Here is a 103,177-nt window from a genome sequence, read left to right as displayed (position 1 = left end):
AATGGATGTAGGGGCCTTCTGGTGGGCGTGATTTTTCGGGGGGGGGGGGGGGGGGGGCAGCATTTTATTGAATTAAAGTGGGCCGGTCAGGATGAAGTCCAGGGCCGAATTGTTGTCCCAGTCCAGCCCTGCCTGTCACTAAATAAAACAGTTAGCTTACAGTCCTGTTTACACCTGCCTTTTGCTTGGTGCTTCGATGAGGCATAGGTGGGGCTTCAAGAGAGCTTTAAAGCGGAGGTTCACCCATAGAGAACACATTTTCCCCTTAGATTGATGCTCGTTTTGTCTAGGGGAATCGGCTAGTTGTTTTAAAATATGAGCCGTACTTACCGTTTACGAGATGCATCTTCTCCGTCGCTTCCGGGTATGGGCTGCGGGACTGGGCGTTCCTATGTTGATTGACAGTCTTCCGAGAGGCTTCCGACGGTCGCATCCATTGCGTCACGATTTTCCAAAAGAAGCCGAACGTCGGTGCGCAGGCGCAGTATAGAGCCGCACCGACGTTCGGCTTCTTTCGACTACTAGTGACGCGATGGATGCGACCGTCGGAAGCCTCTCGGAAGACTGTCAATCAAGAAGGAACGCCCAGTCCCGAAGACCCATACCCGGAAGCGACGGAGAAGATGCATCTCGAAAACGGTAAGTACGGCTCATATTTTAAAACAACTAGCTGATTCCCCTAGACAAAACGAGCATCCATCTAAGAGGAAAAGAGAAAAAAAAAAAGATCATTGGGTGAACTCCCACTTTAACAAATCGTGTCCGAAGTCATGTTTTGAAGCAAGTGTAAACTAGCCCTTAATCTAGGGTGACCAGACATCCCAGGTTTCCGGGGACAGCGGAGGGAATATTTCTTCAGTTTCAGGTGCATGCCCATTCAGCTCTGCTTGCATGTTCTTCTGCCTTGGCTCAAGTCCCAGGCCAGCCACCTGCCTGCTTATCTCCTTGCCTTCCCTGGTGATCTTCCTCCGCTCCCCACCCAGTAGTTCGGATTTCATTTTAAAAATCTGGTCACCTTACCTTAATCACATGGAGTCCATACCACTTCCGCACCACAACATTTTATTTAGCTCTCCATGTTGCAACAGCCAATCTCGAGTCATTACATCATCAGATCACACGCTGGTCAGATAACACTTCTGGCCATACTCTATTCATGTGCTAGGCACTACTTCTCTCTTTTTCAGTAAATCCTTCAACACAGTGTATCCTGCCAACTACGGCAAGTTGTTAGGGTCAGAAGCACGGGGGGAATCAGCATGCTACACCCGTTTAATACATTTACATATTGCACATATTGTGTGCAGTGGGCCACAACCTGGAGTCCCTGCCGCTAGATGGGTAGACCATAGAGCCACCAATCCACCCCTCCGACAGAACCTCCGTCACTGGTTCACCACCATCTTCTCTCCCAAACTGACTGCTTCTCCTTCTTTTCTTGTCTCCCTATTAGTCACGCACGCCGCGTCACTCAGGTGCCGATGTGCGTGCCTGGCGGCCGCGATGTCCAACAGGCACCCGTGATCGGCAGTCACAGAGACAGGGACATGGATCCAGGGGAGGGCTGGCAGGGGGGGCAGGGTGGAAATCTCCCCCTGGGCTGGTGACACTATGCACAGCCACCTGCCGCCACTACCAAATGCTGTTTTTACAGAGCAGGAATATGCCTGCTGGAGCTCTGTTAACACAGGTCGCGGCCGCTGCTCACCTCCCACTGTGCACTTGTGTCTGTGTCAGCTCCAAGGTAGATGGCTGCAGAGCTGAGCTATGTCTCATCTCACACATAGCTCAGCCTCAGCGCACACCAGCACTAACATCCCCTTCTCTCTCTGCACAGACACGAGGAGAGATAGAGCTCATCTGCTCCTCCCCCTTCTGAGTCTGCCCTGCCCACACTCCCCGGGCATGTGTGGGCACTGCACAGGAAGTTTGAACCCAAAAAAGCATCAGACAGCCTGCCTGCGCCTCAGCCTCCATCCTCGTAAGCTCACCCTCTCTAGTCTCTCCTGCCTCCCAGTATATAAAAAGGGGTGCTCTGTGGACTTTGTTAAATGGGAGGGGGGCAGGCTTTGGTGAGCAGAGACCCTCTTTACACAATAGTCCACAGCATGCACCCTTAAATCAAGTTTCCCAGAACACCCCTTACATCAGATCTGATGTATATGGGGTCTGTGCGGACTCTGATGTATATGGGGTCTGTGCAGACTCTGATGTAAGGAGAGCCTCTGTGCGGACTCTGATGTAAGGGGGGCCTCTGTGCGGACTCTGATGTAAGGGGGGCCTCTGTGCGAACTCTTGTGATCATGAAAAATCTTAGACTGTTTTCCTCAATCCATCACTTTTCCACACTCTATGGGCCACTTGACTGGACTTGCCACCCAGGCCTAAGGCTGCTAGCCCTCCCCTGCATGGATCTCTGTGTGTAAACACAGAGATCCACATCCTGTCAGGGAGAGGAGACCGATGCTGTGTCCCTTGTACATAGGGATAACCATTGGTCACCACCCCCAGTCAGTCCCCTCCCCCCACAGTAAGAATCACCTAGCAGGGCACACATTAACCCCTTCCTCGCCCCCTAGTGTTAACCCCTTCCCTGCTAGTCACATTTATACAGTATCAGTGCACATTTACAGCAATGTTCGCTGTATAAATGTGAAAGGTCCCAAAAATGTGTCAAAAGTGTCCGCTGTAATATCGCAGTCCTGACAAAAATCACAGATCGCCACCATTACTAGTAAAAAAATAAATAAAATGTCATAATTCTATCCCCTATTTTGTAAGCGCTATAACGTTTGCGCAAACCAATCACTATACGCTTATTGCGATTTTTATTTTTACCAAAAATATGTAGAAGAATACGTATTGGCCTAAACTGAGAATTTTTTTATTTATTATAGCAAAAAGTAAAAAATTTAGTTTTTTTTTTCAAAATTGTTGCTCCATTTTTGTTTATATCGCAAAAAATAAAAACCGCAGAGATGATCACCAAAAGAAAGCTCTATTTGTGGGGGAAAAAAGGACGTTTGTTTGGGAGCCACGTTGCACGACCACGCAATTGTCATTCAAAGCGTGACAGTGCTGAAAGCTGAAATTTTGCCTGGGCAGGAAGGGGGTATTTGTGCCCAGGAGGAAGTGGTTAACCAGCAGTTCTGTTTACTGAATAAAGTTGTAGCTCATGTATACAACTCCTCTTCAACGGTTTCCCATTAATTACATGGCAATGCAGCAATTCTCCCAGCAATGGCATTACTCAAGACCAGGCCTATTTCTGACACTTGTTTAAAAAAAATCTGTATTTTTTGCTAGAAAATTACATTCAACCCCCAAACATTATATATGTAGCGGGTGTTTGCTACATGTTACTACATCCACACGTTTCACCCTGCTGCCAGACATCCATTAGACACACTACTCCTTTAGTCAATGAAAAGTCTTTTACTTGTTTTTGTTATTTTATTAGGGGATTGAACTTGGTTGGGGAAGGGATATGGGACGCCCATAGAAACAAATGAATAGTTGAAATGTTATAGCAATAGATGAGTTACACTTCTTCAGATAGGATATAGAAATGAGTGCGTCACACTTGAGATACGACAAGATGGCTGACACTAAACTCAACAGACTTTTACCTCAGAACTTCTATTGCACACAGCTTAAATCGGAGTTCTACCCAAAAGTGGAACTTCCGCTTTAAAGGGGTGTTCCAGCCAATATTTATGTTTATTAAAAGTTAGCAGCTACAAAAAGTGTAGCTGCTGGCTTTTAATAAACAGACACTTACCTGCTCCAGCGACGTGCCGGCTGGGGCTCCGCTCCTCTCCCCGGCCGGCGTCTTCATTGTCACTGTGGGCACCCGGCCGTGACAGCTTTCGGCTGCACGGCCAGGCAACCACTGCGCGAGCGGCACTGCGCTGTTTGATTGGACAGGCGATCGCCTACGTGACAGGTCCTAGGCGATCGCCTACAGGGAGGGGCTGCCAAAAGGCGATTAAGCTTAATCGCCTTACCAGCCCCTCGTCGGAAGGGGGACAGGAAGTGCCACTCCTCCAGAAGCCCCCACTCCCCCCCCAAAAAAAATTACATGCCAAATGTGGCATGTAAGGGGGTGAGGAGTGGGATAAGCGGAAGTTCCATTTTTGGGTGGAACTCCGCTTTAAAGTGGTGGTTCACCCTGCAGAACATTTTAGCATACAATTCGGCATTGTAGCACGAGCTACAGTATGCCTGTCTTAATTTTTTTATCCCCGTACTCACTGTGTAATCGTACATAGTAGATTCTGACTGCCCGCGGGGAATGGGCGTTCCTTTCAAGAGGGAGGGTGATTGACGGCCGGCTCTGGCGCGTCACGCTCCCCGAAGACAGCCGGAGTAGGTCTCGGCTCTTCACGGCGCCTGCGCACAGACTATGCGCAGGCGCCGTGAAGAGCCAAGCCTATTTCGGCTTTTTCCGGAGAAGCGTGACGCGCTAGAGCCGGCCGTCAATCACCTTCCGTCTGGATTGGAACGCCCATTCCCCGTGGGCAGTCGGAATCTTCTATGTAGTACACTGTAGTTCACTGTGAGTACGGGGATAAAAAAATTAAGACAGGCATACTGTAGCTCGCGCTACAATGCCGAATTTTAGGCTAGAAGAAATTTTTTTTTATTTTTTAGGGTGAACCCCCGCTTTAAGCACTCCTCGCCCCCTTACATGCCACATTTGGCATGTAATTTTTTTTTTGGGGGGGGGGGGGGTAGTGGGGGCTTCGGTAGGAGTTGGAATTCCTGTCCCATTTCCTACTTTCACCCAGGGACCGCCTAGGCGACTTTTCCTCTCGCCTTAGGAGGCCCCTCCCTTTAGGTGAACTCCTGTGACACGTGACAGGAGATCGCCTGTCCACTCCTAGAGTGCAGCTCCACCCGCGCATGCGCAGTGAGTGTCTGGCCGTGAATCCAAAAGCTGTCACGGCCGGGTGCCCACACTATGGATGGAGGTGCCGGCTGGAGAGGGGGGTGGAGAGAGGAGCGTAGCTCTGGGCGGCCGTGTCGCCGGACCGTGTGGGTAAGTGTCTGTTTATTAAAAGTCAGCAACTATACCTTTTGTAGCTGCTGACTTTTAATAAACAGTAAAAGGCTGGAACGCCGCTTTAACAGACTTTTACCTCAGAACATCTCCTCCTGTCACAGTCTTATGCTGGCCATACACTAGACCAGGGGGTCTCCAAACTGTGGCCCTTTGCTAGCTTTTATGTGGCCCTTGGGGCACAATTCCTCCCACTGACACCAACAATGGGGCACTATATCTTCCACCAATACCAATGATGGGATACTATTCCTCCTACTAATAGGGGGGATACTCCTCCTATTGACCATCAACCCTGAGGTCACAATTATTGTCACTGATGCCGGGCCCATGACATTTTCTGACCCTGCTGGCCACAATCCGGCCCTCCTGAAGTCTGAAGGACAATAATGTGGCCCTTTGTTTGAAACGTTTGGGGACCCCTGCACCAGACGAACAATCGGCCGAAAATCAGTCAGTTAGACAGTTAATGGACACAAAATCGATAATCGTTGGGATGTTTTTCAGCCGAAAAAATGAAGGACAAGTTTGGAAATTTTCTGCCAAGCGAACAATAAATTGAAAGGTTAATGTGTTGTCCGTCCGAACTGTCTGCACCAGGTATATTTAACCACTGCACGCCGTAGATTAACGGCGGCAGGGGGCCCCCAGATGCCGGCCCCCCCACCCTAGGTGAATGAGTATGGGGTACATCGTACCCATTCACCTGGCGGAAAAAAATATGTAAAAAAAAAAAAAAAACACTACACAGGGTTAATAAAGTAATTTATTAGTCAGCTCCGGTGCCCCCCCCTCTTCTTTAGCTCTTTTACAAGGGGGGGAGCCGGCCTTCTTCTTCAATGTCTTCTGCGGGGGGGGGGGGGGTTTCTTCTTCAGCGGCCCCCTCCCGGGCTTCTGTCGCCTTCTTCGATGTTGACACATTGCTTCCTCCTGCTGTAATGCCATGTGCGCGGCTCGCACCGATTTTTATAGGCCTCTTATGACGTCACAGTCCCATCATGCTCCATGCACCCGGAGCATGATGGGACTGTGACGTCATAAGAGGCTTATAAAAATCGGTGCGTGCCGCGAACACGGCATTACAGCGGGAGGACGTGTCAGAGGGGGCCACTGGTTGGGCACCCCTGGTCTAGCACTTTAACCTTCAGTTCACCCAGCAAGCTGACTGTGGGTATATGTAGAAAGCCTACCCCATGTCACTCCAACACTCAGCCCTACCCCTTTTCCAGAACATTCTCCACTGGAAACAGGGGAGGCGCCCAAGCGCTGAAATACATATCAGTCACCCACAGCTACATTAAACTACTCCCCTACCCCCAGATCAAAAACAAACAGGGCTAGCTCGCAGCATAGGCCTGCTTAAATTTACTTGCACTGGCAGCTAACACAAAAACCGTACACTTAGCACCTACCTAAAAAAGGTAGGAGGGTGCGCTATATATATATATATATTTTTTTTTTAACAGAGCCCCTAGAGCAGGGATATGCAATTAACGGACCTCTAACTGTTGCAAAACTACAAGTCCCATAATGCCTCTGGGTGTCATGCTTGTGACTGTCAGAGTCTTGCTATGCCTCATGGGACTTGTAGTTCTGCAACAGCTGGAGGTCCGCTAATTGCATATCTCTGCCCTAGAGAAAAACATGGTGCTTTATGTCACACTGTATTTTTGCAGCAATCTTTCAAACACAATTTTTGAAAAAAAAATACACTTTAATAAATAAAAATTAAACAGTTAAGTTAGCCCAATTTTTTTGTATAAAGTAAAAGATGATTTTACGCCCAGTGAATAGATACCCAACATGTCACACTTTTTGTGAAATGGCGACAAATACGGTACTTAAAAATCTCCATAGGCGACGCTTTAAAAAATGTTTTATCGGTTAGTTGACCAGTGTAGTCCAGAGGTACCCAACCTACCTCTTACTGTTATACGCCAACACTCCCAGTTCTTACCCTCCTAAAATAATGAGACCACACCTTAATTTTGGAGTAAAATGGCCACAACAGCCTATTTTATTAACACACTATAAGAAAATACTCCAATATAAAAATATAACAAAATATAACATCTGTAAACAACTTGTTAAACCCCCAGTCTGTTAGTCTTTGACGGCGCCCCGAACTCCAACACATATACCCCCAATACACTGTGGGCCCTTTATAGCAGGATAGGCCTCCAACCCGTCCTGCAGTGCAACCATACCCGTATTCTATCAACCTTTCAGCTGGAATACACCCGAGGGGCACATACTACTGATGAGCCTTCCCCCCACCCCTTTCCATCACATTTGTTTACTACCGCCGTCAAAGACCAACAATAAAACCCCCCAATCCACAGCTGTTATGATGACCGTCTTCCAATGCTCCTGAAAGAAAGAAAACACACAAACAACACATAGGGAAAGAGGGGGGGTGGGAAAACTGGCTCCTTTCTCTTCCCCAGCTTACTGTTCCTAGTCCCGCCTCTCAAATAATGCGACTCCCCCTCGGACTTTCTTCTCAGTCACCCCCCCCCCCTCAGTATTTCCTGTTAACCCTATTGCCGTGTACACACGATCAGTTTTCTCGTTGGGAAAACTGCCATGTTTTTTTCTTGGAGAAAACCGGCCGTGTGTAGGCTCTCCAGCAGTTTTGCCGACGAGAAAACCACAGGAGAATCACAACGAGAAAATTTAGAACAGGGATCCTCAAACTACGGCCCTCCAGCTGTTGTGGAACTACACATCCCATGAGGCATTGTAACACACTGACATTCACAGACATGATGGGAATTGTAGTTCCTGAACAACTGGAGGGCCGTAGTTTGAAGACCCATGATTTAGAACATGCTCTAAATTTTTCTCGTCGCGAATCAATCGCAGTGTTTTTTTCCCTCTGCAGTTTGCCCCATAGAGAAACACTGCTAGGGAGCCTACACACAGCTGGTTTTCTCGACCAAGAGAAAAACCTGTCGGGAAAACCAGCCGTGTGTACACAGGGAAAAAGGGACCAAGCCGATCCTTGATTTTCCCGGCGGCGTTTCCACCGCCGAGAAACTCGATCGTGTGTACGCGGCATATGTGTTGTATCCCCTAAACACACCGTCATGCCCAGCCCTGCACTACTCTTTAGTCTTTTCCTTTCCAGGCCTTACTGTTTAGAGTTACTGAGGAAGTCTTCTGCTAGAACTATTGCTCTTACTCTAATGATCGCAACGATACCTCCCATGTGTGATTTAAACACTATTTACATTTGCGGGCGTGACTTAATATATTTATCGGCGTATAACACACACCCCAATTTTAAGAGGGAAGTTTAAAGCGGAGCTCCACCCTAAAGTGGAACTCACGCTGATCAGAACCCTCCCCCCCCCCTCCGGTGTTACATTTGACACCTTTCAAATGTGACACACAGATTCGGGTTTTCTGCGGGCAGAACGTAACCCCCCCCCGTTGTGCTCTGAGAACACTCGGCTCCCAGAGCACAGCGGGAGCCAATCAGCGGCGCAACTCGCGCATGTGCCGTAGGGAACCGGGTAGTGAAGCCGGAGCGCTTCACTTCCTGGTTCCCTCACTGAGGATGGCGGGGGGGGGAGCAGCAGAGTGACGAGCGATCGCTCGTCCTCTGCTGCGGACGGCGCTGGACTCCAGGACAGGTAAGTGTCCTAATATTAAAAGTCAGCAGCTGTAGTATTTGTAGCTGCTGGCTTTTAATATTTTTTTTTTAGCGTCACATCCGCTTTAAGGAAAAAAATAATTCACAGTCCCCTTTACCGTACACAGCTCCCTCTCTGCACTCCCAGGAGACCCCCAGTCTCCTGAGACAGCGCTGCCAGCATTCTCAACAGTTAGGCTGCATTCACACTACAACGCGGCGTATTTTACCGCGACAAATTGCGTCGTTTTTTGTCACGACAAAACGCTGTAAAATACGCCACGGTAACATACACAGGAGGGGTGATCAACATTGTCGGCTATGGCCGAACGTCGAAAGCCGCCTGAAAAAAAAGGTCCGGGACTTGTTTTGAGCTTCAGGCGTTTCGGCGTGGAGATGTGAACCATCTCCATAGCCGACAATGTAAAATCACCCCTCCAAGCGTATCAGGGGCTGCTGCGGCGTCGCGCTTCAGGCGTATATACGCCTAGGTGTGAATGGAGCCTTAAGGAAAAAAAAAAAAAACACTGCAGCTCCTTCCACACTGCTCCTCCTGTGTCACTCCTATTGTAAAATGAAGCTTCCATGTACCTCAATAGTTCAGTTTTTCCCACGGACCTGGTCACATGACTGCTCTCCTCTGATGTTACACAGATGGTCATGTGATCGCTCTCCTCCTCCAATCTAAAGCTACACTCAGAGAAGGAGAGCAGCCAGAAAAAAAACAAAAAAAAAAAAACAGAGCTGTTGAGCTATTTACAAGCTTCGTTTTTCAATGACACCGACACAGGAGGAGCGGTGTGGAAGGGGCTGGCAAGTAATTTTTTTTTCTTTACTATGCAGGGAACGCTGTCCCACGGCCAAGAGAGGCGGGACGGCCGGCCTGACACCCCCCAATGGGTGGCTCCTGGGGCAGAGCCCGATCCCCACCCTGTTGGCAAAACGTGATATCGGCGTATAACACGCAGACACTGTTTACCCTCCGTTTTAAGGGGGAAAAGGTGCGCGTTATACGCCGATAAATACGGTACGCATTAATCTTCTTTGGCGTGCAAGCACGGAGTGATGGTACGCTTTAAAATTTATTTCACTGTCCCTTTAAAAAAAAAACTATTCTGATCACTTTTATTGCTGTCACAAGGCAGGCGACAGCTCATTGTAATAACAGCTAAGCATCTGCGTAGCCGCATCGGTTGTTATTACTAGAAAGCTGACCGTTGGCTCTAAAAAAACGGTACTGCGGTGATGCGTGACGAGTTTAGCATCTGTAGGATTCTGGGCTTTGCTGTGGCGTCTCCTACCTTTACCTCATATCAGTTCCCAATGAAAAGTACAGTGGTTCTGCTTCAGGGTCCCACGAATGGATGACTATGTCTCTGCGTGTGTATAGTCCCTCAACAAGCCAAAGGGCAGACACCACAGAAAGTCAACCCTTAAAGGGGTTGTAAAGGTACATTTCCCCCCCTAAATGGCTTCCTTTACCTTAGTGCAGTCCTCCTTCACTTACCTCATCCTTCCACCCTGGTTCACACGGATGCTACTTTGAAATCGTGCAACTTTACTTGAAGTAGCGCGATTTCGAAGTAGCAAGGTCAGCGCGATTTTAGGTGCTACTTGATAGACATTTGTGTGGCTTCATACACAGATGTCTATAGAAATCACGCCTGAAAAATCGGCAAAAGTAGTGCAGGAACTATTTTTGCAAATCAGTGCGGCGCCGCAAAATCGGTGTCGTACCGATTGGAACAGTGCCATTGCCGCCAATAGGCTGCGACTTGATCTCTCAAATCGCTCCAATGTGAACCTAGGCTCCATTTTGCTTTTAAATGTCCTTATTTCTTCAGAGAAATCCTCACTTCCTGTTCTGTCTGCAACTCCACACAGTAATGCAAGGCTTTCTCCCTGGTGTGGAGTGTCATGCTCATCCCCTCCCTTGGACAACAGGAGAGTCAGGACACCCACTAACACACAGCTCCTTTCTCTATCTGCAACGTAGAGAGCGTCCTGACTCTCCTGTAGTCCAAGGGAGGGGGCGAGCATGACACTCCACACCAGGGAGAAAGCCTTGCATTACTGTGTGGAGTTACAGACAGAAGAACAGGAAGTGAGGATTTCCTCAGAATAAATAAGGATATTTAAAAGCAAAATGGAAGGATGAGGTAAGTGAAGGAGGACTGCACTAAGGTAAAGGAAGCTATTTAGGGAAAAAAATAAATGTATGTGTGTATGCTCCCTCGCCGGGAATTCGGGCAGGAAAAATAGAGAACCTGTTCTCTATTTTCCCACTGGGATACCCAGCGTTTTCCCCCCCCCCGCCAGATTTACTACACTCGCCAATGGAAAACACAGCGAGGCAGTGCCGAGGGAGCATTAGCCCTGTACACACGGCAGGGATTCCCGGCCAAAGCATTCCCCGCAGTTTTCCCGGCCGTGTGTACAGGGCTTTACATGACTAGGGTAGCCAAGAGCCAACCACCCAACTTACCACATCACCTATCATAAAATCCTCACACCTGAGGTTGGGGTAAAATGGCCGAAAATGACCTTTTATTAACAAGAACAGTTTTATTTAGATAACCAGCATAATATTTTACTGACCAAAAACCAGATACAGTGGAACCATGGATTACGAGCATAATCCGTTCCAGGAGAATGCACGTAATCCAAAGTACTCGCATATCAAAGCGAGTTTTCCCACTGAAGACAATGGAAGCGAAAAGAATTCGTTCCGCATTGACTTCAATGGCATGCAATACCACATGTGGCCAGAGACAGGGGGGGGGCGCCGGAGAGCCTCAGAAACGGCCCGAGGACACCTCGGCAAACCTCGAAAAAGACTTAGTTCCAGAGATTTGCTGAGGTCAGCCGAACTGTCCTCGGGCCTTTTCGTGCATTTCCGAACAGCGACGTTCAGCTTAGGCCAGGGCTCGACAAATCCCGGTCGCCATGGCGACTAGAAATGGTGTCCGGGCGACTTGGCTTGGAAGGAGGCAAAAAAATTATATATATTTATATATATATATATTTTTGTGAGCTGGCGCCATCTGGTGGTGGCCGTTGGTATTACAAGTTAAGCATTACAAGTTAAACAGCAATTCTAATGTCATTTTTCACTGCCATCTTCTTCCCTCTAATTAGAACCCCCAAACATTATATATATTTTTTATCCTAACACCCTAGAGAATAAAATGGCGATCGTTGCAATACTTTGTCACGCCGTATTTGCGCAGCGGTCTTACAAGCGCACTTTTTTGGGAAAAAAATTACACTTTTTTTTAAAATAAAATAAGACAACAGTAAAGTTCTCCACATTTTTTAATATTCTGAAAGATAATGTTACGCCGAGTATATCCTTACCCAACATATCACGTTTCAAAATTGCTGTCACGGCGTGACAGAAAGTATTGCAACGATCGCCATTTTATTCTCTAGGGCAGGGATCCTCAAACTACGGCCCTGCAGCTGTTGTAGAACTACACATCCCATGAGGCATTGCAATACACTGACATTCACAGACATGACTAGGCATGATGGGAATTGTAATTCCTGAACAACTGGAGGGCCATAGTTTGAAGACCCATGCTCTAGTGCAGGGATATGCAATTAGCGGACCTCCAGCTGTTGCAGAACTACAAGTCCCATGAGGCATAGCAAGACTGACAGCCACAAGCATGACACCCAAAGGCAGAGGCATGATGGGAATTGTAGTTTTGCAACATCTGGAGGTCCGCTAATTGCATATCCCTGCTCTAGGGTGTTAGGATAAAAAATATATATATGTTTGGGGGTTCTAATTAGAGGGAAGATGGCAGTGAAAATAGTGAAAAATTACATTAGAATTGCTATTTAACTTGTAATGCTTAACTTGTAATACCAACGGCCACCACCAGATGGCGCCAGCTCAAAGAAGGAAGAGCTGGGGACTTCACAAGGCCGCAGCCTCAATTACCGCGATCAAGCGGCGGGGGAGGTGGGGGCCTAGTCCGCCGCGATCCTGGGGAAAGGGTGCTCCGCGGACTCGCCTAAAACATCCTGCCCGCAGCGATCCTGGGAAAAGGCCGCGAGCGGCAGATGCCGCTCGCGGCCTTTTCCCAGGATCATAAAGGGGCAGAATGTTTTCGGCAAGGCTGCGGCCTAATCCGCGGAGCAACGGTCCTATGGAACAAATTTTTTTTGCCCTCCTTCCAAGCCAAGACGCTATTTCTAGTCGCCATGGCGACCGGGATTTGTCGAGCCCTGTTTTAAGATCCCTGACGGTACCAATATACCCATAACCATTTATTGTGTCAGAGGCACCAGCTAGCCGAGTTGCCACCCCAGCCGCGACCTATTGGCTCAGGGCCTAAACCCAGCTGACCTCATCCACCCAGGGTTCTTAACGCTACCTGGTCAATACGCGGTGAACCGTTCCCACTCGAGAAAACCATACCTGATGTGGTTCCCCCACCATCTACCCATAGAAAACATCGCCGTCAAAGACCCCAAAAAAAAACACCACAGCACTGCAGGTGTAAAGCCTTACACCTGAACGGCCCGCCACACACGAAGAGCCCTCTGCACCCCCATCTTCCAACCCCAGAAATCACGTCACTGCCCACTAACAGTCCACTAAATGGAACACCCTATCAGTAGACAACGATCGAGAAAATACCTAAGGTGCACACTGTTCAGATGAACCGGAAGCAGGCGAAATGCCGCCTCCACATCCGTCTTGGCCAACAACGAACCGTGGCTATTCCTACGCACCCAGGACACGGCCGCGTCAAACGATGTATAGGTGACCGCACAGGCCTGCGGGTCAATACCATCTTTGACCGAGACCCTTTTAGGGGAGATCAGGGTTTTTTTCCTGCCGGAACGCAGTTAAAGGCTTGTCTTTTATTTTCTAAATAGGTTCCTTTAAGCTCGTGCATTGTTGGTTCACTTACCTTTTCCTTCCATTTCCCTTCTAAATGTTTTTTTTCTTTGTCTGAATTTCTCACTTCCTGTTTCTCCTCAGTAAGGTGTTCAGTAAGCTGTTCTAAATGACTTTCGACCACTCAGATGGGGGCAAGCTTACTGAGGAGGGAGAGGAAGTGAGAAATTCAAACAAAGAAAAAAAAAAAAAAAACATTTAGAAGGGAAATGGAAGGAAAAGGTAAAACCAACAATGCACGAGCTTAAAGAAACCTATTTAGAAAATAAAAGACAAACCTGAAGATTTGTGCAGAGAGGAGAACTGGGAAAGTGGGGGAGATTTGGGCAGAGAGGAGATGAACTGGGAAAGTGGGGGAGATTTGTGCAGAGAGGAGGAGGAGAACTGGGAAAGTGGGGGAGATTTGTGCAGAGGAGGAGGAGGAGGAGAACTGGGAAAGTGGGGGAGATTTGTGCAGAGAGGAGGAGGAGAACTGGGAAAGATTTGTGCAGAGGAGGAGAACTGGGAAAGTGGGGGAGATTTGTGCAGAGAGGAGGAGGAGAACTGGGAAAGTGGGGGAGATTTGTGCAGAGAGGAGGAGGAGAACTGGGAAAGTGGGGGAGATTTGTGCAGAGAGGACAACTGGGAAAGTGGGGGAGATTTGTACAGAGAGGACAACTGGGAAAGTGGGGGGGATTTGTACAGAGAGGACAACTGGGAAAGTGGGGGGGATTTGTACAGAGAGGACAACTGGGAATAGGGGGGAGATTTGTACAGAGAGGACAACTGGGAATAGGGGGGAGATTTGAGCAGAGAGGAGAACTGGGAAAGGGAGATTTAAGCAGAGAGGAGAACTGGGAAAGGGAGATTTAAGCAGAGAGGAGAACTGGGAAAGGGGGGGGAGATTTGAGCAGAGAGGAGAAGTGGGAAAGGGGGGGGGGAGATTTGAGCAGAGAGGAGAACTGGGAAAGGGGGGGGAGATTTGAGCAGAGAGGAGAACTGGGAAAGGGGGGGGAGATTTGAGCAGAGAGGAGAACTGGGAAAGTGGGGGAGGAGATTTGGGCAGAGAGGAGAACTGGGAAAGGGGGGAAGATTTGGGCAGAGAGGAGAACTGGGAAAGGGGGGAAGATTTGGGCAGAGAGGAGAACTGGGAAAGGGGGGAAGAATTTGTGCAGAGGAGAACTGGGAAAGTGGGGGAGATTTGTGCAGAGAGGAAGTGGGAAAGGGGGGAGATTTGTGCAGAGAGGAAGTGGGAAAGGGGGGAGATTTCTACTTATTACCATTAATTGGTGCCGCTGTACTTCTCTACCCTAAGGAAGGCGTGGTTGGGGGGCAGGAGAGTTTCTGCAACATGCACAGAATACAAAACCCTCCCCCCCCAGGAGTCAGGCAGACTCCCGATCTGTGTATCTACAGAGGAAAGGAGCCACCCTCACTTTTCTCTGACTTGAAGCAGCGTGAAAAAGAATGGCTGCCGCCACACCCGGAACACCGGTGTTTATAACGACAGGTCACACCGTATCGGCAGGAACCGGCGTTAAACTGCCAGCATAGCCCTTTCTTCTTAGAGGACGAAGTACCTGCGGTGGAACTGCCGCCAGCCCCCGATGGGAAAAACTGGTTACCCACTCTGGCCGGGGTCATCAGTTTCATCCAGAGACAGATATCCTTCTGGTCCCAGCGAATAGCAGGCCGGACGGCCTTGCGCTGCCGGAACTGCTCGTCGTAGCGGAGCCACGCCACGCCGCCAAAAACCCTATTCGCCTCCGCAATGGTATCCAAATAGCAAAAGAGGGCCGAACAATTCTCCGGTTCTCTCTCGCCGATCACGCTTGCCAAGATCGCATAGGCTTGCAGCCAGTTGGAAAACGTGCGCGGGATGAGGGGATACCGAGACGTTTCCTCGGGTTCTGCGAGGTCCAGGTTGAATTTTTCAAGAGGGAGGAGGGAAAAAATTTCCACATACTCCCCCTTCCAAATCTTCTCCTTTACCTCAGGCTTGAGGTGAGCGCCCAGGGGCTCCGCAGTCCAAACGTCTACCAATATCACCTTGTCCCCACCCTTGGACTCCTCCGCCCCCGCGGCGGCACTGCCCGTCACCTGCTGCGACCCTGAACTCACCTGCACCGGGGTAGGTGGGCGGAATCCAGGCGCCCCCGTCAGGTCCCGCGACGTATCCATTGCCTCCCCCCCCTCCAGTTTCTGCAGCAGCTCCTTCAACCCAGTCAGAAGATCCCGGGCAAGCACATCCGCCCCCTGCTCCGCGGCCCCGTCTCGCGCCTCCTGACCCTTGACCCCCGCCCCGGTCAGTAAAGAAGAAGGGGAAAGAGCAGAGGAATACCCACCAGGCTGCTCGGGCTCAGCCGCAGCCTCCCCCGCTGCGCTGGCATCCACCTCAGACGGGTCCTCCGGCACCACGGGTCCCGCCGACCGTCCTCTGCTGACGTCATCCTCACCAGGACTCCCAGGCCCCGACTGCGACCCGGAGGTGTTCGCCGCCATCTCCCGACCACCCGATGAAGAGCCCCCGGCCGCACCAGGGACAAGGCCGGAGCCCGTAGGTCTCGCTATCCCACGCCGAGCCGACGTGCCGACCGGAGCATCGCCAGACACGCCAGCTTCCCGCTCCGAAATACTGTCCATGGGGGATGGGACCGGGGCCACGTGCCGGTGCGTATCCATCCCCCGCGGGCTCCGCCTGAGCTGGGGATTCCTCCCAGGCTCGCCACCCGCCAAAGCCAGCGTGCGCTTGGCAGGGGGGCCTGAAGGGTCCGAAGGCGGGCTCCCATGGCGGCGTTGAGCCCGGGGGGTCCTTTCGGGACTGGAGCGCTCCAGAGGTCTGGATCCCTGAGCGCGTGGTGTCGCAGGCCCCGGTGGCGGGGGACTCTGCGGGACCCCCTGCAGGCAAGCCACGACAGTGTTCTGTAGCCATGCCAAGCCGTGCACGTGGGCTTCAGCCCTGAGCTGGGCAATCAAACAATCCAGCTCGCTCATCGTTCAATATGGAGGGAAAGATGTTTCGTCTGCTGCTTCTAATCCTCCACTGCTGAGCGCCCGCCCACACCCTACAGCTATTATCTATAGGCTCCGCCCAGATTCCGCCCCACCATACTACAGCTATTATCTCTAGGCTCCGCCCAGATTTCTTTCCTCCACGGCCATTGGGGGGGAATCTCCTAGCTCCTCCCAGATTCCTTTACTCCCCCGGCCATTGGGGTAATCTCCTAGCTCCTCCCAGATTCCTTTCCTCCCCGGCCATAGGGGGAATCTCCTAGCTCCTCCCAGATTCCTTTCCTCCCCGGCCATTGGGGGAATCTCCTGGTTTAAACAACAACTTCCTGTGTTAACCCCTCGTTGATTGGATAGTCTTACCACCTTGTCGTGTCCCTTTCTGCTGAATGAGTTCCACTTCCTGCTCAGCTACCGTCCTTTCTTTACCACACAGCACATTAAATAAAACGTTGTTTTACAAAAACCAGAGGCGCTGTATTTTACAATCCATTATACAGAAGGGACAGAATATCCACAATGCATTACATCATCACTAGGGACAATACAGACAGGAATATAAAGTTTACATGAAAGTATTAGTACTAGGGTGACCACATTTCATTCAGGGACCCCCCCCCCCCCCTTCATGAAAAAATATAAATTCTGATACCTTTTTTGTGACCCCACAGATTTCACTGGTTTATCCTGGGACCTGTAGTTCTTCACTGGTTGGGGGGGGGGGGGGGGTGTCACATATCCAGCTCTGAGGGGTTCATGGTGGGACCTGTAATCCTTCACTTTTGGGGGTCACATCCCCCCAAAAGTGAAGGACTACAAGTCCCAGCATGAACTCCTAATATCTAAAGATGTGACCCCCCCCCCCCCCCCCATTTTAAGGACTACAACACCCAGCACGAACCCCTGAGATCTAAGGGTGTGATCCCATAGATTTCACAGGTTTATGCTGGGACCTGTAGTTCTTCACTATTTGGGGGGCGGGGTCTCACATCTTCAGCTCTGGGGGGGGGGGGGGCATGCTGGGACCTGTAGTCCTTAACTTCGGGGAGGTCACACACAGGCCCGGATTTCCCACAAGGCCACTGAGGCCAGGCCTTGAGGCGGCAGGGCGCCAAGGGCAGCAGTGGCATGGAGTCCCCCCGACGCCTGGAACATACAGTTAAGGGCGGTAAGTTATGGGGGAATCCGCTGGCTCGTTAACAAGTGATTGCGGCGATGTCGCCAAAATCACACACCCCCAAAGTTAAGGACTGCCAATCCCAGCATGAACCCCTGATATTTAAAGATGTGCCCCCCCCCCACCCCCATTTGAATCTCCCAGCATGAACCCGTGAGATCTAAGGGTGTGATCCTATAAATTTCACAGATCTATGCTGGGACCTGTAGTTCTTCACTATTTGGGGGGGGGGGTGTCACATCTTAAGCTCTGAGGGGTTCATGCTAAGACCTGTGCCAGTTACATTCCGGGACACTGTATTGTCCCAGTGTGAAGGTGCCCGGGACAGACCTGCAGAATGCGGTACTGTCCCGGGCAATCCGGGACATGTGGTCACCCTAATTAGTACCTGTCTACATACATACATGCTAACTCCGCACAGGGATGGTGGGAACCTCTCATAATGGGCACAGCAGGTGTACAAACCCAGGAACTCAGCACAGGGATGGTGAGAACCCCTCATAATGGGCACAGCAGGTGTACAGACCCAGGAACTCAGCACAGGGATGGTGAGAACCCCCCATAATGGGCACAGCAGGTGTACAGACCTGGGAACTCAGCACAGGGATGGTGGGAACCCCTCATAATGGGCACAGTAGGTGTACAGACCCGGGAACTCAGCACAGGGATGGTGGGAACCCCTCATAATGGGCACAGCAGGTATACAGACCCGGGAACTCAGAGCAGGGATGGTGGGAACCCCTCTTAATGGGCACAGCAGGTGTACAGACCTGGGAACTCAGCACAGGGATGGTGGGAACCCCTCATAATGGGCACAGCAAGTGTACAGACCTGGGAACTCAGCACAGGGATGGTGGGAACCCCTCTTAATGGGCACAGCAGGTGGACATGCCCGGGGACTCAGCACAAGAATGGTGGGAACCCCTCATAATGGGCACAGCAGGAGTACAGACCCAGGAACTCAGCACAGGAATGGTGAGAACCCCTCATAATGGGCACAGGAGGTGTACAGACTCGGGAACTCAGCACAGGGAGGATGGGAACCCCCCATAATGGGCACAGCAGGTGTCCAAACCTGGGAACTCAGTGCAGGGATGGTGGGAACCCCTCTTAATGGGCACAGCAGGTGTACAGACCTAGGGACTCAGCACAAGAATGGTGGGAACCCCTCATAATGGGCACAGTAGGTGTTCAGACCCGGGAACTCAGCACAGGGATGGTGGGGACCCCTCATAATGGGCACAGCAGGTTTACAGACCAATTACCTCAGAACAGGGATGGTGGGAACCCCTTAGAATGGGCACAGCAAGTGTAAAGACCTGGGAACCCAGCACAGGGATGGTGGGAACCCCTTATAATGGACACAGCAGGTGTACAGACCTGGAAACTCAGCACAGGGATGGTGAGAACCCCTCATAATGGGCACAGCAGGTGTACAGACCCAGCAACTCAGAACAGGGATGGTGGGAACCCCTCATAATGGGCACATCAGGTGTACAGACCTGGAAACTCAGCACAGGGATGGTGAGAACCCCTCATAATGGGCACAGCAGGAGTACAGACCCAGGAACTCAGCATAGGAATGGTGAGAACCCCCCATAATGGGCACAGCAGGTGTCCAAACCTGGGAACTCAGTGCAGGGATGGTGGGAACCCCTCTTAATGGGCACAGCAGGTGTACAGACCTAGGGACTCAGCACAAGAATGGTGGGAACCCCTCATAATGGGCACAGCAGGTTTACAGACCAATTACCTCAGAACAGGGATGGTGGGAACCCCTTAGAATGGGCACAGCAAGTGTAAAGACCTGGGAACCCAGCACAGGGATGGTGGGAACCCCTTATAATGGACACAGCAGGTGTACAGACCTGGGAACTCAGCACAGGGATGGTGGGAACCCCTCATAATGGGCACAGCAGGTGTACAGACCTGGAAACTCAGCACAGGGATGGTGAGAACCCCTCATAATGGGCACAGCAGGAGTACAGACCCAGGAACTCAGCATAGGAATGGTGAGAACCCCCCATAATGGGCACAGCAGGTGTCCAGACCTGGAAACTCAGCACAGGGATGGTGGGAACCCCTCATAATATGAACAGCAGGTGTAAGAGATCTGAACTATTAATAAATGGAAGGGGGAGGAGATTGCTCCAATCACAAGGAAGTGACATTGTGTGGGATGTGAGCGTGGCTCACTTCCCGTATTAATGGGCACATCCTCGAAGACACTGGGCCAGATTCAGCAATAGATACGACGGCGGATCTCCTGATCCGCCGTCGTATCTGTGAGACCCGACGGTCGGATCTGTGAGATCCGACGGTCGGAGCTATGCGACTGATTCATAAGTATCAGTTCCGCATAGATCTCCCTTAGTTCCGACTGGTGTAAGTGACTTACACCAGTCGAATCTTAGGCTGTAAACTCCCGCCGGCCGCTAGGTGTCGTCGCTTTTTTTTACCCGTCGCATATGCAAATGAGGAAAACCGCCGATTCACGTTCGTACGCCCGCCCGTCGCTTGTTTTCTACGTCGTTTGCGTTCGGGTTTTTCCGGCGGATAGCTACTCCTGCTATATGAGGGGTAGCTAATGTTAAGTATGGCCGACGTTCCCGCGCCGAGTTTTAAATTTTTTACGTCGTTTGCGTAACGCGATCAGGAATCCCGATGGCCGCAATCGACGTACCCGCCGCAAACAATGACGTCCTAGCGACGTCATTTGGAGCATGCGCACTGGACTTTTTCGCGGCGGCGCATGCGCAGTTAAATCGGCGCGGGAACGCGCCTGATTTAAATTGTACACTCCCCTTAGCCGCGGAATTTGCATTCCGCCGGGGGGAGTTACGATCCAACGGTGCAGTTTGCGAGGTAAGTGCTTGCTGAATCATGCACTAGCCTCGCTAAATTGCACCGGCGGAACGTAAAAAACTTAGATCCAGCGGATCTAAAGATCCGCTGATCTACCTGAATCTGCCCCACTGACTTCATGACATTTCAGTGTTGCTTTTATAAAGAACGTTTTCAAACACTCTGACTTTGTATTTTGTAAAGCATCCCTGAAATATAATGAAGTCCGAGTCTTCGAGGATTTGTCTCTCGATTTAGGCACTTAGCCACACCCACATTAAAGCACGGTGTCATCGTCTTGTGACTGGGAAGCACATGACATGACCTAACATGTTATTAAATACCACATGACACATGACACAGGTGTTCTGCTGATCACCTATTATCAGCACACATACCTCCCCGACAACCCCAAGGTTCAGACTTCACACGGTGCCGATCCATACATAGGAGCAATCACGTTTTTTTTATTTCATGAAGCACCTATAGAACATCAACTGACATACAAATGTTACCTTTTTAAACTTTTTCCGCTGTGTCAGCATAAAAAAATCTAAGCAAAAAAATAAATAAAAAAGTAACAATTTCAAAGTTGTCCATACATATTAACCACTTCAGCCACGGACCATTTGGCTGGCCAAAGACAAGGCCACTTTTTGCGATTCGGCACTGCGTCGCTTTAACTGACAATTGCGCGGTCGTGAGACGTTTCCAAACATTTCAGTACAAAGGTCACTTTTGCAAAAAGTCGTGGACCAAAAATAAAAATCAATAAACCCACGAGGTCAAAAAAGTGTTGGATAAAAAAATAATAAATGGAAAATTAAAAGAATCCCAATCAGTGCATACCAAGCTGCTGCTACCCTTACACACAGTGTATACGTGTTATAATGTTTACCCCAATATAGCTGAGTCTCTCCTTACATTAGGGTCTCCATCATAGTCCCCCCTTACATCCTGGTCCCTATCAGAGCCCCTTTATGTCAGGCACCCCGTCAGAGTCCCCCCTTACATCAGAGTCCCTCTCAAATACCCCACCCCCCAGCCTTACATCAGGGTTCTAAACAGAGCTTCCCCTTACATCAGGGTCCCCATTAGAGCTTTACCTTACATCAGGGCACCCATCAGAGCTTCCCCTTATATCAGGACCCCATCAGAGCTTCCCCTTACACGAGGGCACTCATCAGAGCTTTCCCTTACACAAGGGCACTCATCAGAGCTTCCCCTTACACAAGGGCACCCATCAGAGCTTCCCCTTACATCAGGGTCCCCATCAGAGCTTCCCCTTACTTCAGGGTCCCCATCAGAGCTTCCCCTTACATCTGGGTCCCAATCAAAGCTTCCCCTTACAATAGGGCCCCATCAGAGCTTCCCCTTACATCAGAGCACCCATCAGAGCTTCCCCTTACATCAGGGTCCCCATCAGAGCTTCCCCTTACATCAGGGAACCCATCAGAGCTTCCCCTTACATCAGGGTCCCCTTTAGAGCTTCCCCTTACATCAGGGTCCCCATCAGAGATTCACCTTACAAGGGGGCACTCATCAGAGCTTCCCCTAAAGGAGGGCACCCATCAGAGCTTCACCTTACATCAGGGTCCCCATCAGAGCTTCCCCTTACATCAGGGTCCCCATCAGAGCTTCCCCTTACATCAGGGTCCCCATCAGAGATTCCCTTTACACCAGGGTCCCCATCATATCTTCCTCTTACATCAGGGTCCCCATCAGAGCTTCCTCTTACATCAAAGCACCCATCAGAGCTTCCCCTTACATCAGGGTCCACATCAGAGCTTCCCCTTACACCAGGGTCCCCATCAGAGCTTCCCCTTACATCAGGGTCCCCATCAGAGCTTCCCCTTACACCAGGGTTCCCATCAGAGCTTCCCCTTACATCAGGGTCCCCATCAGAGCTTCCCCTTACACCAGGGTTCCCATCAGAGCTTCCTCTTAAATCAGGGTCCCCGTCAGAGCTTCCCCTTACATCAGGGTCCCCCATCAGAGCTTCCCCTTACATCAGGGTCCCCCATCAGAGCTTCCCCTTACATCAGGGTCCCCCATCAGAGCTTCCCCTTACATCAGGATCCCCATCAGAGCTTCACCTTACTTCAGGGCATCCATCAGAGCTTCCCCTTACACCAGGGTCCCCATCAGAGCTTCCTCTTATATCAGGGTCCCCATCAGAGCTTCCCCTTACATCAGGGTCCCGATCAGAGCGTCACCTTACATCAGGGCACCCATCAGAGCTTCCCCTTACATCAGGGCACCCATCAGAGCTTTACCTTACATCAGGGTCCGATCAGAGCTTCACCTTACATCAGGGCACCCATCAGAGCTTCCCCTTACATCAGGGCACCCATCAGAGCTTCCCCTTACACAAGGGCACCCATCAGAGCTTCCCCTTACATCAGGGTCCCCTTTAGAGCTTCCCCTTACATCAGGGAACCCATCAGAGATTCCCCTTACATCAGGGTCTCGTTTAGAGCTTCCCCTTACATCGGGGTCCCCATCAGAGCTTCCCCTTACATCAGGGTCCCCCATCAGAGCTTCCCCTTACATCAGGGTCCCCATCAGAGCTTCCCCTTACATCAGGGTCCCCCATCAGAGCTTCCCTTCACATCAGGGTCCCCTTCAGAGCTTCACCTTACATCAGGGTCCCCCATCAGAGCTTCCCTTTACATCGGGGTCCCCATCAGAGCTTCCCCTTACATCAGGGTCCCCCATCAGAGCTTCCCCTTACATCGGGGTCCCCATCAGAGCTTCCCCTTACATCAGGGTCCCCCATCAGAGCTTCCCCTTACATCAGGGTCCCCATCAGAGCTTCCCCTTACATCAGGGTCCCCCATCAGAGCTTCCCTTCACATCAGGGTCCCCTTCAGAGCTTCACCTTACATCAGGGTCCCCCATCAGAGCTTCCCTTCACATCAGGGTCCCCATCAGAGCTTCCCTTTACATCAGGGTCCCCTTCAGAGCTTCCCATCACATCAGGGCACCCATCAGGCCTTGTACACACGATCAGTCCAAACTGATGAAAACGGATTGAAGTTCAGTTTCATCGGTCCAAACCGACCGTGTGTGAGCCCCATCAGTCCGTTGTCCTTCGGTCCAAAAATGTAGAACTTGCTTTAAAATTGAACTGATGGACTGATAACCGATCGGTCAAAACCGATGGTTAGTACGCAAAAGCATCGGTTCAAAACCCACGCATGCTCAGAATCAAGTCGACGCATGCTTGGAAGCATTGAACTTCGTTTTTTTCAGCACGTCGTTGTGTTTTACGTCACCGCGTTGGACTCAATCGGTTTTTGAACCGATGGTGTGTAGGCACATCAGACCATCAAACCATCAGTCCGTTTTCATCAGTTTGGACTGATCGTGTGTACAAGGCCTCAGAGCTTCCCCTTACATCAGGGTCCCCATCAGAGCTTTTCCTTACATCAGGGCACCCATCAGAGCTTTTCCTTACATCAGGGCACCCATCAGAGCTTCCCCTTATATCAGGACCCCATCAGAGATTCCCCTTACATCAGGGTCCCCTTCAGAGCTTCCCCTTACATCAGGGCCCCATCAGAGCCCTCTTACATCAGAGCACCCATCAGAGCTTCCCCTTACATCAGGGTCCCCATCAGAGCTTCCCCTTACATCAGGGAACCCATCAGAGCTTCCCCTTACATCGGGGTCCCCATCAGAGCTTCACCTTACAAGAGGGCACTCATCAGAGCTTCCCCTTACATGAGGGCACCCATCGGAGCTTCATCTTACTTCAGGGTCCGCATCAGAGCTTCCCCTTACATCAGGGTCCCCATCAGAGCTTCCCCTTACATCAGGGTCCCCATCAGAGCTTCCCCTTACATCAGGGTCCCCATCAGAGCTTCCCCTTACACCAGGGTCCCCATCAGAGCTTCACCTTACAAGAGGGCACTCATCAGAGCTTCCCCTTACATGAGGGCACCCATCAGAGCTTCACCTTACTTCAGGGTCCCCATCAGAGCTTCCCCTTACACCAGGGTCCCCATCAGAGCTTCACCTTACAAGAGGGCACTCATCAGAGCTTCCCCTTACATGAGGGCACCCATCAGAGCTTCACCTTACTTCAGGGTCCCCATCAGAGCTTCCTCTTACACCAGGGTCCCCATCAGAGCTTCACCTTACACGAGGGCACCCATCAGAGTTTCCCCTTACATCAGGGTCCCCATCAGAGCTTCCGCTTACATCAGGGTCCCCATCAGAGCTTCCCCTTACATCTGGGTCCCCATCAGAGCTTCCCCCTACATCCGAGTCCCCATCAGAGCTTCCCCTTACATCAGGGTCCCCATCAGAGCTTCCCCTTACATCAGGGTCCCAATCAGAGCTTCCCCTTACATCAAGGTCCCCATCAGAGATTCCCCTTACACCAGGGTCCCCATCAGAGCTTCCCTTTACATCAGAGCACCCATCAGAGCTTCCCCTTACATCAGGGTCCCCATCAGAGCTTCCCCTTACATCAGGGTCCCCATCAGAGCTTCCCCTTACATTAAGGTCCCCATCAGAGCTTCCCCTTACACCAGGGTCCCCATCAGAGCTTCCTCTTACATCAGAGCACCCATCAGAGATTCCCCTTGCATCAGGGTCCCCATCAGAGCTTCCCCTTACACCAGGGTCCCCATCAGAGCTTCCTCTTACATCAGGGTCCCCATCAGAGCTTCCCCTTACATCAGGGTCCCCATCAGAGCTTCCCCTTACATCAGGGTCCCAATCAGAGCTTCCCCTTACATCAAGGTCCCCATCAGAGATTCCCCTTACACCAGGGTCCCCATCAGAGCTTCCTCTTACATCAGAGCACCCATCAGAGCTTCCCCTTACATCAGGGTCCCCATCAGAGCTTCCCCTTACATCAGGGTCCCCATCAGAGCTTCCCCTTACATTAAGGTCCCCATCAGAGCTTCCCCTTACACCAGGGTCCCCATCAGAGCTTCCTCTTACATCAGGGTCCCCATCAGAGCTTCCCCTTACATTAAGGTCCCCATCAGAGCTTCCCCTTACACCAGGGTCCCCATCAGAGCTTCCCCTTACATCAGGGTCCCCATCAGAGCTTCCCCTTACACCAGGGTTTCCATCAGAGCTTCCTCTTACATCAGGGTCCCGATCAGAGCTTCCTCTTACATCAGGGTCCCCATCAGAGATTCACCTTACACCAGGGTCCCCATCAGAGCTTCCCCTTACATCAGGGTCCCCATCAGAGCTTCCCCTTACATCAGGGTCCCCATCAGAGCTTCCCCTTACACCAGGGTCCCCATCAGAGCTTCCTCTTACGTCAGGGTTCCCATCAGAGCTTCCCCTTACATCAGGGTTCCCATCAGAGCTTCCCCTTGCATCAGGGTTCCCATCAGAGCTTCCTCTTACATCAGGGTTCCCATCAGAGCTTCCCCTTACATCAGGGTCCCCATCAGAGCTTCCCCTTACATCAGGGTCCCCATCAGAGCTTCCCCTTACATCAGGGTCCCCAAGCAACAAACAATATACACATATGTGGTATCGCTGCGATCGCCAGAAGTAAGAGAATCTATTTTGCATTGTTCTTTGGTCATGGCAATAACAAGAAATATGCAGCTACTATTCCTTTGAGAACAAAAAAAGTTGCAAAACTGGTTTCAGGTGTTAAAGTAGAACTAAAGGCAAAACGTTTTTTTTTTTTTTTTTATTTTTTCATTTTGGATGAAGCAAGTGTTATAACCCTGACAGTTTTTTTTTCTTTGCCACCTGTGTCCCCATTGGGTGGATATCTTTTCACTTCCTGTCCAAAAGCCAACACAGGAAGTGAGAGGAAATCCCTCCAAAGTGAGGGAATCACCTTGTGTCCCTACAGGAAGATTTCATGTGCTGGTGACAACAGAGGCATTGCGCGGGGGGTGCGGTCCACACCGGGTGACACCCGCTAGAGGGGTGACACCATCCCTTTTTTTTTTTTTTTTTTTAGCTGACATGCCCAGCCTGCCCTGTGCAATCCCAGCCTGCCCTGTACCACCCCAGCCTGCTCTGTGCCACCCCAGCCTGCCCTGTACCACCCCAGCCTGCCCTTTATCACCCAGCCTGCCCTGTACCACCCCAGCCTGCCCTCTACCACCCCAAACAGCCCTATATCACCCCAGCCTGCCCTGTACCCCCCTAACAAGCCCTGTACCACCCCAGCCTGCCCTGTACCACCCAGCCTGCCCTGTGCCACCACAGCCTGCCCTGTACCACCCCAGCCTGCCCTCTACCACCCCAAACAGCCCTATACCGCCCCAGCCTGCCCTGTGCCACCACAGCCTGCCCTGTACCACCCCAGCCTGCCCTGTACCACCCCAAACTTTCCCATGCCACCCCAACTTGCCCAATGCCACCCTAACTTGCCCTGTACCACCCCAACCTTTCCCATGCCATCCCAACTTGCCCTATGCCACCCTAACTTGCACTATACCACCCCAACCTGCCCTGTACCACCCTAACTTGCCCTATACCACCCCAAACTACCCTATATCACCCCAACATGCCCTATACCACCTTAACCTGTCCTATACCACCCCACTACACCAACCTGCCACTATACCACTCTATACTACCCTAACCTGCCACTATACTGCCCTATACTATCATTTACAGGGGCTGGTTTGGGGTGCGCCCCGTGCCCGTGCGCTGCATGCTTGGTGCTGGGCAGCCTAGACAGAGGGGGGGTGACAACATGTTTTATCGCACCGGGTGACACCAACCCTAGTGACGCCACTGGGTGACAACCCAAAATTTGAAATTTGTGGCGGTAAACAGGACAAACAGGGAGGGTTAATCTCCCTAGCGGGGACACAGACAGCAATAAAAACCTGACAGGTGTTCTAATCCCTCTCCATTCTATTCAGAACTAGAAACAAATGCCTTTAGTTATAATTTCATTTGTCTTTTTATATGAAAGTGTAATGTGTATCAGTGGTTGTTATCAGTGAGGAGCCGTGCACGACATCGCTATGAGGAAATGATGTCAGGGCTTTGTGTATCACCTATGAGGAGGGAGTCATGTGACTGCGGGGAAGGCTTATAACATGTGATGTGTGCCGCTTATTATTCCAGCTGAATAGAGAGGTGGAAGCAGAAGCATTGCCTGGAGGAGCCTGAGAAAGAGACGCAACAATGGGGATCGGATCCTGCACTTCCAAGGCCTGCCTTATCTTCATCAGCCTCATCTTCCTGGTGAGTCCTCTTTATTAAATATTCCATTTATTAAATTCTAATTTATAAAGATTTATTACAAGGATATAGATTCAGCTAATTCACTGTGATTTGTAAATCTCATTGGCTGAAAATAACCGTCACTTTTTTTTTTTAATGGATCTTTATCCTTGTGTGTTAGCGTTGTGAATTGAGCCTTTTGTGCTGCTCAGTAATGGACACAAAGCCCGACCATTCATAAGAAAAGCCATTTATTATAATGCTGCCTATTGATAAATCGCAGGACCTCACCCATCTGTGAGGTTTCTAGGACCTTTTCTAAGGTTCAATTTTATTGTACGATTTCCCTTTTTAGATTTTGCCTTAACTTATGTAGTGTAAGGACCTGCCTGATTGGCTACTATAGATTTGTCTTCAGATTTACCAAAACCATATAGTGCAAGGACCTGCCTGATTGGCTACAATAGAAAAGTCTTTAGTTTTGACCTCCCTATATTATATGGGGTTTTTAATAAATCTAAAGGGAAAATTGTTCATGTATGGCCATTAGGGTGACCACATTTCCAAACTGCTATTCAGGGACACCCCCCCCCCCCCACCCCCTTCCAAAAAAAAAAAAAAAAAAAAAGGAAGGGGGTGCCTATTTTTTCTTTTTTTGGTGACCCCATAGATTTCACTGGTTCATCTTGGGACACCTGTAGTTCTTCACTGGTTGGGGGGGGGGGGGGCAAATCTTCAGCTCTGAGGGGGTTCATGGTGGGACCTGTAGTCCTTCACTTTTGGGGGTCACATAATATCTAAAGGTGTGACCCCCCCCCCCAAATTTGAAGGACTAAAACACCCAGCATGAACCCCCTGAGATCTAAGGGTGTGATTTCATAGGACCTGTAGTTCTTCACTAATTGGGGGGGCAGGGAGGTCTCACATCTTCAGCTCTGGGTGGGGGAGGGTCATGTTGGGATCTATAAGGAAAAAAGTCATATAAGTCATGTTGGGACCTGTAGTCCTTAACTTTGGGGAGGTCACCCCCCCCTAAAGTAATGGACTATCTGTCCCAGTATGAACCCCTGAGATATAAGGGTGTGACCCCCCCAAATTTGAAACTTCCAGCATGAACCTGTGAGATCTAGAGTGTGATCCCATAGATTTCACAGATCTCATCTTCACTATTTGGGGGGCAGGGGGGGTCAAATCTTAAGCTCTGATGGGTTCATGCTGGGATCTGTGTCAGTTTCATTCGGGGACGCTGTATTGTCCCAGTGTGAAGGTGCCCGGGACAGACCTGCAGAATGTGGGACTGTCCCGGGCAATCCAGGACACGTGGTCACCCTACCACATGTCCCGGATTCTGCAGGTCTGTCCCGGGCACCTTCACTCTGGGACAATACAGTGTCCCCGACATGAACCCGACACAAGTCCCAGCATGAACCCCCTCAGAACTTAAGATGTGACACCACCCCAACTAGTGAAGAACTACAGGTCCCAGCATGAACCTGTGAAATCTATGGGGTCACACCCTTAGATCTCAGGGGTTCATGCTGGGTGTTGTAGTCCTTCAAATTGGGGGGGGGGGGGCACATCTTTAGATATTAGTTCATGCTTGGACTTTTAGTCCTTCACTTTTGGGGGGGGTGTGACCCCCCAAAAGTGAAGGACTACAGGTCCCACCATGAACCCCTCAGAGCTGAAGATGTGGACCCCCAACCAGTGAAGAACTACAGGTCCCAGGATGAACCAGTGAAAAATAAGAAAGGGGGGGGGGGGGGGGTGTCCCTGAATGGCAGTTTGGAAATGTGGTCACCCTAATGGCCATCCTAAAGGCCCCCCCATACACACTATTAGATTTTCTGCAGATTTACCAAGCCATGTAGTGCAAGGGCCTGCCTGATTGCATACAAATTAAAACTCTTAAGCTGGCCATACACCATACAATTTTCTTCAATTTCCTTTTAGATTTACCTTCAACTACATAGTGCAAGGGCCTGCCTGATTGCATACAAACAAACTCTTAAGCTGGCCATAAACCATACAATTTTCTTAATCTTCATTAGATTTACCTTCAACTATGTAGTACAAGGTCCTGCCTGATTGCATCTAAATTGAAAGTGTTTGGTGTGACCTCATAGGACCTTTTTGTGCCAATATTCACAAAAACTAAATGGTTTTTCAGCTCTTTAGCGCCACCCTCTGGGCAACTTCTGCTAAGGAGGCGCATACAGATGATTGTTGTCAGAATATCCGATCGTGTGTACGGGTCTTTAAGCTGACCATAAACCATACAATTTTCCACACATGCTAACCATAAGACAACAATAGCAGAAGTTTCCCAAAGGGTGGTGCTAAAGGGCAGAAAAACATGTAGTTTTGTGTTTGTTGGCTGAGAAAGTTTTGCCATCTGTATGCAGAACAAGTTCACAGCCAACGCCCTTCACACAAAATTCCACGGAATTCCAGCTTTCGAGAGCCACTCATGACGGTTCATCCGATGGGACAAGCTTAAACTAAAAAAATTGTACGAGATGACATCCCTTCCAAACTTATATTCTGTCATACGAGAGTTTTTGGTAACCCATTTCATTTCCACTTGCGACCAGCAAGGGGGGAAACAAGTTGGCCAATCTATCTGCTTTTTGGATCGGGTGTACGGCCCTTTAGGGCTTGTTCACATTGGGGGGAGATGTATTAAAACAGGTGCAGCTGTGCCTAGTAACCAATCAGCTTCTAGCTTCAGCTTGTTCAATTAAGCTTTGGCAATAAAACCTGGAAGCTGATTGGTTACTATGCACAGCTGCACTGGTTTTAGTAAATCTCCCCCAATTATGTCTGCGTTTTTACTGCACGCTACCACGCATAGAAAATGATTGTGTAACCAGGGGCTTAAAATGGTTGTAAACCTTTATTTTTTTATTTTTTACCTTAGTGCATCTTATGCATTAAGGAAAAAACACCTTGCGGTCATGAGCCCCCCCGTTTTACTTGCCTGAGCCCCAAATCTCCGTGGGCACAATCCCGCGTTGCTTCCCCCTGGTCTTGTCGGCTCTTCATTATATAGATTGATAGCAGCGCAGCCATTGGCTCCTGCTGCTGTCAATCAAATCTAATGACGCGTGTGGCAGGGCAGGGTCATGCACTCGGCGGTTATAGACACTGATTGTATGGCACGGGAGTGCACCCACAAGCTAACCCCCTCAGGAGAGAGCTTCCCAGAGGGGGCAAGCTCTTGCAGGGAGGAGCTGCAGGAGCCACCGTGGGACCCCAGAAGACGAGGATTGGGGCCACTCTGTGTAAAACGAACTGCATAGTGGAGGCAAGTATGACGTGTGTTTTAGTATTAAAAAAAAAAAAACCTTTACAACCCCATTGAGGTCTCTATACATGGCTTGAATGTTGGCTGATTGCTGCTAAATTTAGCCATTGGGGCTCCTGCAAGCACTACAAAAATTGACTGAGCCAGATGGAAAATGGTCAAAGGATGACTGTCTTATCTGATGTGTATTCAGACCGCCATGGGTGCTGCGGATGCCAGAATACAATAGCCGACAGTGGAGATTCCTTTATCCACCCAGTTAGCTTGCATGGGGGTTCCATGGCTTTTTTCTTGCTCAAGCTATGAGAATTTTGACTCCTGGCATCAAATCACTTTCATTATATACTTTCTGATGACCTGGAACAAGCATGCGGCAAGTGAAGTCAAAATTCCTCATATGTAAGGAATAAAAAATCTACTTACTTGTTTCAGGTCAGTGACTCAACCATTGAAGCGTGATGGTCGGCATAACTGCCAGGTGACTAAGCTCAATGGCAGCCTACTTATCTCCTGCACTGTGGATCTCTTTTAATCTGCCCGTGTATGAGGGTTTATTTTCAGCAGATGTCATGCCAGACCTGCCCAGCTCATAATCGTCGTACGTCTGGGTTATCAGCCTGGCCGATCTCCATATCTATGTCCATGTAGCCCTATCTCTGTGACATTAGTTGTCCTTCAATGGTATTTCAGTTTCTGTACCTTTCACCTAATTGACATGCCCAACCAGTACCAAGGAACCTCCCTGGTAAAATAAATTATTTTGGTTGTAGGCACTGACCTTTTGGGACCTTTAGGAGAAAGATTTGCTCTTTCTCCTCTGTATTATGCCCTAAGGGTGGTTGGCAAAGCAGAAAATCTCCCTATGGCCACCATAGGAGAGGGCTAGCACTGGGTAAGTAGGTGAAAGCTCAGTGTTCAAGGCAATCCATACCCTCCAATATGACCCAATCAGAAAGCTGGAGAGCAGTTTCGGGAGGGCTCTGTACCCTATGGAAGGGGTTTTCTTGGAGGGTCTGGTAACCCAACAATGAAGGAAGACCCCCTGTGAGGTTTATGGTAGTTGTATAAAACTAGGCGTGAAGATCTCATGGCTGAAAGAGACCCAAGGAAGTAATATTAGGCTGGGTTCACACTACGGTTTTCCCGTCCGTCAGCCGCATACGATTTCAGTATTGAAAACGTACGGGCCCGGACGGGAAAACGTATAGATAGACAATGCATTGCAAATCATATGCACTCAGATGCATCCGGGTGCGTACGATTTGCTGGCAAAACGTTTTTTAAACGTACGCAAAACCGTGTTCAACCACAGTTTTGCGGCCGTTTTTAAAACCGTATGGCAAACGCATACGTTTTCCTTTAACATTAATGTCAATGGAAAACGCACATATGTGCGGTTCCATACGTTCCCGTCCGTTTCAGCCGCATACGGTTTTTCATATAAATCGTATGCGGCTGACGGACGGGAAAACCGTAGTGTGAACCCAGCCTAACTTAGAAAGCTCAAGCTTTGTACAATTAAACACTGGTGTATGAGACTAGCTCGATATATAGTGTATTCCAATATATAATACCTGGTGATCTATGTAACTGGGAGTCCCATGTGCTGCAGTTGAATGATAGTCTATTACAGGGATATGCAATTGGCGGACTTCCAGCTGTTTCAAAACTACAAGTCCCATCATGCCTCTGGGTGTCATGCTTGTGGCTGTCAGTTTTGCTATGCATCATGGGAATTGTAGTTCTGCAATAGCTGGAGGTCCGCTAATTGCATATCCCCGGTCTATTAGATTGTAGATCATGTTGCATGAGCTGTAGAGTCTTGTAAATCCCCCCCCCCCCCTTTGCACCATCAAAAAGACGCAATGAAAACATAGGTGGGCAAAAAAATATTTTCCTGCTATCCCAACTTACCCCACTGATACACTGGCCTACTACCCCATCTTACCCCACTGCTATACCAGCCTCTGGCCCAACCTGCCGTGCCGCTACCGTGGCCTACTGGCCTCAACCTGTTGTGCCGCTACCGTGGCCTACTGGCCTCAACCTGTTGTGCCGCTACCGTGGCCTACTGGCCTCAACCTGTTGTGCCGCTACCGTGGCCTACTGGCCTCAACCTGTTGTGCCGCTACCGTGGCCTACTGGCCTCAACCTGTTGTGCCGCTACCGTGCCCTACTGGCCCCAACCTGCCGTGGCCTACTGGCCCCAACCTGCCGTGCAGTTACCATGGCCTACTGGCCCCAACCTGTCGTGCCGCTACCGTGGCCTACTGGCTCCAATCTGCCGTGGCCTACTGGCTCCAATCTGCCGTGGCCTACTGGCTCCAATCTGCCGTGGCCTACTGGCTCCAATCTGCCGTGGCCTACTGGCTCCAATCTGCCGTGGCCTACTGGCTCCAACCTGCCGTGCTGCTACAGTGGCCTACTGGCCCCAACCTGTATATATAAAATGTTTAAAGTGATTGGAGGGAAGCTTCAGAATGGCATTTTTTTTTATTACAAATTATGTGAGCAGACTGCAGTTTTTCTTTAACTTCTCACAGCCAAGGTTGAAACTCCTCTTCTGATTTTTATTTTCATACAAGGAAATAGTGAAATTTCCCCCATTCTTGTTCTGAACTGGTCTGACCACATGCAAAGTAATTTTTTTTTTTTTTTGCCAGATTCTTCAGTTTAGTCAAATTCAGACCTGTTCTGTCAGGAAATGGTTACTTGTAACATTCACAGATGTTTAAGTAAAAACTTATGAAACTAAAATATTTTGTAAAAAAAAAAAAAACCTTCCCAAAGTTCAGCAGAGAGTAAAAGCAGCCTGTGGTGGGGGGTGTGGGATGGATATATATAGAGGTGTGTGGTTTTTTTTTTTTTCTGCTGATTATCTATTTTTTTTTTTTTTTATGCAAATGAAATCTTGTTTTACAATGCAGCCATATAGAACAGGGTGTAGCATTGTGCGAGTTGCTCACCTGACTCGTTCAGCTGCGTGTGGATCTTTACCTTGTCGGCTCCCAAACCCAATTTTCCATGTCCTGCTCGAAAAAGTAATCGGTTTAACCACTTGTGGACCGCCCAACGTAAATGTGCTGCTCGGTGCCAGATCGCATACCTAGTACGTGATCTGACACTTCCGGGTCTGAGGCATGGATTGGGTACAGTGTCGCATGACCACGCAATGGTCAAAGAAACGCAGTGTCGTATCTCACAAAATGGCCTGGCAATGAAGGGGGGTAAATCTTCCAGAGGTCAAGTGGTTTAACACATGATCGAAAACTTGATGAACCCTTTCCTGTACTTGTGGAGTGTATGATTCAGAGCCCAATAGACATGTGACATTGGCTTCCTGAGCCGCTAGTCTGAAATTGGTGATTCAGGTTTATTGTGAAACTTTTTACTGATAACCACTAGACTGTAAAATCCTTCCCATGAAATAACAGCACTGTGTGTTTTATTGTGTAGGAAAGTGATGACAAAGTGCGCAAGACGCCTCATACATCGCAGTGTCACACGCTGGACTTTGCCTCTCACTTCCCTACTAGCATGTGATCGGGTGCAGCTTCAAATGGTGTATAGAGGGCAAGAAAATTATTTCTTGTGTTTATGTAGCACCTGTTGAAGATATATTTTCGCACCAAAAAGATAAATTAATAAATGTGGAACATATAAATTAAAAGTAGAAATTTTAATTGAAATAGAGCTGCTCCTCTGAAAAAAAAAAGGTGATACCTCATTGATTTTAGTGAATGGTGAATGATAGGGGGCGCTAGTTTTAAGTATCGTGTGTGTGTGTTCTATATCTGATCACTCAATGAATAAGCAATTACAAAACTCGTGTGATATAAATAAAAATGCATAAACCAATAACAATATCCACAAAGATTAATTGAGTGAATATAGAGAAGAAAAAAGATTCTCATAAGAGACTCTAATAAAGAGTGATGTGCTTCCCAAAACCATATATCAGAGCCGGTGCTATGTTAAATTTAGGGGAAGGATTCAGGGAAATAGTTGGCTCTGAGTTCATCTGATCGTTTCAATTTGGGTCTCTGCTCTAGCTTGGCTGTGCTGTGGGCTATCCTTTTGTTCGGGGACTCCTGACACCCCCGGATGGCAGGTGGCAGCATTATGGTCAAGTGCTTTGAGTGCCACTCCTTAGCGGCCAGAAGGATTTATTGCCCCGCTGTGCATGCTGGAGAGGGGTATAAAGGGTGCAGACGCCATTACCACAAGGTTCTTCCTCGTGTGGCGCCCACCATTGGGGTAGCCATTCCACGACACCCCCTCATATGGCCCTCCTGGCCGGGGTGTGCATGGGCAGCAGTGTTCCTGGACCACGTTGGCCCGGAGCAATTGATCACTGTGTGGGCCCCGTGGTCGACTGGGTCCCCAATCTAGAGGGGGTCCCGAGCTGTCCGTCCAATTGGAGGAAGATGACCAATGAGGAGCCTGTCCGAAGGATACCAAGCACGAGGCTGGTGTTCCAGGAAGGACCTGCCCATTCATCAGGGGACAACCTGGGATCTGATAGGCTGGATGTTGGTCGCCTGCCAGCTGCAGATTTTGCAAAACTACCTGAAGGAGATCCGGGTGCTGAATCTACTAAGAAAGGATTCCGGACCATAATTGTCCAATCTTATAGGAGGGTCTGTGGCAGAGACTTAAAGCGGGGGTTCACCCTAAAAACCAATTTCTAACATTACATCCAGCATACTAACAACATTTACAGTATGCAGGTTTTTTTTTTTGCCGCACATACCGTTATATTGCGATTTTTTTATTTTTTTTTCTGGGTTCTGATTCCCGTGGGACTGGGCGTTCCTATCCCTGGGTTAGATGATTGACGTCTGGTGAAACGGTTCCCATGTCTCAAGGTGTGTCACCAGATTTCCGTAAATGGCCGAGCTGCGAGTCGGCGCTATACGGCGCCTGCGCCCACCGTGTAGTGCTGACTGTGCAGGCACCATATAGCGCCGACTCGCAGCTCGGCTATTTACGGAAATCTGGTGACGTGCCTTGTGCGACATGAACTGTTTCAACAGACGTCAATCATCTAACCCAGGGATAGGAACGCCCAGTCCCGCGTGAATCAGAACCCGGAAGTTGGGGAGAAAAGCGCAATATAACGGTATGTACGGCAAAAAAAAAGACCTGCCTACTGTAAATGTCGTTAGTATACTGGATGTAATGTAAGATTTTTTTTTTTTTTTTTTTTAGGGTGAACCCCCGCTTTAATCCTAAGTTCGAGTGACTCTGGCTGCCAGACTGGTGAGAGGCCTGTCCAGGTGCACTATACCCTCTCTGGCTGGGGTGGCAAAGTAAAGTATTGTTGGAAACGGGACTGTTTCCCGTGTTCAGTTATACCTAGATGTACTGTCTCCTATTTTGCTATGCTTTCACCTGTCTACTGTTTTTAATCGTTTTTACCCGGCTGGGTAATAAAAGCGCAGAAAAGACATTCCATTACTACAACTTTCATCAAGTACCCTAGACGGCAGAGATAGAGGTAACGTGCCACCCAAAACAAACCAGCAGCTCCTTCGGGGGTAGTGCTACATTTATATAGCCAATAAACACAAAGGATGATGGGTAGGACTGGTAGACGTTGCTTAAAGAGGAAGTAAACCGTGCTCTTTTTTTTTTTTTTTTATAACCCTGCACAGTAAAGGCATAATGTGCTAGTATGCAATGCATACTAGCACATTTTGAAATGCTTACCTTGGAATGAAGCACTGTACCACCACGCTGTGACCTCTGACGCTTCCATCTTCACTAGGGGTGCAATGGATCAAATAACTCACGATTCGCATCATTCCTCAGATCTTTTTTTGGATCAGCAAAAACAAAACGGTCCCCACTGTAATGTCCACATCTCCCCCCCTGTATATATGATTGCAGGTAGATCCACGAGCAGTTGAGGCGGGTGATTACGTTGGCGCACTGCTCTAGGGGAGCGCACGTAGGCCGCCGGGTGTACCAAGATGGCCACCGTTCTGGAGCTAGGCCGAAGCCTTTCCTATGGAGCTCCATCTGCGGATCGCGCTGTGTGCCGATCACGGATCAATGACAATCTGTTGCACCACTAATCTTCACATGGTCTTACTTCCGGGTTCACGTTTTCCAGCCGTCTGGCTGCACCGTTATGACGTCGATCCCGTGCATGTTCGTCGGAGACTGCGGTACGGAGTTCTGAAGGGACGGGACAGGTATAACGTCCCTTCAGAGTGCATGCGCCAGTGACCTCCCTGGCTGCATGAAGTGCGACTATCTATTTAACCATGGAGGTTTAGGAGATATTTATAGTGCCTACAGGTAAGCCTTTATTACAGGTGTAGCAAGGTCCCAGGCCTCCTTCAGTCTAATGATGACCTCCAGGGCCAGAATTGACATCTTTCTGTATCTGGTGGGTTGTGCCTCCTTCCTCTTCGGGACTGAGGTCCCTTGCACCTAAGCGTGAGGAGGGAAAAAACGATTACCAAGGTTTGTTTACATCATGTGATCAGCTGTCATTGGCTGACAGCTGATCACATGGTAAGGGGCCAGGATCATTCGGCTATAGTGCAGACGGGGAAGTGGTTAAGAGCCGGTCACTCTCCTGTCATGTGAATTTGGATGCAGTGAAAAACGCATGAAATTCGCACATGTGAACCCAGCCTAAGCCTTAGTTCACACTGGTGTGAGAGAGAGAGAGGGCAACTTGACGGCCAGATTGAGGTTTATAGGTAGTCCTTGTCATATCCTTATCATAAGTGTGTAATTTATCTCGCAGCATCAGGTGATAGGGGGAAAAGGAACTGAAACCCCCTGGGAGGAAGCAATGATGTATGCATTTCCAGTTAATGCAGTGTTGTAAAAGTGTGGATTTTTTTTTTTTTACTTTCCTGCTCTGTTACAGCCTCCTTCTGTGCTCCTGGCCCCTCCCTCCTGTTCAGTGACCCCCACAACAAGCAGCTTGCTATGGGGGCACCCAAGCAGAGTCAGTTTCCTGTGTCCATTCAGACACAGGAGCCCAACCTGGCCCCTCTCCCCTGATTGGCTAGCTGACTTTGATGGCAGTGGCAGCCAATGGTGCCGCTGCTGTGTCTCTGCCAATCGGGAAGGAGGATGGTGGGACACTCCTGGACAGAGGGACCTCAGGTAAGTATTCGGGGGGGGGGGGGGGGCTTTGGCTGGGTGCTGAGGAGGGCTCCTGCACACAAGGTTTTCTATCTTAATGCATAAAAGGGTTGTGTGTGTGTGTGTGGTTGTGTGTGTGGTTGTGTGTGTGGTTGTGTGTGTGGTTGTGTGTGTGGTTGTGTGTGTGGTTGTGTGTGTGTGTGTGTGTTCCACCTTAATGCATCCTATCTTACGATCACTGCATGCAACCCCCCCCTTTTATCTGAGCCCTGGAAAGTCCCACGGGCTCTTACTTTGCTCGGCCTTCTCGGCTCTTCATTGGATAGATTGATGGCATCCATTGGCTCGCACTGCTGTCAATCAACTCCAATGACGCGGGGCCAAGTCCTGTAGTCGGCGGCTATGGGCACCCTGCAAGGTAAACTCCTTGGGAGAGCACTTCCCAGACGAGGTTATCAGAAGTGGGGAGGGTACGAAAACGGCTACCGAGAGGCCACTCTGTGCAAAACGAGCTGCATAGTGGAGGCAAGTTTGACATGTTTGTTTAAATAAAAAATGTTTTGTTTTTTTGTTTTGTTTTTTAAAGCTTTAGCTTGCATATTAGCAAGACCACCTCCTAGTAGCCAATAACCTCATGGATTAAAGTGAAAAATTCATTCCGGCAGCTGCCTCTCTTCATGCAGGGCTGGTCCTGCCCCCTGTCCAGAATTGTCCCGCCTCCTGCCATCCGCTCCACTTTGCTAATGGCGGAGGCTGGGGACAAAAGCACCAGCTAAATTGCGCTATTGTGGCGCTCCAGATAGATCAGTAGCTTGGGCTGGACACAATCTGCCATTTAGCGATGCCCTCTAGCCTTATAAGAATTTAACCCTTGTGGTACAAAGGTGGGTTTTCACTTCAAGGCTGGTCGTTTTTTAGGGAGTGGGGTAAAGTGTACCTGGACGGGCCTCTCACACCGACATGGCAGCCAGAGTATCACTTAGAACTTCTGAGAAGGAACAAGTCTCTGCCACGGACTTGGCTCTAATGGAATTTTATTTAGGAGTGGAACCTCTGCCACAGGCCCTTTACTCAGGAATGAAGATAATAGAGCGAATCCTCTCAGTAAATACAATTTTGCCTGAATCTCCCTCAGGTAGATTTCCTAGTTTGGGGTCACCGACTGACAAGTTGCAGCATACAACTTCTCAGTGTCCGGCAACCCAGATCCCAGATGGATCGTCTAAGCCCTGTTGGATCACCTGCCTCTGGGCTCACCTCAGACCGACTCCCCACCGAACAGCCTAACTCGCTTGGGATCTTCATGAAGTGTGGGGACCCAGTAAGTCACTGGGGCCCCTTTGCAGCTTTAGTTGCTCCGGGCCATGAGAGCCCAGAGTCAGGAACTCCGCGTAGCACGTGCCCCCCGGCCTGGTAGGCCATCTCGCTGGGGCCCGTGATGTGCGCACACCCTAAAGGTGGGTGCCGCACCTGGAACGAGCGAAGACCCCCCCAAAATGGCGTCCACCCAAGAAATACCCTACCCCAGCATGCCCCGCAAGGGAAACGCTCCTCTGGCTGCTGGAGAAAGGCGCCTCTGCCTGGACCCCTCTGGCGCCACCTTCTATCCAAAGATGGAAATGTATCTTTGGAACACAGAATGAAACCACAGAACGGCCCACCGTAGCAGAAACCCAATTTAACAAATCCTGAATGAGGGCAAAATAACTCTCATTCCCCCCTCTAAATTTAAACATGGCACCTGTACTGGAAGTGCACAGGCTCTATATCACAAGCGAGATGGCAATATGTACTAGGCGCGCCTAACCTCAAACCTAGATGGTGACAAAATGGGGAAGTAAGGGGAAATCACACCAGGAATTTGGAGCTTTTATGCTGGCACTGAAACAAATTGCCTTCAATTCTTCTATTGGACTGAGATTAGATGGCCTTCTACTGAAGTCTCTATCACTGACAGAGGAGGAAGAGCTGTTGTCAGAAGGATCATAAATGTTTCACTTCCTCAAAGAAAACTACAATTTTTTTTTTTATATACTGGCTGAACTGTGTGTGTCAGGTTAACCCTTTCCTGACTATCTTCAATACATATGTAGCGCCTTGCTCCCATTGATTGGGCGCTATGTGTTAATTATAGTAGTCTGAGCAGTAGTTTGGCTCAGGATTATGCTAAATTGATCTGTTTCAGTTCAGCTGGGTTGCATGATTTTCCCCTTGACTGTGGGTGTCGCTTCCACCGCAGGTCAAGGTTGGAAAGGCGACAGGCAGGATGCATTGGCTAGCTTTTTCCCATAAGCAGCCCAGGGGGAGTGGTGTACCCGCTGTGCATTCTGGGAGAGGGTACTCAAACGGATGCTTTTTTGGCAGGGTCTTTCGATCCTGACCTGATGGCCCTCCCGGTCTCAGGTGATGTGTGAGCTGTTTTTGGTCTTGGGGCCAGCTGGCCCAAGGCCTCATAACAGAGTAGGCCCAGAGGTTGCTGGGGCCTACTAGTCCAGGGATGGTCCTTCACTACCTCGCCTACGCAAAGAGAGCTGAACCACTGGGATTCAATTGAAGGACTCATTCTGTCAGTTTTACCTCGCTGTGCTGCCGGGTTGGCTGAAAGATTCTTGGCACCGTGAGTCGTGTACTCTATTGAAATTTCTACAAAGTGCATGAGTAGTTGCAAGATCTTGTGGCAGAAGATTGTGGGACGGCCCGACTTAACGCATTGAGTCTGTGGCAGAGACTTTAACGAGCTTTGCACCAGCTGCTAGGCCAGTGAGAGTGGGCCTAGCTGGTGGTTGCTGAAATCCAGCGTGGAACTAAGTTAGGCTGGGTTCACACTACGATTTTCCCGTCCGTCAGCCGCATACGATTTCAGTATTGAAAACGTATAGATAGACAATGCATTGCAAATCGTATGCATCCGGGTGCGTACGATTTGCTGGCAAAACGTTTTTTAAACGTACGCAAAACCGTGTTCAACCACGGTTTTGCGGCCGTTTTTAAAACAGTATGGCAAACGCATACGTTTTTCTTTAACATTAACGTCAATGGAAAACGCACATATGTGCGGTTCCATACGTTCCCGTCCGTTTCAGCCGCATACGGTTTTTCATATAAATCGTATGCGGCTGACGGACGGGAAAATCGTAGTGTGAACCCAGCCTTAATCCTCTGGATCTAAGTTTGAGCCTGTGATCCGCAAAGGTACCCTAGTCTTTCCCCATCCCTCTACCCCACTGTTGGAGAACTTTGTTCAATAAAAACCTTGAAAGAGACTTCGTGTTTGGTGCAGACATTTCTTATGGTCCACTCTTCAAGGAGAACCCCTGAGACGAACGTACGGAACAGTAAGGCAACGGCAGGCCCAAATCTAAACCAGCAGCTCCTTCGGGGGTAGTGATACACATATTGGAGATTAGGCAGGATGTAGATTAGTGGTGGTCGACTTTCTTGATGGAGAGCCTCAAGCGTGTCCCTGAACATAACGCTCCATTCACACCTAGGCGTTTTCACGCCCGACGCTATTGCAGCCTGCAATACGCTGGAGGGGCAATTTAACATTGTCGGCTATGGAGATGGTTCACATCTCCACGCCGAAACGCCGTACGCCTGAAGCTCAAAACAAGACCCGGACCTTTTTTCAGACGGCTTTAGGCATAGCCGACAATGTTGATCACCCCTCCGGCGTATGTTGTGGCTTAAAGCGGATGTGCCATGGGGAAAAAAATATTAAAAGCCAGCAGCTACAAATACTGCAGCTGCTGACTTTTAATATGAGGACACTTACCTGTCCTGGAGTCCAGCGCCGATCGCAGCAGAGGAGTGATCGCTCGTCTCTGCTGCTCCCCCCCGCCATCCACGCTGAGGGAACCAGGAAGTGAAGCGCTGCGGCTTCACTGCCCGGTTCCCTACGGCGCATGCGCGAGTCGCGCTGCGCCCGCTGATTGGCTCCCGCTATGTGCTGGGAGCCTAGTGTTCCCAGCACACAATGGGGGGCGACGGGATGTGACGGAATGCCCGTCTTTTGCCCGTGAATGCCAGGCCGGAAGTGGGTGCAAATACCTGTCTTTAGACAGGTATCTGCACCCCCCCTCCCCCCTGAAAAGTGTCAAATGTGACACCGGAGGGGGGAGGGTTCCGATCAGCGGGACTCCACTTTAGGGTGGAGAACCGCTTTAAACGCCGCGTTTTGTCACAGCAAATCGCAGGACAAAACGCTGCAAATTGTCGCGGCAAATTGTGGTAACATACGCCGCGTTCAGGTGTGAATGCAGCCTAAAATGGAGTGTAAAGCCTTATGCACACGATCGGATTTCCATTGGACAAATCCGTGGAATTTTGTGTGAAGGGCATTGGCTGCGAACTTGGTATGCATACAGACGGCAGAACTTTTTCAGCCAACATACACAACTACGTAGTTTTCAGCTTCTTACCGCCACCCTTTAGGCAACTTCTAATGTGTGGAGAATGCGTGTTTGTACTTTAAATTTTATTCCGATGGACTTGTGTGCACACGATCGGGTAATCCGATGGCACACATTTGTTGGGAAAATTTGAGAGCATGCTATAAAACGTTTGTCAGAAATTCCGACAACAATTGTTCGATGGAGCGTACAAACTGTCAGATTATCCAACAAAAGCCCTGCCATCGCACAATTGTCGGAAAATCTGATCGTGTGTACCAGCCTTTAAACAGCAGATGCACAACAGGCTAAAGTCAATAGGCTGGGGACGGCCAGAAGTCACTGTTGTAACAGGGCATAAGGGAAACCCAGATTAGAACCTGCAGGGGCCCTAAGGGTCACAGAAACATGCCATATGTGGTCCTTGGGCTGACGGTTGGGCACTAGTGATATAGATGCTTCTGGCAGCCTTTTGAGTGTATAAAGATATGCAATACAGAAACCTTTCCCCATCTTTTGACACGCCTGATCACTTTGTAGTGCTGTCTTCCTTACCCACCCCTCTTCTAATGTGAAGTTTGGGACACTGCTAAAAATAAAAAAAATTGTTGGGAATTTTGTCCTTCACCAAACATACCCCCCCCCCCCCATATTTGGGACAACCATCCTTTTCCCAGAAAATTCTAGCTTTCACCCTAAAGCAGGGGTGTCCAAACTTTTTTTTTCAACGAGTGCCAGATTTGATGAAGTGAATATGCGTGAGGGCTGACTATTTTTGTCTGACTTTATTTGAACCTTTAACATTCGGTTTAAGTGTGTTCCTCCAAGTACTAATACACTGCCCAACAAGGTGTGTGTGTGTGTGTGTGTGTGTGTGTGTGTGTGTGTGTGTGTGTGTGTGTGTGTGTCGCACACCTTCACTTTGAGATGGAAGTTTCAGGGGAAAAAATAAAATTTTAAATGAACTGTGGAGCAAAATAAGGGTCAGTGCCCATGAGTGCAGCCCAATCGATGCCCATCTGCAGCCTTGGAGGGGACCGGGATGAGTGCCAACATACATACAGCAGAATCTCCTGTTTACTCGGCGGCCTCTTTAATATGAAGCCTCCTATGATGGACAGAACAGTTGTCCAATGGCAGCCCAGGAGACGGGACTTCCTGTTGGAAATGCCGCGGAAGTAAACAGGAGATTCTCCTCCTGTATGTAATCTGAAGGCGCTTGTCCTGTCCCCTCCAAGGATGTATATCTCCAAATCGCCAGGGGGGCCGTACTAAACTGGAATGCGGGCTGGACTTTGGACATGCCTGCCCTAAAGGGTTTTGCCAATTCCTTCAGGTGCAGCCAAACCTGATTTTGGTCTCCAATGTTCGTAACCGAAAATATAGTATAGGCACCCTCCACTAAAGGGCTGATCTCAGATACCCATCTTGTGCTACTGACTTATTTTTTTTTTTTTTTTTTTATGCCTCTTAAAAATGCTTCTTAAATTTTGTAAGGTCTGGTGGGAAAGGGATGTGGGCCCCATTTCAGGCGATGATTGGGAAGACCTGCAGCAGGTCTCTTTCCCCTTCACAAAGAACTTGAGCTATTCATTCTGCATATGGTGTATAGGCATGGGCGTCCGCTACATAGGGCAAGGGGGGGCAATTGACCCCCCTGTAAAATCGAGAAGCTGCTGAAGAGTCTCGTGGGCATATGTCAGACACAGCGAGCAGAGTGAAGCCGCCTCCCCCTCCAGTGTTTATGTGTATACAGGGGGAGGGAACCTGCTGTGACCCGGCCGCGCTGATGGCTGATCTAAAGGTACTGAATGGGGAGGTCCGTCTGTGCTGAATGGGGGGGTTCATCTGTGCTGAATGGAGGGGTCTGTGCGGAATGGGGGGCTGTGCTGAAGGGGGGGGGGGAGAGTCTGTACATTCTCTAGGCTATAGTTGTATGGGCATGGAGTGAAGCTGAATTATCTCAAGAGCTATTTCACACTGCCAACTGGCCGCGTTATCTGTAAAGCGCCGCTAAAAAGTGCCGCTTTAGCTGCGCTATTCGGCCGCTAGAGGGGCGCTTTTAACCCCTGCTAGCGTTTGAAGAAAGGGTTAAATGTGTCACCACTACGGAAGCGCCCTGCCCAGAGAACTTCAGTGGACGCCCATGTGTATAGGAGCTCTGCGCTTTTTGCATGGTATTGGTGTGAGGGGTGACCCATGTTAAGTGTTTGAGTTTACATCTACTTGTATTTTTATTTTTTCAGGTGGCAGCAGCTGCACTGGCATATGTCGGTATTAATGCCATCATCACCTACAAGCAATATGAGAATTTCTTGGGGAACATGTATGTGATGCTTCCATCCGTGATCATTCTATGTGTGGCCGTGTTCATGTTCATCATTGGATGCCTCGGCTTCTGTTCCACCATTCAGGAATCCAGCTGCGGACTGGGATGTGTAAGTACTTGGCTGTCTCTTGCCAGCAAAATAGTTTGCATTTTACTCCCCTCTATAGGTGTTTTAAAGAACCTAACGTGATTACTTGGGAAATTTAAAGCAGTAGTCTGTCTATCACATACCTGCACATTATGAAAGACTTGTCTTAAAACTAAGCCCTTTAGCGGCATGTTGTCCCTGCTGCAGAGGCTTCCATCTCCGTACGGTCTTCCTTCTAGGTTTAGCGGCTCTGGGTGTCTGGTGGAGCCGTGATGATGTCACTCCTATGTATGCATTACCTTTTTCTAGTTAGTCATGTGGACTCTACAACAGGTGTGGGCAACCGTAAAGCGGTTGTAAACCCGCATATACTTTTTTTTTTTTTTTTTTTACACCTGCAAGGCAAAAGCCATAATGAGCTAGTATGCACCGCATATTGGCTCATTATGAAATACTTGCCTCGGAACGAGGTAGGAAACTTACCTGATCCACGCCGAGCGTGTCTTCCGGGTATCGCCGCTCCAGCGCTATGATTGGCTGGAACAGCGATGATGTCACTCCCGCACATGCGCGCGGTAGATTTTATTCCAGCATGGTTCGGCAGGGCCGGCCCTTCAGCCGAGGATCCCCCCTGCGCCGCTGCAATCAGCGGCGCATTGCGAGGGGAATAACTCCTAAACCGTACAGGTTTAGGAGATATTCTTTATACCTACAGGTAAGCCTTATTATAGGCTTGCCTGTAGGCAAAAGTCAAAAAAGTGGGTTTACAACCACTTTAAGGAGGTGATCTACCTAAACAACATGGGAGAAGTCAAAGATCACTGAGAAGTGTCATCTCCTCACGCTGGATTTAAACTTTCCATTGCTACTGTGTCACAATTGTGCATGATATTAGTCTATGGCCAAGCACAGCAAACCCGCAGGAAAGCTTCAGGTAAACCGCAGCACATCAAATCCACCCTATACTATTCTGCCCAGTGTATCGATCCACACTGACTTTAAGATCTCCTCTCTGCTGCTGCTGGCACCACTCTGTAGCCGGCATAAGAGGTGGAATCGGTGTTGCCAACCTACCAGATTGAAACTTGCTGGCACAGCCAAGTTTTTACTGGCATTTCAAAAAGTTACAAAATTACAGGTGTAAGTGCAAATTTCAGTCCAGTTTAAAACTGATAATGAATATCTGCTAGCACGGTACAAACAGGGTTAATGGTAAATGTAACTCCCCAGCCTCTAACATTGCATAAGGGGGGATATATATAATATAACAATACTATAATAAAATACTATAATACAATAATACAATAATAATAAAATAATACAATAATAATAAAATAATACAATAATAATAAAATAATATAATAATATTATTTTATTGTATTATATTATATTAACAAAAGTGAAAATGCACTTTAAAATCAGGATAATATTTAGTGTCTAATGTCTGACTTTTTTTCTTTCTACAGTTCATCACTCTGATATCCATCATATTGGCCGCTGGAGTGGCGTCTCTTGTGTTGGGACTCGTATATAAAGATAAGGTAAGGAATTGGGAGGTTATGCCTTTCTGAGATCGTATGTCAGAATGGTTTCATGTAAGACTGAGCATTTTTCCGTTTGATCTGGTGAGCCAACAGGACCACGCTAAATTTTTCATTTTATTTTTTATTTTTTTTTGGGAACAGGGAAAAGCATGTTTTCACTTTTTATTCCTGTAATTTGAGGACAAAGATGGGGCAATGGGGTCAGTGTGTTCATAATATGCAGCTAAATGCCACATCTGGACCCAGCAGCCTTCCATGCGGTGGCTGAATACAGACTGGACAATTGGTTGGAGCCAGAGCACACCCACCCTGGCCGCAAACTGTTTTTGCTGAAGCCCTAATTGCATGTAACTCCTCATATAAGCTGTTGCATGCCAGCAGCGGCTGCCCTTGATTTACGAAGGGTACAAGTCCCGCTGCAGCTGTTCGCACACAACTTGTGCATGAGGTTGAAGTTTCTCCACCACAGCTTCTTACTAGTAATCTTCTTTTTTTTTTTTTCTGAGCCTCTATTAATTTGTGCAGCGCTTTATAGCATGATGGCAGACAGTACAGTTGCATACCTCCCAACTTTTTGAGATGAGAATGAGGGACACCTATTGGCAAAAGTATGCAGGCATAGGATGCACCCCTGGCCACGCCCCCTTAAAGGAGAAGATTGGTTAAACCCACAAGTGCTGTGTTTTATTTTTTTAAATCTTTTATTTTTTTATTTTTTATATATATATATATATATATATATATATATAATATATATATATATATTTTTTTTTAACCACTATTATTCCTTATGTTGGCTTTTGGAATTTACGAATGTAGCAATTTACAAATCGGATGAAAGGTTTAGTGCTGGAAAATTATTTTTCTGCTAGATAAAAAGGGCATTTTATTTACATCTCTATAGATCAGACCAAAGTGAGGAATTGCTCCAAATCGGGGACAGTCCCTCGAAATCAGGGACAGTTGGGAGCTATGCAGTTACAATACAGGAGTAATCGGAGGGCCCTGTTTTCTATAGTCTGTTCCCATTTGAGATCTTTCCCTTCCTATCTTTTTGGATTCTTGGTCTAGGACATGGCGTGAGGATTGGTTTCCCCACTGCTGACAGAAGTCTTTTTTTTTTTTGTTTTTTTTTTTTTTTTTCAAACGGTGGAATCCTTAAAATAACTTTCTGGTCTCGGAACCCCTGCTAACAATGACTATATCTACTAGGGTTGCACCAATACTAGTATAGGTACCAATACCAAGCATTTGCCTGAGTACTTGTACCATAGCCCCCCCAAACAGGGCTGATAAAAATAAAATAAATTGCTAATATTGCACACTGACACTGTCTACACACCCCCCCCCCCCCCCCCAAAGAAGAGAGCATTGTAAAAAAATAAAAAATAAATACTGGCACGTGCCACTGTCACATGAGATTAACAAAGTATCGGTGAGTACTGGGGGGGGGGAGTATCAGTACTTGTACTCGGTCTTAACCACTTAACGCCCGCCCACTGTATATATACGTCCTGTTTTTAAGATGGATATCTCAGTTACGGCAGCAGCTGCTGCCACAACTGAGGTATCCATCTTTACAGTGGGCGGCCGTGTAAACGATAACGGCGGTCTCCGCGGCGGATTCGCCGCGAGATAGCCGTTATCGGTGGCGGGAGAGGGGACTTCCGCACCCTCCGCCGCTTACCGGAAGCCGCGGAGGAGATCGGATGCTGCCAGCTCATGTGTGAGGACTTGAGTGAGGGCAAGATGGCCCCCACCCGTCCTCATAGCTCTGCTGGGCGGAAGTGACGTCAAAACATCAGTCCCGCCCAGCCTCTTAAAGAGAATTTTTTTTGTTGTCATTTTTTTAAATGACAAATTTTCCTTTTTTTTTTTTTTTTTTTTTTTTTTTTTTTTTTTTTTGCTTTTAAGTCTAAATATGAGATCTGAGGTCTTTTTGACCCCCAGATCTCATATTTAAGAGGACCTGTCATGCTTTTTTCTATTACAAGGGATATGTTCTTTTTTTTTTTTTCATATTTCAGCAGAAGTGAACGCATACTCGAGTAGCGCCCGCATATGAAAACGGTATTCAAACCACACAAGTGAGGTATCGCCGCGATCGTTGGAGCGAGAGCAATAATTATAGCCCTAGAGCTACTCTGTAGCTCAAACAATGCAACCTATAGAATTTTTTAAACGTCGCCTATCGAGATTTTTAAGGGTAAAAGTTTGACGCCATGCCACGAGCGGGCGCAATTTTAAAGCGTGACACGTTGGGTATCATTTTACTCGGCGTAACATTATCTTTCACAATATATAAAACAATTGGGCCAAATTTATTGTCTTATTTTTTATTCCAAAAAGTGAATTTTTTCCAAAAGTGCGCTTGTAAGACCGCTGCGCAAATACGGTGTTACAAAATGTATTGTGATGACCGTCCTTTTATTCTCTAGGGTGTTAGAAAAAATATATATATAATGTTTGGGGGTTTTAAGTAATTTTCTAGCAAAAAAAACCTTTTAGTTTCGTAAACACCTTCTGTCCTTAAGTGGTTAAAGTGGTATCGGGACAACCCTAATATCCAACTTGTGATACATTAGTGAGATGTTCAGTGGCTAAAGAGATCAATGGTGTTAGTGGGAACTTATGTGAGATGCAGAAATTCCTTCTTGCTCAAGGATCCCTAGATGAGAAACCATGCCATAGACTATTCAAGGGGCCCCTAACTCGACAAAATTATCATAGCAATAGTGGGATGAATCCAACAAATAGAAGTGGCGGAGATGCTTTCCTTTCCTGGAGAAAATGCACATACTGCTCTGGTCCTTTAACTCGAATGACCTGGACCTCCTTTGCATTTGGGAAGAATTGTGCCTTCAGCTTTTTGAGGAACGTTCATCTGCAGTGCCACCTGCTGTTAAAAATGATATTGCAGGGTGGCCAAATGGTTATTACATTTGGATGGACTTGCATTCCTTTCAGGATTTGGCTGTTCCCTGGATCAACAATCTCTGGTGTTATTATAAATGTTAATAGCCGGTTATGTTGTATGCATTTGGGAATGATTCCAGCAGTGGCAGTGCGTCCATAATGGGCGCCGCCCCCTCTCTCCTTGCACCGCTCTATCGTAGACTCATGCTATGCATGAGTCTATCTATGGGCGCCGCTGACACCCCCCTATTCAGGTGTCGTGCCCCTTTTCGGGCACTTGAATTACAGCGACAGGGGTGGTGTTTGCAAATGCCCGATTAGAGCCATAGGCTCCCAAAAAGGTGAACAGTGGGCACCATACTGTGCGTTTGCTGTTCACTCAGCGTTGTGTTAGCAAATCTAATTCCTGTACTTTACAACACTGAACCGCACCTCAGCCAATCGGGTGCTTGCTCTGGTCTGTTACCTGTCACCTGATAGGCTGAAACGTCAGGCGTTGTGATTGGAAGCCTGAGAGGACGGAAGACGACGAGGGGGGGGGGGGGGATGTGCAGGACACCGCCGCTGTGAGACAGGTAAGTGCAAGTGCTGGGTGGCATTCAAGGGGCACAGTGGCTACATCTTTATTTTTTATTTTTTCGTTTGCGCCCCCCAAAAATTGAGCACCAGCTGCCACTGCTATGCAGCCCCGCTGGCGGCAGCCTGTATAAAATAATAAAAAAAAATACTAGTGGCTAGATACTGTACTGCACTCAGTATTACCATTGAGTGCCGTATGCGCCCACGGACGGATGGCTGAAGCCCAGAATGCTTGTGTTCTACGCATCAGGGTCTACACATTGATGCCACTTGGTACAATGTCCAGCCACTACATTTTTCAGCCTCTTGTAGACTTTAACAGGCCACTGGCAGTGGGCTGGACGATGCACCTGTGTCTTCTGGCCGCACCAAAATGGTCACACAACAGCGCTGGGATATGAGACACGGGCTAAATGCCCAGTGTGCATGAGGCCTTAGACTATGTGTCACAAGTCTGTCTGAAGCGGTTCACTGATCTGACTTTCTTTTTTACTCCTAGATTAATCCAGAACTGGAGAAAAACATGGACCTCTTATTCCAGAAGTACGATGCTAAAAATGTGGAAAGTTCCACTGTGGACTTCATCCAAGAGGAGGTAATTCACAGAAGTTCTATTTTAGATTGCACGTGGCTTACATTACGTTCAAATTGCATTATTGATCTACCAACAGAAAGCTTGTTAATAATCTACCCCCCTCTTCCACAGGGGATCCTGTGTACATGGCACTTGTCCATTTAAATCGGCCTGCTCGGGAGAAAAGAGCTTTCATTCACAAAAACACAAGCCTACAGCACAAGTGTAGTACTTGGCTTGTGCTGTTGTCGGCTTGTGTTTTTGTGAATGATATGCTCTGCCTGAGCTGCAACCATTCGCAACACCAGCTGACAGTTTCCAATCTGTGTTCTGAATAGCAGGCTGCAGCCCTGTACTCTTGTGTAAACCGGAGAGAAGAGACATGGCACTGCAAAATGGCTAGGGGCGGGGCTCATGGTTAGCTGTAACGCCTCCCCCTTGAACTTCCATATTTTTAGGCTTCAGGAGGGGTGGAGATACCGCCTGCAATGACAATCTAACAATGTTGCATTCTAAATTCAACGCCCGCCGCGTGACTATATACGTCCGCAAAATGGCACGGACAGGCAGATGGGCGTATATATACGTCCCTGCCTTCTAGCGGGTGGGGGGTCCGATCGGGACCCCCCCCAGCTGCGTGCGGCGGGCGGATTCCCTCGGGGAGCGATCCGGGACGACGGCGCGGCTATTCGTTTATAGCCGCCCCGTCGCGATCGCTCCCCGGAGCTGAAGAACGGGGAGAGCCGCGTGTAAACACGGCTTCCCTGTGCTTCACTGTGGCGGCTGCATCGATCGAGTGATCCCTTATATAGGGAGACTCGATCGATGACGTCAGTCCTACAGCCACACCCCCCTACAGTTGTAAACACACACAAAGTGAACACTAACTCCTACAGCGCCCCCTGTGGTTAACTCCCAAACTGCAACTGTCATTTTCACAATAAACAATGCAATTTAAATGCATTTTTTGCTGTGAAAATGACAATGGTCCCAAAAATGTGTCAAAATTGTCCGAAGTGTCCGCCATAATGTCGCAGTCACAAAAAAAATCGCTGATCGCCGCCATTGGTAGTAAAAAAAAAAAAAAAAAATTAATATAAATGCAATAAAACTATCCCCTATTTTGTAAACGCTATAAATTTTTGCGCAAACCAATCGATAAACGCTTATTGCGATTTTTACCAAAAATAGGTAGAATACGTATCCTCTTAAACTGAGGGAATTTTTTTTTTTATATATGTTTTTGGGGGATATTTATTATACCAAAAAGTAAAAAATATTGCATTTTTTTTTCAAAATTGTCGCTCTATTTTTGTTTATAGCGCAAAAAATAAACGCACAGGTGATCAAATACCACCAAAAGAAAGCTCTATTTGTGGGGAAAAAAGGATGCCAATTTTGTTTGGGAGCCACGTCGCACGACCGCGCAATTGTCAAAGCGACGCAGTGCCGAATCGCAAAACCTGGCCTGGGCATTTAGCTGCAAAATGGTCCGGGGCTTAAGTGGTTAAATTACCCTTCTAAACGGCATTTACAAACACGGTTGAGAAGCAGTTTCTTTCGCAGCTGTAAGGCTTGGCTAAATTTGTGAAAATGCAAACGGGGCAGGCTACAGCTATAAAGTGTCTTGATTTATTTTTTCCTAACCTTGTCGTCCACAAGAGGTGAGGAGAGAAAAAATTTGGGTTTACCATCGCAATTTTTTATTTTCCCTTCTGAACAGTTGCAGTGCTGTGGAATCAAGAACTACACCAGCTGGGAGAACACAACCTGGTATAGAACCAATCACACCGTGCCCAAAAGCTGCTGTATGAAGAATGCCACTCAGTGTACAGGAGATCTGAAGGAACCTGGAAAGCTCTACAATGAGGTAAGAGGATCCTTTAAACACATTTCGAAATTCTATATGTAGCTCCTGGGAGTAAAGGTACCTCCAGAGACGGGGAGCGAGCTTGCATTCACCCCAGGGATGAGGCTATGGCTATAATGGGAAGTTGGAACAGAATTTGGGTGCCAGTCACTTTAATTTTTTATTGAGAACTTGGAAGCAGTAATAGACTAGAGCAGGGATCTTCAAACTATGGCCATCCAGCTGTTGAACTACAAGTCCCATGAGGCATTGTAAAACTGACATTCACAGACCTGACTAGGCATGATGGGAATTGTAGTTCCTGAACTGGAGGGCCATAGTTTGAGGACCCCTGGAATAGAGGGTTAGGGGAGGTTTCAGATACCTTTTTTTAGCATATCACTTGCAGACTCATTGAATCCAAAGACGAAAACTGTTTTTCTTGAAGATCTTGGATGGGTCTCTCAGACCTAGCAACCGGTATAATTTCTGGATAAGCCTCTCGCAGGACTTGGCAGCCAATAGAACTCCTGGACAAGTCTCTCTCAGACTTTGCAGCCAGGAGCTAGTTACCCTTTATTTGAATTTGTACAATGCATTCAGTGCCAGAACCTTTAAGCCATCCGGCGGTACTCTGAGGTATTTAAATGTAGGCGCATCCTCCAACTGAGTCACCAGGCCCTCCTAAGAGACCAGCCTTAATCCTGGCTCTCTCCAGCAAGGGTCCTCCCCTGGATCGCCTCAGCTTGGCTTCTTCCAAACGGGCAAGACGGCCTGGGATCAGCCCAGGATTAGTAGGCCCCAGACAGGCTTCTGGGCCTACTTGCGGAGCTTTCAGCAATGTGGTCTCAGGCCAGAAAGGCCATGAGGTAAAGACTGGGTAGATCACATGGCGTCTGTCCCATAAATGCCCCTCCCAGAATGCACAGCAGCCAGGAACCTCCTACTGGGCTTGTTGTAATTCTTAGGCTGCATTCACACCTAGGCGATATGCGTCGTTTTTTACCGCGATTTGCCAGGACAAATTGCGGCGTTTTTAACCGCGGTTTTGTATAGGTCATTGTCGGGTATGGAGAACACCGAAGCCGTCCGATATGCCGCGACAAAAAAGGGTCCGGGACTTGTTTTGAGCTTCAGGCGTTCGGCGTGGAGATGTGAACCATCTCCATAGAGAATCATGTTTCTCCCCTCCAGCGTATTGTAGCGTCGCGCTTCAGGCGTTTTGTCGCCTAGGTGTGAATGCAGCCTTATACTGCCCTGTGGTACCAGTGACACCTACTGGCAACAGTGAGAATTGCACAACTCAGCCAAGTTTAGAAGAGAAACTATATACAATCAATCTGAGCCGTTTACAGCTCAGCCAAAAACGAAATTTGCCTTTTATAGCCCCATTTTTAGGAATGGGAGGCTACACATAGAAAAGGGTTGGGGCTTGGTATGCCTGTGACAGAATGAGGAGCCTATAGGCTTGGCCTGGGATATGACTACCTTCAGTTGGCAGACAAGTTAAATGTTTGTTTTTCTTGTTAATGGGGAGGAGATGAGAAGCTGCCAGCCCTACTTCTATAGAGGAAAAGCTACAGGGGCAGAGTTTCTAACCCAGTTGACTACTTTCCTAGACCTAGAGGTCTCCAAACTTTCTAAAAGCATAGAAAAGGTCCCAACGTCAGTTGGGGGGAGAAACGGAGAAACGATGCCCCATTGTTGGAAGGAATTGTAGTATCGTAATTCCCATCTTACACTTTCCTGGGTAAGGCTATAAGGGTAACGGGTGCTGCAGCAAAACCCAGCTGAATCTGGAAATGTCGCAGATCAAATGCACATTTTCCAGCACATCACGGATCATCCACTACGCCAGAGATATGCAATTAGCGGACCTCCAGCTGTTCCAGAACTACAATTCCCATGAGGCATAGCAAGACTGTCGCCCTATGCAGCACAGATTCACTCACTACCCTGATTTCCCCCCCCCCCCCAGCGCTGCTGGTTTCCCTCTCCCGTGGGCTGTTGCTGCAGGGATATTTTAAGATGGGGTAAGGTACTGGTAAATGTCATTTACTGGCCCCTTCCCTTTCTAAATGGTGTGTTTGCGCTTTGGGGTGCACACTCTAATTCAATAGGCTGCTCACACCTATGGCACCATGTCTTCTGTTATGTGATCCTACTTCAATAAAGATTTGGACATATCTAACAATCAGTGGTGTGCTGACAAATTGCATTGGGAGGAATTTTTTTTTTTTTTTTTTTTTTGACAGATCACATTTCTAGAATATTTTTGTAGCCAGCTCAGAAATTTCTATTTTTCCGTTCTGGGTTTTTTGTCTTGTCCTGACAGTTTTTGATTTATTTAGCCCTGTGCAGGTCCAGCAGTCTTGCACTATATCCAGAAAACTGGTTTGTAGGTTATTTGCCAAATACAAAGTTTGGAGGCAATATTTTTGGGAATCCCTTATTTGTAAATGCTTTACAAATGGAACATTTTCCGCATACGACTCATATCGGGGCTTAATAACATCAGTGGCTGCATTTTACCAGGACCGCTGGCATGTACTGTTAATGAAGTGGAGCCAAACGTTTTAAAAACGCATTGTTTTTTTGTTTTTTTTACTTTATTGTGTTGTCACAAAATGTTTCCTCTTGATTTACTGCAATGGGTTGTACAGCAGTATAGTGCATCGCCACACTAAAGAAAATGCAGCATGTCCTACTTTTTTCAGTGAACTGAAATTGCCTTGTCTTTGTGCCCTATGCAGTACAATGGGGACAGTGTGAATGTCCTTAGAGGTAGGCAATGTTCAGCACTCTAGTTGTTATAAAACACCAAATCCTATTATCTGTCTGCCTCTGGTCACGCCTATAGCTTTCAATCTTGCAATGCATCATGGGACCTGTAGTTCCACAACAGTTGGCGTGCCAAGGTTTACCTATTCCCGACTTTTTTATATATATATATATATATATATATATATATATATATATATATATATATATATATATATATATATATATATATATATATAATCTCTATATCTCTATATCTCTATATCTCTATATCTCTATATCTCTATATCTCTATATCTCTATATCTCTATATCTCTATATCTCTATATCTCTATATCTCTATATCTATAACACACACACACACACACACACACACACACACACACACACACACACACACACACACACACACACACACACACACACACACACACACACACACACACACACACACACACAGTGTTTCCCCGAAAATAAGCCCGGGTCTTATATTAATAATGCCAACAAAAGACACAGTAGGGCTTATTTTCGGTGTAGGTCTTACCATGTAATGTGATGTCTTCTCTCCCCCTCTCCCTCCCTGCCTGTCAGGAATCCCCAGTGTGAACCGAGTTAAAATGCTTGTAAAATCCTATAATCCACTCTATTACAGTATTATATAATGTACAATGTGTGCGTTTCTGTAATATAATTGTGCCAAATACTTTTGTTATAGCGCCGCTCTGCACTTCTGTTACCCACGGGAGCTCTCTTCCCCCCAATTATATTACAGAAACACACACATTCTACATTATAAACTACTGTAATAGAGTGGATTATAGGATTTTACAAGCATTTTTAACTAGGGCTTATATTGCAGCCCTCCTGGAAAATAACACTAGGTCTTATTTTCAGGGTAGGTCTTGGGGAAACGGGGTGTGTGTGTGTGTGTGTGTGTGTGTGTGTGTGTGTGTATGTATGTATGTATGTATGTGTGTATGTATGTATGTATGTATGTATGTATATAATTTACACACATACTTGGATTGTCTGTGCTTATTTCATTCCTTCCTTTACCTAATATCGATTCAGACCATGGGTGTCTAGTTTCTGCACCTATAAGTTCCATGAAGCAGTAAAGACTCTACAGCCAATAATGGCATCTTGCTGGGTGCTTTTCCCTGCATGGCTGTCCTCCTATTGAAGTTTCGGAGTCTGCCGATTTGATTTTGCAACTACCTAAGGGTGTCCTGGCCCTAATCCTCTTCCCCCAAAAAAGATTAAGAGAAATAAACTTTCTTTTGCATTCAAGCAGTGTCTGGTGCCCATTAACTTTAACTACTCTGCACCCACCATGCCTCCCAACCCACCACATACAGGAGGTCAGCCATCTCTGGCCTGTTCTTGTTCGAACTCAAACCTTGGACCTTGCTACACTAGCTAACGGCATGTATTGAACAATTGTTTGGTAAAACCCCTGTAATACTTTTATAAAATAATATTGAAATATCTTTTGGTCTCTTTTTCAGGGCTGTGAGGCTAAACTAGAGAACGTACTACACAAAGTCCTCAGCTTCTCCATGCTGATCATTCTCGGCTTCGTGATCATTGAGGTAGGTGGAATTCCTTATGCCAATTTTTTATTTAAATGGTTACTGAAAAGTGTTGCATGCAATGAAACTGCATGTATTGGTTGAGTTTTTACAAACTCAACGAAACCCTACGAAGGGATGTTGGTCCAACCAAAGTTGAGCAGATTATGCCCTTGTAATCAGGCAGCCTTGGGTGCCGCCACTGTCTAAATACAGTAGCTGGAAGTGGAGATTCCAAAAGGGCACGATGTTATGACATTGCACCCAGGCCCCCGGATGTAAACGAAAAGCCACGGCTGTCGGCATGAGAATTTTTTTTTTTTTCTCAAGCTCATTCTTTCCAGCCTGGAGGAGAGATGGGGTCTCTCCATAAAGAGTACCTGTCACTATAGATTCCTATTACAAGGGATGTTTACATTCCTTGTAATAGAAATAAAAGTGATCCAAAAAATGTAAATAAAAAATGAAATGGCCCTGGTAGCTCATGCTCAGAAGCAAACACAAGTCCCGCCTACATATGTAAACACCGTTCAAACCACACATGTGGTATCGCCGCGTGCGTGGGAGCGCAAGAAACTATTCCAGCACTAGACCTCTGTAACCCTAAACGTGTAACAAATTCAAGCGCCCTCTATGGAGATTTTTTAGTACCGGAGTTTGGCACCATTCCATGAGAGAACAATTTTAAAGAGTGACCTGTTTTGGGGTATCTATTTATTCAGCGTAACATCTTTCGCATTATACGAAAAAAATTGGGCTAACGTTGCTGTGTTTAATTCACAACGTGTATTTTTTTTTTTAAAAAGCATTTGAAAAATGTATTGCGCAAATACCGTGTTTGGGGGCTCTGAGTCATTTTGTAGCAAAAAAGTGTGGGGTGTTTTTTTTTTTTTTTTTTTTTTGTAGGAGAGTGCCAGAATAGGCCTGGTATGGAAGTGGTTAAATAAAACAAACTTGGACTGGCCATTTTTTAAATTGAGTGACTAAAAGTAAAAAAATTAGCCTGCAAAAATTGGGGGGGGAACGGGGGTCCTATTTGGCTTTTGCTTCTGCTTTTTCTAGACTTGTCTATAATATGATGCCATTGCCTACCTTTTTTTTTTCTTCATTACCTTAGCGAACTAACCATTTCCTTTGTTTTCCAGCTCATTTGTTTGATCAGCTTGTGCGTGGTCTATCACAAAAGAGACTATCAGGGATACGAGATACTCTAGAATGAGACAAGATGCACCTGGAATGCGAACTAACACTCGGAACATCACATTTGCCTATTTTTGCTACTTGTATATACTTGCAATTGTTTAACGCTCCTCTTTGGACTTTCTTATATTATTGAGCTCAGAAGAGGCTGAAGATGTACAGTAGATATAACTTTCCAAAATCCCCATTCAGTGCAGCAGGTCTTGGACTAGGATGCTAATCTACTCCATTTAAGTCTATTTAATAAAATCTGGTAGAGATCACTGTACATGTGATTTAAGGGAAGGGGGGCGCTCAGTTTATACTGAATTCTGATGTGGGCTACTGCATGCTGTACATTGCAGTCTACAATAAGCTAACTTGCATACCTTCTATTCGTATACATTTTGTTTTTTGTTAACTTTTTTGGTGTAAATAATGTGTCTGATTCTGAAACTTTTTGGAATAAAAAAGCCACTGAATACAATGTTGCATTGTGCCATTAATTTGGTTTCACTCATAACTGAATAACTGGGGCAACTATTGCTGACCAATTTCATAAAAATACTATATGCCTGGCTTTTTATACTTGTCCTCTCGTTTCAGTACTTTAAAGTTGTTGTAAACCTCGGACATGAAATCTGAACAGGGCATATCCCTCTATAGTTTGTACTTGTCTCAATCCAGAGCTCTTGCCCTACATTCACACATGCTTTTTTGGTGTGTAGCTCCCATTGATCAGGCGCTATGCTAAATTTAGTGGGTGTCTGGGCCGATAGTTTTACTCAGACTTTAATGATTTGTGCTAAATCCGCATCTGTTCTAGTTGTGGGAAAGGATTTTCCCACTGTTGCCTGTAGGTGGCGATACCAACACAGGCCAATGTTGGAACACGGGCAGGCTATGGTGTATTGGAGTGTCCTTTCCTGGGAACAGCTGAGTGGGAGTGGTCTTCCCACTGGGCATGCTGGGAAAGGATACTTAATAACCACTTAAGACCCAGACCTTTAGGCAGCTAAAGGACCTGGCCAGTTTTTGCGATTCTGCACTACGTCGCTTTAACTGACAATTGCGCGGTCGTGCGACGTGGCTCCCAACAAAATTGGCTTTTTTTCCACAAATAATTTTCTTTTGGTGGCATTTGATCACCTCTGCGGTTTAATTTTTTTGCGCTATAAACAAAAATAGAGCGACCATTTCGAGAAAAATTCAATATTTTTTTACTTTTTGCTATAATAAATATCCCCCAAAAATTATATATATATATATATATATATATAAAAAATTGCCTCAGTTTAGGGCCGAAATGTATTCTTCTAACTATTTTTAGTTAAAAAAAAATTGCAATAGCGTTTACAAAATGGGGGATTTTTTTTTTTTTAATACTACGAATGGCAGCGATCAGCTTTTTTTTTTTTTTTTGACCGACATTATGGAGGACAATTTTGACACATTTTTGGGACCATTGTCATTTTCACAGCAGAAAATGCATTAAAAATGCATTGTTTACTATGAAAATGACAATTGCAGTTTGGGAGTTAACCACAAGGGGGCGCTGAAGGGGTTGGGTGTGATCTCATTTGTGTTTCTAACTGTAGGGGGGTGTGGCTGTATGTGTGACATCGACTGTGTTTCCCTATAAAAGGGAACACACTATCAATGACGGTGCCACGGGGAAGCTGGGTTTACACACAGCTCTCCCCGTTCTTCAGCTCCGGGGACCGATTGCGGGACTCCAGCGGCGATCGGGTCACGGAGCTTTGGACCGAGTCGCGGGCCCCACGGCTGGGCACTTAGAGGACGTACCTGTACGGGCTTGTGCCATTCTGCCGATGTATATGTGCAGGGGGCGGTCCTTAAGCGGTTAAGGGGCAGATGCCAATTTTCGTGGTCCTTCGCCCCTCCTGGCGCGAGGTACATGTCGTTGTGATTTTCAGTCTCGGGGCCACGTTGGCCCTAGGCTGCCTTTCTATCAAGTAGGCCCAGCTATCCTGACTGGGACCTACAACTGCAAAGAGATCCCAAGCTGTCCGTCTACTAGAGGAAGCTACTTGGTGGAGGAAACCAGGGGAGGACCTGCCCAGGAGGAGACCAAGCGAAAGGCTAATGTCTCAGGGTAGGCCCGTTGACCCCATTAAGGGGTAGCTGCAGCTCAAGTTGCCCTACAATTTTGCCGGTTTAAAGGCTCTAACTGTATGGCTGGAAGTTCGGGTGTCAAATTCTGTGCCAGAATTCCGGACTGTTAGTTTTTTTGCTCATAACCTGTGGTCTGTGGCATTATTCATGCATCATTCCAGCTGCTAGGCCAGGTGAGAGGGGCCTATCTAGGTAAGCAATACACACTTGTGGAAGTGGTGAATGACTATTGGGACTTGAAGTTTTTCTTCAGTGATCTATACTGTGCACCTGAACCTTCCCCTTCCCTCCTTCATCCTTTTACTTTCCTGCATTTAAAAGAAAAATAAAACCAACAGCTAAAGGTTTTACATCTCGTGTGGACATTGGAGTTCTTTACAGACTTTCTTCCCCTAGACCAGGGATAGGCAATCAGTGGACCTCCAGCTGTTGCCGAACTTCAAGTCCCATGAGGCATAGCAAGACTCTGACAGCCACAAGCATAACACCCAGAGACAGAGGCATGATGGGACTTGTAGTTTTGCAACAGCTGGAGGTCCACTAATTGTTTATCCCTGCCCTAGACAATGAATATTGAGGTAACGTGCAAGACCCAAAAGCAAACCAGCGTGGGCCGGCCCCCCCCCCACGCCATAAATTTTTGACCAGGGGAACACCCTTCAAATCACAAGCACTGATCAGATACCAATCGGCAGACTTTTTTTTTTTTTTTTGGGGTCATGCCCCTTGTACACACAGTAGGGCTGCACGATTCTGGTCAAAATGAGAATCACGATTCTCAAAAAAAGGTATGCCAGAACCCCCCCCCCCCCCCCCCAAAAAAAAAATATATAAACCTGTGATTTATCTGAAAAGTATGAATATATAAAAAGAGACCAGAGATATGTCTAATGTTAAAGATCATATAACTCCTATGAAAAAAGCAGAATCAAACTTTGATTCTGCTTTTTTTCATAGGAGCTATATGGTCTTTAACATTATAGACATATCACTGGTCTCTTTTTTTATAGATCAGAAGCAGTACTGCCAGCAACCATTGGGTGGCGCATGGATACACACAGTTGTACAGAACTGTGAGAAGGATGAATACATCACAAGCAGTACCGCCGGCAACCACTGGGTGGCGCATGGATACAAACTACTGCAGGCTGCTGACGTCGGTTTTGATATCGGCGGCTTTTGCGTTCCACGCTGGTTACATGGAACCAGCGGTGAAAACAGAAGAATCGCCGGTCATCCCGCGGGGAGAATCGAAATCGCGATTCTCTCCGCGATTGATTGTGCAGCTCTAACACAAAGGCAGAATGTCAGCCAGTTTTGTATTGAACCAGCCGATACGACATTCGGCCCGGGTATTTAGGCAGAGACTAGTACTCTTCCAGGTCTTGGCTAAAGTTTTGGTTGCAGTTGTGATTTATAGTAAAGCCTCATACACACAATCAGATTTTCCAACAGGACTTGTGTGACAGGCTGTTGGCAGAAAATCTGACCGTTTGTGCGCTCCATCTAACAACTGTCGGATTTTCCGCAGACAAATGTTGGCTAGCAGGCTTTAGCTTTTCCGTGGACAATTGTCTGTCGGATTATCAGAGTGTGTACATAAGTCCAAACCCGCATGCTCGGAATCAAAGCTCACCAACCACGACATTAGCAGAAGGTGCCCAAAGAGTGATACTGAAAAACCTTGTAGTTTTGTGTTTGTTGGCCAACAATTGTGTGCCGTTTTGTATGCAATACAAATTCATTAAACAAAAATTCTTAGGAAAAGCCTTGGCTCCAAAAAGCTCTAGAGCGCATGATTTCTGGGAAAGCCTGTGATTGGCTATCGTGGTAATCCGTAACTATACAGCTTACCCCCGTACTCTTCCTCCTCTTGAATGGAGAAAAAGATACATTGTGTCTTTCTCTTTGCTAGAGGCGTTGGGTCCCTTTTCATACGAGCAGGGAGATTGGGTCCGACTGTCAGATTTTTAGGTGGCCCTGATGTATATCAATAGTGTAGAGTCAATAAATGCAATGAAAATTGACAGTTGTGAATAAAATTCAGTGAGACTTAATAATGCAAAAGAACATATAAAGAAAAACTGAATTGTTCAAAATAAAACCCCAAAATGTATATAGTGAAGTAAAATAATGGGCTTGGTACAGCAACTTGAGCACAGTTGAGAAGTATCTCCACAATCGCTTAAAGTGGATGTAAACCCAAATAATTTTTTTTGATGTCGCAATGTACAGTAGATTTCCTATCATCTGTGCCCAGTCTTGCCACACAGAGTTAATCCAGCTCTGAGCAATCCTCTTTTATCATTCAGTGAAATAAAATGAGCTTACAGAGGAAAACCTTGGTCCGTTCCACTCCCTTACTGTGAGTGACAGGTTATTTGCATATCTCATGCACTAGCTTCAGACGGGCATTATTTTTTTTAATTCCCACCCCCCACTCCTATTCTGAAGTCATGTGGTTACTTGTCTGGATTTTGACTGGATGTTGGTGGTCATAGCAGAATTTAGTGTAAGGGGAGTGTAGAGGTGGGAGGGGAGTCTACTGACATCACAATCTACTGACATCACTCTACCCACCGAGCTCCAGACAACAGACCCACCCACAGAATCTGCAGTTTTTCAGTTCTTATAACAGACAGACGGGAGACAATTGACAGGAGACATGTATATCCTTATAGATCAGCACTATGGCAGTAGTTTAGAAAGGATGAGAGTGGGTTTACATCCACTTTAAGTGACCAGCCACTAAGATCGAGTGGATTAAATGCTCACCAGAGCAAATGGCTGCCATTACAGCAACATGTATGCCTTTTAAGCATATATGGAATGCTCTCAAGGCTCGGTGCAGCAGTACACTTTCAGTGGTACCTCAAGGCCTAAGCCAACTACGGATAAATAAAGCTCACCAGGAGCTCAAGTAGATTTTTCATAGTGTAGTAAATTTATTAGCGAAATGGATAAAACGCAGGGATGGACTGGCCATCGGGACTACCAGGAGATTCCTGGTGGGCCGATGGCTCAGTGGGCTGGTCGGAGGTCTGGGGCGATCTACCCGTCAATCGCCAAAAGCTGGCGCCTGACGGTTAGATCGAGATTTAGCGAGCATGCAGAGTAGCGCAGGGTGTGTGTAGTATATTCTCTCTCCTGTCACGGCACTCACGCTGCTCCCCCTGGCGGCCCCTCTCCTCCTTGCGTCCATCCCCATTTGCTTGTGACATCATCTGGGATGGACGAGAAGAGGAGGGGGAGCCATGAGTGCCGTAACAGGAGAGAGAACATATTACACACGCTTCCTGCGCTACTCTGCATGCTGGCTGGTAAACGATGTGCACCATAATGTGCCCTTATGTGCCCTGTGTCCTGATGTGCTGTGCCTCAATGTGGTGTGCCCTGATGTGCACTGTACCCTGGACCGGTCTGGATGAAGTCCAGGGCCACATTTTCGCCCCAGTCCAGCCCTGATAAAACGGCAGAAAATCCAGTAAACGCACATGGAAAAACTGCTGCCGACCCCGAATCGCATCGTGGCGTGACATTAGAACCAGATACTCCGCCCATGACACGTTTCGTCTGATAGGACGTTATGTGTCTGACACCCGTCTACATCCAATCCGTTATAAACAGATGGATGAGGATCAGTCCCCCCTGTCTGCCAGACTATTGCAATTTTATATTGTGGGACCGTGCAACAACCGCAATCTGAGCGTTTCCTTTGTGATTGCAATACGGCTCCATTGAACTAATTTGGAAATGTTAACAGGCAGTGCGGCATGTCAAACTTTTTCCTCTGAATTAAAAATACAGTGAATAAATTATGTGTGCTGCCCTGTCTGGCTGTATTGTTACAATTCTGGTGGCCAAAAAAACGCAGCTGAACCGCCTGTTTATACGGCCCCCTGTCTGAAAGACCTTGTATATTCCTCTTTAACCACTTAAGGACCTGCGCACGACTATATATGTCCTCTTTTTGAAGAGGGATGTCTCGGTAACGGCAGCAGCTGCTGCCACAACCGAGATATCCATCTTTTCAGGCGCCGGTCCTTTAAACGATAATGGTTGTCTGTCTGCATGGCAGATTCGCCGCGGGATCACCGTTATCCATGGTGTAAGAGGGCCACCGCTTACCGGAGCCATCGGCAGCGGCGGAGGCGATCGGGATCCTGTCCGTGGCTTGTCATGGATACGAGTGAGGGCAAGATGGCCCCCAACCGTCTCCATAGCAGGGCGGAAACGGCGTCAAAACGTCACTTCCGCCCATACGTCTTAAAGAGACAGTTTTATTTGTCATTTTTTCAAATGACCACATTTTTATTATTTTGTAAGACCGCTGCGCAAATACGGTGTGACAAAAAGTATTGCAATGACTGCCATTTTATTCTCTAGGATGTTAGAAAAAAAATGTATAATGTTTGGGGGGTTCTAAGTAATTTTCTAGCAAAAACATATTTTTTTAACCTGTAAACAGGCAAGGTCCTTAAGTGGTTAATAACTGTGCAGTGTTTTGCTCTTTGTACCTGCCTGGAGCACAGGGCGTGCAGCGCCCTTTATCCTGCAGGTTATAGATCCCTCGCTGTGCTCACCGTTCTGCAATACGCTTCTCCCCGCACATTCCAGGCGATTGTATTCCTGAACTGCCGCACATACAAAGCAGGTTAGTTGGAGGTTTTGTATTTGATGTTTTTATTAGGCTACTTTCACACTGGAGGCGCTCTACCGCCGCCGACGCAACGCCCCAGTGTGAAAGTAGCCAGGGCTGGACTGGGACAAAAATTTGGCCCTGGACTTCATCCAGATCGGCCCACTTTAATTCAACCGTCAATGCCTGCCCCAGTGTGAAAGCAGCCTAAGAGTCAGGGAGTGAATGAGACAGAAGAGGGAGCTGAGAGACAAAGGGGGGGGGGGGAGCTGAGAGACAGAGGGGGGGGGAGCTGGGAGACAAAGGGGGGAGCTGAGAGACAAAGGGGGGGGGGGCTGAGAGACAAAGGGGGGGAGCTGAGAGACAAAGGGGGGGGGAGCTGAGAGACAGAGGGAGGGAGCTGAGAGACAGAGGGGGGGGGGGGGCTGAGAGACAAAGGGGGGGAGCTGAGAGACAAAGGGGGGGAGCTGAGAGACAAAGGGGGGATCTGAGAGATAGACAGAGGGGGGGGGGCTGAGAGATAGAGGGGGCTAAAAGAGGGGGGGACTGAGAGACACGGAGACTGAGAGACAGAGGGGGACTAAGAGACAGAGGGGGGGGGGACTGAGAGACAGAGGGGGGATCTGAGAGAGAGACAGAGGGGGGGGGCTGAGAGACAAGGGGGGGGAGCTGAGAGACAAAGGGAGCTGAGAGACCGAGGGGGGGTCTGAGAGACAGAGGGGGGGGGTCTGAGAGATAGAGGGGGCTAAAAGAGTGGGGGACTGAGAGACACGGAGACTGAGAGACAGAGGGGGACTAAGAGACAGAGGGGGGGGGCAGAGGGGTCTGAGAGAGTCTCTGTTTTAAAAAACGGCCCACTGAGCCATCGGCCCACCGGGAAACTCCCTGTAGTCCCTATGGCCAGTCCATCCCTGAAAGTAGCCATAGTGTCATACTTGCCCCTTGTGAATTAATTCCAGAGACTTTTGCATGGTTCACGCTATGAATCGTACAGGAATGTGCAGCGCGGTTCACATTCGATGCGGTGCAATTTCAGCCCATTCATTTGATTGCGCTCAAATCACACTGCATTTCACCAAAAGTAGTACATGCGCTACTTTTTGAAACTAGTTGTAACCGGATCGCATGATATTTGTTTTATTTTTTTTTAACACAATGCGATCTAACGCACTGCAAAAGTAGTGTGCGTTATTAATGCAGCGTGGGAAACGCACATGAAACGCCGGCTTCTGGCACCCGCGATTTGGTGTGAACTAGCCCTGAAACTTTTGGGGGAATATTTACAAAACAGTGAATGTGACTTTCACCAATCCGTTTAACCACTTCAGCCCCGGAAGGATTTACCCACTTCCTGACCGGGCCGATTTTTGTGATACGTCACGATTGATGCCGACATAGCTTCACCTCATTCATTAAGCTGCATATTAATTTTGCAAAGTGAACATGCTGTACTCCTTTACTTAACCACTTCCATACTGGGCACTTACGCATCTTCCCGCCCAAGCCAATTTTCAGCTTTCAGCGCTGTCGCACTTTGAATGACAATTGCGCGGTCATGCTACACTGTACCCAAACAAAATTGGCGCCCTTTTTCCCCCACAAATAGAGCTTTCTTTTGGTGGTATTTGATCACCTCTGCGATTTTTTTTTTTTGCGCAACAACTAAAAAAAGACTGAAAATTTGGAAAAAAAAATACGTTTTTATTTTTTTCTGTAATTTTTTTGTAAATAAGTATGTTTTCTCTTTCAATTACGGGCACTGATATGGCGGCACTGATGGGCACAGATGAGATGGCACTGATGGACATCGATGAGGTAGTACTGACGGGCACAGATGAGGTGGCACTGATTAGCGGCGCTGGTATGCGGCACTGATGGGCTCTCATAGGCGGCACTGATGGGCACACATAGACGGCACTGATGGGCACTCATGGGCGGCACTGATGGGCACTCATGGGCGGCACTGGGCACTCATAGGCGGCACAGATGGGCACTTATGGGTGGCACAGATGGGCACTGTGGGGTGGCACAGATGGGCACTGTGGGGTGGCACAGATGGGCACTGTGGGGTGGCACTGATGGACACTGTGGGGCGGCACTGATGGACACTGTGGGGCGGCACTAATTTAATTATGTTGCCAGTCAGTGCCCATTTGTGGGCACTGATTGGCATCTTTTTTTTCAGCCTTTTTTTTTTTGCCTTTTTTTGGCCCCCCCTTTTTTTTTTTCATCCCTGGTGGTCCAGTGTGGCGATCTGAGGGGGGGCTGCACTGATAAACAATCAGCGCGAACCCCCCCTGTCAGGAGAGCCGCCGATCGGCTCTCCTCTACTCGCGTCTGTCAGACACGAGTGAGGAAGAGCCATCAACAGCTCTTCCTGTTTACATCGTGATCAGCCATGGTTGGACACGGCTGATCACGTGGTAAAGAGTCTCCGTGAGAGACTCTTTACCGAGATCGGTGTTGCGGGGTGTCAGACTGACACCCCGCAACAACGATCGCCGCGATGCGCGCCCCCGGGGGCGCGCAGCGGCTCAGAATCCTGAGGACGTCATATGACGTCCAGTCAGGATTCTACAACCACTTTGCCGCCGTCAATCTGTCATTGGCGGGCGGCAAGTGGGTAATCAAGGAGTCAAATTCTGTTTATCTGGCTACTCTGGATGTGACTGCATTTGTGTCTCGATCTGACATGAATCTGTGCAGGTTTCACTCACTCCCATCACCGGTGACCTGGTAAGGGCGTAGGCAGATGCAGTCTGCTTTTTCTACTGCGGGTGGTTCTTTTTGCAGCGGCACTGCAGATCGAGAGGAAGTCAGAAGGAACATGGGGCCAGATTCTGGTAGAAGTGCGGCGGCGTAACGTATCGTAGATACGTTACACCGCCGCAAGTTTTCATCGCAAGTGCCTGATTCACAAAGCACTTGCGATGAAAACTACGCCGGCGGCCTCCTGGCGCAAGGCGGGCCAATTCAAATGGGCGTGTGCCATTTAAATTAGGCGCGCTCCCGCGCCGGACCTACTGCGCATGCCCTGTTTCTTAACTCCCGCTGTGCTTTGCGCGCCGTGACGTCATTTTTTCGAACGGCGACGCGCGTAGCGTAATTCCCGGACGGCTTACGCAAACGACGTTATTTTTTAAATTTCGACGTGGAACGACGGCCATACTTTATACAGCAATTCGTTTGCTGCGTAAAGTTAAGGCACCAAAAACTACGACTAACTTTGCGACGGGAAACTAGACTAGCGGCGACGTAGCGAAAATCCGTCGTGAATCGCCGTAACTCCTAATTTGCATACCCGACGCTGGTTTACGACGCAAACTCCCCCCAGCGGCGGCCGCGGTACTGCATCCTAAGATCCGACAGTGTAAAACAATTACACCTGTCGGATCTTCTGGCTATCTATGCGTAACTGATTCTATGAATCAGCCGCATAGATAGAAACAGAGATACGCCGTAGTATCTCTTTGGTGAATCTGGCCCATGGTCCCACTATGGTTTCCTGGGTCACTGCATAAGCGATCCGATTGGATTCTGTAGCCTAGGGTTGCCACCTGTTCGGGATTCACCCGGACAGTTCGGGTTTGGACTCATGCGTCCGGGTTTCAGACTGTCTGAGACCCGGACACATTATTCAGACTGGACTAAGTCTCCCCCTCCCCCTTTTCTCTCCTGCCTCTAAGTAAGTATGCTAAGGTAAATCAGGGTTCTCAGAGCACTTATTACATCAGAGCTCCCCTTTACACCAGAGACCACAGTGCTCCCACTTACATCAGAGTCCTTGCCATACACCTGAGCATCCCTTACATCAGAGTCCCCAGAGTTCTCCCTTACATCAGAGTCCCCCTTACAATAAAAGGGAACTCTGCGGACTCAGATGTAAAGGGAGAACTCTGCGGACTCAGATGTAAAGGGGGAACTCTGCGGACTCAGATGTAAAGGGGGAACTCTGCGGACTCAGATGTAAAGGAAGAACTCTGCGGACTCAGATGTAAAGGGGGAACTCTGCGGACTCAGATGTAAAGGGGGAACTCTGCGGACTCAGATGTAAAGGGGGAACTCTGCGGACTCAGATGTAAAGGGGGAACTCTGCGGACTCCGATGTAAAGGGGGAACTCTGCGGACTCAGATGTAAAGGGGGAACTCTGCGGACTCAGATGTAAAGGGGGAACTCTGTGGACTCAGATGTAAAGGGAGAACTCTGCAGACTCACATGTAAAGGGGGAACTCTGCGGACTCACATGTAAAGGGGGAACTCTGCGGACTCAGATGTAAAGGGGGAACTCTGCGGACTCAGATGTAAAGGGGGAACTCTGCGGACTCAGATGTAAAGGGGGAACTCTGCAGACTCAGATGTAAAGGTAAATCAGGGTTCTCAGAGCACTCATTACATCAGAGCTCCCCTTTACACCAGAGACCACAGTGCTCCCACTTACATCAGAGTCCTTGCCATACACCTGAGCATCCCTTACATTAGAGTCCCCAGAGTTCTCCCTTACATCAGAGTCCCCCCTTACAATAAAAGGGAACTCTGTGGACTCAGATGTAAAGGGGGAACTCTTATCTATGCATAGTTTATGCATACTATGAAAAAAAATTGATGTGCGACTCTGAAGTGTTCGGGTTTGGCTTGAAGAAAAGGTGGCAACCCTACATGTAGCCCCATGTGATTTTGGCAACCATCTTAGGTCAGACAGAGCCCTGGCTCCCAGGTTTGGCAGCCTTTTGGCGAGTTGGTAGAGTAAGGACAGGTACCCCATCCGTGAGGGACAGTAATAGCATTAGGGAAAGGTTCCTGATGAGGAGGGGGAAAGCGTAGGGTTGCATCTCTTCTGGATATCTTCCTGATTGGACACGAGACAGCCAGGCCGCATTTTGTCCCCTCTCAACAGACGCTGTAGGTTCAGGTGGATCTACCTCTTCACGACACGGGAAACTGAGCGAACCTGGCTGCATAGATGTCCCGCCGGGTTTGTTGTGAATTGTTGCTGAATCACTTCAATACAAGTTTTCTGTTGCGCCCGACTGTGTGAGTTATTGTTGCCGCACTCTCTGCACCCTACCCACAAGGGGCCCATACTCATTTAACCACCTCCCGCCTGCCTTATTGTAGAATAACGACGGGCCAGATCCCCTCTTGTTCTGGGAGGATGCCATGTGACGTCGCCCCAGTGTCATCACTCTCACGAGGGGGTGCAGAGCGCAATCACAGCCGATCACATGCAAACACGGAAGTGCCATTTAAAAGCTCTCCTCATCTCACACTGACAGAGTGTGAGGAGAGGAGAACTGATCAGCGGCATCTCCTCGCAGGGGAGACCTGTACAGATACATCAGGGCACTGATCATCAGTGCAGCCCCAGCAGTGTCCATCAGTGATGCCAGTAAGTGCTGCCTTTCAGTGCTCATCAGTGCCGCATATCCATGCCGCCTATCAGTGCCGCATATTAGTGCCCATCAATACAGCATATTAGTGCCTCCTCATCAGTGCCCTTCAGTGCTGCCTCATCAGTGCCCATCGGTGACATCAATCAGTGCCCATCAGTGATGCCAGTCATTGCTCGCAGGGTAGACCTGTACAGATAATCAGGGCACTGATCATCAGTGCATCCCCAGCAGTGTCCATCAGTGATGCCAGTCAGTGCTGCCTTTCAGTGCTCATCCATGCCGCCTATCAGTGCCGTATATTAGTGCCCATCAATACAGCATATTAGTGCCTCCTCATCAGTGCCACCTAATCAGTGCCCTTCAGTGCTGCCTCATTACTGCCCATCAGTGACATCAATCAGTGCCCATCAGTGATGCCAGTCAGTGCTTGCAGGGTAGACCTGTACAGATAATCAGGGCACTGATCATCAGTGCAGCCCCAGCAGTGCCCATCAGTGATGCCAGTCAGTGCTGCCTTTCAGTGCTCATCCATGCCGCCTATCAGTGCCGTATATTAGTGCCCATCAATACAGCATATCAGTGCCACCTAATAAGTGCCCTTCAGTGCTGCCTCATCAGTGCCCATCGGTGACATCAATCAGTGCCCATCAGTGATGCCAGTCAGTGCTGCCTTTCAGTGCTCATCGGTACTGATCAGTGGCGCCTATCTGTGCCGCATATTAGTGCCTCCTCATCAGTGCCCATCAGTGTCACCTAATCAGGGCCATTCAGTGCCATCTGATCAGTGCCCTTCAATGCCATCTCATTAGAGCCCATCAGTGCAGCCTATCAGTGCTGCCTCATCAGCACACATCAGTGAAGGAGAAAAATTACTAATTTTCAAAATCTACTGATAGAAACAAAAAAAATAACTTTAAAAAAAAAAAAAAAATCGGTCTTTTTTTAGTTTTTTTTTTTTTAGCAAAAAATAAAAAACCCAGTGGTGATTACGGTAAATACCACTAAGCCTAGGTTCACACTGACTGTGGGAATGAAATTGTGCGAGTTCAGATAAACTCGCACAATTTCATTCCCGCAAGTCAGTCCCGACTTCGGGGGGCGATTTCAGAGACATCTGTGCGGGTTTCTGCACAGATGTCAATGAAAATCGCACCTCCAAATTGTCAAAAGTAGTACAGAAAATTGTCCTGGGCAGGAAGGTGGGGTGAAAGTGCCCGGTATTGAAGCGGTTAAAGCGGAGGTTCCAACCACAAATAGCATTTTTTAAATGTATGTCCTTTCATCCTGCGTTTTTATAATATAAATCCGGTCACTTACTATTTTACAATCCGCCACTGATCCGCATAGTTATTCAAAAAAGATAGGGCCAGATTCTTGTAGAATCTGCGGCGGCGTAGCGTAAGCCATTTACACTACGCCGCCGCAACTTACTGGAGCAAGTGCCGTATTCTCCAAGCATTTGCTCCGTAATTTGCGTCGGCGTAGTGTAATTGGCCCGGCGTAAGGCCGCGTAATTCAAAGGGGGCGGCTTGTATTTAAATTAAGCGCGCCCCCGCACCGATCGAACTGCGCATGCGCCGGGCTTAAAATAGCCCAGTGCGCATGCTCCAGTTCTCGACGGAAAACGTCAATGACGCTGACGTAAAGTCGTATTCGCGGACGATTTAGGAAAACGACGTAACCGACGGAACAAGCCGACGCTGATCCGACGCCATACTTAACATGGCATACAGCGGACCTACGTAAACTTGCCCCTCATATTAGCAGGGGCAAGTTTACGCTTATGTAAACGTCGTAAATTCTCTGAGTCGTTCGCGCGTACGTTCGGGAATCGTCGTAAATTGCTAATTTACATAAGCGACGGGGAAAACAACGTCGGCGACACCTAGCGGCGGGAAAAAAAATGCATTTAAGATCTGACAGCGTAAGAGCCTTAGGCCCCTTTCACATGTCCGTTCCGCTCATCCGTTATTACAAGTCCGTTAACGGACTTGTAATACATCCCTATGGGAACGCGTCCGTTAGCGGATGGAGCATCCGCTAGCGTCCGCGTCAGTCGGGATCCGCTTTTCCGAACGGAAGAAACCCTATTTTTCTTCCGTTCGGCGGAGCGGAACTGATGCAGACGGACAGACGGTCCGTCTGCATCAGGTTCCCCATAGGGGACAGCGGAGCAGAGACAGGGCGGTCCCTGCACTGTGTGCGGGGACCACCCTATCCGCCGATAGCTGAGCGGAGATCCCCGCTGAGCCGACGGAGACACACGGAGCGGACCCAGAAACGGTCCGCTCCGTGTGAAAGAGCCCTTACGCTTGTCAGATCTAAGGAATATCTATGCGTAACTGATTCTAAGAATCATTTGCGCCGTCGTAACGCCTTTGAGAATCTGGGCCATAGTTTATAAAACTATGTCCACACCGTTGTCATTTTGCTTGTGGGCATTGTGAAGCCCACAAGCACTTACTTCCTGGAAGTCTTGGATGGGGAGTGATAATTGGACAGCGCACTGCATCCTGGGAAATGATGTCAGAATCCTAGGTGATTCCAAAGGCAGATTTCGTGGGACTGCATAGCAACAGGCATTTCCAGATGAGTAAAAAAATAGTTTTTTTTTTCTTTTTTAGGTCTAATGAGCACAATAATGAAAAAAAAAATTTGGGATGGAAACTCCACTTTAACCGCTTAACGACCGCCGCATGTATATGTACGTCCACAGAATGACACGTACAGGTACATGCGGCGGTCGGAAATCGCCGGGGAGCGATCCGGGATGAGGGCGCGGCTATTGGTTTCTAGCCGCCCCCTCGCGATCGCTCCCCGGAGCTGAAGAACGGGGAGAGCCGTATGTAAACACGGCTTCCCCGTGCTTCACTGTGGCGGCGCATCGATCAAGTGATCCCTTTTATAGGGAGACTTGATCGATGACGTCAGTCCTACAGCCACACCCCCCTACAGTTGTAAACACACACTAGGTGAACCCTAACTCCTACAGCGCCCCCTGTGGTTAACTCCCAAACTGCAACTGTCATTTTCACAATAAACAATGCAATTTAATTGCATTTTTTGCTGTGAAAATGACAATGGTCCCAAAAATGTGTCAAAATTGTCCGAAGTGTCCGCCTTAATGTCGCAGTCACGAAAAAAAAATCGCTGATCGCCGCCATTAGTAGTAAAAAATAAATAAATAATAAAAATGCAATAAAACCCCTATTTTGTAAACGCTATAAATTTTGCGCAAACCAATCGATAAACGCTTATTGCGATTTTTTTTTACCAAAAATAGGTAGAAGAATACGTATCGGCCTAAACTGAGGAAAAAAATAATTGTTATATATGTTTTTGGGGGATATTTATTATAGCAAAAAGTAAAAAATATTGAATTTTTTTTCAAAATTGTCGCTCTATTTTTGTTTATAGCGCAAAAAATAAAAACCGCAGAGGTGATCAAATACCACCAAAAGAAAGCTTTATTTGTGGGGAAAAAAGGACGCCAATTTTGTTTGGGAGCCACGTCGCACGACCGCGCAATTGTCTGGCCTGGGCATTTAGCTGCCTAAAGGCTTAAGTGGTTAAGCAGCTTAGATCAGCAATCCACAGTAAATTGTTATTCGCAGATCTCCCCGATTTAGAAATATTTGGGTAAACAGTTCTGTTTAGCATTGTTCAGGTGTTTCAATTATTTTAGAGACGTGTTCCCTTTAAATACAACCCCTGACCTATGTTGTCACTCTGCCAGGCCTATGTTGTCACTCTGCCAGGCCAGCGTTGTCATTCCGCCCTTCTCTTCTCAAGTTGCTGCAGCCGGAAGAATTTCTTCTCTCCGGGAACACAGAACACGGTGTCAGGATTCTGCGGCTGTGTGTTACTTGTAACAGGCTGAGCAATAGAAATCTTTCCGCTGTGGCCTTCAGATCGAATGTAAATCATCACAAGGTCAGATGAGGTTTTATTTTTATCTGGAAAGCAGTCTGTTTACTATGACTGCCGGTACACTTCCTATATATGTGTGTAGCCTTCTCTGCATACATAACTCTATGGACATGGTTCATAAATGCTGCAACAAAAGGCCTTGCTACCATAGGTGTGTGCATTAGGGTGTGCACCCCAAAGTTCAAACAAGTCAGAGGGTGTGTATGTATGCATAATATATACACACAATCTTATAAATACATGTAAAAAAACATTTTAAAATTTATTAAAACATGGACGGTGTTAGTAGGGCAGAGGTTGGTGTCGTTTTTTTATTTTAATTTTTTAATTTTTACAGTTTTTACAGCTTTGATGAAATATCAGCCCCATTGGGGGGCTTTGATTAAATATCAGCAGGGGGAATCTGCGCTGCACGGGGTGATTAGGGTGTGCCCAGGCTCCCCTGCGCACACCCCCACACCCCGCATGCTTATGCTTGCTAGTGAATAAATCAGCAATTTTAAATTTTTTTCAAAAACGGAGGCAATTTTAACATGCATGTTTGTATTAGACCCCTTTCACACCAGTGCTAGTTTTAGAGGTGCTTTACCGCTGTTATAGCGGCGCTATTCTGCCGTTAGCTGGGTGCTTTTTTTTTTTTTTTAAGTGTATTTTGTGCGTGTACTCGAGAGAGAGGAGCCGGACTGCAGGAGTTGGGAGTAGGCAGGCCTCCCCCAGAGGCAATCTGCCACCTTTCTCCATGCCCCGGGTGGCAATGGTGGGTGTGTGAGGGGGTCCTTCCACACAACCCGCCCTACCTGCTCCGCTTTGAAGCCCAACGGGGCAGAGGGACTCCCTATAAGGGAGTGAGAGGATCTAGCCCGCGCAACCAGCCCCGTTAGTCCTTCGCCTCTCTTTTTAGAGACCGCGTGGTCAAAGTGCGTGCTTGTTAACCCAATTTCGAGTGCGTGTAAGTGTGGTGGTTTTTGTGGGAGGGGGGTGGGCGTACTAAGCACAGGCTTACCTCGCATAGCACACCCACTGGGAGCCGGGCTGAGACCACCAAACTCAATTCACATGTAGCCGAGACCGGGATCCGAACCCCTAGCTGCAGAGGTGAATGGCTTGCCAGCGCAGTGCCAATCGCTTTGAGCCAACGCAGCTCCCGTAGCTGGGTGCTTTTAACCCCCGCTGGCGGTCGAGGAAAGGGTTAATAGCGCCCGTGTCGCAGCGCTGCCAAAGTGCTTTGCAGGCGCTTCGGCAGCGCTGCCCGTTCATCTCAATGGGCAGGGGGCAGTGCGGGAGTGGCGTATACAGCACTCCTACACCGCCCCAAAGATGCTGCTTGCAGGACTTTTTTTCCCGTCCCGCAAGCACACTGCCCCAGTGTGACAGCACTCGGGCTTTCACACTGGAGAGGGGCTTTTCAGGAGCTTTACTGACGCTATTTTTAGCGCTAAAACGCCTGAAAAGCGTCTCGGTGTGAAAGCGGTCTTATGCTGGCCATACACGCATGGAATTTTGGCCGTTTGGCAGATTGAATGATTATTCGTCGGTCGAAAGCAAATTGCCCACTGACTGATAAAATAAACTAGTTTCCATGATCGTCGTTACCATTGGATAACAATAAAAACAGAAATAAATTATACAAAACAGAATATTCTTATCATTTCAGTTACAATATAACATAAAGGGGCAGATTCACGTAGATGGGCGTATTATTGGGCGGGCGTAACGTATTTGAGTTACGTTACGCCGCCGCAAGTTTTACACGCAAGTGCTTTATTCACAAAGCACTTGACTGTAAAGTTGCGAAGGCATAGCGTAAATCCCCCGGCGCAAGCCCGCCTAATTTGAATTTGGTAGGGGGCGTATAGCATTTAAATTAGGCGCGTTCCCGCGCCGAACCTAATACGCATGCGCCGTCCGAAGAATATCCCAGGGTGCATTGCTCCAAATGACGTCGCAAGGACGTCATTGGTTTCGACGTGAACGTAAATGGCGTCCAGCCCTATTCACGGACGACTTACGCAAACAACGTAAATTTTCAAATTTTGACGCGGGAACGACGGCCATACTTAACATTGGCTGCGCCTCATATACCCAGGGGCAACTTTACGCCGGGGGAAAGCCTAACGTAAACGTCGTAACTTCACTGCGTCGGCCGGGCGTACGTTCGGGAATTCGCGTATCTAGCTAATTTGCATACTCGACGGGGAAAACGACGGTGGCGACACCTAGCGGCGAAAAAATAAATTCATTTAAGATCCGACGGCGTAAGAGCCTTACGCCTGTCGGATCTAATGCTTATCTATGCGTAACTGATTCTAAGAATCAGGCGCATAGATACGACGGCCCAGATTAGGACTTACGACGGCGTACATGGCGGTGCGCCGTCGTAAGTCCTTTAAGAATCTGGGCCAAACACTTTAGTTAAAACGGTAAAAGTTTTTGCTGCGGATCCATCGACATTAGCCGGGCCCACGGTTGAAATCGTTGGTAAAGTTGGGTCCACTAACGGCACGATTGTCGAACGATCTTTCCGATCCTTCTGCAGTTTTATCCAGGCCCCCCCCCTCCCCGTTGCCTTCTGGGACCTTTATGTTTCCCAGAAGATGGGAACTTTCGGAAAGCGCGGTGCAACTCGTCCATGCACATTAGGAAACTTGACGTTTTCCCTTTTTTGCAGTGCCGGCGCCTGCACCCAAAGCCGATGGATGGTCCGGCTTGGGGTGCCGACATTGCGGGCTCCCTGGATAGGTAAATGTCCTTGTATTAAAGGTCATCAGGTACAGTATTTGTAGCTGCTGACTTTTCTTTTTTTTTATCCACAGGCAGGAACTCCGCTTTAACAATTGTTGGCCAACTTGCTTCAGTAATATTCGTCTTCTTAGCTGCTGGTGGGAGTAATTACATCAGAGATTGCAAACTATCATTGCACTTTATACTGTATTCAGTAACCCAGACAGTGGCGGCTGGTGCTCAAAATTTTTTGAGGGGAGCAAATGAAAAAAAAGAAAAAAATTGTAGCCTCACTGTGCCTATCAAACGCAGCCGCTGTGACATCAATTGTCACCACTGTGCCATGTCATTAAACGCAGCCACTGTGCCATCAATTGTCACCACTGTGCCATCCCATCAAACGCAGCAACTATGCCATCAAACGCAGTCACTGTGCCATCAATTGTCACCACTGTGCCATCCCATCAAACGCAGTCACTGTGCCATCAATTGTCACCACTGTGCCATGCCAAACGCAGGCGCTGTGCCATCAATTGTCACCACTGTGCCATGCTATTAAACGCAGCCGCTGTGCCATCAATTGTCACCACTGTGCCATCCCATCAAACGCAGCAACTATGCCATCAAACGCAGTCACTGTGCCATCAATTGTCACCACTGTGCCATCCCATCAAACGCAGTCACTGTGCCATCAATTGTCACCACTGTGCCATGCCAAACGCAGCCGCTGTGCCATCAATTGTCACCACTGTGCCATGCTATTAAATGCAGCCACTGTGCCATCAATTGTCACCACTGTGCCATCCCATCAAACGCAGCCACTATGCCATCAAACGCAGTCACTGTGCCATCAATTGTCACCACTGTGCCATCCCATCAAACGCAGTCACTGTGCCATCAATTGTCACCACTGTGCCATCCCATCAAACGCAGTCACTGTGCCATCAATTGTCACCACTGTGCCATGCCAAACGCAGCCGCTGTGCCATCAATTGTCACCACTGTGCCATGCTATTAAACGCAGCCGCTGTGCCATTAATTGTCACCACTGTGCTATCCCATCAAACGCAGCCACTGTGCTAATTGTCACCACTGTAACCATTGTTGTAACTGTGCATGTCACTGTGCTGTGCCCTTTAATTGTCGCCTCTGTGCCCATTGCTGTCACTGTGCTGTGCCCTTTGTCGCCTCTGTGCCCATTGTTGTCACTGTGCTGTGCCCTTTGTCGCCTCTGTGCCCATTGTTGTCACTGTGCTGTGCCCTTTGTCGCCTCTGTGCCCATTGTTGTCACTGTGCTGTCTGTGCCCTTTTATTGATGCCACTGTGCCCTTTGCCGCTCTCTGTCCCCTTTGCCACTCTCTGTGCCCATTGTCGCCCCTTTCCCTGTAAAATGAACTTACCTGAAGCTTCCATGTCCTCCCTTGATGTCTTGTCCTGCTTGGTGACGCTTCAGCCAATCAGGTTCCTGATAACCAGAATCCGGGAACCTGATTGGCTGAAACGGCCGTCAGTCTTTTTCAAGGAACGCAGGGGGCCTCGTTCCGAGAATAGACATCCGAGAGCCGGAGGGCTGTACTTGGAAAGCCTATGAGAGCCGCTGGCTTTGATAGGCAGTTCTGCTCAGCCAACCAGCTGCCGTTATTCAGGTAACTGGCGCCCTATGTCCGGTTATCTGAATAGACCAGGCAGCTGGCAACCAACAATAACATACATCCGTGCAATTATGCACGAATGTATGTTATTTGCGAGAGGGGGTGGCGCTGCAGCGCCCTCTATAGACGGCCGCCGGAACTGCGGTTAAAATGTAAAAATGACATTTTAACCGAATAACAGTTCTTAACCACTTAAGCCCCGGACCAAAATGCTGCCTAAAGACCCAAGGTGTTTTTACAGTTCGGCACTGCGTCGCTTTAACAGACAATTGCGCGGTCATGCGACGTGGCCCCCAAACAAAATTGGCGTCCTTTTTTCCCCCACAAATAGAGCTTTCTTTTGGTGGTATTTGATCACCTCTGCGGTTTTTATTTTTTGCGCTATAAACAAAAATAAAGCGACAATTTTGAAAAAAATTCAATATTTTTTACTTTTTGTTATAATAAATATCCCCCAAAAACATATATAAAAACATTTTTTTCCCTCAGTTTAGGCCGATACGTATTCTTCGACCTATTTTTAATAAAAAAAATCGCAATAAGCGTTTATCGATTGGTTTGCGCAAAATTTATAGCGTTTACAAAATAGGGGATAGTTTTATTGCATTTTTATAAAAATTTTTTTTTTACTACTAATGGCGGCGATCAGCGTTTTTTTTCGTGACTGCGACATTATGGCGGACACTTCGGACAATTTTGACACATTTTTGGGACCATTGTCATTTTCACAGCAAAAAATGCATTTAAATTGCATTGTTTATTGTGAAAATGACAGTTGCAGTTTGGGAGTTAACCACAGGGGGCGCTGTAGGAGTTAGGGTGCACCTAGTGTGTGTTTACAACTGTAGGGGGGTGTGGCTGTAGGACTGACGTCATCGATTGTGTCTCCCTATAAAGGGGATGACACGATCGATGCGCCACCATAGTGAAGCACGGGGAAGCCGTGTTTACATACGGCTCTCCCCGTTCTTCAGCTCCGGGGAGCGATCGCGACGGAGCGGCTATTTGTTGTTTATAGCCGCGCCGTCGTCCCGGATCGCTCCCCGAGCGAACCCGACCGCCGCATGTAGCGGGGGGGGGGGGCCCGATCGGACCCCCCACCCGCTAGAAGGCAAGGACGTACATGAACGCCCATGTGCCTGTACGTGCCATACTGTGGACGTACATTTACATGCAGCGGTCGGGAAGTGGTTAAAGGGCCCGTTTTTTTTTTTTGTGACTGCGGGAGGGGGGGGGCGGCGCCCGTGCGTCCCTATGGACGGGCCGCCACTGAGTTACCCAGAGCCTTCTTCACTAGCTTTTAATAAAGTTTTATTCTTTTACAGACCTTCAGCCATGATTGGTCTCGCAGTCACACCAGAGGTGGCGCTTGCCGATGAGCCGGTAAAGATTCAAGCTTGGGGCCTCCCACCACAAGAGCTAATCACACTAAGAGCATGGCTGGAAGATGAGAAGGGGGAAGTCTTTCACTCCCGAGCCTTCTATAGAACTGATGATGACGGAAATGTGGATTTAGAGCGTACACCGGCCACTGGTGGAGACTTCCATGGAGTTCATCCAATGGGACTCTTCTGGGCTCTGAAACCAGTTATTCCATTTCTTAGGTTGGTAAAACGTGATATAAAGGGAAGTCCTTTCTACGTTCACGTGGAGCTCTACTGTCGGATGGAAATCAGTTCATCACCAGAAGACCCTCCTATTGCCAGCAAAATTGTAGAAAGATGGTACTCCAGTCCTCGTGTTGAGAGAGTGCAGATCAGAGAAGGACGAATCCGGGGAGCTCTCTTCCTCCCACCAGGTAAGCAAAGTCTGATATCAACTGTTTCTAAGACTAAAACATGAACATTCCTTGGAATATAGGATTTTTCTGATTGATTGGTGTTATGCCGCGTACACACAACCGTTTTTCATGACGTGAAAAATTTTTTTTTTACATATGTCATTAAAAACGACCGTGTGGGCTCCAGAGCATTTTTTTATGACGTGAAAAATGAGCATTACAAATTTAGAACATGCTCTATTTTTTCGCGTTGTTTTTCACGTCGTGAAAAACGGTCGTGTGTAGACTTTAACGACGTGAAAAAAACGCGCATGCTCAGAAGCAAGTTATGAGACGAGAGCGCTCGTTCTGGTAAAACTAGCATTCGTAATGGAGATAGCACATTCGTCACGCTGTAACAGACAGAAAAGCACGAAGACTGAAAAGCGCGAATCGTCTCTCACCAAACTTTTGGCAGCCCCAAGGGTGGCGCCATCCAAATGGAACTTCCCCTTTATAGTGCCGTCGTACGTGTTGTACGTCACTGCGCTTTTGCTCGAGCATTTTTTTTTCACGATTGTGTGTAGGCAAGGCAGGCGTGACAAGAATCACGTCGAAAAAAACTTTGTTTTTTTTAGACCATTAAAAATGGTTGTGTGTATGCGGCATTAGTTTGCTTCAGGTCAGTATGGTGGTCTACCTTTTACTGTATAGACTTACCTACTTGGTCAATATTTTAGCAAACAAATGTGGAGAATATACATATCATTAATCAAACATTGCTCAAGAAATTATCTTGATCATGGTGGGTGGTTTGCCCATGCATGATCAATCTAATACCTATAGCCTCTGGGCTTTTGAGGCCTTCAAACTTAGACATGAGGCACCACTCACGCCCATAATGGGAAAAATAAGCTCCAGAGCTCTAGAAGTCTTAGGCCCAGATTCACGTACATCCGCGTATCTTCACGCGGGCGTAACGTATATGATTTACGTTACGCCTCCGCAACTTAGCAGGACAAGTGCTGTATTCTCAAAGCACTTGCTCCGTAAGTTGCGGCGGCGTAGCGTAAATCGGCCGGCGTAAGCCCGCCTAATTCAAATGTGGGACAGGGGGGCGTGTCTTATGTTAATCTTCTGTGACCCGACGTGATTGACGTTTTTCACGAACGGCGCATGCGCCGTCTGTGGAAATCTCCCAGTGTGCATTGCTCCTAATACGCCGCAAGGACATATTGGTTTTGACGTGGACGTAAATTACGTCCAGCCCCATTCACGGACGACTTACGCAAACTACGTAAAATTTTCAAATTTCGACGTGGGAACGACGGCCATACTTAACATTGGTACACCGCAGTTATGCCTTATATAGTAGGGGCAACTATATGCCGGGAAAAGCCTAACGTAAATGGCGTTAATTTACTGCGTCGGCCGCGCGTACGTTCGGGAATTCGCGTATCTTGCTGATTTACATATTTCGCTTCGTAAATCAGCATACACGCCCCTAGCGGTCAGCTTAAAAATGCAGTTACGATCCGACGGCGTAAGAGACTTACGCCTGTCGGATCTAACAGATATCTATGCGTAACTGATTCTAAGAATCAGGCGCATAGATACGACCGGCCGAACGCAGAGATACGACGGCGTATCTGGAGATACACCGTCGTATCTCCTCTCAGAATCCGGGCCTTATTAGATTATATGAGAGGTGAGTGTGACAAGGCTTTGAACGCTGCCTGTGCACAGCAGCATTAAGGTAGGGTGACCAGACATCCCCAGTTTCCGAGGACAGTCCCCGGATTGAGGAAACTGTCCCTGGACCAAGTCTGTCCCCGGTTTTGTCCCCAGATTGGACAAGGGCTGGGGCAATTAAAAAGACAGTCCGTGCAGAATAATAAAAAAATATGTATTTGTATTTTTTTCCATTATCTGTGCCTCTTTCTGAAGCTCATGTGCTGGTCGGAGCGTGGGGAATATTTCTTTAGTTTCGGGTGCATGCCTGTTCCGCTCCCGCTCACATGTTCTTCTGCCCTGGCTCAAGTCCTGACCCAGTAGTAGCCAGGGCACGGAGAGTAAGACTTAACAGGTTGTGAGGCAGGCAGCAGCGGAAAAAGGGCAGAGAGTCGCTGATTGCCGCCATTACTAGTAAAAAAAAAATATGTCCCGGGATTTAATTTTAAAAAACTGGTCACCTTACGTTACGGTGTCCTGTCACATCTAAAATAAAGTCATGTTGCAGAGGCGTAACTGGAACCTTCAGGGCCCTAATGCAATAAACCATTTAGGGCACCCGACCCAAGCCCGGGGCCCTTTATTATGGTCCCACAGCGGGACCTGTTTGCATGTTCGCCAGCCGGCCCCCTTTCTGCCCCTACATTAGAATCCCTCAGTATTCCCAGAGCCCCCTTTACATCAGAGTTCCATTTTACAGCACATCAGAGTTTGCACGGTTTGCCTAACAGCGCAGGAACTCTGCAGACCCTGATGTAAAGAGTAACTCTGCTGACCCTGATGTAAAGGGAAATGTTGTGGGCTCTGGTGTAAAAGGAAACTCTAAGGCCCCGTACACACGACCAAACATGTCTGCTGAAACTGGTCCGCGGACCAGTTTCAGCAGACATGTTCGGTCGTGTGTACGGCCGATCAGACAGGATTCCAGCGTACATTTGCCCGCCAGACCGTTTTCGAGCGGGCAAATGTTTCTAAACTTGCTTAGAAACATGCCCGCTGGAATCCTGCCTGTCGGACATTTTCGGTCGTCTGTACAGACTTACCGTACATGTCCGAGCGGCCGCCATCCCTCGCATGCGTCGAATGACTTTGACGCATGCGTGGAAGCATTGAACTTCCAGGGCCGCGCACGTCGCCGCGTCATCGTCGCGGCGACGGCGCGGCCTCGTCACCGCGTATCGTGTACGCGCGGATTTCTGTATGATGGTGTGTACAGCCATCATACAGAAATCTCCGGGCAGGCATGTACCGGGCGGACCGTTTTCATCGTACATGTTTGCCCGTGTGTACGAGGCCTAATGTAAGAGGTTCTATGGTCACCAGAGCCCCCCCTTACATCAAAATTTCCAGAGTTTCTTCTTACCTCAGAGTCTGCAGAGTTCCTCTTGCACCGTAACTCTGATGTAAGGGGGGGGGGGGTTACTCTGATGACCAGAGAACCTCTTACACCAGAGTTCTCATTTACATCAAAGTCCACAACATTCCCCCTTACATCAGGGTCCACAGAGTTCTCCTTTACACCAGAGACGGCAGAGGGATTACACTAGGGTAAAGGGGCAGCAGCAGCTTTAAGGTCCCCCTGTCCTTCAAAACTGGGGTAATGCGTTAAGCAAATTAGGTGGCCGCAAGGCCCCTGTGCGTGTGAGGCCCAATGAGAGATCAGAATGACAGGGAGATGAGCTCATCACTGTGCTGCTTTTACTTTTACTATAACTCAGTAATAGGCTGGGATGGGTAAAGGATGACTTTGGTTAAGAGAGAGTGGGTTAAATGATGCTGGCCATCAGATTGCAGAAAAAACTGCAGAAAATCCCTGGACTGGCAGTGAAAATTGCAGCAACAGTTGGCTTTCTTATTTTATCCTTTAATACGTTATTTATGTTTATCTTATTATTTTTGGCTGTAATTCTGTTTTATGCATATTTTATACCCTTAGGCCTCGTACACACGACCGAGGAACTCGTAAATGAAACATCGTTTTCCTCGTCGAGTTCCTTGTCAGGCTTATGGAGAAACTTGACAAGCTTGCTTTGCGTACACACTGGCAAGACCAAATTTCCTTGTTCTCAAACGCGGTGACATACAACAAATACAACGGCAGGGGAAGTTCGATTCCACTGGCACAACCCTTGGGGCTGCTTTTGTTAATCTCATGTCACTGCGTGTTAAGTAAAAGTTTGGTAAGAGACGATTTGCACTTTTCAGACTGTTACAGCGTGAAAAATGTGCTATGTCCATTACAAACGCTACTTTTACCGAAGGGGGGTTGCCATCTGGGGCCCTGGGGACCTCCGAACCCCCAACAGTGTTTTGGGCCCCCAACAGTGACAGGGCCCTGGGCAGCTGCCCGTTTGCCCTATGGTAAAGACGGCCCTGCCTATAGCTTCTGTAAATATCTCCTATATGTGCGCCGTTTAGGATATATTTACTTTGTACTGCGCCAATGTCATCGGTGCATGCGCTGTGAAGAAACGGCCCTCCGAGCTGTTTCTTCACTAGCGGGTGCCGTGACTGGCGGATCCCAAATGCATGCACGGGAGTGACGTCATGTGACTCTGGCCAATCACAGAGCCGGAGTAAGAGGGGTGAACATGGATTTGGCCTCCAGCGGGGACAGCGCAGGCTTCGTTTGCAGGTGCCACATAAAGTGCTAGTATGCAATATACTAGCACATAATGATTTTTTGCTTTGCAGGGAACAATATAGGAAGTAAAACCCATCAGGGTTTACTTCCTCTTAAATAAACAATGGTCACCAGAACAAAGAGATGGTTGAACACCTGACAGAGGGTATTAAGACTATATGCTATTTGATCGCACTAATTATTTATTGCTGTGTTTGCACATGTAGCACTACCCCCGTATGAGCTGCTGGTTTACATTTGGGCCTTGCATGTTACCTCGTTCCTCGTCGTCTAGGGGTTGATAGTCTGTAAAAAAAGTTCAATGTCCACAAGTTATATCTCCTTTTCTTTCGCTTTTATTTTCAAACAACTTGTAGAAGTAGAGGGATGAAGGATCAGGAGAAGGTTCAGGCGCACAAGGCAGATCACTGGGGAATTGCTGAACTTCAAAGTCACACTCACCACTTTCCTCTGAGTGGGTATTGCTCACGCGGATAGGCCCCTCTCACATGGCCTAGCAGCTGGAATGATGCACAGACAAGAATAATCTCAGTCTCTGCCACAGACTGGTTGCAAGTTCAGATGAGGGAATCCGGAATCTTCTGCCACAGGACTCGGTACCCGGAGATCCAGCCTTAAAGTTCTAGAGCCTTTAAGCCAACCCGGCACACTGTAAGGTATCGAAGGCTATGGTGCATCCTTCAATAAGTTACCAGGCCTCTCCCAAAGTACCAGCTTCCCGCTCGGTCCTTTCCGGCGACAGTTCCTCCATTGAGTGGCTTCCTCCTGCAGGACAGACAGCACAGGATCACCTCCAAAGAGTAGGCCCCAGTCAGGGTAACTGGGCCTACTAGGCAGAAATGCGGCCTCGGGCCAGCATGGTCCAGAGGCCAAAAATCACACGACACATACCTCGCGCCACGAAGGCGAGAGCCCCTTAAAGTGGCGTCTGCCCCTTAAGTATCCTTCCCCAGCATGCCCAGCGGGGAGACCACTCCCACTGGACTGTTCCCAAGCATAGACACCCAATACACCATGGCTTGTCTTAGTTCCAACATTGGCCTGTGGTGGTATCGCCACCTACAGGCAAACAATGGGAAAACCCTCCAGGCAAAGCCATAGCCGGAACAGAGGCTAATTTAGCCCCAATTAACAAAGTCTGAGCTATACTATCAGCTCAGACATCCTCTAAACTTGACATAGCGCCTGGTCATCAGGAGCAGGGCGCTACACACATTTTTCTGCACTTTATTGTATATTTGCACAGCTGGAAACTGGTAATTTACTCACGTGTTATGTTAGTTTTTAGTCTTTATTGAGGATTAGTAAGCACCACATTATTTCATTTGGGTATTAAGACTTGTCCCCTCCCTTGTTTTACAGGAGAAGGCCCTTTCCCCGGAGTCATTGACATGTTTGGCGGTGTTGGAGGTCTCCTGGAGTTTAGAAGCGGCCTCCTGGCCAGCCGTGGGTTTGCTTCCCTTGCCTTGGCCTATTTTGCCTATGAAGATCTGCCAAACTTTCTAGGAGACGTGGATTTGAAATACTTTGAGGAGGCTGCGCAATTTCTGTGTAACCACCCAAAAGTAAGTTTTTAGACATGAGACTTGATGAGAAATTCATAATTCCTAAATGTCTCAATTTTGGACAGTGCTAATAATTTGCATTCTTTAATCAGGAGGAGCTTATATGCTCTCTACCTCATCCAATCAAAACACTTTTGCATTCATTTAGAAAATGAAAATCATTCTCTGAGTGGCACCCTTAGGCTGGGTTCACATATATATGCCAATTGAATGCGTTTTCAACCACATCCAATTCGCTTAACATGTGAGTGTGACCGGCTTTCAATGCGCTGCTGCGGTGCGGTTTTGAAAAGGGTCCTGTGCATTTTTGGGTCTGGTTCAGGCGCGAATTCAGAGACAAATTTGTACTTGAACCGATGAGCAGAAACATACAGGACACCGGACTGCAAACCGCACCGCAGATATGTAAACCCAGCCTTACTAAACAGTGGACCTCCTGTGTTCATCATGCCAGCAGCTCAGCAGGGGACCCAGAAGCAAATAGAGATCAGATCACTGGCACATATACGTTGGCCAAGCTGGACCAGTTTAACTACACTATATTGTCAAAAGCGAGAACAAGAAGGAAATGGATGCGGGACTTCAAATGAAGCATGTCTCTGTTGGTGATAGTGGATATACCAACTTAATTGTAACTATAAATATAACTATAAATGGACTCATCATCCCAATCCCCAGTGGGCAGTCCATACAGTTGTATTGAATTAAAGATTTTTAAAGGTTTTTTGATAGATAAATATAATAATAATAAATGGTGCATAATATAAAAATACACTTAACCCCCGGACCATATTGCTGCCCAAAGACCAGAGCACTTTTTGCGATTCGGGACTGCGCCGATTTAACTGACAATTGCGCGGTGGTGCGACGCGGCTCCCAAACAAAATTGGCGTCCTTTTTTTCCCACAAATAGAGCTTTCTTTTGGTGGTATTTGATCACCTCTGCGGTTTTTATTTTTTGCGCTATAAACAAAAATAGAGCGACAATTTTGAAAAAAAATAATATTTTTTACTTTTTGCTATAATAAATATCCCCCAAAAATATATAAAAAAACGTTTTTTTCCTCAGTTTAGGATCATACGTATTCTTCTACATATTTTTCGTTAAAAAAAAATCGCAATAAGCGTTTATTGATTGGTTTGCGCAAAAGTTATAGCGTTTACAAAATAGGGGGTATTTTTATGTCATTTTTATTAATATATTTTTTTTTACTAGTAATGGCGGTGACCAGCGATTTTTTTTTCGGTACTGCGACATTATGGCGGACACTTTTGACACATTTTTGGGACCATTGGCATTTTTATAGAGATCAGTGCTATAAAAATGCATTGGATTACTATAAAAATGCCACTGGCAGTAAAGGGGTTAACACTAGGGGGCGGGGAAGGGGTTAAGTATGTCCCTGGGTGTGTTCTTACTGTGGGGGGGGGGTGGACTCACTAGGGGAAACACTGATCCTCTGTTCATACATTGTATGAACAGAAGATCAGCATTTCCCCCCCTGACAGGACCGGGAGCTGTGTGTTTACACACACAGCTCCCGGTCCCCGCTCTGTAACGAGCGATCGCGTGTGCCCGGCGGCGATCGTGCCCGCCGGGCACCCGCACGGGAGTCACGGACGAGCGGGGGGCACGCGCCTCCGGCGGCGCGCACGCGCCCCTAGTGGCCGCTCAAAGAGCCGCCGTATAGCTACAGGCTCTGGCCCAGGAGAGCCGACCTCCTGCCGTAGAATGATGGTGGCTGGTCGGCAAGTAGTTAATAATAAAAACATATTTAATATTTGATCAAAGATGGACATGATTGGCACAAAAGACAGTAATGAAGGTGGTGAACATATGAATCAATTATACATGATTGTCATGAAGGATACAAACAATACATAATATGAAAAATAAATAAAAGTATGTATCGCTCACCCCCGAAGGAGCCGCTGAATAGTTTGGGATGGGCGTATTAAGTTACCAAGTTCTCTTGTCTAGGGGTATAACTTGTGAGTGTGGATAAGGAGCAAATGTCCAGACAACAGCGTGGAGTTTTCAATGCTTTATTCCAAGGCTATCATAGCCAACATCAACATAGCACACAGTAGAGAAAAGGTTGATGAGCAAGAGGGAACTGTGGTATCAGGCCTTGGATATCAAAGCATGGAGAGCAATCCTGCTCTCAGTACAAATAGCTCAAACGTCACCACTCCCGCCGGAGTGGGTAAAGTGTCCCCGGACAGGTAGTTAACTTTAGCCTGGCAGCCGGTGGGTCACTTGCAAATAAAGTCACTGGGAGGAAACAGGGCCTCTGGACAGGCCTGATAGGTATTTAAAAATGGTTAAAGATTAGGACTGACCAGTAAGCACAATTTAGGGTCACCCATGGACAGTTGCAATGTACCTGTCGTGTGGCGTGGTGACCGGATCCCCGATGGTACGTCCCAACCTCGCAGACAACCTCTGTATCTAGGTTCTCCCGAGCAGACTCCTCATCGTACAGCTCCCAGCTTAGGATCTGGAACCCAGCAAGCCGCTGGGGTCCCTCTCAGCATCAAGGTGAGACTCTGCCTGGTATGCAGCTCCGGTCAGGCGAGCCTCGATGGCGGGGCCAATGGATGCACGCACCCTGAAGGTAGATGCCGCACCTGGATTTGGGACCCGCATAGCACATCTACTCATGGCGGCTGCCACAGATATACCCCCCGCCAGCATGCCCAAAAGAATGAAAAACTCTTCTGATTGGCTGCTGGGAAAGATGGGTCCATCAGAACCCCTCTAGCGCCAACTGTCGTCCAGGGGTGACAACACACCCCTGGCACGCAGACTGACCTAGGAGGCAGTCCCAAACTGGCAACAGCACAAACTAAACATCTGTGAGTGGGAGCAACTTAAATCTCCCACTCCACTAACTTTAGCGTAGCGCCCCACTAACTAAAAAAAAGGGGGGGCGCTACAAGTATATAAGGATAAATTATAGCTTGGCACCCTTGAGTGTGGACGCTTATCCACCATCATGAATTTATCCTTATATACTTTTATTTATTTTTCATATTATGTATTGTTTGTATCCTTTATGAAAATCATGTATAATTGATTCATATGTTCACCACCTTCATTACTGTCTTTTGTACCAATCATGTCCATCTTTGATTAAATATGTTTTTATTATTAATCATGGTTTTCTATGTATACCCTATGCATTATATATTTTTAGATTATGCACCATTTATTATTATTATTATTATTATTATTATTATTATGATTATTATTATTATTATTATTATATTTATCTATCTATCAAAAAACCTTTACAAATCTTTAATTAAATTCAATACAACTGTATGGACTGCCCACCGGGGATTGGGATGATGAGTCCATTTATAGTTATATTTATAGTTACAATTAATTAAGTTGGTATATCCACTATCACCAACAGACATGCTTCATTTGAAGTCCCGCATTCATTTCCTTCTTGTTCTCGCATATATGTTTAGGGATGGAGGCATGCCTCGGTTTCCAAAGCGAGCAAAGTCCTTTCTTGTATAAGAGAGGTATGGACTCCAGAGACAGAGATATCATTTTGCCCCTGTACAAATCATTAGTAAGACCTCATCTGGAATATGCAGTTCAGTTTTGGGCCCCAGTTCTCAAAAAGGATATCAGGGAACTGGAGAAAGTGCAGAGAAGGGCAACCAAACTGATAAGAGGGATGGAGGAGCTCAGCTATGAGGAAAGATTAGAGGAACTGAATTTATTCACTCTTGAGAAGAGGAGAATAAGGGGGGATATGATCAACATGTACAAATATATAAGGGGGTCCATACAGTGTACTTGGTGTTGAGTTATTCACTTTACGGTCAACACTGAGGACAAGAGGGCACTCTTTACGTCTAGAGGAAAAGAGATTTCACCTCCAAATACGGAAAGGTTTCTTCACAGTAAGAGCTGTGAAAATGTGGAACAGACTCCCTCCAGACGTGGTTCTGGCCAGCTCAGTAGATTGCTTTAAGAAAGGCCTGGATACTTTCCTAAATGTACAGAATATAACTGGGTACTAACATTTATAGGTAAAGTTGATCCGGGGAAAATCCGATTGCCTCTCGGGGGATCAGGAAGGAATTTTTTCCCCTGCTGCAGCAAATTGGATCATGCTCTGCTGGGGTTTTTTGCCTTCCTCTGGATCAACTGTGGGTATGGAGTTGGGTGTATGGGATTGCATTGTGTTTTTTATTTTGTTTGTTTTTTTTTTGTTTTTTTTGTGGTTGAACTGGATGGACATGTGTCTTTTTTCAACCTGACTAACTATGTAACTATGTAACTATGTGTTTGGGTACGTTTAGGTCACTTTCCATCCTTTAGCCTATATTGTCAAAAGTATTGGGGCACATGAACTTTAATGGCATCCCAGTCTTCATCCGGAGGGTTCAACATTGGGTTGGCCCACCATTTGCAGCTATAACAGCTTTAACTCTTTTAGGAAGGCTATCCACAAGGGTTAGGAGTGTGTCTGTGGGAATGTTTGACTATTCTTTTAGAAGCGCATTTGTAAGATCAGGCACTGATGTGGCAGGCCTGGCTCACAGTCTGCGCTCTAATTCATTCCAATGGCCTTTGTGCAGGCCAGTCAAGTTCCTCCACCGCAAACTCGCTCATCCATGTCTTTATGGACCTTGCTTTGTGCACTGGTCCAAATCATTTGGTGAAGGTGGGGTTATGGTGTGGGGTTGTTTTTCAGGGGTTGGGCTTGGCCCCTTAGTTCCAAGGGAAATCTTAAGACATCAGCAAACCAAGATATTTTGGACAATTTCATGCTCACAACTTTGTGGGAACAGTTTGGGGATGGTCCCTTCCGGTTCCAACATGACTGCACACCAGTGCACAAAGCAAAGTCCATAAAGACATGGATGAGCGAGTTTGGGGTGGAGGAACTTGACTGGACTGCACAGAGTTCTGAACTCAACCCGATAGAACTCCTTTGGGGAGCCAGCGAGACAGGCCTTTTGGTTCAAAAGCAGTGCCTGACCTCACAAATGCTCTTCTGGAAGAATGGTCAAACATTCCCATAGACACACTCCTAAACCTTGTGGACAGCTTTCCCAGAAGAGTTGAAGCTGTTATAGCTGATAGGCCCCTGATGCCGACGCGCGTGCCCGGCGGGCGCGATCACTGCTGGGCACCCGCGATCGCTCGTTACAGAGCGAGAACCGGGAGCTGTGTGTGTAAATACACAGCTCCCGCTCCTGTCAGGGGGAGAAATGACTTATCGTCTGTTCATACAATGTATGAACAGCGATCAGTCATTTCCCCTAGTCAGTCCCACCCCCCCTTCAGTTAGAACACACTCAGGGAACATAAGTAACCCCTTCCTCGCCCCCTAGTGTTAACCCCTTCCCTGCCAGGAAAGGGGTTAACACTATAACACTATAAAAATGCCAATGGTGCCAAAAATGTGTCAAAAGTGTCCGAAGTGTCCGCCATAAGGTCGCAGTACACATAAGAATCGCTGATCGCCGCCATTTCTAGTAAAAAAAAAATATTAATAAAAATGCCATAAAACTATCCCCTATTTTGTAAATGCTATAACTTTTGCGCAAACCAATCAATAAACGCTTATTTTTTTAAATTTTTTAACGAAAAATATGTAGGATACGTATCGGCCTAAACTGAGGAAAAAAATAGTTTTTTATATATTTTTTTATAGCAAAAAGTAAAAAATATTTTTTTTTTTTCAAAATTGTCGCTCTATTTTTGTTTATAGCGCAAAAACTAAAAACCGCAGAGGTGATCAAATACCACCAAAAGAAAGCTCTATTTGTGGGAAAAAAAGGACGCCAATTTTGTTTGGGAGCCACAACGCACGACCGCGCAATTGTCAGTTAAAACGACGCAGTGCCAAATCGCAAAAAAGTGGCCCGGTCATTGACCAGCAATATGGTCCGGGGCTTAAGTGGTTAAAGGAGTTGTAAAGGCAGACGGTGTTTTATCTTAATACATTCTATGCATTAAGTTAAAAAACCTGTGTGTAGCAGCCTCCCCAGGACCCCCCAATTACTTACCTGAGCCCAATCTCTCCAGCGATGTCCACGAGTGTCTAAGCCGTCCAGGACAGTCCTCCTTATTGGCTGAAACACATCAGTGGCGCCATTGGCTCCAGTGGCTGTCAATCAAAGTCAGTCAGCCAATCAGGGGAGGGGGCGGGGCTCCATGTCTGAATGGATACACAGAGCTCTGACTCGGCTTGGGTGCCCCCATAGAGAGCTGCTGGCTGAAGGGGCACTCGATAGGAGGGAGGAGCCCGAGAAGAGGAGGATCTAGGCGGCTCGGTGCAAAACCGACTGCACAGAGGAGGTAAGTATAACGTGTGTTATTTAAGAAAAAAAACACAAGACTTTACAATTACTTTAAACTTGTGAAACAGAGTCTGTTATATTCTAATTGTCTTGCATTTCTTCATGTACCTGTTATTGGCTTAGGTTTCTGGAGAAGGAGTTGGAGTAATCGCTATATGCAAAGGGGCTGAGATGGGCTTGGCAATGGGAACTTATTTGCCACAGGTGGCTGCTACTGTCTGTATCAATGGAACCAATGCTGTCAATGGAAACACTCTCAGCTACGGTGATCTCTCCGTTCCTGGAATTCCCTATCAATCAGAAAGACTGATTTTCACAGACAGAGGGACCCTCAACGTTTCCCGTGCAATGGCAGATCCAAGAAAGCCTGAATACCAGGATTCCATCTTTCCAGTAGAGAAGGCCAGAGGTCCTATTCTCTTCATTGTGGGTGAAAATGACCAGAATTATGACAGCTTATTTTTTGCCAAGGAAGCATTAGCCAGAGCACACAAATACGGCAAGAAAGACGTGTATTTACGGAGTTACCCCAGAGCAGGCCACCTTCTAGAGCCCCCTGGTTCCCCCTTTTGCTCTGTGTCCCAATCTCCATTCTTTCCACTTCCACTCACTTGGGGAGGAGAGCTTCTCCCACACTGCAGAGCCCAGGAACACAGCTGGAAAGAGACACGGGACTTCCTACGGAAAAATATACCATGCTCACGGCGCAATAAGTTATGAAAAATTTATGTTTTTTTTTTTGTTTTTTTTTCAATCTACTAAAGAAAAATAAAAAAAAAAAATGTGTTCTTTGTGAATTTATAGGGCCAGATTCACAGAGCAGATACGACGGCGTATCTCCTGATACGCCGTCGTATCTGTTGTTCTATCTATGCGACTGATTCATAGAATCAGTTACGCATAGATAGCCAGAAGATCCGACAGGTGTAATTGTTTTACACTGTCGGATCTTAGGATGCAGTACCGCGGCCGCCGCTGGGGGGAGTTCGCGTCGTAATACAGCGTTGGGTATGCAAATTAGGAGTTACGGCACCTTTAACATTGTGTAAAAGTAGTCCACCATGTTAAAGTATGCTCGTCTTTCCCGCGTCACTTTTGAATTTTTTTAAAAAATTTTCTTTTTCCCGGCGCAAGTCTTTTTTTCACATCGCGATTCACAAAACGTCGGCGCGTCGTAATTTCGTGCAAAGCACGTCGGGAAATTTGCGACGGGAGCATGCGCAGTACTTCCGGCGCGGGAGCGCACCTAATTTAACCACTTCCCGACCGCCGCATGTACATATACGTCGGCAGAATGGCACGTACAGGCACATTGGCGTACCTGTACGTCCCTGCCTAGACGTGGGTCGGGGGTCCGATCGGGACCCCCCCCCCCCCCCCGCTACACGCGGCGGTCGGGTTCCCTCGGGGAGCGATCCGGGATGACGGCGCGGCTATTTGTTTATAGCCGATCCGTCGCGATCGTTCCCCGGAGCTGAAGAACGGGGAGAGCCGTATGTAAACACGGCTTCCCCGTGCTTCACTATGGCGCTGCATCGATCGAGTGATCCCCTTTATAGGGGAGACTCGATCGATGACGTCATTCCTACAGCCACACCCCCCTACAGTTGTAAACACACACTAAGTGTACACTAAATCCTACAGCGCCACCTGTGGTTAACTCCCAAACTGCAACTGTAATTTTTACAATAAAGAATGCAATTTAAATGCATTTTTTGCTGTGAAAATGACAATGGTCCCAAAAATGTGTCAAAATTGTCCGAAGTGTCCGCCATAAGTCACGAAAAAAGTCACGAAAAAACAGTCACGAAAAAAATCGCTGATCGCCGCCATTAGTAGTAAAAAAAAAAAAATTAATAAAAATGCAATAAAACTATCCCCTATTTTGTAAACGCTATAAATTTTGCGCAAACCAATCGATAAACGCTTATTGCGATTTTTTTTACCAAAAATAGGTAGAAGAATACGTATCGGCCTAAACTGAGGAAAACAAAAAATGTATATATGTTTTTGGGGGATATTTATTATAGCAAAAAGTAAAAAATATTGAATTTTTTTCAAAATTGTCACTCTATTTTTGTTTATAGCGCAAAAAATAAAAACCGCCGAGGTGATCAAATACCACCAAAAGAAAGCTCTATTTGTGGGGAAAAAAGGACGCCAATTTTGTTTGGGAGCCACGTCGCACGACCGCACAATTGCACACCCCTCATCCTCATTTGAATTAGGCGCGCTTACGCCGGCCCCATTTATGCTACGCCGCCGTAACTTAGGAGGCAAGTGCTTTGTGAATACAGCACTTGCCTCTCTAACTTACGGCGGCGTAGCGTATATGCCATACGCTATGCCTGCCTAACGTAGCGCCCGCCTACGTGAATCTGGCTATTAGAGAGGAGTGTAAGGGCCAGATTCTCGTACAGCGGTGTATTGTTGCGCGGGCGTAACGTATCCTATTTACGTTACGCCTCCGCAACTTAGACGGGCAAGTGCTGTATTCTCAAAGCACTTGCTCCGTAAGTTGCGGCGGCATAGCGTAAATAGGCCGGCGTAAGCCCGCCTAATTCAAATGTGGGACAGGGGGGCGTGTTTTATGTTAATGTTATGTGACCCAACGTGATTGACGTTTTTCACGAACGGCGCATGCGCCGTCCGTGTGCATTGCTCCAAATGCGCCGCAAGGACGTATTGGTTTCGACGTGAACGTAAATTACGTCCAGCCCCATTCAAGGATGACTTACGCCAACGACGTAAAATTTTCAAATTTCGTCGCGGGAACGGCCATACTTAACATTGGTACGCCGCATATACCAGGGAAAAGCCTAACGTAAATAGCGTATCTGTACTGCGTCGGCCGGGCGTATGTTCGTTCGTGAATTTGCGTATCTAGCTGATTTACATATTTCTAAGCGTAAATCAGCGTACACGCCCCCAGCGTAAATATGCAGTTACGATCCGACGGCGTAAGAGACTTACGCTGGTCAGATCTAATAGAAATCTATGCGTAACTGATTCTAAGAATCAGGCGCATAGATACGACGGCCCAGACTCAGTGATATGACGGCGTATCTGGAGATACGTCGTCGTATCTCGTTTGTGAATCTGGGCCGCAGCTCCCCAGCTTTTTAATAAAGTCAGTCAATTCCTTCATTGAATATGTGCTTTGCCCACACAGGGCAAAGCAATAATAAAAGATAGATGAAGGATGGATGGCCGCACTCCAAGAACCATACAGGTTATCTTTTATTAAATGAACAGAAGATCCATCACCAGATCAAAACAACAGGAACAGGGGAACAGCCGACGTTTCGCACAAAATCAGTGCTTATTCATGGCTAACATGCAATAAAACTGTTTGATATATATAGAAATCAAAGGAGGACATGTGGCCTGATTGAGTAATTGGCTGGGCGTGGCCTATGGTAACAGGACACACCTGAAGCCAATATCAAGTCACAGTCTACCTGTGCATACCAAAAAACATGTGAACAAAGACCAAAAATGACAAAATACAACCATAATCAACATAAATATATACGTGAACTCAATGTGCATAAATAAATAAGGAAACATAGTACAATCAAATGCTTATACAAAGCAATGAATGTGAAAAAGGTGTAAATATAAGAAAAGTTATATATACATATTTAACATGTGATGAGAAGAGAAATAAATAAAATAATGTGTAGGAGTGAAAATGAAAAATAAAATTCATTATAAATATAAAAGTAGAAGTGGAAAGGTTCCATCTCTAAGGCCCCGTACACACGAGAGGATCCATCCGCTGGAATTGATCCGCGGACCGGCTCCAGCGGATAGATCCCCTGGTGTGTACAATCCAGCGGATCTGTTTCCGCAGATTTTTATCCCCTGGGATGGATTTCAAGCGGATAAAAATTTGAAGACATGCTTTCAAATCTATCCGCTTGAATCCATCCCAACGGATTGATCCGCTGGTCTGTACAGACTCACCGGATCAATCCGTCCGAATGAATCCCCCGCATGCGTCGTAATGATTCGACGCATGCGTGGAATTCCTTATATGACAGCGTCGCGCACGTCGCCGCGTCATCATCGCGGCGACGGCGCGACACGTCATCGCGATAGGATTTCGGCGCGGATTTCGATCCGATGGTGAGTACACTCCATCGGATCAAAATCCTCGCAAATCCTCGAGAGGATTTATCCGGGGAAACGGTCCGCTGGACCGTATCCGCGGATAAATCCTCTCGTGTGTACGGGGCCTGAGAATGCTTGGTTAGTGACACATGCCAGGGAGTGTGTATTAGAAATACATCTACATGTATGCCAGTGTTGCCAACCCCCTGAAATGAAATTTACTGGCAGGATGCCAAAAATTTACAAACGGCACCAATTTTTTACTGACACTGCCAAAAAGTATCTAAAATTACACTTTTTTTTTTTATAATTCTTTATTTTATGTATATTTTTTTTTTTCACAATCAAAAAACAATCTCTTCTGCATCATATATACCTTAACATCCATATTTCACATCAACTAAACATCTCTTGGTCCTTATATACCTTTCTTCTTTCTTTGTTTTCACCCTCTCAACTCTCCCTTACACCAATACTACCCCTTGCGTGGTCTTGCCTCCCCCGACCTCGCCCAACGGAGGAGCATTCCACCCAAAGGGAGTAATATTTCCCCCTCATTCCCCTCCCCAATCCCTCGCAAGGAAAAAAAAAAACAAGATTATTCCTCTCCCCCCTCTCCCCACCCCCCCTCAAGGATTCTGTTCCCTGTATTCAATATATGGAGTCCAGGTCCTCCAGTACTCTGCTAAACAGTGCAAATATCAATATTTAAACTATAAACATGTAACTAGTGCTATCAGCAGTGTGTTTAGTTTAAACAAAAGTCAAAAACCAACTGCCTCCATTGACATGAAGGTCAGGTTACTGTAAGCCAGCTAGCACAGAGTTCCCCCTTACATCATAGTCTGCAGGATTCCCCCTTACAGTGCAAAGGAACTCTTATGCAAAGGGGAATGCTACAGATCATGATGTAAGGGGAACTCTGATGTAAGGGGGGGGGGGGGCTCTGGTGACCAGAGACCACCTTCCGCAGCGTGAATACACTAATGTAAGGGGGGGGGGGGTACTAATATAAACTGGGGAACCTTTGTATCAGTGCCCACTGCCCCCTAACATTATTGTATTCACTCCCACTTACACCAGCAACCCCCCCCCCACCCAGACTGGCCTGGTGGCACTGTCACTGACCTCTTAGGCGCGCCCTGCAGGGTCCAGTCAGATGGCTCCAGCTTGGTGGCTCTGGTTTTATTCTATAGTCTTCTTTCCACAGTCCACACACGTCCGACTCCTCTCGAGACCCCCATCCTGGCAGTGTTCCCACCCTTGACTCCTCTCCAGACTTCCCCTCAGAGATTGAAGACATGATACAAGAGGTGGACAGAGGCTGCGGACATGGTACAGGAGGTGGAGGACAGAGGCTGCGGACATGGTACAGGAGGTGGAGGACAGAGGCAGCGGACATGGTACAGGAGGTGGAGGACAGAGGCAGCAGACATGGTACTGGAGGTGGAGGACAGAGACAGCAGACTTGGTAATGACAGCCAGGCAGACTGGTATTGTTAGTAGTGACAGCCAGGCAGACTGGTATTGTTGGTAATGACAGCCAGGCATACTGGTATTGTTTGTGGGTAATGCCAGACAGACTGGTATTGTTCGCACTCACAGCCAGGCAGACTGGTATTGCTATGGGCAACACCTCCCACCCTTACCTGAGCATGTCCCGCCCCCACCTGTCTTCAGGTAAGCCCCCCCCGCTTTTGTTGCTAGGCACTCTGTTTGCGTTCCAAACTGTTTATCACGGACCGATCCATTCGTCCCTCGGAGGGAGGGGGGTGGTGACAAGTCACCGGCAGACAATCTCGCAGCTTTCAGCTGCTGTGCGAGGCAAGAGCACCGCCGCCACCACGCCGAGAACAACTACCGGCGTCCGCTGCTGTACTACTAGATTTCCATTTAAAAATGGCGCCAGGACGCGCCATTACGCTACTGCGCATGCGCCGCCCGGCCGAGTGTGTACGAACTTTGCCGAGCTTGGCAGGCATCGGAACGGCGCATGCGCAGTTGCATGGGCTGCCCGCAGCCATCATTTTTACGGGCACCGCTGCCCATATAACGGACATTAACGGACAGCCCGAAAACGGGCTAAATTTACGGGCTGTCCGTAATTTAACGTACGGTTGGCAACACAGATGTATACATGGGCATAGATGTCAATGTCTAAAGTGGTAATCATGTGCAGGAAAGCCCCATCCCGGTCATGAATCATGATCGGGGGAGGTGTATTGTAGATCACTATGTTTGCAATTATTTGTCCAAGAACAAAGAGAAGGAGAAAATATGTGAATATATGTGAATGCAGAGTGGCCTAATAAACAAAGACATACTTTACAAAAAATGGTGAAAATGCAGTAGACGTTTCTTTTCCGGCCGGCACATTAGATTCAAGGCAAATTTTAAACTGCATAACTGTAAGTGCAATTTTAATCTTTTAAATACATTTCTACACATTTAAAGCAGTTGTAAACCCACATAAATTTTATTTATTTTTTTAACCCTGCAAGGCAAAAGCCATAAGGAGCTAGTATGCACCGCATATTAGCTCATTATGAAATACTTACCTCGGAACGAGGTAGGGAACTTACCTGGTCCACGCCGAGCCGAGCGTGTCTTCCGGGTATCGCCGCTCCAGCGCTGTGATTGGCTGGAGCGGCGATGACGTCACTTGATTGGCATGCGCGCGGGAGATTTCACTCCGGCATGGGTCGGCGGGGCCAGCCCTTCAGCCGAGGATCCCTCCTGCGCATGCGCCGCTGCAATCAGCGGCGCATTGCGAGGGGAATATCTCCTAAACCGTACAGGTTTAGGAGATATTCTTTATACCTACAGGTAAGCCTTATTATAGGCTTACCTGTAGGCAAAAGTAAAAAAAGTGGGTTTAAAACCACTTTAATGCACTATGTGGAGCTGTCACTGTTTTTTACATGGTGGGCATTGACATTGCTGGAATTTCTTGGAGAACCATCAGGACTGCAAATCTGAAACTGCGAGATTGGGACCTATTATATGCTTTTTCTGATCCCCCTGTCATAAGGGATCATTGGAATTCGGTAAGAGGCCAATTTATAAGTCTGGTGGAGGAGATATCATGTTTTTCTTTTGGACACGTTCATAACTAATCTGTAATGTGGCACGGATGCACAGGTGTTTGACATGCTACCTGCTATCTAATGGACTTTCTGCTGTCAACATTTTGGACTGTGTATTAACTCATTCAGAGCCAAAATTCATATTTAGTTGATGTCTTTTGATCCAAGAGTTTTTTTGTTTTTGTTTTCTTTTACTTGTAAATCACCATCACTATGATTGTTGAGGGATTTTGCGGTGGCTGCATGCTGCACCCTAGTGGCCATTATAGGTCGCTTCTGACATAGCAGCCAGCCTTTCATTTATATCACTTTAAATCACCCACTTGCATACGTTTGTGTCTGGCAAGAAGGGTGGTTGAGGTAGCGCGATTTATATCTTTCTTACACTGATGCAACCTGCATAACCTCATTCACCATCCATGGACCAATGTGCACTACTCCACTTATCATCCCTGCACCAAATGTGCACATTTGCTAGACCTGGATTAGGGAGATTCATGTTACGCTCCAATGCATATTGCTGGACTTTTGAACATTCTCTCTATTATATGGAGGTCAGGCAAAAGAAAGGAATGTAATGATCTGGTGTCCTGAAAAAACTTTTTTCCAGCTCTTAATTTCATGCACTTTGTTCTCATTTAGTTAAATCAAAACTGTATCTTTCCCACATGACTTTGGCTGGCTCTTCTCTGAATGGGCAGAGTACAGGTTTGTCTTACGTAGGTGTTTACTTGAAACCTTTTATGTGTCCCACTGCTGCCAAAAGCCCTGTGTGGACTTGGATCCCATTGTACTGGACATTGTATAGTGGGGGGTGTAAAACAACAGAATAGGCGATGAAAGAAAATCTCTCAAGGGGTCAAAACCCCCAAAAAAATGTTTTTAATAGAGTGAGAAAGGGTTAGAATGTCTGAAACCAATTTTATCGCTATCTGCGCCCTCCTGTTCCGTTACGTCCACTCCCCACAATATTTTGTATGATGGTCACAGCGACAGGAAGTGAGGGAAAGTCACCACAATGGAGTCACAGTCAGACATAAAAACCTAGGGCCAGATTCTTAAACGAGATATGACGGCGTATCTCCAGATACGCCGTCGTATCTCCAGATACGCCGTCGTATCTCTGAGTTGCGCGGTCGTTTCTATGCGCCTGATTCTTAGAATCAGTTACGCATAGATTTCCCGTAGATCCGACTGGCGCAACTGTGTTACACCGGCATATCGTAAATGCATATTTACGCTGGCCGCTAGGTGGCGCTTCCGTCGAATTCCGCGTCGAGTATGCAAATTAGCTAGATATGCAAATTTCACGAACGTACGCCCGGCCGACGCAGTACATTTACGCCGTTTACTTTAGGCTTTTCCCGGCGTATAGTTACCCCTGCTATATGGTGGTGTAAGTGCGGCATAGCAATGTTAAATATGGCCGTCGTTCCCGCGACGAAATTTGAAAATTTTACGTCGTTTGCGTAACTCGTCCGTGAATGGGGCTGGACGTAATTTACGTTCACGTCAAAACCAATACGTCCTTGCGGCATATTAGGAGCGTGGAGATTTCCACGGACGGCGCATGCGCCGTTCGTGAAAAACGTCAATCACGTCGGGTCACACATTTACATAAAACACACCCCCCTTTTCCAAATTTGAATTAGGCGGGCTTACGCCAGCCGATTTACGCTACGCCGCCGCAACTTACGGAGCAAGTGCTTTGAGAATACAGCACTTGCCCGTCTAAGTTGCGGAGGCATAACGTAAATCAGATACGTTATGCCCGCACAAATATACGCGATCGTACGTGAATCTGGCCCCTAATGTACAAAAATGCAGCGCAACAATTTTCTGTGATAATCAGTCCATGTATAAAAAATAAAAAATGTCTGTGGTAATTAATCCATCTATGCATAAAGCAAAATGCATAAAAAATAAAACAAAGTCCAGCACACCCCAGTGCACTCAGTGACCATCTATCTTTGCTTCTACTTTAAGTGACTTGTACACCTCCACCAAACAGGTGAAAAACCTGCTCAGTTCTCTTCAGACTCAGGATAGATATACGTTAAGATTCCAAGTCCACTCAGATGTCATCAAACATGAATAAGAAAGGCAAAAACATAGTGCTCTGTATTTTTTTATGTATTAAAACACCCCAGCAAATATAAAACACTCACAGAAATGAAACAGTGTGCTTTGTTAATACTGGCCTAGATTCAAGAAGCAATTGCGTCTGCGTAACCATAGTTGCCACTGTGCCCTTTAATTGTCGCCACTGTACCCATTGTCGCCACTGTGCCCATTGATGCCACTGTCCCCATTTTCGCCACTGTGCCCATTGATGCCACTGTGCCCATTGATGCCACTGTGCCCATTGTCGCCACTGTGCCCATTGTTGCAGCTGTGCCCTGTAAAATGCCCCTCCCCCGCCCAGGGCTGTGGAGTCGGAGTCGAGGAGTCGGAGTCGGGGGAAATTTTGGGTACCTGGAGTCGGAGTCGGAGTTGGCAAACAATGCACCGACTCCGACTCCGACTCCTACTAAATTTAGATTGGAATAAAAAAAAAAAAAAAAAGCAAGTTTAAATGTCCCAATTCACAAAAAGTTATAATTAATGACTTCTCTACTGTAAGAATAAAGACCAATGCATGCAGTGCCTCACGTAACCGCAAAATTAACAGGTTAAGTGACCGTGAAGAAGCATGCTTTTCATGTGCTTCACTATATGGCACGCAACGCACAATTAGGAGCTGCAATACTTATACTTTCCATAGTGTTGTGTTCTGCTTTTACAGGGAACGCATGTTAGAGAACCAGTAAGTGTCCAAATAAAAAAATTCCAACAGGAGTTTTATAAAGCACTAAAAGAAGTTGAAAAGTATGATCGCTCATCAAAACTTACTGTTGAAGAAGCCATCCTTGTTTATCCAGAGATCGTTAGTGATGTGGCCAGAATAGTTACTGCAATGCCACCCACCCAAGTCAGTGTCGAAAGATTATTTTCAGCCCTAAAAATGTACTACTGTTCCTGTACTACTTTTTGCGATTTCGGGCCGCGATTTACATTAAATTGTGGCCGAAATCGCGGCAAAATCGCAGCCGCGAAATCGCAGTAAAATCGCGCATTTTACCGCGATTTTGAATTCACAGCAGTGTGAACCTAGGCTCAGTCTGACTTAAGAGCTTCTATGAAAGAGGATCTGGCAGAGGCAATTCTCTTCCTTAGAACTCTACATTGAATTGATTTGCATTTGCTAAGCCTATAACTACATTTCAAGATTAATATAAACCATTTCTAGGTTTTACAGATTTTGTTTTTGGTTCATTATAGATAAGCTTTGTTTTTGTTCTAAAACATCCAAATAATGTGGTTTGTATTTTTGAACTGGTAAAAATCCTGTTCCTGATGTTTATGCCTGCTGCTACTATCCAGCCACTTGATTGTTTTCATTGTGTTTGTCTTTTGC

General features: G+C 47.5%; 2 protein-coding genes across 4 annotated transcripts; both read left to right on the top strand.

Moving 5' to 3' along the window:
• The first annotated feature begins 27,676 nt into the window (after positions 1-27,676).
• LOC120926685 (tetraspanin-36-like) lies at positions 27,677-58,501 on the top strand. Its single transcript, XM_040336831.1, has 7 exons — positions 27,677-27,817; positions 44,851-45,042; positions 46,488-46,562; positions 50,560-50,655; positions 52,358-52,504; positions 56,773-56,856; positions 57,981-58,501. The coding sequence occupies exons 1-7, from the start codon at positions 27,758-27,760 to the stop codon at positions 58,047-58,049; spliced, it is 723 nt and encodes a 240-aa protein (XP_040192765.1). The 5' UTR covers positions 27,677-27,757; the 3' UTR covers positions 58,050-58,501.
• A 6,194-nt stretch (positions 58,502-64,695) lies between these two features.
• LOC120926672 (acyl-coenzyme A amino acid N-acyltransferase 1-like) lies at positions 64,696-93,304 on the top strand. Of its 3 annotated transcripts, XM_040336808.1 has the most exons (5): positions 73,978-74,034; positions 74,067-74,113; positions 79,809-80,281; positions 85,980-86,182; positions 92,642-93,304. In XM_040336808.1, exons 3-5 carry the CDS (start codon positions 79,819-79,821, stop codon positions 93,236-93,238), a joined length of 1,263 nt encoding a protein of 420 aa, XP_040192742.1. In that variant the 5' UTR covers positions 73,978-74,034; positions 74,067-74,113; positions 79,809-79,818; the 3' UTR covers positions 93,239-93,304. The 3 variants fall into 3 exon arrangements, with proteins under 3 accessions (XP_040192752.1, XP_040192734.1, XP_040192742.1); XM_040336818.1 differs by lacking the exons at positions 73,978-74,034; positions 74,067-74,113 and adding an exon at positions 64,696-64,804; XM_040336800.1 differs by having other exon boundaries at positions 73,950-74,113.
• Positions 93,305-103,177: the final 9,873 nt, after the last annotated feature.

This window comes from Rana temporaria, chromosome 1 (assembly GCF_905171775.1).
Source record: "Rana temporaria chromosome 1, aRanTem1.1, whole genome shotgun sequence".
NCBI classification, from domain to species: Eukaryota; Metazoa; Chordata; class Amphibia; order Anura; family Ranidae; genus Rana; species Rana temporaria.
The sequence above is the reverse complement of the archived record's forward strand: the minus strand, read 5'-3'. Positions and strand labels throughout refer to the sequence as shown.

Excerpts from the sequence above, each read along its gene's own strand:
- LOC120926685 (XM_040336831.1), top strand. The coding sequence starts at position 27,758 with ATGGGGATCGGATCCTGCACTTCCAAGGCCTGCCTTATCTTCATCAGC. Across the intron at positions 45,043-46,487 it reads CCAGCTGCGGACTGGGATGT|TTCATCACTCTGATATCCAT; the intron begins GTAAGTACTTGG and ends TTCTTTCTACAG. Across the intron at positions 50,656-52,357 it reads TGGACTTCATCCAAGAGGAG|TTGCAGTGCTGTGGAATCAA; the intron begins GTAATTCACAGA and ends CCTTCTGAACAG.
- LOC120926672 (XM_040336818.1), top strand. The coding sequence starts at position 79,819 with ATGATTGGTCTCGCAGTCACACCAGAGGTGGCGCTTGCCGATGAGCCG. Across the intron at positions 80,282-85,979 it reads AGCTCTCTTCCTCCCACCAG|GAGAAGGCCCTTTCCCCGGA; the intron begins GTAAGCAAAGTC and ends CTTGTTTTACAG. Across the intron at positions 86,183-92,641 it reads TTCTGTGTAACCACCCAAAA|GTTTCTGGAGAAGGAGTTGG; the intron begins GTAAGTTTTTAG and ends TTATTGGCTTAG.